The sequence below is a fragment of the Chironomus tepperi genome, unplaced genomic scaffold (genome assembly GCF_022539635.2).
Source record: "Chironomus tepperi strain 1889 unplaced genomic scaffold, CSIRO-AGI_Ctep_v1 contig_161, whole genome shotgun sequence".
Lineage (NCBI taxonomy): Eukaryota > Metazoa > Arthropoda > Insecta > Diptera > Chironomidae > Chironomus > Chironomus tepperi.
The window spans coordinates 1-131810 of record NW_027226283.1 but is presented as its reverse complement, the minus strand read 5'-3'; the positions used below and the strand labels follow the sequence as shown (position 1 = coordinate 131810).

Sequence of the window (131810 nt, the reverse complement as noted above, 5' to 3'; positions counted from 1 at the left end):
AAGATAGAAAATTAAATACAATAAAGGAAAAAATAATGCCAACAAGTATAGCTATGGAAATAAGAGTAAACTTTAGAATTAAAACACATTTTCATATAACAAAGGACTGAGTATGGATATTAAACAACTCAGTTTTCTGTACATAAGCTTGAAATTTATTCAATTAATTGCCGTTTCAATTCAATGCTATTTAGTTCCTGAAGAATAATCAAAAACATCCTGATCTAGATTTTAAATTATACAAATCATTCATAATTCAACGATATGACTTTATATCTACCTGGACTAGTTCCAAACGGATGTTTGAACTTAATATCCATTTTATTATATTTTATATCTTTTAAAAACTAAATATCTCCATTATAATAATTTATTGATTTCTCTTTCAAAGATATCAGATAAGATACAAAAGAAGACAACAATAGTAAAGTGTTGAGAAAAGCATTGTGAAGTCTTTAGCTAGTTAGGTATATACGGTGCATTGGATGTGATAATAAATTATTTTGAAAATGCTATTGTCTTCGAATATATTTCAAAATATTTGTGCTACTATAAATTTAAATATTTATTGGAATCAACCAACAAGGTGTATATGAATGGAGGGATAAAGACCAGAGGCATTAATAATTGTGATGAACTTTAAAAGGATTCGATGAAAAAAGACGGAAAATTTCGATCAATGAAGAAAGTTTGTTTGCACCTTTGTAGCTTTTTACTTTTTGGTGCCACTTTGAGTTCTGTTGTCGAATGTGATTTTAAAGCTGAATCTGATCAATACAGTATGTCCACGAGGGTACTGCTATGTCGCCATATTAACGGAAATATTTTAAATTGGCTTAATGGAGAATTGAATGCCTGATCGACCCATATTTATAGCAAAAATGGCTTTTTGTCGCATTGTGCATCTCGGGAAAAAAGTGCTTGAGTTGGCACAAGAGGGTAAGTTCAGAATAAGCGTTTCTCAGCTATTCATGCACGATAATTTCCTAAATTTTGCGCATCTTAAATTACTCGATCTGCTTTTGCCATTGAGGACACTCGATTTGTCGAGACTAAGATTTCGGAGATTAAGATGGTGACGCATTTGACATCGGTAATTGGTAAGCGGTTTCCAGCGATAGATCTATTTTCAAACGCAAACTAAGGGAGGCCATGGGTCACAATTGATCTGTGTGGCTAGCGAAGTCAGTAAGTGAGATTTCGGAGAATTCATTTAAGTGTAGGTCCTGGTATATTAATTCGATCTTGGTCTCGAAAATTCGTCGAAAGCTAAACACGCAAGCACAATGATTTCATCGCCGCCCTTGTGATATCTCCATCATTAATTTCTGTAACACAATTTTCAACCTTTTCATAAGCATCTCTTTCACTTTATAAAGTGATATTGAAAATATTAATTTTTTATTGAATAGATGCATTTAAAAATTAACACTAATCAGTTTAATATTTTGCTCGCTTAGCACCCACAAATTATGCTAATAAACAAACTCGTTAAGCAATTTAAATTTTTCAAGTACATTGCAATTTTATGTTGCATCACATGAAGTATGAAAAATATTTTTCAATGCTTTATTTGCTCCCTTTCTTAAAGCCTTTAGTAATGCATGCTTACACTGATGAATTATCTAATTTGCATAATTATGATGTACCACAATTCTTGTAACAATTTCAGATAACTCAATGAGTATATGAATAGTTTATGAATGCTACTACTGTCATAAACATTAACTATGTGTATATAGTGCCTTTGAAATTATTGTAAATATTTTTATATTTCACGATAAATACATGTGTTAAGATCGGGGTGTCCAACTCGTGATTTATTCAATTAACTCAAACACTGTCTAAGTCATTGGTGGAGTAATAGATGTTCTAGACAGTTTATTGTAATTTTTGGCTCCTGTTAATTGTAGTCAAGAATCCAATTTGGGATGTCCAAAATTATAGTCACCCAACAAAGGCAATATTCCATTTTAATAAAAATTCATAAATGTCTTTAAAACAGCATACGTGCAAATAAATTGGAATTCATTGCAGATCACATTAAGGAAGTTCAAAAATGCATAATCGTAGGATAAATCTCAATAGTTAAATTTCTCTTATATTTTATTGTTTGATGCTGTAAAAAATAAGCTCATATGGTTGGATAATGGTTACCTGATTTGAATGTTGGGCGGCATGTATATAGTAGTAGCATTCCGTAAAGCTGAATGATTATGTCGATTAATAGTAATCAGCACTATAAAAATGTGATTTATTTTTATAATTTTAATTACAATATCGTTCTCTCTCTTACTCTTTTACTCTGTTTTCTCTTTCATGTTGTGTTTGCATCTATACAACAATATAGCAAATGAATACAAAAGGCAAAATAAAAATATAGAGTAAAGACATAGAGACATTACTTATTAATATAGAAAAGCACTATTGAATATAATATGAGATGTGTGCAAACGGTCAAGCATTTTACTTTCATTTTCTCCTTCAATATCCATTAATATCTATGCAGTATTTATAATATTTATAGAGCGACGCGCGTGTTGTAAGAAAAAAAAAATGAAAAGTTATAATTTAAATTACATTCAAATTGAGATTTATACTGTGCATTAGAATGTCATTGGCAAAAAGGCCTTTATCTATCACACGGACTAACAGCGCGCAAAAGATAGACTTGTTCACCTTCTGCTTTACTGCTTTGCAAGAGTATTTGTGGGAGGATTTTGATCATTCTCGTAAAACATCTAATCATTTTTCTACAGAATCGATGCTAGACATTATAAGCTTGCAGCTGTAATTTAATCAAAGTGATTATCTCCGCGCTCGAGTTTTTATTGCCCTATATTTCACTTCACTTAATTATTGCATATTCAGATAGATATACTTGCGGAAACATCGTTAAGTGAGAGACCTTCATGTAGATCTCAATATACATGCCTGTAAATATGTCGCTAATTTACAGCAATCTATTAAAATCTCCTCTCAATGCGCATTAAATTAGTATATGAATACAATTTTTGATATGATAAAAATTCTCCCTTGTATCTGTATCTGTCTTTCTCTCTTACTTATTTCATGCTACTTGCTAACTCACTCTCTATCTATCTATCGTGTATTATAATTATAATTTCAAATGTGATATTACACAACACGTATATACAAGTCTTTTTCGTCGCAACATATAAACTGAATTAAAAAGATATATAAAACTATTACATTCTGATGCGATTATGACGAGCGGGAGTGGTGTATATATTGCAAAAGGTGTGGTTCGAGCCGTCGTTATTATTTTCATATAAAGCAAAAAATTTTTTTTTTCATCAGACATTGCTATGTACGCTAAAGTAATTCATATTTGATAACGGTATACAAGGTTGTTTTGACTCACAATAGAGAACTGTTCTTGATTTTCTCGGACGGTTCGATGAGAGATTTTGCAAAGTAATTGTTCGCTTCATTGTTAAACTAGTTTTATAGATTGTGATCCTAATAAATGCCCATGCCTTTGTGTCTTTACCATTATTCAGAGTTGAACAACAACAAATGAACAAAAAAAATTAAGTAAAGGCATAAATAATTGTGTTGCAAATAAATACGAGAAGTGCTTTTGCTGCTTGTTACTGCTTAACCTGCTTTGGACATTAAATGATAATATCTGTAACAATGCAAACATGGCGCAATAAACGATAAACTTTTTGAGGTGCCTCCTCCTCAGGCTAATCAATATTTCCTTAATATAACTGATAAATAGTATGCAGCTTACTGTCCGTCAGGATTTATAGTTAGACAAGATCTATTTTGCATATACACACCTATATCGATGCTTATTCTTCGAAAAAGTGATAATTTATTTTATGTACCATTGAAGGATTTACAAACTATAATTAGCAGAAATAGTCCTTAAAATTTTTACATTTTAATTATACTAATCAATCTCTTTATAGCACAGAAGTGAGGTAAAAACACTTTTTACAATAAGGAAATCAACAAACAAATAAATGTTTGATAGCTTTAGTAATTAATTTTTTAAGCCTTAAATTAACTATCTACTTATATTCTCATTTGCATAAAACAAGCGAGTCATATAGATAACTATTGAGTGATCTACAAGCTTAGTTGCAACTTTCCGGATCGATAGGAAATTTTAAAATTAGCGCACTTTCGATTTCATATTTCCTAATGATTGGATTTAAAATATTCGAAGGCAGATCAATTGTGATTCATGCATGCATTGTGAAATCCTTATTTAAATCTTATGAGATGGGATGTCCATATGCATTATATTATACGAGCCATATATAAGAGGAATTTAGAGTTTCTACAATGGAATCGAAGTTTCGGTCTCGACAAATCTCGACCCGGAGGCTACGAAGACTTGATCTCGATTTCGGGAATCCTTAGGGGAATCAGCACATACGACACTTTTATGACTGGTATTTGTCAATATACCAGAAGTCACTAACTCTCTAATTTATAAGGATACATGATTAGATTACATTGTTGCAATAATTAGACCTTTACATTCATTAAAACCAAATTAAAACCGCCTCCATGTGGACACTACAATTAAACCTATGTTCTGTATAACAACATTGTAGTCAGCCTGACAACTTATGAGTGAAAAGACAAGATATTGCACATGGTCAGTAACCAGAAAGCTAATAACAGTTGAAATACATTTCATTACAATTAAAATCTTTGCATTTGATTACTTCATACTCAATCAAAATATTGTCGTCACGGTTTATTAACGTCTAATTAATACCCTTCATTCATATGAAGTTTGAAGCCTGAATTACCTCAAGTCAAATGACTCGTTATTGATAAAAAATTATTTGTTCTAAAAAAGTTGTTGAAAGATTTGCAAACATAGTCATTTATTATTATGAGCACAATACAAGCAAGCAGCTATTTGACTTCCATCTATTAATGATGATGGTAACATGCACAAACAAGATTCAAACGAAAATTTTTCAAATTCTTTAGTGCAATTGAAATTTCATGTTTTGTATTTTTGTTCGCTTGTTTTGTTTATAAACTTTATTTTATATGCAGTTTTTCTGCAATTTCAATTGAGCCATGTATTTCATGCCATGAAATATTGTTTTTTGATTTATTGATTTTATATGAGAGACCACCGGGAAATTATTATAAACTCTATGTACGTATTCATATAGTAAAAATACTTTCTCGGAGATCATAGTTGTGGCTGCATGAATACGTCGCGCATTTAGACTTTTCCGATAGAGTTCATAATTTACAGATTTATAATTGTAATATGCATATGGATAGAAAAATCTTTATGACATCGACGACGTTTGTGCATTAGATAGAAAAAAGTAAAGCATCGCCATTGTAAATTTTATATTAAATTGTATGAATGCAAAGGAAAAGAATGTAGCGCAATAATGAGCACACTTTTGATCTTCATTGTGTATATAGCTTTACATATTTATATATTTAGAGACTTCAAATTGTAGAGAGCAAAAAAAGAGCAAGTTTCCATTACCTTGAGGACATCACGCTTGATCCATGATGAACCTTAGTTACATATTTCAACCATGAAACGGCATTACGCCAATTTTTTTTTTTCTTCTTTCATTTCTTTTCTACCTTCCTACATCTGGTAAAGTGATTGTTTTAGTTGCAAATAGAGAATAGCTTCTAAAACCGAAAATTGATGGAAAAAATAGAAGAAATAAGTATTGAAGAGAGATTGGTGAATTGTTAAAAAAACCGAAGCCTGTCATTATTTCGTTTCTATGCCTTTGAGACATTTAAATAGAGACGGAATAAATGAATTGAAGTAAAGCATAAAGTCGGTAAATTATGTGGAGCAAAACACTTCTTGAAACTACCAAATTTAAAATCTACACAGCATCTTGTTTCGAAATGTATTTTTTTTATTGCTTCTGCTGTATTATTATACATTTGACAATAAAATGGCACGTAATAACAATTATCATTATTATTGGTGGTATGCAATAGCTTAAACACGCTTTTTTATTTCAAAACGATTTCAATTACTTGTATTTTTGATAAGAGCAAAAAGTAAATTTTTTTAATGAGAGGTTGTTCCTTTAAGCGTTTTATTTCATTTTTAAAGTCTTTAAATTTGATGCCGGATTCAATTGACATAATTGCGATATTAGTGCAAACATATAAAATTTGAAATTTGACATTGCTGCTATTTCCTAAGGATAGTAAACTATGCAAATAAAAAACTTAGTGACTGCTTAGGTACAGTTATTTATCTCTCATTTAACCTTGCTGGACAAAATATGAGGTTGATTTCGGTAAAATATTAAACTGATTGTCATCTTACTTCATTTACATGACGAGGCATTTTCATAGTAAATTTCGGTGGATATCGGCCATTTTACTGAATAATTACGACACACTTGGAATTTTGTGTGACTCACAGGTGTATCGCGACACACAATGTACAGCTCATTAGAATAAGATCTGGTAAAATGATTTTTTAATCCTAGATGGCTGGCAGCACAAATGCAAAAGACTACAACTGAAATTTGGTGTTAATAAAAGAGGTTTAGTGTTGCCTTCAAAGCTCAGCTCCGGGGTGGAACCTTCTTCATTTGTGTCGTTCGGGATATTTATCCATCGAATGACAGACATTTAATGACATCAAATAATGAAACATCAAATGTCATGATTTTATGAAACATCAAATGTCTTGATGAATCAAATTACAACGTCATTGTTATGATTTCTTGCTCACATCACTAATATAATCTTAGCAACTATGTCGTGAGCACTGCGCGAATCCTTGTAATTGAGAGATCGTATTGATTTGAATCGAACTCACGTACTCACAAAAGAGTGATACAAAAATTCGATTTGTTGCCTATCTATTCGGCCGTAGAAGCCTTACCCTCACAACAGCAAATTCGCTTATACATGACTCGATAAGATAGATTCAACTCTGTTCAGACACCACATTAAATCCTACCAAACATTGAAAGAATAAAGACTGTTAAGAGTAACAAGCTGGTCTTTAAATTTGTTAAGGTGAGAGATGGTCAGTAAAGATGTGAATAAGTTATTAAAAATGACCAAAAATAATTAAAATGAACAAAGTTCATACAAGATACAATTTAAAGCATATAATCCGACATATTATTTGTGAAAATGCACCTGGATCTCCTATCAAACCTTAATAGCTTTCTAACGTAACTATTTCGAAAGCCGTTTTAATTTTTTTTGATGATAAAAATGTATTTTAAAATTATAAATTATATTTTCAAACTGATTAGCTGATATCGACAAGAGTTTCATAAAAAAGACTGTTCATTTATAATATAAACTTTCATTACTAGATACAATTTGATGCTCTAAATTATTGACGAACGAGATAGGAGGCAAAAAAACCTAGTCATCTTTAAATTGAAAGCAATTTTCTCCACTATAGTCAAATAAAGGAAAGAAATGAAGATCAACGTTATATAGAGATATATGTAAATTTCGCTTCAATTTAAGAAGAATAAAAATGATGGAAATAAATCTTAGAAACAGGTTTGTGTTTCATTCGTCATCTTTTTTATTTTTGAATGTGAAATGATATTACTTTTTACATGTAATATCAAATATACATTTCAATATCAAAAAAAAAAAATAATAATAAAGATGATGAATTCAATTCATAAAGCAGAAACAAGAACTTTTTAAGAAAATGAGAAGAGATGAAAAAAAAAGATGAATTAAAATAAAGAAAAGAAATACGAATTAAAACAAGCGAGACAATCCATCAATTTGATCTGCAAGAATGTTAAAGGTTTCAAAAAGACGCTCACATTTAATAAAGTCATTTGAAGGTTGATAAATAATATGAGATTAAGTTTTTAAATTATTATACATATATGATATAAAATATTTGATTGAATTACGAATGTAGGTATATGTAAAGGTATCTCTTTATACACACAACGAGAACTTGACAAAGTAAGCTCAGCTCATCATGTGAGGGAAACTGTGTAATTATAAAGTCCAAAAATTACCATCGATGGCATTGCACGACATTATTTCATTTAAAATGCAACTTTCGTTTTCAATCTCACTCTCGTTTATAATATTAAGACGCATGAAAATCGTTTAAATGATTTTTTATTTTGTTTCATCCCGTGCAAGCATGATAGGAAGCACATGTCATTTATCATTATGTGTCGGACGAATTTTTAATGACGCCCTCTTTAACAAAATTCGAATAATAAATAAACTTATTACATTTTTGGTCATTTTATGAAGACTCTAAGGCGAATCTGGAGACCGTCACCGAAAGAATCTCATAAATTTTGTACGAATTATCATCAAGTCCCTCCGAATTATTTATTAAACACTTATTTTTCGTCAAGTTTGATGAATGATTTCAATTTACTTTTTTATCCATTTTATATCCATAAATTATTTTTAATTGAAGCATTTCTTTTGCGTATATGGGCAGGGGTATGTACAATACATTATGAATATTATATTACCGCACATAAGAAGACACTCTTGTCGAAAATTTCATCTCTCTTTTTTTTTGCTGCCTTCTTCTTGCCTTTATTTTTTTTTTCGATGATGAACGATAACTTAATCTTTCAGTTACGATCGATTTTTAAGGTTTTATTGAATACACAACTGGTACAATTGATGGTGATGATTTCGTTATTATAATGATCTGAGTTATTGCTTACAATAAGAAATATGTACATACGGACTGACCCAAAAGTTAAAAGAGAAAAATGTGCATTGGTACACTCATTAAATTTCACATAAAGTATTTTATTCATTTATTTTTTAAAGCGGAAAAATGATTTCCTTCAAGATCTTTTGACCAAATTCTTTTTCATATGTACATGGATACATACAGCATCATTTCATTGTAAATAAATGCCTGTTGAAGAGGTAATAAGGTACATGAATTTAAACGCATTTTGTCAAATACAATTTGGCATTAACTAACCTGACCGAGACATTCTTAATTAGGAGCAAAACTCGAAGTTGACTCGAATTTTGTATTGAGTCAAGTCGATTAAAGTTGACTATTCCATGCAAAATTCAAGTCGAGTTCGAGATGAGATTAAGAGATTATGACTGCTGCTGATGAATATTCAATTGATATTTACTCGAGTAGGATCCATGGAGATATCAATGGATCTATGAAAAAAAGGGAGTTATTATGAGATGAATCAAAATGAGCAATCTTCGATAGACTTGTCAAGATACTAGATCTGCAGTAGCTCCAATAAATAAGTCTTTAAATCTGATTTTATAGATGGTAAGTGATCACGTGGGCGACCAAATAACTAGCAAGGGAGACCACTTAAGTATTTAAGTTGCTGTTCCAGTTGTTGTTTTGGTTGAGTCGGATTATAGTTTCAGTGTTGCATTCCCTTTTTTGAGTCGGCACATTAAAATTGCGTGTTTACAATATTTTTTGGTTCACATGATTCTCATCAATGCTTACATCAAATTACAAACAAAAGTGACTCAAAAAGAGCTTTTAAATCAACACCAAATAGAAGCCGTCTTAATTAGGGAACCATTTGGATGCCACACATAGTCTGTTTTCGTAAACAGAATCTTCTTCATTTGTGTCACTCGGGATACTCCAAATTCCATTAAGGCCATATCATAAATCAAGTCAAACTGTCTTGTTCTTAAAATAAATTACTAAATAAAACAGTTTAAATTAAAAATGCGCTTTTACCTTTTTAATTTTATTTCTTTTAAATATAAAATGTGCGAAACAATGTTCTTCGTAACCCAATAACCCAACAATCGAATGAGTAACTTCCTTAAAAATTTCTTTTCGTTCTCTTCTGTTACATAAGAATATGGGTAAATAAATAATAACAATAATGATAAAGAAAACAAGTTTAAAGGAAAAGATCAAATAAGTTAAATTTCATGTGTGAAAAGTGCAAGATTCAGTTCAAGGAAACAATATAATCGGAATGACTTAAATCAAATAAATAAAAACATGTCCAATTTTATGTGCCATAATGAACATCTTATAAAAAATTTCGATGTTAATTCTTTTAATAACAACTTTTATTGATATTTTTTTCCCCAAAACAAATAAAACTTCACAGTTGGAATTGATCATATTAAAAATCCGACTCATTATAGACTGTTTTGCTTATAATTTTACAAGAGCTGAATATATTGCTGATAATAATGATAATATGCATAATAATAATTAAAGTTTGAACTGTTTCGACTTTTTTGATATCGCTTTATCTTTAAGACCAAAAAAGAATTTAGTCATGTATGTATATTGATGAGAGAAATGATTATAATTTGCTCAACGACTTTTGTGTTTTCATAAAAAAATTTATTAAAGATTATTATTTATTGATTTTGTGCTTATACGTAAAACCTCATATGTGTAAAGGTGCATCTTGAGATTTCATCCATTAAATCGCTTTTTTTTCGAGACTTGATAAATATCATTTAATAATAAAGGTCATAAATATTTATTGGAGTAAATGATAGTTTCCATATAAGCTTCTGGATCATAAAAGTCTCTCCACATTTACCTGCAATATAGAATTATTGAACTTTTTTTATGACTAAGAATTTAATTTTTTGCATACAAAGTTATTCATTTAAATTATAATTATCAAAGTGCTAAAGCAATGAAAATGCCCGCAAAAGTGAATTTTAATTGAATTTAGTAGCCTTACTTTGCATTTTAAGAAAGTAAATTAATTTCGGCATAAAAATAATACAGAGCTGTTAAATCTGTTAATTCTTAATGACTTTTATCCTTAATTTAAAATTTTCACAAGATTCAAGTTATAAACTTTTTTAAATGTGGTGTTATACTATAATTCATACTTAATTAAAGTCAATTAGAATTTATTACCAGATTCGGTTTGAATCCAACAACATGGAAGAGGTATGCTGTCTTAGTGCCGAATTTTTTATCGACTAACCGCCTTGTGCTAATTGGGAAATTGACAATCGAGTCTCAAAATTCCAATTTGTAATCAAGTTGTATAGTTAAGCTCCAGAACTACTACTCTGTAAGATATTTATCAAGGATGAAATCTGATAATCGTCTGGCTCATCCGAAAAAAACCAATTGTGAACAGAATGTTTTGAAGAATAAAGTATTGCGTAAGTTTTGAACTTTTCCTTTACTTGGCTCCCCCAGTCCTTAAAGTAACTACTTCAGACTTTGTGGATGGCAAGAAATCGCGAGGAAGACCGAAAAATTCCTGTATTATATGTATTGAAAAGGACGCTAGAGTCCTCAATATTCCGAGCTGGCGGGAGGATTCGAAGGATGGAGATAATTTTAGACATTCCCTACGCACGGCAATGGGCCCTCTCGCCACCCAAACCAAGGAAGTAAGTAACTATTTACTTCGCTGACAATACAGATCAATTGTGATCCATGACCTCTCATAAATGTCGCCTAAAACTAGCTGAATCGTTGGGTACCGCTTATCAATTCCCGATTCAAAGTTTAATGATGTTTCGATCAACAGCTTCCTTCCATGAGTTCTTTGGACGTCTACGTGACAAACTCAGAGTTAAAGACCTTAGTTAAAGGAGTTTTTTTGATGAGACCTTCATTAAAAGTTACAAAATAATTCATCAAAATTGGATAGCGAAATGCCTGTGAACCAAAATTCGACCACGACTGGACTGTCACAAAAAACAAATTAATTTATAAAGGAGTTTCAATATTATACAATGTTTTGCCATACATATATTTTATCAATGAAAGCCTATAATACAAATATAAACTTTATATATGATTGAGTATTGTATATATTTCAATGGGCTTTGATGCAAATATGATGTAAATATTATGGCAGCTATATATTAACATTGTTAACTTCATAAAGGAATTTCATCCACGATGTTTTCTGAAATTAAATTACAGAGTTTTTCTCATACTACATAATTGATGGTTTCGATTTTCTTTCTAAGACTTCCAGCATTAAATATGACTTCATTTTACAATAAGTACTCTGGCACGGGAAATATTGAGAGAGATATAACAAGCAGCAAGTCATGAGTGTATGTAATTTTTGAAAATGATTCGCTTAACTGAATGAATCTTTTTATTGATTTTTGTGGATCTTCAATCAACTTTTTTTCCTTTTTCGTAAATCGATTTTTTATGTTCATATTTAATGATTGCGTTTATCTTGCAATTTAAGTCTTTATTGATACAATTCAAAGGAACAGATGAAATGAAACAAAACAAATTGCTACATTTCAATTAAACTGATAATTATTGTATTAAATATTTATTGGATTCTGATATGCTGAATTGAAAATGTCTGTAAATGTGAAGAATATGGACAGATAAATCAAAATATACATAATTAAATTTTTTAAATTACCACGTTTCGCTTATAACTGCGTCAATATATGATTCCTTTATAACTTATGGTTCCACCCGAGAAATTTTTTGTGTGTTCATTGATGGTGAATTAATTTCACTTCATGTCTCGTCTTTTCTGGTCCGTATATACATTATATATGGATATGATATAAATGAAACTTTTTTTTTGTGCTGTTCATTTTTTTTTGCACAAAAGAGACAACAAAACTGAAAACAATTGCCATATACTGTATGTGTGAATTCCCAACGTGAAAACTCAAGATTCTGTTTGTAAATTTCGGGAAACATTGTCATGATTTTAAGGCAAACATAATTTTTATTACTCTCAAAAGTAGCGTTACTTGTTGTAAATTTTAATTTATTCCATGCCAAAGTAAATTTAATTACTTAATTTTAAAAAGAATCCTGTTCCTTCAGCAAATTATGTGAGAAAAACATTTACTTGGAAATTAATTTTTACTTAAACTTTTTTATTGACTTACCTAAAGGGAATAAGATCTTTTGTACACATCAAAAGTTACAACAGAAATTTTTTTGAGGCGTGTTTTACTTAAGGAGATGATAATCTTTAATATGAAGTTTCGGTTGACCCCATGCGAATTTATTTTTAAGTCTCTTTGGATCTTCGTCTGATTTATCATGAGAATCATTTTTGCATAATGAAAAAAATTGGAAGGAACAGTAATCACATCATTTAATATTGATTAAATTGTTGTTATTTGGTTATTAACACTGAAGCAGATGACATCTACAGGTACAGACATAACTGGAGGATTCATACATATCAGAAACGTTTGTTTAAGAGCTAGATGATTTTTATTCAAAGATCATTATGACATGGTGTAGAAGTGGCCGAAAATCCAACCCCAGAATAAATTGACTCTAGCCTAAAGCTGGTTACGTCAATTCTGGTGTGTAACCAGAGTCACGCTGGCCTGGAGGCTGATTTTCAGCCATTTATCTACGTAATGTTTTTCCTTGTCGTGTGGCTTCCGGAATATGTCTAGATATCGAGGCTATTAAGCAATATTCCCGATAAGCGCAAGATGTAGAAATGGACAAAAATCTGGCCATTAGCCGACTTGAATCCAAACGGAGACAAGAGTCAGGCTAACCTGTGACCTTAATTTCGGCAGTATTTACGTCTTGAGCCTTCCGGGATTTGAGCAGAAAAATATTCATCTGTTAATTTTAATATACATTCATCTGCTATATGATCTGCTTGATACATGATTCTTGCACATTTGAGCTGGTCCAGGCAGCAGTATTGATTGAAATGAATAAAACCTCAAAATTTCATCTGGTGGTTGCAAAGTGAATCAATTGTTTATCACTTATGCAAGAAATACCAAAGATACTTCAATTTTATCAATTTCATGCTCGACAGACGATCATAGCTTAAATTGCTTCACTTTATGAGTACAGAAAAATTTTTCATAATCGATTTTTCATTAATATTTCTTGTGGGCTGATTTTCTTTAATATGTAGTGTATCAAAAAAAGTAAAACTTATGAGATATTCGTTAAAAAGACATAGCAGAAACCATTTGCGGGGAGATGTTTTTCGAGAGAAGCAAGAAAAGCTTGCGGTAATTATAAAATTTATCATTTAAGAGAGACCAAGAAATTGTGAATAAAAAGAGCTGAAAACATATCATGAACAACAAGAAACATCGAGTACCAGTAAAGAGAATAAAAGACATAAGATAAATGGGCACTAATGATACAGATATTTTAAGAGCGATATTTATTTATGTAATTTCCAAAAAAGGCTTCATGCAACATTTTATGTGTGTATTCAGAATTTCGCGTCTGCCAAAATGAAATAAAAACAAGTATCGAAGAGCTGAATTTTTTCAATTTCTTATTCGCACGTTTTTGTGGCCTCTTTGAAGAGACTACTCTTTTCATTTACGAATACATGATATATTACAATCAGATGATTTCTCACACGGTGTTGAATCCAAAAAAATGTGATGACAATTTTGCTTCTTGCACATGAGACATGGAATGCCAGGCTTGGTGTATACGCTGAATTTTGGCTTTGAATGACATTTATTTTGAAGTTGATTACAACAAAAACAATAATGCCTTTCTTCTATACATTTTAAACAATCCGAACACTGACATACTGGACCAAATGGGTTGTCACTTTTTTGTTCCATTTTATTTTTTGAAAAGAAATTTTGAAATAATTTTGCAATGCCTCAAAAAAATAAATAAAATTAAATTTCACATTCAACGGTTGCTGTGTTCATGTTTTGTGAAAGATCATTGATAACCATAATAAATTTTATATTCATGCATACATATACATTTGATGCATCAGTGAATTTATAGATCATTTACGACTGGTTTTCAACACAATTTGAATTAACATTGGACGTCAATTCCCAATGACGTCTGTCAAAAACTGGGTCTTTTGGATCAACATGAGCCTACTCGAGTGAAGGAGCTATAAAGAATTATATCAACTTTTATATAGTGGCTTGCATTGCATGATACATCAGAATTAACATGCTTTGTTGGACTGGACATGTTGTGAAGAGAATGAAGCTGTTGATAAAGACAGAACTGCAGAGAACTGCTACTACTTACTTCGCCATTCATTAACATCAGTAATGAGCCATAACCTCCCATAGGTGGCACCTGAAGCTGGTTTTATCGCTGGTTACAGTATGTATACTTACAATTAGTAATTTGGAAATAGGAGTCACAAATTCAAATTTGTTGCCAATTAAGTGTTAAAATGCGGTGATTCCTATTTTTCGCCTTAAGGCTGACTCGAAATCAGCCGTAATAATGGTATCGTTAGGACAACATCAAGTGCAGTTTCTAGAGAGCATTGGTTGTACTGTTCGAGTACATACCTCAATCCTTGTAATGATGAACATAATAACTGAATGACGCCTAAGCATTATTCGCTATTAGATCTTTGTCTTTCTATTCATTTTGCTGACCAAAATCATATCCAAGAAGCTAAAAGTGAATCACAATTTTGAGTAATTTCCAAAAAATCATCACCAAAAAAAAAGATTTATTTTCCACGAAATTCGACTTTCAATTTAATTAAAAAGCATAAATCGGCAGGAAATAAATCGCAAATTGATAAATGAGAAAGCAATTGATTAATCAATAATCGAATCGGTCTTGCTGTCTTTCGCAAAGCTCTTTGTGTTGTTTTACTTGAGTAAATTAAAAAGCATGAGTTTCTGTGACTTCCTTGAAAATTACAGACCACAAAAAGAGAACGAGACAATAATTTATGCATCGATTCCAATTGAGTGGTATCGTAAAAGTTATCAAAAAGTTACGATTCAAATTTACAGTCAGAATATTTCCTCATTACGGGTCGTAAATAAAATGATGATGCAGATGAGTGGCAATAATGTTGGACATTCGCAATGACAACCTCGAGGAGCAAATAATCATATGCATTTATAGAATCATTCACTTATCACATTTATCAATTTTAATGTTATTGCTTCTTAATTGATTGATGCTCGAAGGTTTTTGCCACATTGAGTGATTTAAGGTAATAATTTTTTTTTTGGGAAGTTGAATCTTCATTTCGACATAAACGTCGTATGAAAACCTGTTGTATTGAATTTATTTCTACATATGGACTGCCTGTTTATGAGATGTCAAGCATTGTTCAAATTAAGAAAAACCTGCCCTGAATTTTTGACTTTACACCTGAGACACAGAAGATTTACATAAGTAATACGAGTGAATCTTTTCCACTACTTTACATAATTTATAGCTGTTTTTTATGATGCAAAAGGATATTAGTTCCAGTACATGTTGAACATAAGAGAAACAAATAATGAGATGTACCAGCAACATGTCATCATTTTGACAGAAAAAAGTATTATTTTGCACCATGATATGGCGATGAGGAACAACATATTTATGGCATATCTTATTCATATTTTTCGTGCTTCTCTAAAGAGGAGAAAAAGTGACGAACAAGACACGAATAATTAAATGTATAAAAATATATAAAGCTACCAACGAAAAAGCGAATAATAATTTATAATTCTTCATATATACATAAATATTTAATCTCTTCTACATATTCCTTGTGTTCATGTACTAAAGTACCAAAAAAAAAGCAAAGAAGCTTGCACGAGTAACAAATTTATGAAAGACATGTTAATATGATGACATTTTTATGGCATAATTGCTTTGTAGTTGGCAGCCTTCACAAGTAATTATGCTTATTAATTATTTGCCGAAAATTTGCCAAATTAAAAGCCTTTACTTGTTGCACCTCAGCAAACATCTGAATCACATAAATGGAAATTAAGATTCATGTCGTATTTCATATTGAATAATTTTATACATTTTTTATGATTGATCGAATTCAACTACCGAATAAAATTTCAAAAGCTAAAACTATAATTCATTTTCTATAGGCATATATAATATTTTTTTTTTATTTTTTCGGTAAGTAAGTATATCTACATATAAAGAGGTATTTTTGATATAAGATTCATAAATCTTATTTTACGTTTCGTGTTTATTTATTAAAGTCGTACCATGAATCACGTGAACAGCACTGAGGATGGATTTGTTTATTTAACAAGATCTACACAAAGTTCTCTTCATTGAGTATGTATACCTTAACAGACAATGAGCTTACTTACCTAAATGAGCGTACTCACGCGAATGGTGGTTAGTTGCTTTTGATCCACTATGAATCGTAGGACACTACTCGTAAGGAGTAAGTATGATAGGAAAGAACCACAAGTTTGTTACCCCGTCCTTTATTGGGACGGAAATCTCAACCAAGGAAAATGACGCCCTGAAGCTCCAAAAGCTTCATGGTATAGAATAGTAATGAAAGAATGTCAACTCAACGTGCGGACATAGAATCTGTACAAAACAAGATGACAGAGTCAGCAACAGACTCAGATTGAAAGCATTTTGTTGTAACCTAAGTTCCACATAAGAGCATGGTTTCAGGAAGTAAGTAAGTAAGTACCCATCATCACTCTCTTAATCTGTCCGGGTACGGATATATATTATTATGTAATTTTGACATACTTATTAATTTAAATTAATAAAGATAACGTTATCATCGATTTAATATCACAAAATAGCAGGTATTCCACGATACAATAAATTATTACTTTTAATTTTAGAACTTCATAAATAATTGAAATTAAGCCTTTCCTTTAATTTCTTATTTTTTCTCAATATAAATTATATAATTTCGCTTTCAACTGATCTGTCTTGTATACTAAGCTGCTGTTATTGTATTATTTGTATTATTATTTTTTTTCTTCTGCACTGCCACCATGAAATCTTACATGAAGGCCTCGAAATCTTGAAGTGCGGTCATGTCGCTTTATATGTGTATATGATTATAAATTAAATGAAGCAATAAATGGAGCAGTATGTATATGTTTTGCAACAAAAACGCATTAAACTACCACGACGACGTTAAGGCAATGAATTTCGAATTTCCTCAGCTATAACAGCCATCCCAATGCGACTTAAATCTCAATTAAAGTAAACTTATTATTAATAATCGGATGGAAAGAAGAAAGACGATATAAAAATATACATTATTGCTCGATTTTCAGTGATTTCACTTTAATTGTTCACTTGCCAATGATAAATAATGCTGTGCAAAAATTGGTGAAGAGCAAATGTTATTATATAAAAAAGAAATTTAAGACCATAACCCTAGCGACACAAATGAATGAGGCTCAGCTAAGGAGCTAAACCTCTTTTATTAACACCAAATGGAAGCTGCCTAGTATTTTATTTCTAATCGAGAATTTTCAAACGGTAGCCAGTGATAGAGATGATTCAAGGCGACATCTATGGGAGGTCATGGTTCACAATGTATCTGTACGGCCAGCGAAGTAATTAAGTAAGGAAGCTGCCTAAATGACTGAATCTTAAATAGAGCATTAAAAGCTCCATAGCAAAGCCATCTTCATTGGTGTCACTCGGGCAGTAAAATACATTGCAAGCATGATTTCCTCCCCAATAAAAAAAATTCCTTAAGATACATCAACGATAAGAAATTTTTTATTATTTTGGTATCAAAATCATCCTGTTGATACATTTAAAAAGTGTTTTATTACGAATCATGCATTAAAATGAGCATTTATTTTGAATAAGCTCATAATAATTCATTAAAGTTTTCCTCCTCGCGCCGTCTGATAATAGTCTTAGTCTGACAACTCGTAAAAATTCAGTTAACGGTTCCAATGAAATTGTTTTTTTATTTTCCTTTTTGTAGTCTCTTAACAGAATTAAATGTTGATATAAAATTAAGATCTTCAAATTTGATTACGCCTTTTTCGCTTTAATGTAATTTTTAATTAAGGGTGAGAGAGAATTCCATCCTTAACTTTTTTTTGAGTTGTATATTTCTTTTTCTTCTGTTTTCATGCATGTAAAGAACAACAGCGAAAAAGAAGATAAAAATCATTTTTAACACAATATAGTGCTCTTGTCTTAGGGCCGTGTTTTCACTTTTTTCGCGCCTTTCTTGCGAATTATTTTTTTTTAATTATCGCTCGTGCCAAATCTTATAACATACATTCGTTTTATGTCCTTGTCACAATAAAACAATTTCCTCATTTGTCGCTTCCTATAAATTGAGTTGTACAAAATATAGTCTTTAACATTATGCAATTCTATTTGAGATATCTGATATTTTAACTATCCTCCTTAATGCTATACATGCAATAAAAATAATATTACAAAATTTTTCATCTTTAATTGCCGATCTCTTTTTTTATTAAATATTTTTTAAAGAAATTTTCAATGTATCTTTTGAGTAACTTTGTGTGGGCCACTACTCTTTTTACTCTAGCTGATCAGATCAAATATCCAAAATGACATTAAGCAAACAGCAGTTAGCGAATGAGAGCGAGATAGAGAGAGGCGTACCGAGCCAAATTCATTGAAAACGCTGTAGACAACATGCGGAAATTAAATTGCTTTTTATAACACATTAATTTTTATTACACACTAGATTATAATCATTTTTGATATTTGTTTTGTATTTAACAGTATGTGAGTATGTGAGTTGTGTATTTTTTTGGCAATGGAGATTTTTATGAGCGACAAACTAATATGTATCTTGCGTTTTGGTTATCGATGTGGCGATGTAGAGAAAAATAAATGCAAGAATTAAAAAATTTTTTGGAGGTCAATCATTAATTAGGAATTTCAATGAATTTCTTTTTCTTATTATTGATTACCTTGCTACAGATTTAGACATGTACCCGAAGATCAGGAAGAGTTTTGTCTTATTTAATAATTAGATCTTAAGCAATCTTAAGTCTTAAATTAAAATAAAAGTGATCATAGCCCGATCGGTACAAGCTTTTCATGGCAGTCAAATGGCATCCAAATAACGGCCACATGGCAATTTGTAATGCACTTACCGTAAAAATGCCACTTGGACGTCATATGACAACCAATCGATGATGAATGATTGATACACTGTGAATCGTAAGGCGTTAATAAAGTGGTTGATCAGGTTTCTGTTCCTGGCCAGAACGGCAACTTCTGCTAGTTTCTTGTGTTGTTGCTCTGACTCCTTCTTTTTGGCTGTACGCCAAGTGTTCATAACCAATTGATTGCCTCAATAATTTGCACAGATCGGGAAGGATTATGCAAATTTTGGACATAATGGTATGTCTAAAAATAAATGTCCTAAACAGCCTGTAATAAATCCTTGACTAGGATAATAAATTATCATTTTGTGACAAATCGTTAATGAAGTATTTCAACTTTTTAAAAATTTACAGCTTGAATTTATTCGTCTAAAAGATGTCTTTATAAGTATTTTAAATAGCCAGTCGCCATTAACATTCATCACCGTGTCTTGACAACTGATCGAAGTCTCATTAATAATCAAATGACGTACTTGTCATCCATTTCTAGTTTTGCCAAAAAGGTCTCCTATATGTTAAAGTCTCTTCGTGATTATCAAGCCATCAAAACAAGTTTTGACACATGTATAACTTTTACACATTAGCAAAGATCTGATTGCATCAATCTGTCTTTATATAAAATGATTTCAATTATAACAAAAAATCCAGTCAATTTTTAATAAATAATTTTTTCTTTCTCCACGTATAAAAAACCGCATTTACCTTTTATGTCAGGTAATATATTTTTTATATATTTAACAGCATCAATTTTTGCTATGGATGATAAACAGATCGTTTTCGTGAGAGCATTGCTTTAATAATGATGTGCTCTTAACTTGTCTGCTCCAAATATTTTCATCAATAATAGTATTACATTGCACAAAATTGAGACATTCCATCAAGTAATTTCTGATATGATAAGGAGAGCCTGATTTTTACCTGCTGTCTGGAAACAGTCATTATTACGTCTTTTTTATACTTGATAAGTGATTAAACTTATAGAAAGGCATCGGATGTCATTTTTTAAATGTGCAACATCAGCTCCATTACCAAGACATGTCAAAATTGCCAAAATTTTCACTTTTCCTTTCTGAAATTTCGTTAATAGCCTCGATACAGTTTTAATTTTGCGCCATCTTATGATTGATACTAGGAACTTTAATGCAGGTCTAAATAAGTTCCGAGTAATAAAAACAATGTTGCGGCATATCAGAATCCATTCATTATGCCTTTGGGATATTCATAAATGATAAATTGAACTTATTTCACCATAAAGATCCTACCACCGCTCTTAATGGCCATCATTATTAATAAAATTGCCTTTTTTTGCAGGGCGAGAATTGAGAGAGTGTCGTGTGGAGATCACCCGATTTATTGAAACAGTATCACATTCGATTCATTATTAAATAAGTGGCTCACTATACACAAATTTCGCGAGACAACTTTAATTGCTTTCATGAAATCTCATTTACTTTCGAAACATTCTGGTTATGTTTTAGCCCATGTCGTATTGCATATTAATGCAGCACGAGTGATGCTGTTACCACTGCTGCTGTTACTGAAATATACAGAATTAATGAAATTATTTTAATTTTTCGGATTAAATAAAATTGCCTGTTAAGATGAGCAGCAAGTGTATAAATAAAATTTATGTACATGATATCCTCTTACATAATTTAGTGAAAGATATTTTTTTAATGTACTCTAAGGTGCTTTAATTAACCTGAATGCAAAGAACATCAGAGTTGGGAGATATGTATCACACTAAGATGTGATGTTAAGAAATTTTTATGGAAACATGTTTGAAATTTTTGCTGTTAACATGATCTGAGGAGTTAATCATCTCAATCTCTTATTTAGCAACTCTATGGAAATATTTAAAAGGTAGGTATTCGCTTAAAAACATAGGTCCTTCTGGTGGATCCTTCAGCTTAGCAATAGATATGCCTTAATAGACAATGAGCGTTATTAATAACTTACTTCGCTAGCAGTACAGATCAATTGTGATCCATGAGACTTCAGTTGTCTAAAGCTGGATCTATCGCTGGTTGCCCTTTGCCAATTGACAATACCAAGTGCTACACTTATGAGAATGTTCCTTGTTTGCTAAAGATGGCTTACTCAACATCCTTAGGGGCCATTCACTTTACGTAATCAAACGTCATCTAGTGGGAATGTAGTAATAAATGCTCTAATGGCCATTAGGTAAAATTCTCATTAAGAATAAGGATTATATGAAAATATTTGAGTGCTAAGCCTAATAGCTATGCCTCTATCTTAGATACTTTTAATTTTATTCCTCATCAAAAGACTTCAATGCTCTGAAAGTTATCGAGATCAAGTCTTCTCGGTCTCGACATCGAAATAGGACGAGGTAACAAGAAATTACATTATAGTTTCAGTCCTAATCCCAGTCTCAGACTTATGAATTAGTCGAAACCGAGTCTTCAGGATTCCTTATTGGAAATCAATAAAACAATTTTAATACAAGTTGTTAATCAAACATAATCATCTACAATGTATTAATGATCAACATTATATTTATGGATATGAAAAAAATTTCAAAAATTTGAACTAAATAACTTAGCCTCATTAAAATATGATGCGTCATTATAACGAGATAATACCCTGATTATTTCAACATTTAAGCATTGCTAATTAAGATATCGATCAGGTCTAGGATTTTATTAAAATAATTTCATACTACTCGGCTAATACTTTTTATTAAGACAAAAAAAAATTCCAATAACTTTATAGCAAGATCGCTATTTAATCAAAGCATGAAACAAGACTTCCATTAACACCATAAATTTATTTACCCATACCATGTACGTAATTATAAAATCTTAATTTTAAAAACTCTGCACTAGCATCTCATTAGCTTCATAAACTATGATTTTCATAAAAGCAATTTTATATATTATTTCTATTTCAGAATGAGAAAATAGATTGTAATTGAAACTCATAAGCGCATGATCGTAAGAGAGGTGTGAATTGTAATTACAAAAAAATTTCTTTTTATTTTTTTGCAGCTGAAATACTTACCAGCATATTTTGAAGGTTGATATGTTATAAATTTTTTCATTTGGCTCATTGTCCGTACTGTTTCATTTCCTAGATTTTATTAAATACCTGAATAACATTTCCATGAGAATACTGAAGCATGAATAAATAATATTAGATCAGTAGCGAAAACAACTCAAGTTGCATGACGGTTTTAAGCAACCGACAAAAAAGTGGAGTTCCTCTTTTTCAAAAATAGAAGTAGCTTGAAATCCCACCAGGGAATATATTATAATTTTTTTTATGAACGCTACGTTTATACATATTACACATCAGTCCTTGCCTATAATCTACACAATGTATCTCTCTACATTCCGGTTCGTATTCGTATGTATCAAAAAATTAGAAATATTTTGGAAGGAAGGCATTCATAATGAATATGCGGTTTTATGATTAAATTTCTGATAAAATGTGTTTCAAGGTCTTTTCAAACTTTCGGAATTGAGCCATTTTCTTACTCGCTTTTCAAGAGTGAAGTAATAATGTCAGTAATAAGAATAGTGTAATCAATTAAATTATTGCTATTGCTTTTGCAATTTGATTGCGGTAAGTATCTATGATAGTTTGTAAGAAGGTAAATAGATTGATTATTTAAAAAATAAGAGTTAGCCGATCGCACCTTCAGTATGATGGAATTATAAAAGAGGCAAAAGAGATCTTATTATTGTCGTTGATAAATGGATGGTCAATTGAATTTATCTTGTACTGAATTAATCTTGATTCAAACTATATGGCTTAAATTCAAAGTCTATTTTTCTCTCGCTCTTTTTCATAGAGAATCATATATCTTCGATCCTTGACTGTTTATATTTTTTTTTTTGGATCTATTTATTAAGTTTTTCTTCTTTTCACAATCACAGTATATCTATGATACACACATGTGAGAGTATAGTCTGGGCAATAATAGGTAGTAGTGTTGTATATACGCTTAAAAAATAGAGAGACACGAGGAATTCGTAACAGAGAATTGACATGACGCGCGCCAAATTATATATCTTTATATTTACGGCTTAAGCATGCTGACATTCCAATGCAACAATTGTCTTCTATTTAAGGAGTGTTTCGAAGAGACGTGAAACATAGCTGCTGGAATTCAAAATCTTTATATTTTTTCGTATATATGCATAGATATTTATATGATTCCCGCTATATGAGACCATACATCTAAGATAATACAATAGAAAATATGATTTTCGGTCAAATCTGTGGCATGTCGCCTATTGAATGTGAACATGTTTTCGGTAGCAATGGTACTGCTCTTTTAACCTTCTCCATTTATACATGTTCAATTGGAGCTTAAAAGAAGAAAAATGAAATGAAATCAGAAAAAAATAAAATTCCAGCCACACAAGTATTCAGGCTAATTAATTATAATTTAATATTTTTTTATGATTGCTCTTATTCCGAAATGAAGAACTATCCTCTTGTTTTCATCTGAGAAAATAAAGAAATACAGCCACAGTCAACCATCGTTATCACGTTTCTTTTCATTAAATTTCTTTTCATTTAATCAATGACACAGAGATGCAATAAAAAACGAATAAAATGTTAAATTATGATTATAACTTTCAACAAGGTTTTTGCTACATTAATTATATTGCAATTTGCTTCGACCAAAAAAATAAAATAAAATTATGTATCGAAAATATTGCCTTCGATTTATGACTTTTTAAGTATCAGCAAATTTGCTATTTTCAATATATCATTATTTAATCGAAAAGGGGGTGCCCCATGCGAAAAACGCACTAGTATGTCAAACATAAAATTTCAACCTTACTTCCAAAAAAGACGTTTTGAGAATTTTTCATCGCGACTTTTTTTTTTACAAATTAATGATCTCTTTCCGTTAACAGATACAATTTAATAAGATCACATCTGATTGTACTTCTTATTGCCTTCTTTCATCTCATTTCATTTATTTCTCTTTTTTGAAGCCGAAATTGCCAACATACTTCAAAGTAATGATAGCGAAATTAAGATAACACATAAATCCACAAGAAAGTTGGTAATGATGAAAATCTTGTGATTCGCGATGCTTTTTTTTTAACCAATGTAGTTTATTGATTTAACAACCAAGCACAAAAGAAAACAGACAGAGGCAATAATAATAATAATAAAGAGAAGAAAACTCCTTTGAAATTAAAATATTAATCATGTTTTTCAATCAGAAATGCATCACTTTATTAAAATATCTTCCGTCAGGAAGCTGAAGGAGGCTGAAAGTCATTAAGAATTCAAAATGAATAAATCAACAAGTATTTAATATTATTTAAATATTCAACGCAATTAGCTTACACTAATTTTTTATATCATCAAAATGAAATCTCTTTGATGATTGCTTACCATCCAATTTTTATTCCATGAATCGTTTAACTTTTTAACATTTTTTTTTATCAATGAACGATCAACGGAGAAAGTATTAAAAATTATTTTTGCCCTTAAAATATTCAGATAAAGAGATTACGAGGAGATAACTAAAAGATTTTTTTTTTTTTTTGATAAATGTGGTGCACAAGACTCACAAGATTGATGCTGGAAGTAAAGAAGAGAAATATAAAATTACTGTGGCTGAATTGCTGAAAGGTTTGTAATCAAAAAGATGAGGTGCAATTTAATAAATGTTTCTCGGTATTTTCGCTCATTTTTTAATATAGTGAGTTTTATTGAATCAGCAAAACTGGGAAATTTTTCATATAACAAAAAAAAATATGTGGTTCATCAAAAAAATAAGAAATAAATTGTATTTTCTACAGATTTTGTTTTGTAAAATTATCTAAACTATCTGCATTTAATAATTAGTAATAATAGTGTTCATCAAACAATTCTCATCGTTATAATAATTCCTTAAAATTAAAGATTCATTTAAAAACTAAAACATTTATTAATACTATGGAACATAGATAATTATTATAATTTAAATATATATATAGTTGGTTTAATCAGATACTAACTTGTTAGCGCATGTTTCTGATGATTACAATGTGAATATCATTTTATTTATATCTATGAGATTTTTTTATTTAGTCCAATAACTAAATATTGACTTCTGTTCCTCAATTTAATAAGTAAATTACCGTTTCGCTTTGCAGAAATATGCACTATCCTTAAATAACTATGTCTTATATCATATGTATATCCAATAAATGATGATTATATTCTTAATGTTTTTTGTGTCGCATTAAAGACAAATTTTTGGTGTGTGTGAATAGTTTTTTTAAAAATTAATTTACAATTTTAAGAATGTCAAGTTGCAATTATTAACTAATTTATACAAATGCTTATTCTATCAATTTGATTTTTGTTTGTTCCTCGATTAATTCTAACCATTTTTCTTCATTTTGACTAAATTGTTTAGTGATCAAAACAATTTTAAGGTATTTTCTAACTTATTAAAACTATTAACGAAGGTATTTGAGAAGTATACTTAAAATAATTGTGTCATTAATATTATGAAATATAAAATTGATTTAAATTCGTGTGTCTTTTACACATTTTTTGGAACTCATAGTGGGTATCAACTTAATAATTTAATGCCCTTCCTTAACAGACAAGGAGAATGCCCTAAGTATGCTCACATAGAGTGGAATCTGGGGTATCGAGCCATATATATGCAAATCTGCCATTAAGGCTTCTGTAGGGCCTCTGTTACCGAGTGATTAGACAACAGAATCAATCATTACAAAGAGTGCTGTCGACTTGTGACAAGGATTCTCATAATGCTCAATTATATAGATTAAGCACTGTCTTGAGTCATGATCACGCTCATTGTCTTTTAGGGTATCAAGCTTTAATTATGCTGCATATAAAGTAACTGTCTGCATTGCAATATTTCTTTAATAATTCCTATGTAGAGCCTATAATAATTGTTATTTTCCACCGCAAATTAAGGAAAAATCATTGAAAACTAACTAGATGTGTGCTCATTCATTATGCTAGGAATTTTGTTGCATATTTTTTTTTTTTTGTATGTTGAAACAGTAGTAATTTCTCTTTAAAAGACCAAATAAAGAAGTGCTATGCCGCTGTACCATTATGGAAAATATAATATATTGTAAATCATAATATCATAGCAAAAATGATAAATGAAAAAGAAGAAATAAATATCCGAGAAGTACTAGTTAAAAGAAATCACATCGATATTCCATAATCAGCACCGATTCATTTCATATGAATGTTTTATCGGGTATTTCGCGCGTAAAATGCATTTCATTTTTCAATCGGATTTATATCATAAGCCATCTCTCGCACCTTTGTCTTCGATACTCTTTTTTTGTTGCCCAAACGAAATCTCATTTTTTGTTTGTGCTTATGCTTTTTGTTGCCGCATTTACTAACAACTATAACATCTCAAATTGCGCCTTTGCGCTGTTCATAAATGATTATTCGACTTTAATTGAATGAAAATCTCAAGTCTTAAAATGGTTACTTCCATGTGACATCAGACAATCAGCAAAGTACTTTTGCGGAGTTTTGCACTATAAAAGGGTATTTGTAATGTCTGAGAAATGAAGCTCAATGATCAATCAAATTGAGAGTAAAATTGTTATGTGAATAAACAATACTGATTTTGTATCACGATAACGAACTTTTCTCTCTGTGTTATAATGCGCGCACAATCAAATAACGTGGTACAATGAGAAATACGATAGATAAATCGGTAAATTGTGGAGACAAACAAACAAAGGAGAAGAAAAGATGAAAAAGTTGAATAGTTTATAAAGAAAAATGCAGTGCTTTAGAGTTAAATCAATATGTGGATTGAAATATGTCATTCGCTAAAGCATGAAACTTATGCTTACATGCTCACATATCAGAGAATTCATTAAATTTAATTATCAATCAGTGATGAAATCGGAATGGCATTTCTTTCTAGTTTTTCTTCTCTTATTTTCGCGTTATCTTCTCTGTCGCTTTTATTTCATAATTTATGATCTGACAATTATTTCTACTTGCATTCTTCTTGTCCTCGCATTATTAAGTGACTACATAACACAAAAGTGTTGTGCTGTCCATTACGATTTTTTTTTTTTTTGTCTTTTTTTGATTCGCTTTATGTTCATACATATCATATGTATGATTGGGAATATACTTTATATATTTTATCATTATTATTTATATTAAATCAATCTTGAATTTCACAACAAACTATATTGGTTTATATATGTATGTTTTACTTATTTCTGAACACATTGTAATCATTGATCAGCAATCGTTAGGTTTTCATCAAAAAAATTGAGAAAATAACTAATGTGTCATTTATCAAACATTAATTCGTAGGGCTGCATAATTCATATAGTGTATATCGTGTTTTACTTTTTAAACATTTTCAGAAAATTTTGATTACTTTTCGTTTTGTCTTTACCGAAGGACTTGTTTCATGTAGTCACTTCAATACGATCATTATTATTGTTGATTGTATCTTTATCATTATGCTCATGTTCAATGTTAATTAAATCATTATCGCTACTACTGGCTGCTTCATCTAAATCACCTTCTATATTTGTAACGTCAAGTGGTAATGGTGTATAGATATGCCCGTGAGGATTTCCTGAGTAGGTCACTTTCCCCATAAATGATCGAATTTCATCAAAATAAGAGTCCTCACGTTCTGCTTCATTTGATGATGGTGAATCACCTAAACCAATATTGATACCAGCTGCATCAGCTTCATGCTTCTTCAAATGTCGGTCGAGATTTGTTTGTTGCCCGAAACATCGTTCACATAATGAGCACTTAAATGGTCGCTCTTTATTGTGAATATTGCGAACGTGACGTTGTAAATTGCTTGATATACTAAAGGATCGTTCACAATATTTACAGCTATAGGGCTGCTCGCCAGTATGGGTGCGTAGATGTCTTGTAAGATTTGCTGATCGTGGAAAGTTTTTACCACAAAATTTGCAGCTATAACGATCTTTTACTTTGGGGCCATTTCCGCTTATTGATAATGAGGTGTTATTTGATGAAGGCGTAAGACCACCTGCTGACATTAATGCCTCGTGGAATGTTTTTGCAGGAAAGTTGCCGCCATTTCTGCTAAGAAGGTCGAAGCCAGCACGAAAATTCGGTCCTAAAAAAGGGAAAGGACGTTGAAACGGATTCAAACCACCGGGTCTATACATAGCATCCAAGAGTAATGGATGAATGGGTCTTGGATATGCCATTTGATGTGGCTGAGGTCCCGGTGAGGATGGTGTAGGTATTGGTGATGTAGAAGAACGAGGTGAAATTGATGGTGATGGACTTGCCTGATGTTCTGGAGTTGGAGAAGCTCTTTGAACATCAATTTTTGACGATGATGATGAATTCTCATGATCATCATAAGTATCGGTTGTCTCATTTACTAACGGGCTTGTACTTCTTTTTATTTTCTTTTTAGTCACGCTTAAATCGAGCGGTTGTTCCGATTGACTTTCATCATTTGCTTCATCCTATTTAGTAGATATGTGTAAGAATATGGAAAAAAGAAAAAAAAAAAAAGATTAAAATTTACGCTCTATAAATTTCACTTCAAATTCATGTCAAAATAGTATTAGCAACACATAAAGTGAAATCAATTAAACGAATATTCGGGGGGAATCAAAAAAAGAAAGAATACCCCTTTTTTTTAAGATGGTATATCTAGTTTAGTTTTGCATAGATTGAAATCTGATTAATTTATTAATTACTTTTTCAAAGAGAAAGGCTTAAGTAGATGTAGTTTAAAATTTGACTATTTCTTCAAAAAAAAAAATTGATTTGATCATGAAATCAAATTTTGTGTCATATTCATATTTTTGAAGAAATGAGTATAAAAATAAACATTTTGAAATGTAGCAGTGCCCAAAAAAAAAAACTATGCATACATATTTATAATAAGAAAAAGATTTTACCTTGATGTCAGCATCACTTTGATTGTTACTTTTGATTTCATTCGACATGACCATTGAAAAAGAACGCTTGCGGTTAAAGTTATCCATTCCATTTTTGGTTGTGGTGCCAATGCGTTCGTCTTTTGATCGAGCAAAATTATTTTTGCGACTTGGCGATGTTGCCTCGTTATCTTCGTCAGTGGATTTGTTAGATTCACGCTTGACATAGTTATTTGAATGATTAAAGTTGTTAGCCGTGCTATTATTATTAATATTTTTGTCGTGCTTATTAATTAGATTATGTACACTCAATGGTGTAGGGCGAGCTGGTGACGGTTTCATGTTTGTAGTTGCTTCATCTGCTTGCGATGGTGTCATTTTTTGTCCATTATTGCTACTATTTTGTGACTGTGTCACTTTTGTTGGAGTATTGCCGTCAATATCCAAACATGGTATTTCAAAATTATGCTTTGGTAAAAATAAAGGAAAATGTGGTGCTTGTGCTGGACTAGGTGGAAATATTCCCTGTAGACTCGGATATGGTGACAATCCAGGAGGGAAAAATGGTGAATTACGAAACATCAAAAATGGATTTGGAGGTGTTGTCATGTTGGATGAAATTGATTGTGAATTTTGTTGTGGTGATTGTTGGTTACCCACGAGATTACTGCCTCCTCCTGTTGAATCACAAAATCTTTTATGTTTCGATAATGATGTGACCGTACTAAAACTTTGTCCACACTTGTTACACTTTATTTGCATACGACAATCGGCATGCATACGCTTATGACGACACAAATTGGAAAATTGTGTGTAGGCTTTGAAACAAACCTCGCACTGAAATGGCTTAACGGACGAATGAATATGTGTGTGCTGTTTTAATCCCGATGATGTCGCAAAAGTTTTACCGCACTCTGGACAAGCGTGACTACGAGCACCCACGTGGTGTGTCCGAATATGTCGTTGAAGATTTGATGGATCAGTAAATTCCTAAAAATCAATTATAGAGAATATGAAAATTCCATTAGTCAAATTGAAATTCATTAATGATCAATGTTATTAAAAAGTTTTATTTTTTGTCTTTCATTCTTCTTGCTCTTGTTTTCACTTCTCGTATTAGAAGCAAATATAACAAATTTAACTAATTTGATTTCTGTAGTCCAAAGCCGCAACGAGAAGTTACCTCAGAAAAAATATTTCAAAAGGTTGCACAATATGAATCAAATATTTGAAATTGAAATAAAATCAATTACTTAAATATCATGAATTAATAATAATAAATTTTCAATCAAAAAGTTTCCACTTGTTGAAGTGTTCAATAAAAAAAAATTTATTTTAATCATCTACATTTTACTTTCACATTGTTAACTAACTTTATTCACAAAATAGGCATAAATTGAAAAATATCAATCATTCGATTTAATGGTTTCTAATTTGATTAAAAATCACAATGTAAAATATATATGCTCATGTGTGTAATGTTAGGAAGAAGAAGAAGAAAATGAAGACTGAATGTAGAAAAATATGTGTCGCGAACCGTCTTGTTGTTAGCTCATAAAAAGGTTTTGTTCCAAAATAATAATGTACTGGTGATTGTTACTAGAGCTTTGCAAACTTATAATTATTTTGCTAACTATTAATCATTTTTGATACATTTCTTGAGGTTTACAGGACAAGTGAGTGGGGAGAAACCTTATTTCTTCGTTTTGTCCTCTTTATGCTGCAATCATTTTGCTCTAATAATTTTCAAACTTTCATGTGGATTAACGTCAAATTCCTTTCATTTAAACATAAGACATCATATCATGGTCATATCATACCACATGAAATAGTTTTAAAATTAATTGCACCCGCATATGCGCCAAATTATTTCTCAATATATTCGAAATTTTTGCTACTTGTTACTACATATACCACTTCTTTTGTATTACTTTTTGGGCTCGTCATTGTCGTTTTACTTTTACACTACTTTATCTTGCTACCTCTTTTAGTATGGAAAGAACAGAAAGGAGGAATGAAACAAAAATGAATAAATGAAATGATTATCATCAGTCTTTGGATTTTACAACCAATTAATTTTTATGTGTCTCAAAATGTAAAGCAAAAATATTTATAACCACTATCTCGTGCGCATATATATCGAAACGGAACATAAATAAATATGTAGCTGATTTTTATTACATAATCTTCTTTCCACGGATAATAATTTAAAATATGTTAATGGATGAAATTTAAAATCTACAATTATTTGTAGCTATTATCAAATGGGATATAGGAAGAATTCAACTTCTTAGCTAGAGTTGATGTGGCATTAGCCAGAATCTAACTTACAATCTTCATCAACATAAAAATTATTAAAGTAATACTTCAAGTTATTATCTCAACGGCCACAAAAATGGCAGCAGTACTTTAACTTGGAATTCCTGACTAATTGTTGCTGAATTTTATTTGCTCTAGTTTTGCAGCTCTACATATGAATTTTATATTAAGGAATTGAATTATCAATAAATGGGTAGACTGTTAATAGATCAATAGAATGGATCTCCGTGACATAGACAAAAAGGAGTTTATTGTGGATCATTTCAGCCTGTGAAGCCTACACATATAGACACCTGATCTAGCCCTGCTTGCCAGCGAATCCGAAACAAATTAACTTTCACAAAACAAATAACTCAATGAGAATAATCGCTTTCTTACGGAACAAGTAGCTGCAAAACTACGAAATAAAATTAGGACAACCGAAAATTTTGTTTGGTGTATTCAAAAAAGATCTCAAAATTAAATAAACGAAACGATAAAATTTCATATATGATTGCAGCTCAAATAAAGGCATGTGAAAAAGCATCAAGCAATGATTTTTATAGGGAAAAAAAAGCAAATGAAATATAAGGCATAGTAATACGCACATTGGGAGGTGAATATCAAAAAAAGTTTATGCGATGGAATTTGTAACGAGATCGAGCTTCATTAATTGACTCAGTGTGATGTCTCTCCAACATCGCATCAAATGCGCATAGCCTCGACTAGCCCGCTTCATAAGATATAACAATTTTTTTTTAAATTTTTTTTTATTACATTCATTTTCTTCTCACATTGCCTTCCCGTATTGAGTACTTGTACTATTTTCTTTATGAACGTATATCGCAGATCAGTCAATAAATAAACAAATTGTGTGATTAACAATGTCTAAACGCATTATATAATTTATATGTATTAAAATGACTGCAAAACGTAATAAAAAAATCTTTAACTAATTTTACAACAAATTTATATCGTGCTGCATAAAATTTCCTATGTTTATTCTATGGAGAATGCGGAGATCAAATCAGTATGATCGTTAAATTTGCAGATCATAAAACATCTTTAGCAACAATATATATATTGAATGAAAATGACATTAATCTATTCACGTTAATGCGAAACGGACATTTTCTTGCTCATACTTAAATTCAATGAAATTGAAAATTGAATTTCATAGTCTGTTAAAAGAAGGCAAATACAACCTTCAATCATAATTTTCATCATTAAAACGTTAAAATAAAACAAATATAATTTTTCATCATTAATAAGCTCAACGCTTAAATAGCTTTGTTTCACTTCTACTTCCATTTTTAACATCTCAATTGAGAACATACATTTCTTATATTCACACGATTAAAGATTTTGCAACATGAAATCAATTATATATTTTTTTCTTCTCATACATTGTGAAAAAAAAGACATGAGAAAAGAAGGCACCTAGACGAGTGAATGACATGCGGATACATGAAATTGCTTCCAGTAGACATTGGTCGCAGTATGTGGACTTTATATTGTGTGATGTAAAGATTATATCCGTAATATTACAGAATTTATTTGAATATTTATGAACATGTGAATATGTTAAGTTTAAGCTTGATCCCCTTATTTATTGAGAGCTATTTTCTTTTGTCTATTTCGCTAGACGAAATTCTAAATAGTAAATATTATTTTATGTCATACAAATAATATATTAATGACTTATAATTACGTAATTGTCTTTCAATTCATTCTATATATTATTCTTAATAGAAAACATAAGAGTAAAAATGAAAACAGTACAAAGCAACAAGAATAGTTTAGAAAGTTGAAATCTATATAGATATACGTCCATGTTTGCCGCATTATTTCAAAGAGAATGGACGATGACGACGACAACGACGATGAAAAAGCTGCCTAATCAAACAAAGAAACATAGATAGATACAATAATATGGAACTAAATATTGTTTTTAGAAATAAAAATGAAATAAATGCACGGTTCGCGAATTAGATTGAAAGCATAAAATTTACGATTTCATCATTTTGCGGCCACACGTTGGCACATATATAATATATATACGTGTATATAAAAGACTTCAACGAACGATTAAATGCGGAGCAGTTACTGCCACAATAACAGCAGCAACAGCACATATTCTCTTTTAATTTAAAATTGAGCAGTTATTGGTAATATGGTGCTTTTCCCTTACTTTCGTGTCTAATATAATTTTTATCATTGAAAATTGAAAACCGTAACATTATTTACTTCGCCCCGTTTCACTGTATACAGTTCACAAAACAACTCATGATTTATCCTTTTATATTCCGCATCTACATGTACATAATAGACACATAGGTAGGTTTATTTATTCACATTTATTTATTGCCATTTTTTTGCTCTTATTATTTCATTTAGCATGAAACTATGTAATGTATCTTTGTATTATAAAAAATCAATTGGTGGTCAATGGCTAGTCCGCTAGTTAAGACCAGTAGAAATGTATATTCCTTAATACGGGGACATTTCCTAAATAATGTAAATATTTCTTATTCATAATTATTGTATTATTCAATCACGTTTTTTAATTTGCTGATTCTACCCAAACCAAACGGTAACATTACTGTGCGCCGCATGATACAGTAACATTTGAATCTTACAGCTATGATTTTTGTCTATTCAAAAAAATAAAATATTCAGCCAATTGAATCCATTTTTATAGTTAAGGAAGCAGTTTTTGATTATTTATGGCATTTTTGATCGATGGTGATACAGAATGTGTATGAAAATCAAAAACAAAACTCGCCTTTTGTTATAACAGTAGCTCAGTCATGGAGCTAATTGTTATTTCTTAATAAAGAAGAAGAGGAAGAAAATTTTTGTATATTAAAGGAGATATTTTTTGTTAATAGAACTGTATCTGCTGTGTAATGTAATTTACCGACCGCATATTTTTGGCATCGATCGTCGTGTTTTCAAGCGTATCATAAAAATATGCAATCAATGGCAAATCCACAAAATTTATTGCACTTTAATTAATTATAATTTTCATATAACAGCATAAAGGGGACGTCTTCGTATAAATTTTGGACTGGATGCTTATTCAATATTTATAAATTTATGCTCGAATTTTTTGCCAGTTACATTTTTGTACCTTTAAGGAATTTTCATTATGAGTGTTCATTTTTCAGTATGAAAAAGTACTTACGAGATAATTGAATGATTAATCTTCTGATAACGAAAAACAAAATATTTCTTTCAGGCCTCTAAAAGAAATAAATGTTCCGGAGATTGCAAAATATTGGGCAGTGTTCAATATACAATAAATACAATGTTTAAATTGGTGTTATGGAAACGAGATCATCACGAGTGTTAAAAGACTGAATAAGAAACAAGAGCCTGAGAAATTTTCTCACACATGTCGCACGATGAATTTATAATCAAACAATTATGCAGTCGCATTTATGTGCATTGAAACAAGGTTTAGTTTTTAGATTGCATCACTGTATCTTCCGCCTAAACATGATTACTCATTTTATACGATAAATACCTTGGTCTAGTTTACACTACTTTAATATAAAGACACCATATATACTCTCATAACTAAAATGTGAAGTGACTAACTAATAATTTATTTTAGTGGTAATTAATTACAATTTTGTTCAATCAATAATTATTATATGGTGGAAAGGAAATACTTGTTTAATATAATAATCTCATGGCTTGAATAATATTAAGTGGACATTTCACAATTCATGAGCTAATCTTCCCTTCATTATTTTGTGTGATGTAAGCTTATTAATTGAATATTTTATCAAGCAAGAAAAATGACAAAAAGGCATTGTTGGAGGTTATTAGAATATAAAGTAGATTAACTCACCTTTGAGCAATTTTCGCAAGGATACTTTCTATATTCACCGTGAATAATAGCACGATGACGTAGTAATGAAGGACGATAACAGTATTTCTTAGGACAAAGCTCACAATGATATGCGTCTTTTGGATAATGATGTGTTGCTACTAAATGAACGTCTAACCTGTAAGTGAAGATGAAAAAAATAAAAATAAGTAAATAATTGTGTCTGTAAAATAAATCCTTGAAATTCACACTACTAATCTTCGTCGCCAAACATATTGTTGAGCTATTTGTATTGAAAGTTCATCTATAATTTAAGACAAGACTCATCAATATACAATGAAGAAGAATTCGTTTCGAACGCCTCCGCATGTAATGAATTTAATTAAAAGTCATCATCATTTATTGCAGAAACTAGACATATTTTTTTTTATGAATTTTAATACGCATTTAGACACAGACAAAATTAAGCAAAAATATTTTAATGCATAATTCACGTATCGATTTCTAAAAATACCACATGAATCAATGTCGTAACATTTTGTTTTGTCAATTATAAATTAATAGCGCGAAAATATGGAAAACTGAATGAAATACTAAAAAAATGATGAAACTCCATCCATAAAAATTATCATAAAATTAAAATATCATTTCATTGTATTCAATATAACATGACTTGTGTATCATCATCTAAAGTTATGAATGAATGAAAAAATATTGCCGATTCATATAGTACAGATCTACGGATCTACGAGACACTTCTCAATTCATCTAAAAACGGTGTAGGTGGAACTTGTTGTTTTTTATAATCATTTTACAAATTCATTTTGAACAATAGAGGTATGACACGTAAAATAGGTGTTTTCAAACATGAACACACAACATCTAAAAGGCTTTTATGCTATTTATCATTAAAATGCAATGCCGGTATGGAAAGAAGAAATAATATTAAAAAAAAAATAAGCAAAATAAATCAAAATTATTTCTGCGATTCAAGCAATTCTTACAATTTTATGCTTGTTTTTTTCGCACACGCTTTATATATTACATTCAGCATGCATGAATAAATAAATAAATAACTAAATAACTAGATATTGAAAGGGAAAAGTTCTTCAACATGTGCACTTCCATGTCCCTCTTCCTACTATGCAACATATAACTTAATCTTATGCTGATGATGCAAAATTGCTTCCTTGACACTTAATTCAATAAGAATTTTTTATTTAGAATAATATTTAAATAATCATTTACGATAATGTCAGAATATTTATTTCAATAGGATGTAGAAGCGTTTCAGCATTTAGTATTTGATTTAAATACTTCATCCGGTGCAAAAAATTCCTAAACTCGTTATTCCAATTAAGCTAATTCATGTAAACGAAAGAGTGACAAGCCTTAACTAAATAGAAAATATGTATATTTTTGAACTGAGGCTTTTTTACATTTGAGACGATTTGTAAATTGCATAAATGGGAAAAAATAACGAAAAAAAAGCACCAAACAGGAGAGTAAAAGTGGAAAACAAATAAATAAGTCAGACCATAAGTCATTCATAATGTCACTAATTAAATATTCATATTAACACACACCAAGTGACTGAGTTTGCAATTGAATATTCATGACTAGAATAGTTCATGATGAAAATCACCACCACAATTATGACATCGATTGATTAAACTTAATCATCAACAATGATGTGTAATTATTGATGACAATTTTCTTATGATGACAGTCCTGTGTTATAAATTACCGTTCATTGAATGAGCTTCAAATGACTCTACTCAATATTTCAGTAAGTAAGACATTTACCAATCGTGGGTGGCTTTTTTTATAGCTCAACTCAATCAAGAGCACATGCAAATATTCTCATGAAAATTCAAACAAAAATTCTTATTTCGTCCGACATAAATTACTTTGCGCTTCGGCAATATAATAATTTACTTTAATAGAAGGACGTAATTTCCCCTTTATTTGTTGCTTTCCATTCTAATTTGTAATTTTCCCCAATTATTAGAATTCATTTAGAAGTCTTTTAATTTACAATTCCTCACTAGAAATCTAACATAAGGAGTTCAGAGTAGGATCCCGTTGGATTGAATATCACGGACATGCTTAATATATGAACTATATATGAGCCAACTCAAATCTCTTCAAAATTCCAGCAAAGTCTACAAAGTAAAATCTTGCAAAATTCAATAGATATTCTATGCAATTCAATGTAGTTAGCGTGGAGATTGAAATATATTCTTTGGAATGTAGAAATAAAATATAAAATATTTTCTAGATTCAATTCAAAAAGGGTAATGTTCATGTCGCATATTTTGCAACAGTTTTATTGTGTAAGTTAATCAACAGTCTTTCTAATGAACCACACTCTTAAATCAACATTTATGTAGACATTTGTCCACGTACATACTCATTGTGTTGAGTTCTTTCTATTCGACTCGATAGGCAAACTCAACAAGAATAAGATGAGTTATGTGACATTTTCATTAGAAGCTTCGTGGGTGCATTTTGTGTTGTGCTCATAATTTATTTCAACATATTGGTCTCGCGTCTCGATAAAAGAAAAAAAAAATCTTTGTTACTGCTTGTTGTTTTTTTTTCACCTTATAAATCTAAAGGCTAAAGCCTGGGCTAAAGTAAAGAAAAACTCACTTTGTTATATATTTCGCAATATTGTACCTTTAGACTAAGTCATTCGTTTCGATCCATTTTGTGATGTTTATGATTTATTTCGAAAATATTAATACTGTTGTTGTCATGAGCATTAGAGCAAGACATGAAAATGGTGAAATAAGACAGTATGTTTACGTAAAGTTTCTGGTTATGTGTTCTACTGTTGGTGACGCGCTTCATTAACATTTTCTTACAAATGTTCTTGTTTATTAAGGTTTTACACGAACGTATATGCCATTTTTATCAGAGTATATTACAAGTAATAATGAAAATAATGGGAATCAATTTTATTTCTATGATATAGGTCATAGAATATTATATCTCATTATGGACACAATCTTTGACAGTAAGTAAAATCTAAGACGAAATTAATGTTTAACTTCTGTTTGACGTAAATGTGCTAACATTATGAAAATAAAATATTTGAATCCTATTCCTACTTTTTTCCTTCAAATGTGATTTTTGCGAGGCTATTAATGAGGACGAGGCAATATATAAAATAAAAGAACTAAAGATTGTTATAGGGTTAAAACTTGCTTTTGTTTATCGTACGTTCTTCGTTCACTAAATCGTGAAAATACAAAATAGCTTTCAAAAGAGTAAGTCTAGCACGACAGCGATAACATAAAATTAATTTTCATAATTTTACTATAAAAAGTCATGTTTCTTATCACACAACAAATTTTCGTTTGCTATTTGCCTGTTTTTTTGTAGAGTCCACTTTAAGTCAATATATATAGAAGGTAAAATTTACGATGTCTATCCTAAAACTTTTTTGATTGCGCGACAATTGAGGTTGATGAGTTTGTGTCGCTTTTATGAATTTCTTCTTATTACCAAATCGCATTTCGTTGTTCAATTAGAGTATCAACGCGTGTATAAAGGAAATTAAGCGAATTTATTACCAGATCCTTTAGAGCGTCCAATTTTCTTACAGGAATGTGTATAAATAAACCTTAAGAAAGTTATATGCATAAATTCCGTGAATATTTCTGATATTAAATTTATGAAAATCGTTGTGACTATAAGTCAAAAGTAGTTTTTCATTTTTTATTGTAGTATATACAATAGAAAGGAGGAGAGAAAAAAAAATCAGCTATGAATAGAGCACAAGGAAGATTAATATGCCTCCAATAACTCACGCAAATAATCACTATAACGGCAGCAATATGTCGGACAGCACAAACAGTGGATGTGTGTGTGTGTTTTTGACGTACTTGAAAGTAATTTTGTGATGATTATAATTGCCCTATAATTAGAACTATGATGAATGGCAATTTTGAGAAATATTAAGTAAATAATAAAAAAACGAAATTAGCCTGCATCTATAAATCAACTTTAAAAGTGACTACTTAGCGTGTTTCAATATTTTAAGTTGTGGTTATTATGCACTGAATGAATTATATTTGTATTATATGATGATAGCACTATCGAAGAATATATGTACATATGTATACAGACGGTGGTATTATCATATTATGATTCCATGTCAAGTGACATTGCAATAAGTAACAAAAAATGTAAAAAAAAATATTCGCGTGCATGAAACTAATTTTAAAGCTTTCGACAATTACTAATTTCAGTGCCTTCAGTCATGAATTCTTAACACAATATTTTCAAAGAATGTCAAATATGAATGAATAAGAGATTTACACATAAAATGCACATATGCAAGTAAGCAATTATATTCATTTATAAATACAACATACGATGATGGGTTGCTACATTAAGAGGCGATTTACAACTGTCAGATTTAGCACTTTCGCGTAAAAAAATTAATAATAATGAATGATGAAGTGGTAGAGATTTTATCGTATTGACACTTTGAGTTAATACGTAAAACTGATCTTTCTAGTGATATTCCATCAATCTCATTTCAATAATTAATTTTGACTTAAACTATTAAACAATTTTCACATTGTTACATCCTTTAATTACATCATGTGTCATGAATACACATTTAACACTTCATAATTTCGATCAAGATTCGAAATGAAAGATAATTGCTTAATTTTTGAAGTTTGCAGTCATAATTTCTTAAAGAAAGTTTAAGATCATTTTTAACATTGCCGAATGAGAATATATGTGAGGGGCTTAATGATGATTTTCATACTGTTAATTGGGTCAAAAAAAAATATCATGATGCTTTATGATTTTCCTGCTGTGTTCGTGTTTGCGTTTTACTAAAATATTTCTGTATATCATTCTAGGATTTCATCTGAGTATGACCCAACTGAGGATTACCCTGAGGATAGTTTGTGAAATTGGAAGTTGGACAGTAATAATTTTATTTAAAAACTTCACTTTATCAAGCATCAATTAATTTTACAAGCTATATATCTTTTATTGTCCAAACATTCGCATCACCTTAAGGCGAAAATAATCAATTTTTCAATTATCTCTGTGGAATTTATGATCCTTAACAAGTGTATAATCGACATCAATTAAGTCTTTTTGGATCATTTTGTGGAATCTCCGATAAGAATTTACATTTATATATTTACTCTCAATATGGAAAAGAATAAAATATTTAATGACTATACTAAATTCGGTTGATCTTTGAGTACCTAATAAATTTATTATGTTATTGCATCTGTCTCATGTTTATTGCATTTGTTTACACATTGTACATTCCTTTAAATTTCATCTATTCCTTTGGAGTTTATAAAAATGTAAAGTAAATTAGTTGTAATGTCTTTTAATTTCATTTATAAAATTTATGTTTGCAATTTCCACAATCAATATTTGCATAAAAAGATCATTAAAGTGTTCGCTCTTGTTAAAAAAAATTTAAATAAAGTAAAAATCAATTTTCATCATACATTTATTGAATGCCTCTTTAGTCGTGAATTTCATCCTACCGCAAACAACATCGATTTAATGCATGTTCGGAAAGGTATTTAATTTCGTGCATTTCTTCTCTTTTCTTTTTTGTTGTTCACAAAAAAATCAATCCCGAACAATCACTTGCAACAGCAATGTAATTATACAAAAAATGCCTTTTTGATGGCAATTTTACACGCAGCTTAACGTGATTTTATTTTTTTTTTATAGCTTTTGTGGTACAAAACACGTGAGGAAATTTCCATTACCTTTTCTTTCTCCCTTCATTGTGCAATATTCAGCAATCACATATATGTATATTTAATTTGCAGCTCGTAAAAGGATGAAACATTAAAATCTCTTTTTCATCGATTCTTCATGTGCATTTAATTCGCTTTCCTCCTTTCATTTCCCTCCTTGAATAGCATGTGAGGCTATTGCCAAGACTCTTCCCTTGCCCTCATTCCTCTATCTTCGTCTCATTTGAAAAATGTTGCATTTAACATGAATTCAAGTCAAGAATCTTGAATAGTATATGCTCAGTATAATATGCAAATTTGTTATCTTTTCAACAAGCTAGCAAGCAAGAAAAGAAAAACTGCACACGAGTGCTCCTTCATCATTAAGGTTTTCCATAACAGAAGTTGGATATTAGTAAAGTCATTCTAATATTTTTTATATCAAAAAATTTGTATTCTTGAAATCGAAAAACATAAGAAAATAGCTAATGGCAAAATAATTATTTTTTGATGCATACATGCATCATAAAGTGCTGGCATTCAGGATATATATAAAGTCGAAAAATAAAGTCAAGAAATTCTCCATCGTGTTGATCATTGCATAATAGAGATCTAGATTACATACACGGTATGTGCTCTTTTTCTTAGCATGTTTATTCTGATTTTCTCATCGTTACAGCAAATTGAAAAGTAACTGCTCTGTGCTCTCACACATCACATGAATTCATGAAATGTAAGTAAGAAGGTATGAACTAAAATAAATTTATCATCATCTATTAGTTGTATTACTTTAAGCGAAATATGAAATTCTTCCACTTGGTGATCATGCTGACAAATCCCAGAGTTGAGTGAAGAAATTGTATTAGAAACACATTTTTACCATTTTTGTCCTAACATCAGAAACATTTTTTTTTTTTTTTCTAAGAGAGTCAGGCAAATATTATTAAGTAACGATGATTTATTTGCATATGTCGCAATATAAGTCGTATTTTCTGCCTATCTATTGAACCTTCCATAACACATCGCGTCCAGTGTGTCGTTAATTTATAACACAGACTGAAATTTGCATAATGTATGCATGATATTGCGAAAAAATCAGCACAGCAAAGGTAAATCGCAAAGAAAATGCAAAGCGAGAGAGAAGAAAAAAAAAATATTGCACCACAAATTCTGCTATCGTACAATTACATGCAATTGTCTATGCCGTGATTTATTATGATTTTCGAATAATATTATGGAGATTAAGTGTTCGAAATGGCTTAATATATAGACTTAAATATTTATATTTCTATACTAAACGATTGAGAATTCTTTTCCTTGCAATTTGAATTTTTTTTTTTTATTCATTTCATGACACAGATCGTGCCAAATAGCCGAGGCGCACGACGAGAAAGACACATCTAACAAAAGTGAAAAATAACTTGAAGAGAATATCGAAAACTAACTTTATATAGGTATTTATATGTGTATCGTGTAAAACTATACGCTCAACAAATGATGTCGATAAACGTGGGTGGACATGGCCACTAAAGAAATATATATATCTGCTTATTGACTGAAAGATCCCTAAAACATTTTTCATTTCATTTCAATAAGATGGAAACATTTCAATAAATATCGAACTAAGTTATGTTCTATAGTCGAGTGAAAGATGAATAATGTCAATGAAATGTAAGAAATCAATTGACAATACTGCAAGATATATGGCTATGCAGTCAGAACTACACGATTGAGAACAATGGGAAATGAGAGCAAAAGTGTTAAACAGCTATATCGCTGCCAGGGTTGGAATTAAATTTCTTTCAAAATTTGTTGGAATTTACAAAAGTATCAAAGCTTAGCAGCAAATGTTCTAGCTAATCTGAGATGGAAGCAACCCTGGTTGTTTTTATTAGTGGGAGAAAAGAGTAAAAAGAATTATAATATTTCTTATTTCATTATATTCAGTTCCTAATACTCGTAAATTTCTATTTCTACAGATCAATAAAAACAAGAGTCATTATTGGCGTTAAAAAATATGAATAAAAATAAAGTGAGTGAGAAGGAGAGTATATGAAAGAATTGTGGTGTCGAAATAAAATGAATGGGCATATTGTGCATATTTCTATAATTCATTATGTGATCACGCTCCTATGACTGAAGTTGACTGCTTAATGGAGACGATAGCTTTACTTTGCATATTCTAGATCGAACGCGGAAGTTTAAAGGTTCATGAATGGAAATCGAATCTGTCGCAATGTTATGTTCTCTATATGCACAATTTAATTTCACTTTTTAATATTTCTTCTCCTTCGTTCCTTAACTCAATGGACTCCACATGCAGATGTTTTAGTTCGCATTTTAAACAACTGGTACTCTCCCGTTACTGATCGTTTTTCGTTCAATATAACATAGTCAAGACAGTATCAATGATTTCAATCTCAATACTAAATGTGCACACACACAGTTCGCTCACTATGTGACTCGCGCAATGGATTAATATTTGATATTACAAACATGTTTGCTTTCATGTCAATAATATGTAAAGCTCAGTTTGACATTCCTCAATTCTATACGCATCAAAATTTTGTTCTCTTTCATTTTACAGTTTTTGTACATGCATAAATGTAAAGAGTTTCCAATTTCCTTTTCGTTTTGGCGAAAAAAGGCACTCCACTCCTCTCATAAGATTTCATATGTGATGAAGAAAAATTTTCCTTTTATGAACTATCCATCCATCCATATATTGTGAACATAATTAACAATACAATTGATGGTAATTGATTTCCCTTTCGATTTATTTACTTTTATACTGTAAATATTTATGAAACATTTTTTTTTCTCCTAATTAAAGAGATTTATACTGAATTTTCATGTTTGACAAATGCTCAATTATATTCGTCAATAGAGAAACGTGAAATCAATAATAATTTTCTTCAATTCTATTGCCTGTTACTAATGCACCAACTTATGATAATTTTCAATTATTTTACTTTTTTTTTTTATTTGCCAAGCTCGGTAGTGAGTTGTAAACATATAAGGACTAATATTGACAAACAATAGAAACTCGGCGTTCATAATTACAAAAAATGAGTAGTTATTGGCATTCCTCAACTACCTAAATGATAAATGATTTACTTTTTTTCCATATTTTCTATAATATATATATCTACATATGAGTCTCCACACATGCATGTATATAAATATTTCTTCTGTCGATCTTGTCAATTTTTTCCGCCGTTATACTTTGATTTTATGTAGCCTCATTTTTTTTTTGTCGATGATGGATGTTCAATGAAGCCACTAATTATTTTCATGCTCCAAATATTACGAGAGTGAAGAGGAATACCATAGTAAACGACTTTATGAAATTGAAAAGCGATGAGCAAGCAGAACTCAAGCAATATAACATTAACGATATGCCTAACTACATACAATGAAAATTAATATTTAATTTATTGTTTCACACATTCATGTGAGGTGACTGAATAAAGTAATTTTTGGAATAACTTAATGATACCTTCGTAAATGGACATAATAGGACATCGTCAATGTGAATTTGAAATAATCATCACGTGTGCGTAGATGAATCAATCGAAAATTAATTGAATGTTTCAAATCGAAGTGATTTGTGATTTCAATCATATATACTTTATACTTTATAAATGACATGAACACATTTTTGTTTCCTTTCTTGCCTTAAATTATAGCTCATTAGATACTTTCATAAAAAAAGGAACATTTAAAATTTCTTAACTTCGCCCGTAACAATTGGCATAAATAAAAGAAATAGTAATTGTAAAAATATAAGAAAAAATGATCTACTTTACTCACTGGTCAATATCACCGCATTGGCGTTCACACACGACACAACGTGCATCTATACCATCAACATCATCTTCGTCTTCGATGGACTCGTTATTATTCTCATGTGTGGATTCCTGTTGATTGCTGTCTAAATCATTCGATGAAGCATTAAAATCTTCTTCATACGCGCCACTATGTTGGGAGCCTAGATAGAAAATAAAAAAAAAGAGAGCAAGAAAAACGAATTGTAGAAGATGATAATATAAGTTGAAGAAACCATGAAGAATATATAAATCAAAATTAATCATACAATTGAGATCTTCTTATGGGGCAAAGAAGAAATGAAACAAACTAGCTATACAACACGTTTCATATCTTCAATTGAGAGCTTTGAGGATTTTTTTTTGATGCGATCATTTTTAAACATTCGTGAATTGACTTTTATTGAAACAAAAGGCGACGTAAATATTATAAAGAGGGAATGAATTTAATTTTTGACCATCAACTGGCTTATAAAAGTCGAATGAAAAAAAAGAGACACAGAAATGTCGTTAATCTCATTATGTGGAATCATTCAAATATGACATGATTAATTTTTTTTGCTTACAGTTCAATTTCTAGTTTTTTTTTTGTGGACCTATCTATCATCAGCGATGTAACCAGTTTAGATTGAAGTATCTTTTTTCTTAACCACAATTTTTATATTTTGACTTAATTTAAAGCATTTTGAATAAAAAATGTCAGTATGATCTTGAAGCTATCTTTTTTCAAAGATTATTCATTGTTCCTTTAATATGCTCAATGAACATTATTCAAAAAAAAAAAAAATAAAGACCATTGGTTTCTATTGAAAACCATGCATCATGTTGGATTTACAAATGCTTTAATGATCTGTAGAGCACGCACTGTGATACGATTAAGATGATTAAAACAATATTTTATCATCTCATGTGTATTTTATTATCGGTTTCATGGAAATTCGCTTCTGCTTCTGTCTTAAATTAAATTTCATAAGAACTGTGTTAGAAATCAGCAGTGGACTATCGCTGGAGCAATTCATTTTAATTAATAGTCTTATAATCGTTATATGTAGCACGATTAATCGTGTAGGTGTAAGGTTTTCTTTACCCTAAAACATTTTGTTTTTTTTGTTATTTTCTTAGCTTTCAAATCAACTTCCAGTTGATGAATGCTGACTGTGCGCAATCGCACAAAGACTTGATGAAAAAGTGCTTCCAGCATCAATTTTTAATTCTGTTGCCTGTCTTTCATTATTAAAACTGCTCAGTCGTACTACATAGCCCTGTATATTCCATTTAACGTCCATCTATCTCTTATTTAAAAATATTTCTCTTATTACCGCAAGCCACAACATTCATACACTTCTTTATTGCTGAACGTCTTACGAAATTGCGACGACGACATTGGCATAAAAGGTAAGCAGAGAAAAGTTTTTTTTTTGTGTTTCTTCTGTGTACTTCATGTGATTTCGTTAACGAAAATTATTCAGGACAAAAAATAATATAATGAAAATGAAAGTCTTCTCACTTACTTTGAAATCTCTTTAACCATATAATGTTTCAATTAAAATTGTTTGTGCATTTTTTTGGACCTTATTTCGATCAATGCGAAAAAGTCATGTTCCTTTTAACTTTTTAATTATTTCAAAATTGGTAGAAAAAAAATTCTTTTGTAGGAAGCTCAAAACGATTCATAAATTTGTCACCAAGTCTTATTAAGTTTAAAAACTTCTTTTTCATCTTGTCGAAAATTGAATTAAATAATTACATCTGATTCTTTTTAAAAAGCCGATCATTTAGCCAAAATAATAAATACCTTTAATGATATTTTATTTTTCTGCAACAGGAAAGTTTCACCTCAATCCCAAGGTGCATTAATTTGAAATTCTTTATAGCGCATTATACGTTTATTGTTGTATCTCTTTATTTTTCTAAATGGCATTGTATAATACAAACGGAAAACAGATCAAAATGTAAGGAGTCGTCTGAATAATACGTGATCGTAAGGGGCAAGGGAAAGTGTACCCTCGAAACGTGCATTTAAAATTCAAAAATGTATCTCATAAGTCGCAATTTGTCCATATTAACGAAGGGCCATTAGGGTCATTAGGGTTTGACGTGAAAATGCCCTTACAGCCCTTAGAGATGCCTTGATAGCTGTTTCTAGACAACTTTTATGACAAGAATTGACATTTACTGAATCGTCGAATGGACACCTTGGCATAATGTCTAGTTATTAACTAGACCTAAGGTGGACTCCTGAACGTTTCGTAAAATTTGTCATTAGTCCATTTACGGTGTCTACTTATCAACTATACATCATTCCAAGTTGTCCACTCAGAATCGTGCCACTTAAGCACATAATACGTATAGAGGTCGAGATGCTTCCATCTTAAGCGCTACGTAATATTGGAACGACCCCCCAGGTATGTATATTTGTACATTTTAATCCAAAAAAAATCTCTCATAATCGGAATCAACTTTGAGTTCGACCAAGAAGACTCTTCTCTCTCTATGTTTTGTTGTACTATGAACCGAGCGGTAAGCACGACTTAAAAACAGAAGGTATAAAATAATATAAAGCAAGAAAATAAAAGAAGAATAAAATCATATTATATTGTTTCTATGCTGTGTTTTTATTTTCTTTTCTTATTTCAAGAGAAATCGCCTTGTTGTTTGTTTTTTTTCTTTCTTTTCTTTCTTTCATCTCTACTACATTATTTTTTGTAAAAGAGCATTTTTATTTCTTTTACTTGTTTTTTTTTATATTTAAAGCATAAAATACTGTATGGGCTGTTAATCATTGTTTGACAAGACGACGCGTGCTTAGCTGTTAGTTGCTGCTGTAAACTCTCTGTGCAGCAGCATTTATGTATATAAAAAAAAGCTTTTTTTTTTGAATTTCTTTTTCGGTGCCACCGATTTGAAGGTGTAATAAAATATCATTAATTTTAGGCATCGTAAAATACTGTTTGATACATTTTCTTAAGCAACAGTAGTAACAATATAACACTCAATTAAAGGGATTTAAATTTGTTATTCAACGTGACTATTTAAGCATTTAATTAACACCTTCTGTATTGCCCTCATGATCTGACACTGAAAGTGTTACAAACGATATGTTCAATAAACTAAATGCTTGAATGTTTCTTTTTTTTGGGAGTTTTATAACTGAGCGAATAAAATAGTCGGAATTGGAATCAAAGAAAAGATCATAAAACATGCGTTTAAGTCATTAATTTTATCACACATTACCTTCTCTTATAACTCGTTGAGATTTACAAAATTTAACTTGAAAAACGATGCGATTATTGAGTATTCGGTTGCATTAAAGAAATTAATCTCAATTTTTATATGCAGGCGCAATAATGCAACAAGTTTATAGCCACAAATATTGTTATTTTGTATTTTTTATTTTTATAAAGAACTCACAACACTTTATTAATTCACAAAGGATGAATAATATCTTCACTTTATTATTACTTTTTTATATATTTAATGTGATGAAGCTTCTTGTATCTTCAGTCACGTCTTCCTTGCACCTCATAAACTTCCTAAATGAACATTTCTTCGCATTCAGTAATTGTCCACAATTTTTATATCATTGTAAATTATATGTGGTATATGGCTTTTAATTTGACTTGGTCGGCATGATGAAAAATATATAACAAATATTCAAAAAATAGCCATCCCCTCCACAAATATACAATCCCTATCATGATGATAGAACACAAAACATTTACATGTGTACGGCGAGGATACACTTGAAGCACTTGAAACAGTAATTCAATTGAGCTTCGAATAAATAGAATATATATATTGTGGAAAGGACGAATAACGCGAAGGGGTAGAAATGAACATTCTGTATTGTTCTATATGGTCAAACATGTGAAGATCCTGTTCTTTTCACATTGTAAGGTAATCATAAAGCACGAATTAACCCCTCATGAACACATTTATTTTTCATGCACACATTTATTTCATGACAATTGTACAGGTGAAAGAAAAGAGAGCTATAGGTCATAAATAACTGATAATACAGAAACACGAAACTATCCGATGTTCATAAATCCACAATACATATTAAATAAAAGTCATATGAAATTGAAAGCCTCAAACATAGCGTTAATTGTACAATTCAGCAAAGTTATTTGTTTTATTTCTTTTCTCACTCTCCATATTCTAGTTTATTTGACATTTTATTACAACAAAAAAAATCACTGTGACTTTATGATAATGTTCGAGGATCGTGTAAGCAATTCGATTGTACTTTAGAAAATTCTATTTCCATTGAAACCCAACTAATTGACATTTAATGTGTTAATTTTGATTTTGATTTTCATTTTCAATATGACAAATCGCACCTAACTAAAAATGATTGATTTCAATTACATTTTCGTTATAATTTCATTCTATTCTTGATGTGTCCGATTAATAATTAATTCCATAATTATTATCATATTTTAAGGAGCAGTTTTTCCCACGAGAAAGTTTTCTTTTTTTTTACAAACGTCATATTGCAATAGATATAAGAAATTCAGCACCTTATGGGACATAAAAGAATTTACATTTATATTGTATAATTTAAGGAACATTATGGCCAACATTTCTTATGCACGAAAGACCTGGCATGAGAAAATTTACTCAATCGTAACACTTTAAAATAAGCGTCATATGGGACAAATGAATGAAGAAAATCTAATTGAATTTAAAATTGTGACTTATGAAATTCTTCTTTATTTCAAGCAACAGATGGAGAGTTAATCATTTGACCATAAGTTTCACCATCCGTAACGACTTCTATGTAATTTCATTCAATCCATTTCACAAGGTTTATACAATATCATGCAAAATTTTTCCTCAAGCTTTGGTCTTTATCAACTTTACTTTATTTTCTCTTTAGCACGTTCATGCTTTTTTTTTCCGAAAATGCATCATAAATTCTTCTGATATCTTCTTTTAAATCCGACATTGATTGAAATATGATTGAAAATATTCAATATCAGTGGAAAGATCAGGAATATTATTAATGGCAATATTAACTTGCAAATTGAAAGTTCAGCACGTAAATTTATCATCCAATGTAAAGTTGCTTATCATTGATTTTTAATGAAGGATGCATCCATTCCAAAAAGTAAAAGTTAGCCCACCTTGATATAATCTCATTTATTTAAAACGTCAATACAATGTATACTTTGTGTTTGAAAAGGATAAAGTCAAATGTAAATTTTTCATGACATGATGCGCTTTACGATAAACTTGACGAGTGCAAGTGTGGAGAGTCAGGGAAGGTAGCATTATAAGCTAATTGAAGAGCCAATGTGATTTCTATAAAAAACAATGAATGCATGCAACTTTTCAACGGATTTTTACTATAAAATACACTCAATTTTCATTTTATCATTCCATAAAATCAACAATTGCGTGCAATGAAGTTTCCTTTAGCTTATGCACGTCATTTAAATGCAATGAAATATTTCAGGTCAATCACAATCTTTTTCCTTAATTTTATTTTAACATTTTTAACCTAACTTATGCAGTCAACTATCTATTTTGTAGTTCATTTTTTGACAATATGCATTGTTAGTTTTTACTGGTAATTTCACGTGAAAAGGTTAAGTATTGCGCACCTGCCACAATTTTTAGGCCGTTTTTAACTGAATTTTTTGATTCTTTTTCTCGTTCACATAATTGTGTTCATATTTCAATGTCATAAAATATGCGTTTTCGCATAAAATTGGAGCATAATAATGTAAAGTGAAATTGACTGCTTAGGTAGCATGATGCGATAATTTTTGACGAGGCGACATACATACAATATTAATGTATAAATATATTTAAACATGAACAATCACTGTATGTTTCAATGCAAACAATGACACGGTCAGATTTACACATATGATTGGGTAATTTCATGTTGCAACTATTGATTTTTATGTGAATTCAAATAATGTGTGTGCATGGTAAGCATTTATCATTTTTATTTTTGTCGAATGTACCCTCATGCATGCAATGCATTTCTTTTCATATTGTATGACTAGTCTTTGATTCTCAAAAAAAATTTATATATGTATACTTTTCAATTCATGTAGATTTTGCCGTTACTTTACACGTGCCAACTTTTCATATCTCTTTTCTTTCCCCACTTTTCACTACTTATGTTCGTTTATTGTTGTTACTGTCCATTGTTGATAATCAAGTAAATACAATGGAAAAAGTCAATTCAATTTATCAGTTATCACGCAACAATTAAAAGTGCGTGGGAAAGATATGACTTTAATGATAAAAATTACCCGAATATAAGGAACGGAAAAAAGTGGAAATACTTTCCTTTCACAAAGCATTAAATGCTCTTTTTTTCAATTGTTCAGTACCGCACCATCAATTTTGCAGATAATTCTTGTAACAAATTAATTTATTTTTACTGCTTACATCCTTAACGCAAATACATCGTTCATAAAAAATGACACCGTAAAAAACATTTAGGGATCATAATAGGAACGCGTGGATTCTGTCAATTTTATGCACATTTCTCTGCTTTCTACAAAAAAAAATGTATTTTTTTTTTACGATACGCTCAATTAGACTGCAACATAACTGATAAAATTTCTTTTGAATCCCAAAAAAAAATATTTTTTTGTTACTGTCGAATGTAAAAAATTGACAAAAAAATCATTAGTCAACCACTATTTATTCCATTTCATTAAATTGATGATTAGATTAACATCAGAACACACAATGACATAGCAGATATTATTATGTAGGATATATTACAATGGAAATGCTGCAATCACACGCATCATGTATATGAGAGTGGTTTCAGTTGCAGCATGCACCCGAAAAAAAAGTGATGCAAACAAAAAAAGTCATCCCTCATATTTGCTCAATTTATCACATTAATACAAACAATAGGGTAGCAACGTGTTGATGCTCATTGTCCGCATTTAATAAAATCATCATCAAACCCTAATTTAGTTGTTAAATGAATCCTACATGTCTATATGTCTTTCTCCCTCTCATTGCATTGTGAAAGTATTTATAATGTATCAATGTCACCAACATGCAGCTTGTTTAGCTTTTTTATTCTCTCTTCTCTTCATATATAAACTACATAAAAATCGTGACAGAACGAATGTCAGATTAACTAACAACTGATTTACGCGGATCATCTAAAATCTCTTTATTCATTTGTCTAATTTTGAAAAAAGTTTAAAAAATCAAAAAGATTCGAAAATGAAATTCATAAATTTTCATTATAGATAAGACGCGTGAACTGTATAACTTAATTATGTTTCCAGCAATGCTCTCTTTCCTCGAATTCAACCACACTTCATTTAATCCATCGTACTAATAATTGCCTTCTTTTATTTTCGACTGGCTTAACAAAAAAAATAGTAATAATAATCATGAAGAAGAAAGAAGAGAGAATATTTATCAGATAATGAAATGAAATGAACAACAACAACTTTGCATAAACAAATATTTTTTCCCTCTCAATCATATCGCGTCGTTAATCTGTTCTCGACACTCTGTGCGCTATATTAATGAGCATGAACTAAACAAACAGCGAGCAATTTATGCTTGATGATTATCGAAATTGTATTTAAGTTTTTTTTTTTCTTGTCGATTGGACCTTTTAATTTGTTTTCTGTTCACAAGAGAAATGAGCATCTGTCTGTCTGCATGGCTTTCTCACTGAGATATCTTAATTCCCTGCGTAGTACAATGTATCGTATCTGATCCAATAGTTTTTAAAATGCAAAAGTCTGAACTGATCATTTGTTATCATGAAACCAACTTCATTATTACAATAGACTTGACTTTGCTAGAAATCTGTACATGAGGGATTAACCATTTATTTCATCTGTCGGAGTAAGTTCTATTGTTATGAATTAAATGTCTATATTTCTAAATATCCACGTTCTCATAATATGACGTATCATAATAAATATTATTTAATAATTTTCAGTTACTCATAAGGGTGACATGAATATGTATATCATGTGAAACAATCTCAACCGTTAGTAATGTATTCAAAAAAAAAGAAGTAAGAAGATCTCAAAGGATTAAATGTTTGTGCACAACATACCTGATCCGGATCGATCATCAGCATCACGTTGCATATCACTAATTAATAGAGGAACTTTTGGTCCTAAGAGTAGCTCTGTATCTTGTGAAATATCACATATCACCTCATACCAAATCTTCATAATATTAAAGAAAATATTCAGTAAGAATTCAAGTTAAATTAATTAAGTTTGTGGCAACTCACTTGACCATTAATAAATATATGTTGGATATTAACATCATTCTTTTCATCTGAGCTTCGAATATGTTTCATCCAATTAGACGTTTCCGATGAAGCATCATACCATCCTTTTAAGCTTGGCGATGCAACTATCTGTAAATATAAACAATTTGTGTAACCGTCAGTAAAAATTTAAAATTATTTCAGAAATCTAGTACGCTCATCGTACGAGATCACATTTTTATACGAGTATTTCCCCTCTTTTTTAGACGAATTTAGCTCAAGTCGGGAGAGAGTCTTTAGACAACAATACAGTTTGTCCATATACGCAATGAGAGACTCCTCCTACTATGAATTTAATACTATTGATGGGGATATTTTGCGTTGCTACCGATATATTTTAATTAAATTTCTTAACTTGCTTTATTTTAATATTTTTTCTCATGCTACTTATTCCTTTTCATTTTAAATGTGCCAGCTTGTTCGTCACATACCTCATTAGCTTATCAGTTTCATTTCTATATTTGGACATAATATTATTTCATTCCGACAATAAAGGGCTCTAATTTACTAAAGAAATCAATAAACTGCAGCTTCCGTCCATTTTCCACATTTGATAACAAAATTTATGGGCATCCATAACAATAAAAATTATTTAATCCCATCTGGATATCATATATTGAAAAGGAGAAATCGCAATTGAGTGCAATAAATGTATTACAAGAAATCAGGACTCATTTATCATATAAAACATGACATATCGGTAAGTCAAAGACACACTCACTTGACCCTTCTTGTAAACCCTCTTCAAAAGCAGCATTAAGTAGTAAGTAATAACACAACTTGAAGAAAAATGATCACCGTAATAAAATAAACATAAATTTGTTATTATTTCTCTTCATACTTAAATATGATGTAAGAATATGATTTCTATCCACCCTCCATTATTTCAACTTATTTAGAGAATACAAAAGAGATGAGGAAACAACTGAAAAATTGACTGGGAAAATAGCTTAAGGAGTGAAAATAGAATTTCCATTTCTACACACATATTCAACAACGACTTCTTCCTTTCCTTTTATTCATACTTTAGTCTCTACCACACCCTCCGTTTTATTTTCTCAGCATTTAATTATCAATTTCCCAAACAACCAATTTTCATCGCTTTCCTTCCCAAAAAAATATTGTTATAAAAGCGAACGTTTGGAATTGTGCACTGTAATAAAGGCATTAAATGTATGTAATATACGAATATACACACGACTCGTCTCTCCTTCTCGTTTTTTGTAATATATATGTAATCTGTTAAATTTACAATGATTGCAAAAATATGTTCAATTCTGTGATGTGAAATTATGTGTGAATTTTTCTCCTAATTCGCACAATAATAAAAGATGCGGCAGTGAGGGTTGCTGCGAAAGATTTAAATGATTCCAATAATAGACATTAATGAAATATGTTTGTTGATAATTTTAAATTATGATTCTTCTTTAGCAATAAAAATAAAAGATCCATTTTTGGATTATTTATAAACCAGATCACGTTTTAAGCTTCTTCGAGTGAATTTTTATTGTATCAAGACTTGACTAAGAGTGTGAAGAGATTAACTGTGTTAAAAAACACAAACAATGAATTTCATCTGAATCTTTAGACGTGCTTAATGTTTGAAAATTGTACAAACTGTTTTATTGTAATATTTCAATCGGGTGTATGTCCTTATCCTTCTTACAAACGTTATTGTACATCTTATCGTACAATTGATCATGTTTCTAATTCTTTTATTGAATCCACAAGTAGAAGAGACAACAAAAATTTTGACACATTGAAGCTCCTACAGTGTGAGGATTAAGATCTTATAACGATTTTACAAGATTTTGCACATTCTCAAAAGTATCTTGATATCCTGCTGTATAACATAGAATTTAGAGTATTGCACCACAAGGTAAGTAACCGTCCGTTAACAGTCTTAATAAAATAATTTTATGAGCCCTTTTAGTAAAGGGACTTTTGTGTGTGGAAAGGAAACGAATTGATAATTTCTGACCACTTTGAAACAGATGTTACAAAGACGCTTCGTTGCGCATAACTTGACTTAATGCGATACATAAAACATTTCTTGTTTCCACTTAGTGATTTTACAATATTTGTGCACTTTTTATTTATTCTTCATTTAATCTCTTATAGATTTTCAAATGATAAATCATAAATCTATAGGAAAAAAAGGAAAGAAAAAATTATAATTCCCGTGTTGTCTGCAAATGACAGCAAAATTTATGAGATTTGCTGTTTTTCTTAATGACTTTTTTTTCTCTTTCTAATTTTTCTCGGCATGTAAATGAAAATAAGTCTTACAAGATAATAAATTCCCCTCGAAGATGAAAATTGAACTAATTACACCCGTCAAATAATTTACCAATCAACATAACGACAAAGCGTGAAGGGTAAATAAGGAAATATTTGATTTTATATGCATGACTGAATGGCTGTATCATCTGCTCGAGGTCAAAGTGATTATATTTTCCTTAACACTGGTAGCATGCTCAAAAGGAGGAAATTTAATTTTCCGACTAATAAAGTATTTAGTTACTCAATTATAACCAGATAGGCATTACATTAAGAATTAAGAATTGAGCATTTTTTGACAATTGATAAAGTTTAAAAGGTAGCATATTTCCTGATAATGAAATGTTAAAATTTTAAATCACTGACACAACTGTTGAGTGCTCAATTGAGAATTTTTTAATTACGAGCTCTAATCACACTTTAGAACTATATAAAATCAGCATGACGCAGATTTTGATGCTGAAGCATTGTTTTGTCAAATCATGTGAATTTTTATTATCCTAAACAGTATGAGCTACTCATTTTGAAATGATCATTCTTAACTTTTTGTTCTAATCAAAATTTACAACCCCTACAATCTGTTTTGTAGGAAATTTTTAATTAAGAGCTCTTTACAAAAACTATGAAAATAAATTATCACCAGGAAGAGTTTTTATCTCATTTTAAATCTTAACAGAAGCGTGACAAAAAAAAATAAATATTTTTAATGCATTCCATACAGATTTCAATTATGCTGTAGAGGGCTATTTGAGAGACATTTGTTAAAAATTAATTTCGTTTGACCAAAAGTTATTAATAACAAACACATTTTACACAAATTTATGGGATACAATAAATTACACATGATATTGTGTTTTTGTTGCTTCTGTCATGATATAGATAAAGATTTTTATAATACCATCGAGTTTAAAGCTGTGAATTACTCCATAATCTTATCTTTAGTCAACTAAATAATACAAATTTGTGACATACTATCTTATAAAAATCATATTTGCTCAAAAAATGGATTAATTGATCTAATAATTTCCGAAATTTTCCAGATGACTAATTTATGAGTTTGCGAGCGGTTTTTGTGGTTTTGTGAAGTGGCAAAACGTTTTACCACTTGAGAATATAGCTTTAAACTCTCAAATTATTTATTTTTCTCTCCACTAAATGAGCAGTATTGAATATTCTATATATATGTTCCGATTATGATTCACCCTCAATGTTTGACTTTTTCATCAAATCATTTACTGTAATCAATGAAAGTAGAATTTTTTTAATGTCTAAGTGGTTTTACAGTAAACCAAACAATTTTTGCATGTAAAATCAATCTCATTTGAATTTAATTCCAATAGAATTTAGATGCTCAAGTATTCCCAAATACATGTTAAATTGTTGGAAAAACAAAATAATATGCATAGGGGTTGTACGATGTACAATTCCAATTGAACAGAGAGTTTAACGGCAATTTTATTTATTGACTTGACTTCACTTTCGTGTAATTATTGTTCAATATTCTTTTGTGTATATTTTTATAGAAGAAGCATCATCGAATGACTCTATTCAAAATAGAAAAAGCCTTCTATATTCTAGAAATAAACCACATCTGTCAATCAAAAATGTCAAAAGTTATTTTGCCTCTTTGAGGAACTTACGATTTGCATAATTGTTTATTGTACTCAATGAAAGTGAATTGAAATAAAATTGTACATAAAAATCTCGAGTCACGTCCACTTGAAATGGGAATATATTGTGGGAAATTTCCCTCTTAACTCTTTAATGATTTCAATCTATTTTCGGTTTAACTTTTTGATTCCCATGGAAAAAAATATTATGTTGAAATTAGATATTATGTTGTACAAAAATTTTCGCATAAATTTTTAATAGTAAAAATAATAAAAATTGACCCCTCCTAAAGTGGACTACATTAAAATACCATAAATAACTTTAAATAGTATTAAAAGGAAGTTGTCTATAAATGAAAAGGTGATAATTAAGAAGAAAAGAAAATTTTCTTTACATTTGACCCTATTGGGATTGTCATGTATGTATGTTATTTTGAATATAAAAATATTTAGCATAGCTGAATGAAATTCCTACTTATAGCTATTATTATAATCGAATGTCCATCCCCCTTCCTTCTTTAAATGCATGTAGTCACATAGTAGTTAACAAAATAACATTTAATCAATGAACTGCATTTTATGTGTCCTTCAACATATTTATGAACATGCACAGAAGACAATACAGAATGCTCAAAAGGAATTTAAAAATAAGCAAGAGGATAACAAACGTGTCAATTTCAGATATCCTTAAATATTTTACGGATGACAGCAAATAAAGAAGACATAAAAATGTAAAAGTATATGAGATTCACAATCTATTGATACACAATAGTGATACGTGGTAAATTGTCATGTGACGAGATTACGCATTTCTTTTGATGTTTTATGTGCATGTCCATTGAAAAGAAAAAGAGAAATCTTAGAAATATTTTTAATAGGTTCAGTCTCATTGTCTTCTTCAGTTTTGTACAATCCCGAAAGAAAATTTCCAAATAAAAGGATTTTTACTTCTTCCTTTTTGATCATGTCAATCATAAAAAAATCATATTTTTGTGTATAAAATAACAATTTAGATAGTTAAAAATTGATAAAAATATTCAACAATTCTATGAAGAAGGCTGTAAATTCATTATGCTGTCCAATTTCTAGTCTCTTTAGCAGGCAACCTCAAATGTTCGTGCTATGAGCATGCTCAATCAATATAGTTGAAGATTCTCAATTTTGTGAGCATGTTCCTTGTCTTTAGGAGTCTTAGTCACGAAATGTAAGTAATTCACGCAAAACTAGTATAAACAAATCAAATCTCATTTCATGCTGTGGGCTTTATACATAATTCCAATTCAATTTATGATTTGACAAAGCGGAATATAACGAAGCATATGATCACTATGTCCAGGTAGTTTAGTATTACATAGGAAAGAGATTAAAGATGAATTTCTTGATGATTTTCAATTTCTTTTTACATTCTTTCATTTCCTATTCAATTGTTAGCTTCACACATTACACATTTTAGACAGAAGCAAGACGAAATAAAATATATATCTATGAAGATGTCATGTGACAGAATAATGGAAGCAAAAAATTCATCATCGACTCCTCCATTTGTGTCTGATTTCCGCTTATGTCAAAATTTTCCGTCTTTAATTGTTATTCAATACTTTCCCTTATTCCCAACTTGAATCGAATTGTCCATGAATTGAATGTCATCAATCTTCATTTTATCACATGTCCCTTAACGGACAATCTTCTACAACAAATATTGAATGAATCAATTCAATTAAATAAGATAAATGATTTAATAGAAAATTGATCAAATCGTCTTTAAAGAAAATAAATCCAACAAAATTGTCACTAAGTGTCGAAATCTCTCACAAATCCTAATGAATCCCACAAAAGATCCGACAGTTAATGAACGCAAATTGACCAGGTAATGTCAAAAAAAGATATTTTCGTTCCTTTTAATCCTTTTCACAAAATTTTTGTCTTCTCTTACTTCAATTAATTTTCTTTTGTGTCTCTGATTGCATCTTGTTCTTTAAGAACAAAATTAAGGAAGATTTTCAGCAACCCCTTTTCGTACGTCTTCATAAACATTCATAGCCTTTTTCACTCTTTGATGTCAATCAAATATACATCATATATGAGAGAAATTATCTATGGTTTATTTACACCTGGGCACTATTTACTTACAAGGGTTCAAGCTCAATTGAGTGCTCCTCTACTCAAATTTGTTAGCATTGAATTTGGAGTGGATTTTATGAAGATCTGGGCAATTTGTCTTATGGATTTGGAATTTTTTGAAGTTTTGTTTATTTAATAGCACAAGTCGGTTATTCAATCCGGTACCAGAACGGCATGACTCTGGCATTCCGGATTTAAACTGAATTCGACTCCAAGTCATAGTCACTGCGGCCTTGAATCGAATTTTGTATCGATTTGTGCTCTCTTAAGATGGAATTGAGTCTGAGTCTTTGAAAAATTTCATAAAAGTATTCTATTTTGTTAGTCATAATCCATTTGTTCCTACAGAGGATCATTATTTTGAGATGCGCTTCTGTCATGCCTAATTAAAGTATCCCCTACTTGATGACAATTCTTCCTTTATTCTTTTAGGAAGAAAATTGAAACTTTTACTGGCTTATTTGCACTCTATGAAATATTAATATATTTACACACTAAAAATTCGAGCTACCTGGCTTTTAAGACTAAAGTGTAAAACATGAACATGGATAAAGACAAAGTGTGATGTTGTATTCATCGAAAATATTATTTTCTATTCCTCTTTGAATGTAAAGAATAAAGAGAAAATTGAGATGTCATAATCACTCCGATATTAATTGAATATTGAAACATTTGGCATGAGTGATTATTCAGTTAGGTACACGCAATATGATTCTGAAGCCCTCAAATTTTTTTGTGTATGTACAAATGTATGGAAAAGAGATATACAACAGATAGTAAAATATAGGGGTAATTTATACTATTTTTATAAGCCTTAACTTACACTGGTTGATTAAAAACGAAAAAAAGGGTCTTTTTCGCAATTGCTGACTTTTATCTTTTAGAGCATAAAAATAAAATTTTTGGATTTTTTTGAGCAAATTTTCCGAATCATATCATCACACCTCAATATTATCTGAAGCTTAAATCTCTTTAGAAGCAAAAAAATCTAAATTTAAGTATCTTAACGTCAAATGTGTGTGAAATTTAATCAACTTTCTCTCATTGATACATTTCTGTCATCCCCATTCATCCTCTATATATTCACAAATAACTAAAAATGTAAAGAAATCTGTCTAGTCAGTTGATCTCATTGTTAAAGGATTATCAATTATTGAAAAATAAATTTTTCTGCTTCCTGGATTTCACTTTCTCACTCTTTATTCTCAACTATCCGTTGGAAAGATTTCGCAAATTTGATATGTTCATTTGCAGCTTCATTTCATGTGTGACAAGATGTTAAAGGAATCATGTTCATTTGGCGCAAAAATTAAATTGCATGACAATAATGCCCAAAACTGTATTTACTCTATCTATTAACAAAACTTCTATCACTAGTAAAACGAGATTATTGCAAAGCCAAATTGCATTTTTTTAGTTTGCAAAAAAGATAAAGCAAAGCAAATCCTATAGGATTATGACAGCTATGCAACTATATAAAGAAACAGACTAAACTAACCATTTTCTTTCTCACTTTTCTGTCCGTTTCAGTAACCACACACAAAAAAAAAATTGAGACCATTAAGGCAAAAGGCAAGTGAAAATGCTCAGTAAATTGACACAAATTTACGTGGTTTGAAATTCCACCCTCAGCACGATTTTTGTTCATAGGATTCCAAGCATATTGCGTGAAAAAACAGCAACAACATTTTTCCATTTCTACACAGTATATGTTGCGACAACGTTTTCTCAATTTCTGAACAATCATCACGTTTTTATTAGTTATGGTGGATGATTTTTACTTTGAAAAGAGATTTTGATCTATGTCAAAAAGTGAACAAAAGGCAATTGTGCATTCGGTGAGACACGTTTATTTACGATGATGATGTTGGAATGAATTTATTGAAAAATTGTCATATCAATTCAAAAGAATAGAAATGATGGATGTGCTAAATTGTTTTTGTGAGCTCGTAATAAAAGTCTAATTACTACAATAGTTCGACTCCTGTCAAATTCGGGCACATTTAAAATAAAAGGAGTGAAATAAAATGTTAATTTATCATCGAGGACACACGCTGGCTTATGTCGGGGTTTATTTATGCATTGCGTATTATTCAAATGACAAAAATTGTTGACTCACCTCCCAAGCAAACTGTCGATCAAGTGGTTGGTCTGTAAATTTAGCTATAAATGGACCAAATTTTGTTCCCTTATTGATTTTTGCTTTTGAAAATACAGCACCGTTGCGTATGTCTAAATTCTTTGTCTGATCATGTAAAAATCTAGACATTTCTTCAATTAAATATTCACTGGTGAGCTAAAGGAAATTGAGATTGAGAAGAAGAAAAAACATATTAATACCTTGATAAGTAAGTAATAAATAATTTTGAGTGCTTACTCTCTTATCACTGTTATCTCTGCTACAATAAAAATCACTATTTGGACTTAGAGGAGTAACTTGTAGTGCACGGGAAATGTCCAAATTTGATGGAATTTCACGAGATGAATCAGATTCTTCTCCACTGCTTCCTATAAGTACATAAATAAATCATTCATTATTTTTAAGATCATAATTTGCATAATCTAGGTTATATCTTTAGTTTGGAGATAGAAATTTGCATAAACTGGGTATGGATATGAAGAAGAGTAATGTGTTAATAGTATTAAATGTGTTAAAATAATACCAGATAAATATAGTTTTAAATGTCTTAATGTTGAAAAGGAAGATAAGATATTATCTCAATGAGAACAAAAACAAAGACAATAATGATCATTCAATTCATAAATCCCAGAGATATTAGCACTAACTGAATACCACAAAAATAAAAATCTCAATTTCATTTCTACTGCTTTTGTTTACAGTGGCAGGTACTAAAAAAAGATAATTTACTTGATTTTTTTCACATTTGGTTTGTATTTATGTAGGAAGATAAAAAAAAATATTATCTACGTTTCACAATCATTATCGGAACTTGTCTGTCTTTCAAAAGTATGTACCATAAAAAGATCTTTTCAAAACTTTCCTACAGTAATTGGAGAACTTATTTATATTAATAAGAGGAAATGCCATAAAAAAAGTTTGAAGTTTTATTCATTTATTTAGCTAGTTCCTCTAAACAGGCCAGCCAGCCACAATAAAATATTCCATTAGTTAGCAAGAATTTATCTTGAGAATAAATGAATAGTCTTAGAAGTTCAAGTGTCACAACAAATTTTAATCACATGAATGTAACCAATGATGTTAATACCAACAATGAAATAAAAAAATCGCACGCTCCAAGATTTACACTGAATTTATTAATAAATTAATTTGATTACAAAGTCCTTTTATACATAGTGAATAAGTCAAGAACGGAACTAATATTTCACCCTTTCGTATTTGAATGAATGATGAATTAAAAGATTTTTTTTTCTATTTAGTTCCTATTAAAAGAAACAGTTTTTTGCCGAATCTCCTTTAGCAGCATTACTTCCGCACACTCTTTTACATGCATGATTATATTTAAATTGATGCTTAAATTTCAATTGCCAAAGACCCCTTTTTAACATAAGGAAATATAAATATTCATCATCTCAAATCACTCATTCTTTACCTGGCATCATTAATCCGTAATCAAACATAATTTGGATATTAGGTATATTAGGTATATTTGTAGTTTTGAATATTGTTCTTGTTCCTTTTTCACTTTCTCTCCTATTTTTTAATTTATTGACTTTTAACTTTTTTTATTCAGTTGCATAATGACTTATTCATCATCACCTTTTTTGCTATTTCGTCTTGATACACACGAATATTTGAATGTATAATATTTCACTTAAGGTCACTAATTCTACCTTAATTTAATTTATTATGATTAATCTTTGGCATAAAGATAGGTTTTATGTATATAAATAAACACGTTTCTTTTTTATCAATTTACAATTTCAAGATTTATCATTTCCATTTCGTGGACTAAAGTTTCATATTATTTTATTTTATTTTATTTTCTCTCATTTATTTTGACTAATTTTCACATCAGATATTCCCATAAATATATTGTTGCTCTTTGCTTATTTTCATTTCATTTCTTATTCCACTAATTATAGCCTTAATTACATCACACACGAAAATCCATTTCATTACTTTTTTTTATATTTTATTTTCACTAAGTTCAAATGTAAATTCGCAATAAAAGACGTAGGTAGTTTAGTTAAATTTAATCACAGTTCGCACAGTCACTCTGTAAGTCGTGCATGAATGAATAAAGCCCAAAATATCTGTTGTCTGTCTGCAGGATTTTTACAAACTAAAAATTGTTTTGATTCCCATTGTCAAGCGAAAAGAGAAAAAGAAGGCACATATTGAGGGGCAAAAATATGTTATATGTATATCTACCCCTACCCTCAGCAGTAAAATCTCATCTGCTTTATACCAAAAAAAAAGGAAGAGAAGAGAAAAAAAATATAAAGCAGATTTAAAAGAAGCATAGATTTTTCTCTTGCATTCAATTAACTATCATACAGAAAGAATGAAATGAAACATAGAATACGATAAATGTATTTGTACTGAAGAGCATCAGGGATAAATATTTTTTTTTCTTGCTTCATATAAAGTGAAGAGAAGAGAAAAAAAAACTGGGAGGAGCTTAGGGCGCGGCAAAAATATAAATGTATTGTCACAAAGGATGCTGCAGGAAGAGCTGTATGTTGGATATATGTTTGCGTGAGTTTTTTTCATAGTAAACATACAATATGCTGGATGGATACAGAGGAGCCAACAATGTTCTTCATATACAGTACGACTATCATGAGCTCAACAAATAAGCATAAGCATAAGTAATATCTCTCAACAGAGAATTGCTATATCATATCAGTGATAATATTGTTTGGTGTGTGCCTTCCCAATGGTAAAAGATTATACCAGTTCTTTTTTTTTGTATACATGTGCAGATATATTTTTTTTCTGTGTGCTGTGTGATGCTCTCGGATAGGATGTTCTCGGATGCGAAAAAGGAAAAAGGGCGTGAAGATAGTACAATTTTATATCAGGGCAAAAAGAATATATTGTGTATCCAAAAAAATAAGAGAATGAAACAAAAAAAAAAATTGTATTGTGATATTTTTTCCTTAATATATATCTTTTAAAATAGGATATAACATTACTTCGCTATCACTTATTTTTTTCGGGTGCTATGTATTTTAGTTATATTGGTGGTGAAATGAAACTGACTCCAGCATACGAGAGAAAAAGTGGAATGTTTTATGCTTTTGGATAAAAATCAAAATTTATGTGCTTCATAAGAATTTCATATTCTGGGATTGTTGAAGATATACATTTTTTTTTGCACAGTTCCAAAATTAAGATAAATATCGCATATAAATTTATTACGTGTGCACGAGATTAAGGATTTCCATTTTTCGCAAATATTCAACGTTTTAAAGAAGTGTAAATCAAAATCAGCATGACAGTGATTATCAGACATTAATGAACATATAATATGAAAATATTTGTATGATTTTCGGTTACATATTCAATTAAACGAAAATTTACAGTAACACAATACATTTGCTAACATATATAATATCACCAGGGGGTGACAGTAGTAACTGAAGACTTAATATTTTTAAATTCATTGCCATTAACATAAACTGAACATCATTTGCACATGTAAAATTTATATTTTTTTGAACCTTCTAATCACAAATGTTCAGCACCGATTTCGCATGTGCATTAAATAAAGCAAAAAAGAGGAATTTAAATTTTTTTCATCACCTAATTGTGCCATTTCACACAATAAATCACGCAAATGAAGACATTAAACTATTTCATTTCCTTTTATTACCTTTCCCGTGCATTAAATAGTGTCTGACTTTATCTGACTTTTCGACCCTGAATTGAATATAAAGTAGAGAAATAGATAGAGTGAGCAAAAAAAGGAGATAATAAATTTTAAAATGTTTATTCATATTACCGAGCGATGATACTTGAATTAAATTAAAGCATAACCCCCTGCTATATTCACATAGAATCTCTCTTAAAAAGACATTTAAAGGGAGAAGCAAGGGAATTTTTATAGCTACATTCACACTGTTGTTAAGCATTATTTTATGCACCTTTAGAAACAGCATGATTATGATATGTAAAGCAGTATATCACCATTTGACATTCGACATTCAAATTTCTTGTAAAACATATGTAAATCTCGGCATATTAGGATGACATTTATTTTTTAAAGATGAATATTTGATTCATATTCTATTTTTAATAAGGAAGGGATATCTCATTATTTTCCTATAAATTCAAGATTACTTTTGAGCTTAATCTAATTAAATCAAGGTAGAGATTTCTAGTTTATTTCTGTCTGATTGTCTGTTGAACTAAAACTTTGTGCTGCATTTAGTGAGTCATTTGATAATTTAGGTCAAGTTCCACAACACCACTTAAATTAACTTGAACTCATTGACCCCAATTAGTTTCACAAAATGTAATTTTTGCATTTTGTTACAACATCACTTATATCTGGTATAATTGAGTGAGCATGTAATGGAGACGTATCACAGCGCATGGATACTGCATAGGACATACACCTCTAAATTATTTTCTGCAGTCGTCAATATATTCCTGAATTACTAAGGCAGTACTACTTAATCTATTCTCCACGATACATTATCATGTCGTGAAGCAGTCTCTATTCTATACATTGCAGGTACTTAATGGAGAACTTTAGTGTGTCGTGAATTATTTCTGTGTCGTTTGCTGATCAGTTTGAGAACCACTGCACCAGACAGTAGTAATACAAAATCACATCATCTTAAATGAAACTAAGACAATTTTAATTTTCCCATAAAATGCGCTTTTCATACTAAATAAATGAGGACATGTACATATCATTTTTAGCGCATTTTTGAAATTTTTTTCAAAAAGGTAGCTTAATAAGACACTTTGTTCGGTCGTTCGGTCGGCTGACGCTAAAAACTTTTTAACTAGACATCGTAGAGAGCTCGGAATGGTTTTAAAAGATCAGTTCCATAAAGTTATTGCGGCGCCGGCCATTTAAAACTTCCAAATCAATGCATAAATACTATAATTAACAATTTTTCATTTTCATATACAACAACAACAAAAATAACAACACGTTTTTGCAATGCGCTTTTCATACTAAATAAATGAGGACATGTACATATCATTTTTTAAATTGTAGCAATTGAAATTCAATTTAAAAAAAAAGATTATTTTAATCCTTAAACGAGATAAAAAGAGATTTCAAAATCTCTTCTCACAATTGTGAGACCATTCATATTTTCCGATGTGTGAAAAGTCACAAGATAACATGTAGTCTGTGAACAAAGAATAAATAGGGGCAAAAACTGTTTAGAATTGATTTTTTTTTTCCTTTAAATTCAATAGTTGATGTTGGAATACAATGGCTATGAACGTGGCTATAAAATCAATGTTGTAGTATCGACAGGAGTATAAATTACATTTTCTATACTTTTATTACTTTTAAAACGTCTTTTTCCTTTGTATGCATAAAAAATTGGCCGAACTGTTATCAAAAAAATCTAATCCAAAATAAATGGGCAGTTTTGCGAAAATTTCGATTTTAAAAATCTTTTTAACAAATAAAAACTTTTTCAGTTCTACATTATCAGCTATCACATTTTCAATTCTCTAGAATCTTTTCATGCAATAAAAAAACACACACGTATGCATGTGTACACGTTGTATGTAGGATTAAATAAAAAAAAAGTATTTCATGTACTTTAAATTTTATTTCGGTGCCTCTGCCTCTTATAAATTGCATTCAGTTCTGTTACTGTATGTATTTTTTCCACGATTAATATGAGAAATATGCTACCAAAAAATAAATATCCTTAAGGTATTTTCGTTGAATGCACACTTTACATGTTGTTTAAATAACTAATTAAATTTTCTATTTTCCATACATTCTACAATAACAAAACTGAATTGGATTGTATGTACACCACCGCAGGATCTATATATTTTTCAATCATTGCTTCAATAACTATATAGATGTACATTATAATGCGGTCAAAGGGCTTGTCAAATGGTTGAGAAAGTTAATTTTCTGGCATATCAAGGGAAAAAAAATTTAAAAGTGATTTTCAAGTGCTTTATGGCCATTCTTTACCACACATCATAGTGTGATTCTCTACAGGTGCCCTTGATGAAAGATTACTGAAAAAAAATTGATAACGTTATAAAGTGAGTGTGATTTTTTTTAAAATAGGAGAATCGAGTGCTTGTGACACTTTTAAATTAAAAAGTAGAAAAGAGTATGGAAAACCTTTTTAAAATATTTCAATTCGTCTCCCAGCAGAGACAAAAATATTTGAAGAAACATGAAAGATACTGGAAAAAAACTAATTAATTTTTAACAATTGCTGTATCACCCGAAATACATTTCACACAAAAAAAATATACAAAATTGCTTCCACAATGATGACAAAACTTTGAGGTTTCTTTATTTTACTTGACTACGTATAAAATAATAGCTTTTAATGCTACTTCATCTTTACAGTTAAACAGAATTATAATAAAAACACATAAAACCATACCAATTGTATTAACATCATCCTGTTTACATACTATACTGTTTCAACCTAGAATTGTTACCTTCTGTCAAGATGTAAAAAGTAATTTTTGTGTTGTCTTACATGAGGCTTCTCACACAAAATGCGGAGAAAATTGTAAAGAAAAAAAAGGAAGGAAAATTCCAATGTTGCTCAGTGACATAATTTACATTAATGCCATAGTGGGGAGGTAAAATGCTTTTGTTCAGTGAAAATTGTATACATAACTTATTGTTTGTATTCATTGAAGCAACATGGAATGATGTCTTAAGCAAACAATGAGGGCGGATTGATAACTTATTTTGATCAAACCCTGTAAGCACATAATTCAATTTTCCTTTCCGTTTTTTGTTTACAGAAAAACTACAGCAATCATAAAAATAATTTGAAGCATATTTTTCAAAATTGTTTCATAATTGCTGGATTCAGAAGACAGAGAGAGATTCCTTCAGCCCTATAATAAACTCTCAACCCCTTTGATATAAAATACCTCCTGGTATACACATCCTTTTGATGAAATAAAATTAATTTTTCTCGCTTCCAAAAGCATAGCCAAAATGTATAATAATTTTCATGTCATAAAAGATAAAATGATTTTCATCATCTGATAATAAAGTAGCGCTTCCTGGTGTTTTGATACCATTGTAACACTTGCCAAAAATTGCTGTCAACTGTCAACAGCAGACACAAAGTTATTAATGTGTCGACGATGAAAAATAATTTTAAATTTTCACATTCTTTTTTTCTTTGTTCATTCTTATGTTCAACATGCAAGAGAATAATTCTTAAATCACTTGTAAAAATATGTGTGCTGTATATGAAGGAGAAATTTTTTTTCCTATGATTTATGAAATTTGTTTTACAAATTTGTCTGTCTCTGATCTAGAAAATTAAGCGCAATGTAATTATGTTGAAATTGATGTCAACTCTGGGAATGTTATTAAAAATATTTTTACACTCAATCGACATGTTTCCTTGAGTATTTTTTGGGGACGGTGTTCTTTTTCGCATGCAATACACCAGTGATGGGAAAACTGTGTGCCGCGGCACACTTTTATACCGTAAATTTTTATGGAAATGTCATGAATTGTATGCCGTGTGCGGTTTCGATTGAGTGTTACTGCTAAGGTGTGTCTCAAAAAATAAAGATTGCCCACTACTGTACTACGTTGAGAGTGCATTCCTTATTGAAAGCTCAGCAATAGTCAAGATTCAGCCAAGAATCGCTGCAATTTTGGACGAAATCTAAAAAAAGTCAATTTGACATGAATTATAAATTTACAAGACATTGCAGGAACGCCTGTTATTGTGTCGCGGAACATATATTGAGAGACCATCGTCAAATCAAAAAATGATCCAGCTCAATCTCAACTTAGGGAATCAAACAACAATTGAATTGCAGAATATTTTGATCGACTTCCGAAATTTTCACAAAATGTCAAATGTATGATGAGAACTAGAGTACAAAAGTCATCCCTTGACTTATGACTATTTTATAAAGTTTAAAAAAATACAAGAGTCAAATACAATAAAGTTCAAAGAAATGAGAAAATATATTTCTTTAAATAACTATAATTAACGCTGTTTGTGGTCCAATTTTTTGTATAAGATGAAAAGAATATTCTATTCTGTTCCTCGTCATATAGGAATATTCACATTGAATGTAAAAGAATGAAAAAAATGATTTTAATGACTTCATTTTTTTGTAGTACTTCAGCGCTTCCCCTTTCATCAAACTATTTTTTCTCAATATCTTTACATCATAAGGAAGTGCAAAGACGTTAAAAATATATACAAGCAATTCAGTCCTTATCCATTTCATAACGACTTTTTATTATTCTTAAGGGCATTCATTTGTTGAGAACGAATAAGAACAAGAAAAATCAATGTGTGATCATAACAAAAAATATAAGTGTGCTTCTGTCAATCTGGTATGAAAAATTATGATCACGCAGACTTAAAGTAGTTGTGTATTCATTATTCATATATGGACATAAAACTGCAGCTGATCTCAATTACTATCATAATCATCCTTGTTGCTAACACGGTAATGTGATCAAATTTTACTCAAAATACCGTAATTTTAAATATAAATATTCACCAAGACAATGAAATCGTCAAGGCACAGATTGAAATCAAATATTGTAATGAACACGAGCCTTATGAGGGAATATTTTTCTTGACTTAAATGCAATTGAGATAAAGAACGTCTGTCTTTTGTCGATAGCAGTCTTTTAAGGAGGGCGTTGCATCATGACGAACTATATTTACGGTAATAGGCAAGATCCTAGAATTACATTTAACTAAAGGTGAGCGGAAGTCTATTAACCGAGAAAAAAAAAACGACTTCGCAAAAAATAAGTTTTTAAAATAATAATGTAGAGTCTCACTTGAAATGCAAGGATCCTATTGTGTTCGTGTACCGGAAATCAAACAAACATACATACGCGCCATGTCATTTAGTCTTTAATTTTGATGAAAAGGGATCCTTTTTGATTGTACGTCTGCATATTGCTATCAAACAATAAAAGGAAACTAAGAAGTAAACGAAAAGTCTGAATCACTAACAATGAAGTGTTTTATCTGTTCCTTAAAATCTCTAGCAATTCTACTTCCAATTTGCATTTTAATAATTTTTAATATGCACATGCTTTATTTGTATACATACTTCTTTAAATATGCCTTATTTCATATTACTGCTTGTTGATTTTTTAGCAAATATGGAAATAAAATTGAACATAAATTGCTGGAATTCCTTTTTATAAAGGAAAAGAAAACTTTTTGAAGCAAATTTTCTGCTCGAATATTTTCGGACCATACAAAAGAGTTTTTGTCAAATTAATACAGTGGAAAATCCAATTGACAAAACTTTTTTTAACTTCCACTCAGAGTTTTCATAACTGCCAATTTTTTTGTCTAGCAATTTTACTCATGTTAAACTCTAAATTGACTCTCAGTTGACAATACCTGAGTAAAAAGCTCATTTAAATTTGTGTACACCCTTAAAATTTCACATATTTCCAGTAAAGAATTGAAGTAAATTTCATAGCAAGCTGTTGTGATGTCAAAGTACCAACCAAAATTATGGGTTAAATCTCTTTTTTCACTACCGAGTGTCATCGATTGATTTTGCTCGAAAAAAAAGTATTAAATGATAGTTCATCCCTATGTGTCACATTCTACAATAATAAAAGAGTTAACAACAATGAAAATAATTTTTCTTCGAACATGTGCGTGACTGAATAGATTGCAAGAAACATTTCTTTTCTCTTAGCTCATACAGCAAAGTTTTACGACTTAATTAATTTGAACTCTTTTCATTTTCATCATACTTATGAAGATTTATCAAAAAAAGAAGAAGAAATAAATAACAGTTCTTAATTGAATAAAAGGAGAGAGAAAAAGAGAGAGAGATTAATGAGATTGAACTTATTGTTGTGTGACAGTAAAGAAGGGACATGACCTGGATGAACAGTAAGCATTATCTTTTAATTGTGGTTCCGTTCAATTTAAATCAATAAAAATTGCGTGTTTCCGAAAGGAAAATTTTCAAGCCTTTTGTTACTTCCCTTCCCCTATCTTTATTCTCTATTTTTTGAAGACGGTAAGGAATAAAAATCACTTGAATACTTTATTAAAAAGATACTAAAATTTTTTACCCCAAAATTTTCTATTTTTACATTTTTTTCTCATAAAAATTTCTATGAATTTAGAATTTTTGATTAAGGCAAAAGGGTTAGGAACAACAAAGATGCTTTGATTTTCAATCAAAAAAATTCATGGGAAATTTATTTTATGTCTCAATAATGCCAACATTCTTTCTCAATGCATTAAATCATGAGTAATCATAAACCAATGTATATACTTATATGAATGCATTCAGTAATATCACCAGAAATGAAAACAGTAGTTAAAACTTTTAAAACAATTCGGGGCATCGGACGAGCTAAATGCAAATATTTTCTTCTATAATTTGAGACAAATTTGTCGAGAAATGCAGTAATATGAGATAAACTTGTTGCCTGATCAAACAATAACGCTCAATGAAAGTTGATTGTGTTTTATCAATAGAGGAGAGAATATCAGAACTGCAGACACAAATAATTTTCTCATATTCATATCTTACTCGAGTTTCAAAGTGCGCTTCATTTCACAATGCAATTTACATTTGAAGTCACGAACGAGAGCCGTAAAGTTGCAGAAAAAAAATATTAAATGTTCTCGAAAAAGGCAATATTGCTGCTTCTCGTATCTACATGCCCGAGCCACATGAAGGCTGTAGGATTGCTTGATATGTCTTAAATACTTTACTGCTCAAAGTCATTCTGTATATGGCACCCATAACCCCATGTCCCGCTCGGTGTATTTTTTCTGAACAAAATTCAATTTGAAATCTGCCTTTATCTGCTTTTCTACGAAATGAACAAACACGATGCATATTTCGCAATTTTTTTCCTCTCTTTTCTTCTCGCAAATTGATTTTCATAAATGACATGGAATTGATTTTTTCCGAGAATGTCACAGTATTTCAAAACATTGAGTATATACCGATATTTTTTTTTTTATTGCTGGAACTTTAGACATTAACTTGAATATTAAATGAAATTAACAATCGGAACTTTTCCTTTGAAAATGTTTAAGTCACTTAGATAAAAATAATAAAATGATATTAATTTTCTCACTACATCCCTTCTATCTTTGATTTCTGTTCTTCAATGATTAAAAGAAAATATAAAAGCATAAAAAATACCATCAATCTTATCACGCCCGATTTACCACTCCACACTTTTGTAATTACGAAAAGGAGTAAGAATCATGAAGACATGTGAAGTATGATATTGAGGAGAGCAGTGAGATTGAGAAATTAATGACTTATATCGTCGTCTATATAAAATGATATAGGGGATTGAGTAACATCGTTTTTGAGATTATACATTCTATAGCGCATGTATATGGGAACAGATTGCTTCATACAAGTTTTGTTCTGTTTTACTAGCAGCAGTAGTATTGTTTGAATTTTAAAAAAAGAAGCTATTCAAGTCGTTAACTTTACAATTAATCTAATAGTTACCCCATAGGATACACCATACTCTTCGAAAGAAAATGTCATTGCTGACACAGACACTCAAGTTTGTTAAACCACCCTTGGTTGAAATTCACAATGACGATCAGGTACTTGGTGCAAAACAGCGATGAAAGAATGTAAGCGTCACGTGCAGACAGACAATTGAATAAACTAGGCCAAAGAGCCAGCGACAGAGTCAAATGGAAAGCATTTTGCTATAACCTAAGCTCTTTATACGAACATCCACATAGGTTACAGTAAGGACGCATTTAATCAGTTGATCATGTTCAGATTCACATGGATGAAAGTATGAACAACTCATTCTCAGACAATGTGCATACCTAAAACTCACATTTTTACGTACAAAAAGATAAATGATTTTAAAATATTTTGAGAGGGGAAATGCTTACATCTTTATTGACGGTCACCGAGAATCATCAATTTTCTTCTTCGGTTCTATGATAAAAGAGAAGAAAAAAAAATTGAAACATTTCAATTTGAAGCCACGTGACTGAATTACTATTTGCACTCAAAGAAGTGACAATTGATGTAACATTAATTTTAGGTTATATAGCGTGAATTAAAGCATATTTTTTTTGTATTTTATCAAATTCAATTCAGCTGCTGTAACCACAATTTTCAAGCAATTATTGCTGTTTTTATCTCATTAAATACATCTAAAGTGTATCCCATATTTGCATTGCAACGAACCGCATTGTTATTTGCGATAAATACAAAGCAATACAGCAAGAAAAGATTGTGTAATTTCATCATGTTTGTGAATAAATCAATTTTTATGAATAATTTTTTTATTGTTATTTGTGTGCACATTTTGTGCCCTCAAAGCAATTTTTATGTTATGAGCACTTTAATAAAGCACTTTATTTAACTGTTAAACTCACCCCTGTTAATATACATATAAAAACAATTCCTTTATGTATTGTATGTGTATTGCTCACTAGAAAAATTCTTTTATGCTTATTTTTTTCTTTAATAGATATTTGAATGCAACTATAGAACTTCAAAATTTTTCAGAATAAAATTCTCTTTTAAACTCTTTTTTTTTTCAAAACAATCTCAATATTTGAACTGAAGTATTTAAAAATGTTGTGTAGATAAAATCTCATTGAACATAATTAACGATAAATTTTCTGTATCCACAATGCAACCAAAGAGTATATAAACTCCTTACCGCTATCACAAACCATTTACAACTGATATTTTTGGCTGACAAAATTCTGTTTCATCCAATTTACTTCAATTATCTAGGAAATTGAGATATTACCGTTATCAATGAATTATTGGCTTTTTTTGGCAAAATAGTGTGTATTGACAACCTAAGCTTTTCCACTAATCTTCGGAATAAAGCAATTTGTGTACATATGTGTTATCTATCGTGTACTTTTATGGGTAAGAGTGTTTCAGACATCGTGGAAATATTTTTTATTATTTGAACTACTCTTTTTTTTCGGTGTCGGTTTGCGCCTTAAATATTTTTATTGTGTACTAACATCTGTCTCTTAATATGAATTGCATTATGAACTCAATAAAAATTATAATTTAATTTTAATTGCAAGATCTACATATTCTGACTAGATTATTATAATCTACAATTCAATATATTATAAGTAATTTTATTCAAATTTCTAAGATTAAGAATGTCAATATTATGTGACAAACAGTTATAGATTATTATAATATTATAGACATTTTGAAATTATTTGACTTCTACAAACGAAGATTTATCAGAATTTGAGGAATTACGCGCAATTAATGTCTCATCATACATGTACTTAAAATGATTGATGAGTTGTTATCATGATGGAAGGCTAGTCCGATCATCCGCTTGGTTTTTCAGCTAGCTGTGCTATATGTTACTTAGTGTTCTATTTTAGGTTAAATGCCTGAGCGACACAAATGAAGAAGGCTTAACATCCATTTGGCGTCCATATGACTGCCCTAAATAGGTGGCGTAGCCTTCTTAATTTGGGTCACTCGGGATGATATCTGGTTGAATACAAGTGAAGACACAAGAAGACCTTAAAAGTCGGGTAAGTAATATTGCGTTACAGCTACTAAATCAAAGAACCTAGTATTGTTTTAGAATTTTGAAATAGATTATTTCAAAAAAAAGTGATAAGCAATAAGGAACATAGATATATTTATAAAGGCCATATAAGCACTCAACACTAAAAATACTCTTTTATAATCAAACGGCAGTGACAATTTATCAGTTTTAGCAACCGAAAAGTGATAAGCGGGGAACTGACTTTATGGCACTCTTCAAACGAAAATTAATAATCAATCACAATTACTATGTGTAATCCTTCTGTGATAAAACACGAAAATATGAAATTTAATTTAATCTTTAAGTAAACAATTTGTCGAGTTGATTGCGAACACACACTCAAATCAAGCGAAAATTTTGTCTTTTATTCAATTGGGCTTATCTTGTCATATTTATTATCATTGATGTACATGAGCTCTTTCGTCAAATCAATAAATTTGTAACACTCGACATAGATTGTATTTAACTTTTGGTATTGATAAATGATAAGTCACAATTTTTTTTTATTGTAGGTACATACCATCAGCCATAAAAGTTTATGATACAACTCAATTTCGTGATGTTTTCAGTGGCAGTGTTTGATAAAAAAGAAAACAACTTTGCAGAATTGACATGTCCAATTAAATCCTTTCTTATCACCTCGTTCACAAGTCTTTCACTATCACCTTAATTTTTTTTTATCAAACATTAAATTTATTTTTATTTGTAATACTCAGTTAGATTCAATATTTTTATCACTTAAGTGGAGGTGGTTTAATTCTCATTTATCATTTTTGTCTTCATTCAATAATTTTGATAATGGGTTTTTTTTCTTTTACGGCTTCTTATCTTATTGGCATATTTATAATGACAAATGTGTCTTTTTCTGTCACATTAAAATCGTTAATTATGATTGCATGATTTGATAAAAAAAAAAATATTTTATTTCCACGAACATAACCTTTGTAATTAATAGACCCGCTCTAGGACAGCACTAGAATCTAACTGAGCATTTGAAGCTCCATATCTAACTAGATTAAAATGTATATATTATGTATATTCCAACAAACGCATCCGTTTGTGGTTCAATGATAACACAACTTTGAATTATAATTAAAATATATATAACTTAATATTAGCTGTATTCTTTTGCTCTCATTTATCACTTAGTGTCGGGAAAAAGCAGAACTGACGAGTCTCTGAGAATTGAGTATAATAAGCACAGCATCATGTTACATATAATAGAAACAGCGCAGATTTTTACTTTTAGAGGAAGTAAGTCTTTTAAATTCTGATTTTAAGGAACAGATGGTAACAAATGGCAACGCTCACGACAACAATGGACTAAAATACCTTATCGGCAAAAATACCAGTTTATTTTAAAGATAATATCATAAAGACAAACTGGCGACAGGAATAAAACTGTTTTGAATCAAAAATGTATTTATATCAGCAGCTATCACACAATTTGAGAAAAAATGGACATTTATGATTTGAACAGAATGTCGTGAGAAAATGTATGAATGAAAAATGAGAATGCTAGTTTTTTATCATTACAAAAATAGACTCGGAAGAGCTTATTCAACGCTTCATAACTGATTATTTTTATCACTCGGAAATGCTTCTTTTATTTTTAAATAAACAACATGATTCATTGGATATCTTTAAATAATACAATTATATCATATTAATTCTGTTTTAGAATAGTTCCATAGATGAATCAGAAAATATTTTTACAATGTGTCAATTGAACAATTTGGCTCATTTTTCATCAACTCATTCATCACACTTAATATCCTTGCATTACTTTATCCTCTATTCAATGTTTTCAACGTGTGCCGGATGCACATACAACATAATAAGATGAAAATGTTTACATGAAATGATTTTACGCAAATGAAGCTTGCCTTCCTGCCAAATAGATTTTTATCTTTCACATGCACCTGGTTGAATTGCAAAATACATATCTTATTCTAAGAAACATATTCATCGTAATGCAAATTATGATATATTTTGAGACATTTATTATTATTCAGTTTGTAATTTTTAGGGGTTGAATAATATAAAAAAGGGTCAATCTAATTATTCATATATGAGTCTATATCTAAGTGACAAAACAACTTTTGAATGGCATTAATTCTTGTTCTGCTTTAAATGCTTCATACATTTTATATGAGTTCATTAAAGTATATGTAGAGTTCACAGGGTGCTCGATGACTTTGCTAATGAAAAGAAAATTTTAACGAAGAGAAAATGCCAAAAATAAAAATCGCACATTACAAACATTCAAACGTTATCGATTAATTCGCATAGCAATAGGTAAGAACTTATGAATATGAGAAGAGGAATAAAGGAAAGAAATACTTTTTTACAATGGAGAGAAAATAGAAATAACTGATGAATGTTTTAGGTCAACAGTCATTTATGAGTGAAGATAAGAAACAATTATAATATTTTATTGGTTAGAGCAATAAGCATTCACTAGGCTTAAATGAGGAAGTTAATTTAAATAAAATATTCATGAAACACGCTAACTCCTGTCCTACGAACCATACGGATTCTCTCTTCTTACTACATACAACGTATTTTTGACGATAAAAAGACCAAAGTTATAGGAAAAAGAGGAAGAAAAGAGAGAAAAAAACAATTTTTGGTTATTATTTAATTAATTTACATATTTCAGCCTATAATACAAAAAGTCAATGTTTTTTTCCACAACCACCTTTCATGCGCTTGCGAGCTTATAGCGCCCACTTCAAAAATTATGATTGATAATGAGGGTAGATATCCAGATAACGGACTCCGAGAGTTTAACTTGATTCATTCAATTTATCATAATTTTTTGATCCTCGTGACTGCCTTTTAATTGGAGCAGTAAAAATAAGATTGCGGTGAACGACTGTAGGGGTGAATTTAGATTTTGAAAGATAAGTTCAATTTGACATTTGTTTCTCATACCCCTTCTATGCTCATTAATTGTTTTAACATCCCGAGCGGCACAAATGAGGCATGCTCTGCCACGGACTCCGTTACGGCTCTTTTATTAACGATAAATGGTAGAAGCCCCTGTTTGGTAGACATATGGAAACCACACGAAGCCGGCTTGCTCATTTGTGTCGCTCGGGACGAATATAACGTATGTATGTCTCACCTACATAAAAACATTAATGAGAATCAATTTTAAGTAGTTTGAAATATATCCATAAAAGTTCTTTTTTGACTTTTCATTAAATCATTATAGTCTGATAATTAAATAATGAAGTAATTGCGTTTCAAAATTATGTCTTAAACATTTTAATATATGCGTATATGTAAGTGCGCGTATTTGAGTGAATTTGCTGAAAATTAATCATAAAAAGCACGTGATGTTTTCGTAATTTTTATTTGAAAAGTGCGAACTATAAGAGCAATTACCAGACGTTGATGGAAAGGATATTAGACTTATTTTTCCTTCAAAATTCATTAAAACAATTTCAACATTAACGCCAGCTATTGATAACAATTAACGCCAATTTAAATTAATTTCTAGGGAAAATACTTGATTATATTATTTAAGATATAATTGGCATAGAAAATTTCTGTCTAGGACTTAAAGATTGTGTATTAATTATTTTTAAAATTCCCTATTACTGAATAAGTCATAATAAGTCTTGGTTATTGAAGGAAATACTTTTAAATGAAATTACTAATATCTGTATAGAGTTACAGGAGGAATGACAGTATATGTATGTCTTATGCATATGTACATGTGTCTGGCCTTTTCTCACATCTACATAAGAATTCCTATAGATATGACGTCAAAGGGAAGGAAAAGTTGATAAAACCTTGGTTCAGTTTTGTCCTTACTTTTCCGTGGCACACGTTTGACGTCCATTTTTTGGAAATGTCATGAACCGTATGCTGTGTCTGGTTTCGAGGTTTATCACAAAGGTGAGATTTGGCGTATAAATGTTTTACAACACTGGTCTAGCTCCTCGTAAATCATGGGTAGAAATATCGACAGCATCACAAAGAAACTTTCAAACAGATCATTTAAAAGAACATGCAGACACACGTCAAAATAATATTCATTTTCCAGTTATATCAACAATGCATTCAAATCTATCTTTATCTATCACTCAAAGAAGAAATAATCAAATCCTACATATTTATGCAAATTTTTGCAACATGTGATATCAAATATTTAAAGCCATGTTGCAGCCATTGCATGTATTCCTATACTTTTTAAAGAAAATCATATTCGATGTTTTGGATTATTTAACAAAAACTGTGAGTATGAAAAAATAAATATGCAGCAAAAACGTAAGTATATGTATGACAGCTCAATTTCCGATCATTTGAATTCAAAACTTTTTTTATTCCTTCTTTCAGAATTATTTTGCTATCTATTTGAAATATTCTTAAGACATGCGAATATGTTTAAAAATATTACATATATTTTTTTTAGAAACATTGTTAAGGAAATGCAATACAAAAAGTTTTATGGCTTATGTCTATCAAGAAAAAATTGCATAAAGTCTGCAACATAAATAGAAGGAATATGTCGGTGCATAATGGAATGGAACACCAACAATCTACATTTAAATATGATAAAAAGAGATACAAAAAATCGTGTGCTAAAAGCATCAATTGTCATAAATTAACAAAGCAATTTCTTTTTGTGCCATCTTGCACTAAAATGCTGACACATGGACAAAATATTATGACCCTCACATTTTATGTTTGCAATTTAATTCAATTTGTATTCCAACTCGTGACTTCATTTGAATTTATGTGATTTCTTTTTATAAAAAAAATATAAGAGAATGTAAAAAGAAATAAATGAAGCACCATTCGCTACCCAATTGCAAATTCTATAATAGTCAACGTATTTTTGGATTGTAGATAATTAAAATCATAATTTTTAAGTGAAACATTTTCAAGTAATTAAAATTTAAAAAAAAAGAAGTTTTTCAACAAACTTTTATGGACAATTTTAAACTAATAAAAAATTGACAATTTATTGATAACATCTGGAACACATTAGAAATGATTACAGTAAATGTTAATGCTCATTTTTCCTTTTTGGCTCCCTATCATTCATCGTAAAACACGAAGAAAAACGGAAAGAAAATGTTTTCTCATTTCATAAGACGGACATTTTATGTCTTATGGCCTCATTTAATGTCTATGAGTCACACTCATACATAAGAATCATAGTCGATTTTAAATTATACATATATGGCATATTATGCATGAACAGCTTTGTTTGATGCAATCATAAGATTATGCCTTAACTTTATGACTCTCCTCTACTGTAGTCACCATACTAAAAAAAGAAGCAAAAAAAAAACGCAAATGTTTATAAACTCGATATATACTATAATATAATGGAAGCACAACAAAGTGCAATTAAAAGGCACTTTATGTGCGCAATTTTTTTCCCATATTCCTTCATTTTTTTGAAATCATGGACTCTATAACATGCTTACAGTACATTCAATTATAGATGCAATAGCGAAGAATGTCAAGAAGCTAATGTTATGATAATCTACAGGGAAAACAAAATTAACCCAATCTTCAGTTGACCACCCTCATGCTTTCGTTCCATCTATTCATTTTTATTGGCTCGGCTCGATTCTCATTGTATAATGTCCCCTTAATTCATTGACATTCGCAAATATCGTTTATAATTTTATGTTGTAGATTATATCATCAATATATATATATACAGCCATTGTCCCTTTTTTCATATTCTCTGTGTGGCGAGCATTGATTGCTGGGGCTACAATAATATTGTATAGGCACACAGTATGCGGGCGAATAGCGGTCGCATGTCCTATGCCTTCCATGTCATGCAACGAATATTAACTTTTTCACTTGTCAGTTTTGTTATCTAAATTATGAAATCTCGATTCCTTTTCTTTACCATTTTTTTTATTCTATGTTATATTGTAATTTTTTGTCATTTTGCCTTTTTTCTTTATGGAATAATATTATAATAGTTATAGACTTCACCGTGGTATGGGAGAGTGAGAGAAAATAAGGATTATTTTTATGAGTCTATAGTAATGTCCAGAGCATTTTATTCAACGAACAGCAAAAAAGACAGTCAGTGTCCTAAAATCAAGCCATACGAATATCATTTGAAAGTATAATTGCGTGTCACTCAAAAAATCCATGAATCATATTTTTAGATTGCTAATTTATGCACGGTTGTGTTGATAACGCTTATTTAAGTTAAAACAATAAAAAAATAAGAAGGAACGACATTATGCATTTGATGTTGAAAAAAAAAATTAAGAGTCCACTTACACTGACTGATTATTTTTCTTGAAAAAAATAATTGAAGCTCATAGCAATAAAATTGAAAAAATAAATATCAAATCGATTATTGTATGAAGCGAGGCAATTAAAGCGTAACAAATAATGAAAGCTCAAAAAATATTTTCTCAGATATTTTATCGTATCACACAAAATGAACATTTACATGATTTAAGGCACATATATACACTGTCATGGATATGACTTTAAAACGAGAAAATCAATTAAATTTTTTAAAGCAAACTGTTCAAATGCATGAAGATTAAGGAAAAAAATAAAATTATTTATTGCAAATTGAGTTTTGCATCGATAGTATTTAATTAGATGCAGTGTGATAAAGAAAATTCATAACGAGCATGATGTAAATTTTGTAGAATTAGATACGAAAATGATTAAAATCAATTTCCTTGGAAAATTGAACTAGGAAAACGAAAATTAACCAATCTTACTAGCAAAATCACTCAATAATTTTTGCTACCTTTCAATGCAGTTACTTTGTTTTTCAGAAAAACTTAATGGATTTTGTGTTAGTAATTAAATTTTTCACGGCTGATAATTGGTAAACGAAAAAGGGCGAGTCACACTATTGCACTCATTAGACCTACAAGGGACATTCTCTTATTGACGTTAGTGCCTGCAGATTACAAACATTGCTGTAAGTTACGTTCTCTCTACAGATGATTCGAAAAGGACTTGCAAAAATTTATCTTGTTGAGTCTCGAATCCATAATCCTTGGGTCGAGCCAATTCCAATCCAATAATATTTAAATACAGAATTTTATTTGATTTTAGGGACATTATGAAAGTGATTATGGTACTCGGGCAATTTCTTCAAAAGAAAAACCTTTTTTCATTGATTTTGTGTATTACCGAGAGAAACCAGAGATCATACCCAAATATTCAAACTAAAACGTAACAAAGACTCTTTAAATTCAAAAACATTTTCCTTTGAATTTTTAAATGGGATGCAGTGAGGAGATGAGGTTAACGAGCTTAGAGAATATTTAAACTTAGTTTCAGAGTTAATACCCTAAAGTTGTAGACAATGTTACGTCAAAGATAGAGAAATCTAAAAGCACAGATATTACCTTAGCAAAGGCATTATAATGGCAAAGGTAAAATCTAGTCAAAAGCACCTTAGTATCAACTCTGCTTAATTGTATGCCAAAGAAAACCAAATTTTAAAATATAAACATTTACCACTTAATTACAAAAATTACTATACCATGCCCAAATTTCAATTCATTCATAAAATTATTCCATTAAATTTTTCTACACACATCATATTAATAGAAAATTTCTTATTTACAGCAAGGGTCCAAGAAGACAGACATAAAATAAAATTTATATGCGACACCGATTATGATATACAAAAGATAATTTGAATAGAATAACATCTCTTTGACAAACCAGATGATGATTTTGCTTCACATTCACTCAAAAATAATGCAAGAATAAGATTATGAAATCGTCTTTTGTAACTGGCATTCTTAAAAAAATGTTGTCTGTTTTTATATGCCATAATTCATTATCTTGCTATAGATTCTTTCTCAATTTCAATCGAGTTTAAGTACATTTTTGCTTTTCTCATCACACATATACTCATCATCATTGAATAAAATTTTAAACCGACATGCAGCAACAAAAAAATCATTTGTAAGACGATCTTTTGTTTTAGAATAATAATTATATAAATAAACAGATAGGATATGACAACGATCATCATGCTTCTTCTACTTACCTTGAGCAAACTTCCTTGCTTTTGATTTCGATCGCATTATACGAATTTATAAGATAATATAATGAATATCTTCTCCTTTTTATGCAAGACTTCCTTATTGTTTAATCTTTTTTTTTCTTTCCTTTTTTTATTTAATTAAATTAAACTTCCTTTGCATATTTATCACTATAAATTTTTTTTATAATCCAGTAACTAAACTATAATAAACTGTCATTCACAATCCATGTAAATAGCCTCAAATCTGATCATCGACTGACACTAAAGGCACAATACGAATATACAAATTCACTTTGTTCGCCCTTTCAAGTGTATGACAAATTTTTTTTTTCTGTTTAGACTTGCCCTGGTGTTTTCTTAAAACGCGAAGCGACAACAGAAAAAAAAACGCGCGCGATACAAAGGCAAACACATCTTTCTGTTTATGTATAAAAGTTGAAACTATAAAATAACTAAAAGTGAGTAACAAAAAGAAAAAAAAAAAGACTTTGAGTAGATCGATAAGTAATGTACATTCATGTCTCTAACAACAACAACGCTCTGCATAATCCCCAGCAAGTAATATCCTTTAAAGTAGCCACCAAGTAGCTTTGATTCAATTGATTCTATACACACACAGTCACAACATATCGTTCATAAAAAAGAATTATAAAAGATTTTTTGAATGTTTGTGTTAATGAGCATTATTAAGTTGAGCTTTATGGAAACAGAGTACTCAAATCAACATTAAATCATACACGATACTACTTCGATAAATCTATTGCGAAAAAAAAGACTTAATAAGTATGCTACCACGGGCACTTCACAAATCCCTCTTTAATAATATAAAATAGTTCTCATTCAGGCGAAAACGGAGGAGAAGTTTGAGCATGAAAGTGAAAAACTATGAGAGGCAAGTAGAAAAACTGTGATTAAGCACATTTTACGTATGGACTGATATGGAATTTTATTAATAGAATTTTTGCATTAATTTACGTAAATTTGGAATGATTGGGAATTTTTTTAAAATTTTTAAGAATTTGATAATGAAGATTAAGACTATTGCTAAGTCCTACGTTCTAGATAAGTAACATAATGCTGGTAACTGGATCAGATAAAGGTTTTTCTAAATTTTTAAAATTGTACATACTTTTTAATTCAGTTCATAATTTATGCAACTATGCTAATTTGTTCAAACCGCTGTATGAATATTGAAATGCTTATTAATCAATATGTAGAATACAGAATAAAATTTTTTAAATCAAGGGTTTTAATAAATTTAGGCTCATTTATTTAAATTGTACTCCTTTTTTCAGAACTCTTTAGAATTTTTAGAATATGAATTATGGAACAAAATAATAAATTTCATCCGCAACGGAGTGTCCTTTATAGCTCCTTTATCAACATAAAATATAAAGTTCCTCCATCAGGCATCCATATAGCTCCCAATAAGAAACAACTTTCATTTGATGATAATATAAGAATTTTGACGGAGCCTTAAAGGCTTCATAGCAGAGCCTTTTTCATCTATGTCACTCGGATTGTTGCCTACTAACTTATGATTTTAAGTTTCATAAAACATTAAGCGAATGAAAAAATTGTCCATTATCCAAACAATTTTAAAAACGAATAATCCTTTAAGGACAGTCATATAACAGCACTCTCATTTTGCTACCAAATATGCTAAATGTACGCATGTTAGTGTAAAAAATAATGCTTGATAGTTTGTTCCAAAAAGAAAGTGGTTTATGCTAATGTCAAAAACTGTTCATTGACTAGTTCCATAAATCTTTTGTTATATTTCTATCTATAACTTTTGTTGATTTCTTGTTGATAATTTTCAGTTTTTAAAATTGTCGATTCCATTTTTCTTTTATCATGATGACTTGAATGTCAGCTCTTGATTTGACTCTTTAAGGATTTTTCTATGAAATGTCAGTGTAACAATTAAAATACGTATAATTTCAATTTAGTTCCAAAATTTGGATTCCTATCTTAATTCTCAAATAAACTGAATTCTAAGCTCAAAATTCTGAATTTCTATAACATTCTAAAAATGTCAAGAAAGCGGGTCTTAATACTAGTATCATTAATGTATATCATAGGCAAATGCGATTCATGTTTTATTGCATTTACTTTACTATCGCACTTTTCTATGTAAATGACACATTTCTTCAATTCCAACAAATACTCTAGTAGAGCTCATGGTTTCAAGAACTCATAAAACTTGTCGTCACTGAAAGAGACTTTTTTGCTATGCGATATGGATATTATGAAACATGGTTTTTAACGAAACTGTTACATTGAATTGCAAGTGAGGATTATAATCATGTTCCTTAATCTATTACTTAGTTAATACCGTCGGATAATACAGATTTTATTGTAATTTTACTCAGAAAAGAGAATGATTTAGGAAAGATTTCGGCATAGGTCGTAAACTTGTTGTAGACATCGTCAAAATGGAATTATGAATAACTAAAATTCTTAAGAAATTTTGATTAAATTTGGATTATTTTTAAAATATTCAGAGAGCATCCTTAATTTAAAGTTACGTGATAAGGCTTCATTATCATTATCAAGAGTAAGCAAAATTTTGTAAGCATTCTGACCCACTTCTAATACCTATTGTATGAATTTTTAAATTTACATTTTCTGCTTGAATATTTAAATGCAATCAGACTGAGTTGAACAAAAGAACTTGAATAATTTAGCAAAAAAAAGGCAAATTCAACCTTTTCATATGAAAGTGTTCGTTCATACTTAAAGCCAGGATCTCAATGGAGAAAAGAGCAGTCATATCTTATCAATTTTGTTTAAAGTGATGTGGAGTGGAAAAATAAAACATTATCTATTGTACCTGCGCATGCTCAAATCATATCTTTATTATTAAAACCGCCCACTTTATGAATGTAGTGATACACACAGATACAGATGAGTGGGGGAGCTCAGTTGTAATGAATTTTTCTTTCTTTTACTTCTTTTCAGGGGAACAATTCTGTTTTAGATATTTATATTTTTTTTTTTTTGCTTTCCATTTTCACACATTAACCACAGAAGCAAGGGAATCAAATCATAGATTGTTTACAAATGACATAAAATATGATATAATATTTTACATGTTCTTATATCCATTACAGTAAAGCTTCTTTATTGAAATGAAGCTATAAATAAATTGCTATGCTATTTGCAGATTGTCGCAGCATACTTAGGGTGTTTTTTGAATTATTTGCAAACATTTTCATTCAAATGTAAATTTCTGAAAATTTCTAAATTTCAATATTTAAAGAATGTAAGATAAGATAAGACAAGATTAGATTAAATTTAAGTCCAACAATATCATATAGATTTACAGTCACTAGCGACATCTACTAGACATTTTCTGACACAATTTCTTCGATATTTCGAACAAATCAGAATCCAATAAGAAAACCTATTATTTATAAATATTGGAACTTTAAAAATCGATATTTACACAGCAAAGCTTTACAGTTCTTATTGACTAATTAGCTTAAAGGACAATTTAAAGTCTAAGGTTGAATGTTGGCAGTGAATTTATTGAAGATTCATTCAGAAATCTTTCAAAATCGTTGCGAAATGTAAACGAAATTTCAGATTTTAAAGCAACATTCTAAATCAGCTGATTCTAAGTCATTATCATAATAATAATATTTAGCAATGTGATAAAGATAGTAAAATTTACGTAATTTAAATTGTATTTATTAATTAAAATATATTGCATTTATTACAAATGAGTTCTTAACATTGTGCTTAGTGCTTTTAAACATTTGGTAATAAAATTAAGTAAGTATTTGATCTTGATCATGAATTTTAGTCAAATCATCTGAGATATGCAACATTCTACACATACAAACTGTGAAAATCAAGGTCATTTGTCAGTGATTAAGCAACACAGTTATTTTATCTTTAAAAGAGTTTTTCGGTGCTTTTATAGATTATCGTGGGAATTCCTAACATTTCTATTTGTGTTTGTGTTTATTTACAATTAAAAATAATATTTGCCAGCTTTTATTTGATCATTAGCTGTTTAACTTCTATTCGAGGGTATGTAAATTTTATTGAAATCAGTGGCAATAGTTATGAAATACAAAATTTCTTGTTTTTATCAAAATGCCGGGATACAAGATTTAGTGAAATTTAAGAGAAATTAAACATAATAATTTTATGATATGCAGGCCTAGTTGGCACGCACTCAAATGTCGATCACATGGAAAGCATAGTAGCGACCACTAGTTGATTTGAAAAATTTATTTATATCCTCGTCACAGTGCGGTCATGGTATGTTTGTGTGTTGCCGTTAAAACGGCGAGATAGCGATGTCCTAGCGAACATGTTGTGTAGTTCGGGGTAGAGCTCGAAATCGATTTGAATTTTGTATCAAAAAGTCGACTCGACCCATATAAAATTTAAATGGACTTCAAACTTTAGTTCGTGATAAGTGATCTATGTGTCAGTGATTTGCTAATCATTTGAATAAGTGTGTATCCAGTCTTTAAATGTGACCAAAAAAACTTTTATTTTGGTCTTTAAATTATCTAATTTGTATTACTTAAAATTTATTCTTAAAACAATATTCAAACGTTTTTTTTATTATTGTATGCATACATAAGTTATATCAATACATTGAAGTGCGATTCCGCTATCTTTGTTATCATGTATTCTTTTGTAATTCTTTACTTATATGATAATGGAATTTTTATAAATTGAAACATGTAAAGTTCTGCAGACATAATTCGGTAAAAGAACTAAATTGACGCTTTCACAAAAATAATTCAAGCTTGTGCTACAAAAAATATTCCTGGATTATTTTATCGCCTATATCCTGTTTTGGAATTTTTAGCATCAGTTTAAAAACTATAAAATTCTTACAGATTGGCAATTATGGTCGACGATAAAACGCCAATTTCAATCCCATATGTTGTGACCAGAAATGTGGTTAAACAAGAGGATCTTGCAAATTCTGCAGGCTATGATAGAAACAAATCATTGGGTAAGAATGACCATTGGACCTATCATTCTATAAAAATAACATCCTTACTTATTCCTTGAATTAGTTCAAAATATCAAATCATCTGTCGGAACATTCAGCTTAAAGAAAACCATTATTGATACGTGCCCTGTAATTGGATGGCTTCCCAAATATGAATTTCGAAAGAACATAGCAGGAGATATTGTCGCTGGTTTCACTGTGGCAATTATGCATATTCCACAAGGAATGGCCTATGGACTGCTTGCTGGTTTAGATCCAGTTGTTGGGCTATACATGGCATTCTTTCCGGCTCTCGTCTATTTCTTCTTTGGCACATCTCGACACATAAGTGTTGGAACTTTTGCAGTTGCATCAATTATGACTTCGAAGATTGTAGCCACATATTCTGATCCTGACTATGGTAATAATGATTCTCAGTTGAACTCAACACTAGGTTTTGATGATGAAACAATACCAAAAAGCTATAGCAATTACCAAGTAGCAACTGCAGTAACAATGGTCTGTGGAATATTTCAAATCATCATGAGCTTTCTCAAACTAGGAGTTTTGGCATCATTACTTTCGCAATCTCTGGTTAGTGGATTTACAACTGCTGCAGGTAAATCTTTTAAGTGATGAATAACACATGATTCCTTATTTCAATTTAATTCACAGCATTTCACGTTATTGTTGCTCAATCCAAAGATCTGTTTGGTATTCAAGTTCCAAGACATAAAGGAGCTTTTAAAATTATTTACACAGTACGTGATGTGATCATGGATCTCCCAAACTCAAATCCCTACACTTTATGTATATCAGCTGCATGTGTATCGTTTATGATTCTCATGAATGAAGTTGTTCGACCACTAGCGGCAAAGAAGTGTAATTTTCCACTTCCGTCTGAGTTAATGGCGGTTATTGGATTTACAATTATTTCATATGCATTGAATCTCGGAGAAGTAGGTAAAGTAATTCAAGTTGGAAAAATACCTACAGGATTGCCGGTTCCAAAGATGCCACCACTTGAGCTTTTACAGACAGTTGCTGTTGACTCAATTGCTGTTTGTATTGTTAGCTATTCAATAATGATCAGTATGGCACTTATATTTGCTAAAAAGGATAGTTATGAAGTTCGTGCTAATCAGGAGTTATTGGCAACAGGATTTGCTAATATTGCTGGATCGTTCTTTTCATGCATTCCATTGTCATGCTCATTATCACGCTCAATCATACAGCATAAGACTGGTGGAAAAACTCAGGTTGCATCTGTAGTGTCTGCAATGTTGATCTTGATATGTAAGTTGTCTTCACGTATTTCCTTTAATTCTTAATATTCAATTGTCTGTACTCATTCACAGTAATATTATGGATCGGACCTTTGTTCGAAACTTTACCTCGAGCAACACTTGCTGGTATTATTATCGTAGCACTGAAAGGCATGATTTTACAAATCTATGATCTTAAGACTTTTTGGAATGAAAGTGCACTGGATGCAGCTGTATGGATTTCAACATTTCTAACTGTTGTCATTATAGACATCGATATTGGACTGTTGGTTGGAATTATAGTGTCATTTTTTGCTTTATACAAGAAAGGTTATAAAAGTTATTCATGCATGCTTGGACAAGTGCCAAATACTGATATCTACGTTGACATTCAAACAAATGTAAATATTTCTGAGTTGCCTAACATTAAAATTTTCCGTTACCATGGATCTGTGAATTTTGCAACACGAAATAGTTTCAAACAAGATCTTTATGATAAAATTGGAGTTAACACACGAACAATTAGAAGAGCATCAATATGCAAAGCCCCAGAAGAAATAGTGAGACTCAATAATGATATCAGGAAGTTAATCATCGATTTAAGTGCAATTGCTCACATAGACATGAGTGGATATAGAACACTTTTAGAAATTCAAAATGAAATGAAGCTGTTAAGTGTCTCACTATATTTAGCTAATCCAAGTAGCTGTGTATATGATTTACTTACAAAAGCTGTTAAATTGAAGGAAGAGCCTTTTGAGTGCTTTCCAACAATTCATGATGCTGTTCTTTTCTCGAGTGGATTATAAGGAATTTCGAATGTGTCATATCATAATTGACCGTACTTATTGGTGTACTTATTTATAAGTTTAAGTAAAATTGAATCTTACACACATTAGAAGGACTTAAAAGGATTTTAAACACGAATATCATCACATTTAATATGGAAGGAATTGTTTTGTAAAAATTAGGTAGACATCAATTTGTTAATAAAAGAATTTTTCCTAAAATCTGCATTTTTTCTTCTTCTGAACTTTTCATCTGGTTACTTTTCAGTCTTGATATTTTAAGGAAGTTCAATTTTTTCTAGCAATACAGATTGGCTTGTGCACTCAATTTATGACTAGGACTACATTGTATGGCTATTACTCTGGGTCGTTGAGTTATGTAAAGTTTAGAGAATGAGGTGCTTCCCAGGCATGGACATGATTATTTCTTTTATAGCATACTTAGAGCCAAGTACCAGCTAATTGTACAATATAAGTAAACTGCAACCTCACTGTCGTGATGGCAACCTTTTTGATATGTGCCGATCGTGATACATTTGGAAAATTCCATTGTTCCCAATTTTCTTCTTAATAAGCATCATAAAAACATTGTTGTCCTATTGATCAAAAGAACTTGCGAATATATTATTAGTTTTCGCAATGGGATTTTTATGTTGTTTGATATCTTGCCTCAATTTTACAACTAATATATCAATCAAACAATCACTTGCTGTCACAATTTCCACGCTTCTTCAATTAGATTTTTACAACTTCAGTACCTTCAACCACCTGACTGATTTGCCACAAGTGCTAATTACTTATGATTCAATGTGAATGAACTGTTAACTTTAAAACAAATTTATGACCTTTTGGGAGCTGAAATTAAGGTTGTATTGTTCTTTGATGGAATACAAATTTTCTCATTAAAATCTTACAGAACATGTGCCATTCTCCCGTTTCACTTTCAAAGATATTTGAATCATTTTAGAGCACTGACTCTCTGTTATTTATCTATTTTCAGTGTATTTATATCAGCTGACTGCTCTCATGACGATGTTTTGACGAAAAAATACTCTGAAATAAAAATAGCATTTCAGAAATCATCCGCAATTCATTCACATCACATCGCTCAAGGAGAAATTTTCTGATCAGTTCCTAAACGCAGAGAAATATTTAAAAAAAAGTTGAATTTTCCTAATAAAATTAGAATTAAAATAATGTGAAAGTTCCTTAATATCAAGCAAGAAATAATAAAGCATAAAAACAGTTAATCCCCTCAAAATAAGGATAAGTGTATAGTGATCTGTCAAATGAGTGAGTAATCTCGTGATTTTCCGCATTGAACTTGATCATGAAAAGTTGAAATTGAAAGTCAAGTTTCATAATCATTTTACGATGAGATCCAAATGAGTAAACAGATAAAGAACAATAAAAATGTGAAAAGAACTGAAGTCAAAACACTGTCACTCTTATCAATTACAGCCTTGTGTGCAATTTAATAAATGAAGATAAATTAGATACAGAACGAAAGTGAAAATGTTTGGACGATCAATTCAAGAATAAAAAATATTTTTGCGTCAGTCTGTTAATGTTTATGTGTTTTCCTTAATTGGTGATAATTGGTCGACTTTTTGGAGTGTGTATCATATCAATTCACGCAAATTAATGTTTGAATTATGAAATCGAGAATAAGTATTTCACAAAATTGTATCAGATTTAATAATTGTTAACTTTTCGGAATCAGCACACGTTTAGATTTAACATAAATAGAATTTTGTTGATAACGACGCTGTTTGTTACCATAAAATCATTCCAGCACGCTTGAATTAAATCAATAACTTTGTTTTCCAAATTATCTAAAAATTGAAAAATATTTTCCACCATAAATGCGTGGCAACAAAGAAGGCAAAGCTCGGTTGACAATATAAGCCGTTAACAACGAAGATCATTACTATCAGAATTCCTTGTATCCAAGGTACTGTAATTGCTAAGGTAGAAACACCGTGTAAATGCAACATTCTCAGACTAAGTTCATTCAACATTACTAAGTTTTATTATTAGTCAATATTATGCCTTCTCGTTGTTAAGTAATCATATCGTATAGTATGGAAAATAATTTACATTAATATTGTTATTTGAAAACTTTCTATAATTAGTGCACAATGTCTGCAAAACGACTTATCTCATAGAGTCAATGAAGACAAAAACAATAAGATATTTCATATATAAAGCGTGTGCTAAGCACAGATTGTATTATTCACATGAAAGTTCTTGGCTTAAAAGCATCTCCAAAAAAACAGTCATCAATATCAATTGAAATAAATTCTGAGAATATTTTATTACTACAGAATATTCATCATGCCGTATAAAGCAACAAGCATCAATATCATCGATGTTGAATTCGATAAGCATAAATCATCAGATAGTGTTCCTTACTTGATAAATAGAAATGTCCTAAAACAGGATGAATTGGAGTTTATAGCTGGTTATGACCGGCAAAAAGATTCAGGTAAGTCAATGACTGTCAGTCATAGTGGCATTCTAAAAATAGTATTCCGCAATTAAAGTTTATTAGCGCCACTTCCAATGATAACAAGCGTGTGTGGTTCCTTATCTATAAATTCAATATTTTCTTTTATTCACAGCGTTGAAATCTCTCAAGGGAAACTTAAAAGAATTGAAACCAAAGAATGTATTGACTGACTTGTGTCCAGTATTAAAATGGCTGCCAGAGTATCCAATTAAGAAAAATTTAATGAATGATACAATTTCTGGACTTACTGTTGCTGTTATGCACATTCCACAAGGGATGGCTTATGGACTATTAGCAGGAGTTGATCCAATTGTTGGTCTCTACATGGCATTCTTTCCAACACTCATTTACGTACTTTTTGGAACGTCAAGACATATAAGCATGGGAACATTTGCAGTTGTGTCAATAATGACTTCAAAGATTGTCGCTACTTATTCTGATCCCAATTATGGAAGTGCGAATTCGAATCTAACACAAACCGTGAGTGAGGATGGACATCCTATTTATCCATATTCACCGTTTGAAGTAGCCACAGCAGTCACAATGATATGCGGATTTTATCAAATTATCATGAGTATTCTACGCTTGGGAATTTTATCTTCTTTACTTTCGGAAGCTCTCGTGAATGGTTTTACAACTGCCGCTGCTTTTCACGTGCTTACGTCGCAATTAAAAGATGTTTTGGGATTAAAACTTCCCAGACATAAAGGCGCCTTTAAGATAATATTATCATTAAAAGACATGGTCTTGAATATAATGAGCGCAAATCCTAATGCAATTTACATTTCAATGTCTTGCATTGCATTCATGGTTACAATGAACGAGTTTGTCAAGCCTTGGGCTTCAAAAAAGTGTAAATTCCCGATCCCAGCTGAATTGATGGCCGTTGTTGGATTTACAATAGCTTCATATGCTCTTAACTTAACTGGTCCAAGTTATAACGTCCGAACCGTCGGAAATATTCCAACTGGCTTGCCAATTCCAAAAATGCCACCATTCGAACTATTGCAACTCGTTGCCATTGATACCATTGCAGTGTGCATTGTCAGTTACTCAATCAATATGAGCATGGCAAAAATATTCGCTAAGAAAGAATATTATGAAGTTCGACCGAATCAGGAACTGTTGGCTTTGGGATTCTCAAATATTTTTGGATCCTTCTTTTCATGCATTCCACTATGCTGCTCACTTTCTCGTTCATTGATTCAATATCAAGCTGGTGGAAAAACTCAATTGACATCAGTTATTTCAGCATCAATCATTCTTACAGTTCTGCTATGGTTTGGTCCACTATTTGAAACACTTCCACGTGCTACACTTGCTGGAATTATTATTGTGGCTCTTAAAGGAATGTTCATGCAAATAAAAGATTTGAAAAGGTTCATGAAAGAAGGAGTTTTAGAATCAGCTGAATGGATTGGAACATTCATGACAGTTATCATTGTTGATATTGATATTGGACTCTTGACTGGTGTGATAATATCTATTTTGGCTTTGTACATTAAAGGATTAAAAAGTTACTCAAGTATGCTTGGACAAGTACCAAATACAGATATTTATGTCGATCTCAAAACTCATAAGAATGCAATAGAACTCCAACATGTAAAAATATTTCACTATAGTGGCTCAATCAACTTTGCTACATGCAGTGGATTTAAGAAGGAATTGTTTGATAATATTGGAATTAATCAACGTGTGATAAGACGTGCTTCATTGTGTGAATCTCAATCAGAAGCTCGTAATTTTAACAATAATCTTAAAGCACTTATCATTGACTTAGGTTCTGTTGCTCACATTGACATGAGTGGATATAGAACATTTATGGAAATTAAAAATGATATGAAGCTCATAAGTGTTAACATTTTCTTGGCTAATGCAAGTGATTGTGTATATGATTCATTGACTCATGCTGCATGTTTAGGACATCCAGCTTTTGAGTGCTTCTCAACTGTACACGATGCAGTTTTATATGCAACAAATAAGTCAGATTTATAGATTGTAAAATTATAAACTTATGAGATAATGTACATATTTATTTAATTAAGCATGAATAAAAGACCGAATTTTTCTTTTTAAAAAATTGTTCAATACTCTTCAATGCCTGAATGCTTTCAGATTTATATCTCAATCTTTCAGAACATGTGCTAATTTCATCTTCAAATGTTTTATAATTTTTAATCATTATTTAGATGCGGAAACGAGTATTAAAAGTTTTGGCTAATTTTTTTTAAGGTAAACTTGACTTAATTTTTAATTAAAATATGTTTTCAGCAAGGTTTTCAGTCAATTAAGTTATGACAAAATAAAAATCGTTAAAAAAATATTCAAATTCGTAACGACTGAAAATATTTTAAAAAAATAACTCAGTTTTTGTTTGTTATTTTTTGATCACACAAGATCACAACAATTTCATAGTCAACAAGAATTAATTAATTATAAAAGGATGCCGAGAAGAACAACGAGAAATGAGCCGTCTACAAGCACAGCGACTCCAATGGAATATGATTCAGATAATGAAGGTGAAAGTTCCAATCAGGATATCGAACTGCTCGTTACGAATTTTGTGAAATATATAATTAATTATTCCGCTAACAAACTTCCAATAAAACGCAATGGTAAGTTGATGTAAAATATTGTTCCTTAACATATTATGCTAACTATGTATCGTTCTTTTTTAGAATTAGTCAAGCAGCTGAAAATCAATCAAAAACAGTTCCCGCAAGTATTTTTGGAGGGAAAAAAGATTCTGAATGAAATTTATGGAATTGAATTATCAGAACTGTCGGAAACAAAACCGACTAAACTATACATCGCTTACTCAACATTTAAACTTCCAACACCTTCAATGCTAAATAAAGAAACGGCAGCAGAAATGAAGACACTTTTCATTGTTCTGTCGTACATATTCATGAAGTCTGGGGAGATTCAAGAAGGTAAGAATCCAAATGATTTTTTATGAAACTCTTATTAAGGCATTTTATTCTATTCCAGGCAATTTGAACAACTTTCTTGAAAAGGTTCATATCAATTTGGAGGAATTTGCCAAGACTAGAGAGAAATTTGTTAAACAGATGTACTTAAAACGTCATAAGGTACAAATTGAAGGCCAAAATGAGTCTCATACTTATTATTCTTGGGGAGAAAGAGCATTAATGGAATTCAGCAAGCAGGACATATTGGAACAAGTCTCAAAGCTTGTCAGAAAACCGTCCTCAAATTTTATCGTACAACACCGTGAAGTCTACGGCGAAGATCCAAATGAAGACTCTATTATGCTCGGATAGAAATTTAAAATGTAAGAATAAATGCTCACTAATTTAACCAAGTAATGTAATATTAACAAGTACTATAACTATAAATTAAAATCCTTAAAATATTTGAATAGCAAATGCTATAAATCATTCGAATTTCTTATGACTGTTAAAACTATTTCAAGTTATCCAATATAGTCTTTAGTCTTTATTTTCTTTAAATGTCTGAGAAATAATGAAAAGAGGCTTCCGTTTTACAAGAGAAAAATTTTGTGCAACAGGCTCTCGTCTTGTTTATACTGTATTTTTCTAATCGCATGCTTACTAAAATTATCATTGTGTCCGTTGAGACAGACATCACATTTAATAAGTAGTAGATTTAGTTCTAAATAACTTAAACATATTATTATTATTAAAACATACCTATTTAATTAGGAATAAATATTTATTTTAATTAGGTAAATCTGGTCAAAAAAGATCAATCATGTTTCGTACCTAAAACTTGTTTTTTGAACATTTTATAACTTTAAAGCTTGATTTTTGAACGATCAATAATGTTTTTAAAAGTGATAACTTCAAGTCTTGTCCGATGTCTGGTCCAACCCTTAACAGACAATGAGACAGCTTTTAAATACCGTAGTGGTTTTCCTGTATCATGAAAGCATGCTTTTTGCTTGTCATGGATATGGCCCATATAATAAACCTTAAAGCGAAATTCTAAATAGCCGTGGATGAGTAGGAAACAATATTAGCAAAACGAAAATGCGCCACAGTTTACATCCACACAGCTTCTCTACGATCAAAGGAATATATTCATTCTCTCGTTCAAATAAAGAATAAAAAAAAAGAGAGAGTAAGATAAAACAGCAAGAAAAAAAAATTTAGTTTGCTTTTGTCGTGAGCCTTTATCGGATGCAACATTTTGCAGAAAAGTATTTCCAACATTTTATTTTTTTTTTTTTGTACTCTTCACAAAAAGAATCTAACATTTTAAAGATCTAAAGATAAATTCCACGATATTGTTAATAACGATTTAAAAAATGAAATTTATTTAAAATTCATTAACGTTTATTTTGTGATAAAAAAAAACCAGTGGAACTGTGTGAATAAACGCAAATGGCTGTAAAATGAATATCAGATGCGAATTTTATTTAAATTAAGAAAAACATCGGCCATTGAGTTAGTTGCCTGTAAAATTTTAATGATTAATTAAAAAATATTGAACTTAATGCATTTGAAAGAGTCTTGGTTTAATATTTGCTCACTGTTCACATTAATATAAACTGCCATTAAGAAAACATTAAAAGCAACAAGTATAAAGCATGATAAGAATGAAGATATTAAACTGTGACGACGATACAAAGTGAAAATTGCAGTTCTTAAACAGAGAAATAAATGAAAGCATAATAATTTTGCGTGAAAAGTTTAATTTTTAATGAAGTTAATAAGTACATAGACTAACTACACATAGCACGAAGAGGAACAAAGTTTGATTTTAATAAGAAGGTAAACCTTAGACATATTTACATATCTTTTTTTATATGGTTGCTTTACTATGAGAATTCGCATAAAATTTTCATTCATTTATACGCTGCTGCTGCTGCTATATAATGTGTGACTCAATTTGCAATTTCACAAAACTACTTAAGAAGAACAAGTGTATATCTTTTTTTTCATACATTTATAAGCGAAAAAGTTTATGACAAGAACTTATAGCAATACAAACTGGCGGGAAAGACAGAAAGCCTTTTTTGAACACATTCACACCCGGTGCCTGTTTGGTGTTAAATGGGATAATCATTTGGATTGGCATAAACTGTAGAAAAGTTTATGATTTGCAAACTTCACATGTGAAATTTTACGGGATGAATAATTTTTGACATGCTTTTGCAATTCCGTAACAAAATTAAACTCGAGTTTGTGGCTTGGTATCTTAAAATTGAATTTGTATTCATGAAAAACAGAAATAAATATAAACTGGATCTTCAAGTTAAGATTAGAATGACTCATCATGTACCCTGACAGACAATCAGCAAATTCATCTATGTAACTTAATACTCATGCATATAGTTGAGGATGCTACTTGTCTATTCGAGGTTTACTTACTAACTTACTGGAATCATGATGATTTAGAGCCTAGGCTATTACAAAAATCCATGCATTTAACTATTGCTTGTGGATTCCAATCAAGCGCAGAAAAACCAGTTTTGTGTTCTATTCGAGGTTTGATTAAATAATTTAGGATAATGCGCCTTGCCATGAAAAATTGGAAAATTCATATTTAAGGATTACCCACTTAATTAAGAACGACCCAAAGTAAGTTCCATTAGTTCCGCATTATTGGATAACTAGTAATTCTTAAAGACTTTCGACAAGATATTTAATCCATTTCAATAATAATTAAAGTACTTCTAAAATTTTGAATGCAAGAGATAAACAGCAAAATTTAATACGTAAAGAACGGTGTGGATATGAAAGCAGTGACTATAAATGACTGCAATATTTTATTTATTATACATATTTTCCATCTTTATTTTTACCTTTTTTTCTTTTATTTTGTGTGAATATTTTATTCACAGTTTTTTTTTACTTTTCTCGCTGAAGAAGTGGATTTTGCTTATTGCTTATTATGGACGTATAACACCTTCAGCAGTCCGTCAATAGTATTTTGTCTCTTTTTTTTGCGTTAGTTTTATATACATATGCTAATTTCTATGCTACTCATTTTATTATTTTTACAATCAATTAGCGCGAGAAGCATACGACATAATGTGGATGTGATGAATATCATTAATAGGTGTCATTAACTAGAATCGTTTTTTTTTTTTTCATCTAACGAGACGAGTTCAATGTGATCATAAAAAAATTCTCTCGAATAGCAACAAAATCGCGATATTAATGGACATTCGATTTTTGGTTATTTCTTTAATATTTAAAAATATTCAAGTTTAATTTTATTGCATTAATGCACACATTATGGAAGAGACTTTGTCTCTTATAAATGGGAATATATGCAAATTGTCAAAAAGGAATGACTAGAAATGACTCAAATTATTTGGAATTAAGGATGATCAAATTCTCTGAATCAAAGTCATTATTAAGCAACAGACACGTGAAGGAAGCATTGACTAATTGATAAATTATTTAATTTCCATTTGCGGAAAAAAAATCCCATCTTGGTATTAAATTAGAATAAAGAAATTAATAATAATTTAGTGTAATAACTGTGAAGGAAGAGAAGAAGAAATACGAAAGAAGCTATTTATATACTAAGTGGATGATAATATGGTTAAATATCGTTAATTCATCGCTTTCTGCTGTCTGTTATCATATACTTCTCGTTCTTCTGTATGATTTCTTAAAAGTGTAAAGCAAAATACCATACATTGAGACTCTCAGTCATGGAAAGGAAGGGAAATGAAGAAGAAAGAGAAAAAAAAAATTGGTTCACGCGGTTTTGTTTATAAAGACAGCCTGTCCAAGATTTAACACTCAAACAAGCAGTGCCCATCAAGTAGAACGGTGACCTAACGAGTTTAGTTAAACACTATATATGGGTTTTTTGTGCTAATTTGTGAAAACAAGAAAACAACTTTTAAAAATTTTGTGAAGGTTCCTGCACCGAGATATGAGCATTTAAAGATGCAATTTTTGACGTTCTGGAAGTCAAAATGTAACTCCAACATAACAGCACCAAAAAATTTGAAACTTTGCTGTTATTTTGTGCAACCCATACCCAGTAAAATAAGCCAAAAAAATTTTTTCAGAAAAGTTCCGCTACAGAGTTATATTCATTTTTCGATTTAAGTGCCGAAAAAATAGTGAAAAAATCGAAAAATTTTCACACTTTTTAATCTGAAATCTACAAACCTTCACCAAAATTCTTTAAATTTTGCCTGTATTTTGTGCAAGAGTTACCTAACAAAATAAGCATAAAATAATTTTTGGATGGAGCTTATGTGGTAAGATATAGCCGTTTTCCCGTGCAACCTAAATTAAAAAAATTCAAAGTTTTTTACAATTTTGCATGGAAATTACGCAAGACTTTACCAAAATTATTGAAAATTCTCCTGAATATTGTGCATATATTAATTGTTCATAAAAAGTTTAGTAAAATATAATTTTTTAATTATATATAGAAATATAGCCATTTTCCTCTCCAAGATAGTGAAAAAATTAGATTTTTTTTAGATTTTTAGCTCTAACTTCAACAGGAAGTAACAAAATTTTTTGTAACTTTGTCTGATTTATTTGCCAACATTACTTAATAAAACAAAGCAAAAAGATTTTTTGAAAAAAACTTATTTGAAAAATTATGGCAATTTTTTTCATATATGAAGGTGTAAAAAAGTATTAAAAATCTCTATTTTTTCATATTTTTAACTCTCAGAAATGCAAATCTTGATTAAAATTTATGAAACTTTTTGTTTCATTTAGTAATGATTGCAAATAAATCAGACAAAGTTACAAAAAATTTTGTTACTTCCTGTTGAAGTTAGAGCTAAAAATCTAAAAAAAATCTAATTTTTTCACTATCTTGGAGAGGAAAATGGCTATATTTCTATATATAATTAAAAAATTATATTTTACTAAACTTTTTATGAACAATTAATATATGCACAATATTCAGGAGAATTTTCAATAATTTTGGTAAAGTCTTGCGTAATTTCCATGCAAAATTGTAAAAAACTTTGAATTTTTTTAATTTAGGTTGCACGGGAAAACGGCTATATCTTACCACATAAGCTCCATCCAAAAATTATTTTATGCTTATTTTGTTAGGTAACTCTTGCACAAAAAACAGGCAAAATTTAAAGAATTTTGGTGAAGGTTTGTAGATTTCAGATTAAAAAGTGTGAAAATTTTTCGATTTTTTCACTATTTTTTCGGCACTTAAATCGAAAAATGAATATAACTCTGTAGCGGAACTTTTTTGAAAAGATTTTTTTGGCTTATTTTACTGGGTATGGGTTGCACAAAATAACAGCAAAGTTTCAAATTTTTTGGTGCTGTTATGTTGGAGTTACATTTTGACTTCCAGAAAGTCAAAAATTGCATCTTTAAATGCTCATATCTCGGTGCAGGAACCTTCACAAAATTTTTAAAAGTTGTTTTCTTGTTTTCACAAATTAGCACAAAAAACCCATATATAGTGTTTAACTAAACTCGTTAGGTCACCGTTCTACTTGATGGACTCAAACAAGCAAAACCATTAATATATCATGAATTACGTTAAACTATAGGATCGAAGAAAGCTGTGGAACAGGATTAAGTTTAATCGCGATTCTTCTTGATTTTTCTTAATTAATCTGGGATATTCTCGGCTGATTTGATAAATTTGTTACTGTGCTGATTAAATGCTTGTTTTGTTGTTGATTGTTTGCTTTATCATCTTTATCCAAGCTACATAAACAAAGAATCCATTTGGAAGTTGTACGAATTTTTAAATTCACATGGATTTCTTACAAATTTGATATTGTTGTATTTGCCGCTCTTGTGCTGCTCGGGTCAATTTCTCATGAATTAAGACATTTTGCTCTGATTGTACGCAGTGATCAGTGCCTATAATGCTAATTTTTGAATTAATTGAAATCCAATAAATCGTGGTCATTAAATTACAATCCGTAAGGAGTTCTTAATTACAATTACAAAAGCTTTTAAAAATCAATAATAATCCGTCCTTGTGTGTACAAGCTTATTAACGCTTTTAGTGTTCATCGTAAAATTGACACAATTTTTAGACGTCCTCGGCAAGTCTTAGTTAATAACCAACAAGGAGCGAAATTGCTCAAATTAAGAATCCATGAATTAAGAACCTCCTATTCAAGATCAATCTAGATATACTAAAAATCAATCCATGAATGATCGCCTTAAGTATTGTATCATTTACAAGGGTATAAGATTTCAACTCTGAGTTGTTGAGAGCATCAAGTGTGTTACAAAAAACATATGTCAACAACATCAAAGCAGTTCTGTCTTCATTTAATAATAAATTGATTATGGATAATATCATCTCATAAGTTTGATGCCATGAAAGCTATCAAATTATTACTTATCCAAAAAGAGTATGAAAATCAACACCCGACACATTAAAATAATAATATGAGAATTAATTTCGTTCTCTTCTTTTTATCTTGCCTCTTTTTTTTTTATACATGTATTTTCGTCTGACAGCTTTATTATGTGGTTTTTATATCCGCACCGGAATTTGGATATTAGCAGCTTATTAGAAGATTCTGATTATAATGAATTGATTACTTTTATGGATTGACATTAATCTCGTTTTATACGTGTTTATTTTTCCCAGGAATATGTTTTTTATGACCTCTTTCAAGCTACAAAGACCATTCCCACTTACAAATTAGAAGTTATTTACTAATGTTTTTGACCAAAGATATGTAATTTAGGTTTTTAAAAGCCAGCTTGACTAGTTAGGTTATTCTCAAAATTATGAACTCAATCCGGGCCCGTTTATTTCTGAACGACTACATTCCGACCCCTAATAACCAGACCATCTATTAACTGGTGCAAACTTTAAAATTGTCAATATGTTCTGGTTATTGGAAGCAGCGAAAAAGCAGCAATGGCGTAGTGGTTAGAGTGTCGGAATAACATTCTAACGACCCGGGTTTGATCCCAGGCGAAGTCTATTCAGATTCGGGTGCTTTTACGTTGTTCTAGTCAACTCATCTTGTGTATTCGGGACACACAAATTCCGGTAAGGTACGTTGTATTAATATACCCTGGGTGATGCAGTGTGTAGAGTTGGTAAAAAGCGTCTTCAAGACTAAAACCATGTTCATGTTCATCACATTGAAATCAATGTTCATTTATATAAAATCAAAAATTAAGCCTGTGGCTAGGTCTCTTAAAATTGAATTGTAATTCACGAAATACAGAAATTAAATATAACGTCTGGTAACTGGGAGTAAAATCTGGTTCCTGAAGGTCTTATTATCTACATAAATTGTGATTTATGCTTATGATTAGGACTTAATATACATAGTATAGGTACATCAAGTCTAAGTTGTGCACTCTTGTATTTATAGTATGCAAAACAGATTCCACTATAAGATATAGATATAAAATGTATAATTGAGTCGCAGATCATCTACTGAATTTCACCATCATGAACTTGACATATGTATTCAGTCAACAAGACATCATCAAATACTATGTGAATATGTTCAAATAAGCATTCTGTCTTTCCCGCTGTTTTATAGCTCAAATTGTTGTTTTTATATTGCCTTGTCGATTTTCATTTTATTGACACGACAAGATTATAAGATTTTTCCTTTAAACAACATCCATACATCTCATTTTTTATATGGACATCATTAAGTCACTTATGAATTTGTTTTAATAAATTTTTAATAAGACAATTTATTTGATTATTATGTGATAGCTTCCAGATACTGCCGAAATAAACATTGACACATTGTAGATTGGGGAAAAATGAAACTACTTGTATTCACAATCGTCATTCAATTCTTATTGCAACAAAATTATATATGCGCACGCCATGATCATCCTTACTTTACACATTATCATCATCACTATTATCAATCAAATGAGCCGACAGACTTATCATTATGGATTAGTGAGCAGCAAGTCAAAATGTTTAGTGGATATTTCTTTAGGATATTTGCGATAGAAAATGGTCGTGTTAATCCATTGCTTAGAGATCCCGCATTTGATACATTAATGCCAATCATACCTCCGGAAATTAGTCATATGAACTTCACATGGACATCGGCGAAGAAAAAGTATCGATATCATTTTGATCAGCTTATATCACTAGACGAGAAAGTTCTTCTATCTCCAGTCATATCTATTAAGCCTAAAGGAAAGATTCCACATGAACCTAAACGTAAGATTAATCCTCTCTTACCTTATTTCCACCCTATTGACGATTGTTTGTTCAATAATAGAATTTAGTGTAATGCTTCCATGCTCTAACATTACATCAGGAATTGCGAAATTTTCATTAGGTCTTCAAATTATGCGCAGCAAAGGAAAATTTCTTCAAGGAACTCCCCTGCGATTCACATTACGAAAAGAATGCAATTTAAATAGAGGTATGAAATCTACACTTGATATCTCTCCGGCTTTGCAAGGTAGTGTATTAATTTTCTGCTATTTTCAAACGATGTGCTTTAAATGAAATTTGGATCACTTGATGTTCTTACAGGGGTTGGCCGTAAAATATGTTAATCAGAATTTTAGTAATTTTTAGACTTGCCTAGTTCCTAACTCCCTATGCCTAATTCCTTTTATCACTAAGTCTTACTAATTATCCACTTATGACATTTAACTGAAACTCGAAGTCGACTCGGATTTTGTATGGAAAAGTCTACTCGACTTCGAGTTTTAACTTCGAGCTCTGTATTAACAAATTTAAATCCCGAGTGTACAAAAGTACATTAGAAGTACGTCATCAACCGGACATTAACTTGCCTTCAACTAGCTATAAAGCATTTTTGTCCACTCGGGAATAATTGGCAACAAAATCAATAGGGATTTAGGTCCTAGATACACAAATCATGTACACCTTCTTTCCCCAAACTTGTACATTAATCTAATCCTCATACTCTATCCATTTTCATGATATGATCTATTTTTGACAAAAGGGTAGCAGGATATGTAAATTCTAATTTCTGATTGACATCATTTGGGAATGTACCCCTAACGGACAATGAACATCCTCAAATAAACTGATTGAGTTTGTTCATAAGCATTCTTATTTAAGTTGGTATGCTCTTTGTCTATTAGGGTAAATACCCTTCAAAAATTACACAAAATTGAACTTTAATTTAAGGCACATCAGTTCTAATTCAATAATTATGCTTTACGCAACTAATAATCTTTAAGGGCTAAGCTTTGCAATAATTTAATTCTAATATTATTAATTTTTAATATTTTTGATGCTTAGCAAAAAACTCAAACTATTCTTCTATAATCACTTTATTAGCTTAAATCTGCTAGATATCTATGACTATATAAAAATATTTGCGAATTTAATTGACCCCTTGTTATTATATGTTGCGATGGCATTAATTGTTTTGCAACATATATAATTCCTTATTTACCATATTTCGTATGATTTCTTTGAATCTCGTTATATAAACTAAAGGCGGTCCAGATCCTGAATGTGACAAAAAGTGTCTCAACGGTGGAACATGTACAAAGAACAAAATTTGTAAATGTGCTGAAGGATATATTGGACAGAACTGTGAGCAGGCTTTATGTTTTCCTCAATGTATGAATGGTGGAAATTGTTCTGCACCAGCAGTCTGTTCTTGTCCAAAAGGTTATCAAGGACGTTATTGTGAGGGTGGTAAGTAAAATAAACATCAATTTACACTAAATGTCTATAAGTACTTGATTATATTCTCTCAGAAATTTTGATAGCAGTTTTACAACCAAATTTAATAACATTAGATAATGCTGAGTAGAATGGAGCTTGTTCTGCACCGTGATCTATTCCACAATCATGATGTTCTTGCTCCTCGTCTCGAAATTTCGTAATAATGTCTAAAAGTTCCTTATCTGGATTTGGTGATTCCATTAACTGTCTCAACTGATCATTATAATGCTCTACAATAACTGTTTCGACAGCAACAGTACATGCCATAGCTGCTTTTTCTCCCATCATTGCTGTTGTTGCACCTAACACAAATCCAGCAACATTCCAAATTGGTGTTAAAACTGTTGGTCTTACTCGATGCTTTCTAAGAAGTCTTTCCATTTCTGCACGATGAACTTTTTCCTGCTCCCACATATGTTTAATTGTTGAGCCGACTTTTTTATCGCCTATAAAAAAAATATTTTCTAAATCTATTGGATATAAGCAGTTAGTCTTCATTTAGCTCACCTAAAACTGCTAATTGTCCTGCGTAGATACGATCTGCTCCTAGTTCGCCAGCATGATCGACTCTCACCATTCGATCGATCATTTGTGATGCCCGTGGGACATGTGACATATATCTTACATACTGATTCGTGAATAAACTGACAGCTGACCTATGCATCATTATGCTTTGAGAATCTATAAAATAAAGTAAAATTTTTTACAGGAATTTGCAGTGAGAAATGTTTGAATGGTGGTAAATGCATTCAGAAGGATACATGTCAATGTCCAAAAGGTTATTATGGCTTAAGATGTCAATTATGTAAGTTACAGGAGAAACAGTTAACTATTAAAATTAATGGATTTATATATCATTCACAGCAAAGTGTGTTGTACCGTGCCTTAATGGAGGAAAATGTAGAGGAAATAATATCTGTCGATGCTTAGATGGCTGGCTGGGTGATCATTGTGAAATTGGAAGGAAAACGCCAAGATCAATTTGTAAAAAGCCTTGCAAAAATGGAACCTGCTTATCAACTGGAGTTTGTGAATGCAAAAAAGGCTGGAGCGGAAAGTTTTGTAATCAACGTAACAAACGAAGAAATAAGAAATTAGGCAACAAGCAGGATAATAATCAAAATGTTAACAATAATAATAAAAAGATCAGGCAAACTTAAAACTTGAATTTAATGAGAAAATTAATAAAATAATTTTTTGTGATATCTCTTTTGAACATTGAATTTCAAATAAAGCAAGTCAATCTTGTAAATTAGTCTTACCAGTCCGTTAAAATACTATTTTCCTTATTTTTTGATTTGTTGTGAAATAGAAATAGAAACTTCTATTAGGTATTATTATTTACACGTCGACACTACGCGAAACAGAATTAGGTACAGCTGATTTCGACACTCACTTCATACTCTCAATTTTCGAGTTATTATTTAATCACATTCAAATTAATTGTTGACAATTTATGAAGAAAATTGCTGTTGTACTGTTTTACACATCAATTTAAGGTTTTACATATGAAATTTGCTGTTATACGATTTTGAAATTTGAAAATAGCTGTTGAAGTGTTTTCAAAAATTGTAATCGCATCAACATCGATTATTTACAGAAAAAAATATTTAAAAAAAAATAATAAAATTAATTATACCTGTATACAGCATAAGTCGACAAAAAGGAGTGTAGAAAACATTTCTCTGGGTGTATAGCGTAGTTTCGTGCCCTTAAAAAGTCGAATATCTGAAATATTTGCTTATTCATTTTTTAGTGCATTTTTGATCAAATTAAAGGATTCCACGTAAATTATAGTCGCTAAAAATGTGGATAACAATAAAGAATTTACAGCAACAAACAATAAAAGTGGAATTTGACGAATCGCAAACGGTAAAATGGCTAAATTTAATTTATTTAATTCTAGGTTATTGAACTTGAATATTTTTAATTTAAATTTTTAATCCGCTTTTTCAATTTTTCTCCTATAAAGGTTCAAAAGCTTAAGGATAAAATAGAATCTGAATTGGGAAAAGATTATCCAGCATCACAACAAAAATTAATTTACGCAGGTAAGTGAATTTTTAGTTAAAATATTCCATAAAAAGATCTTTTCGGTTTAAAACTTTGTTTTCAATCATTCGATTGCCAAAAAATCTCGGTTCCTTCTCAAAAAATTATTTACAAAGTAGAGTAATTTCATAATATTGTGATTTTCTTTATGTGATATTTCGATCTTATTAAGGATGAGTGTGCATAATTTTTGTCATTTTCCTTTATATTTTCACAGGATGTATTCTCGATGATGATAAAATATTAGCATCATATAATGTTGACGAGAAGAAATTTATTGTAGTGATGGTGAAGAAGGGAGGAGCAGTAGCCAGTTCGACAGCAACATCAGCACAGCCAAAAGAAAATGAGAAGGAAGAGCCTGCAAAAACAAGCGATAAAACAACGACTGAAACTAAAGATGATACTCAGAAATCATCTTCAACGAATATTACCTCATCTCCAGCAAAAACAACAGCTACTGAACAGCCAGCTCCAGTCAAAGAAAACACATCATCAACTCCTTCAGGAGGTGTTGCTGGTCAAGCACAGATTGCTTTGGCTGAATCTAATTTAGTAATGGGCGAGAGTTATAATACAATGGTCAAAAATATTATGGAGATGGGATATGATCGTGAATCTGTTGTTCGTGCTCTAAATGCCTCGTTTAATAATCCTGAAAGAGCTGTAGAATATCTAATTATGGGAATCCCTGAAACAGCTGTTCAAGATCGTCCAAGTGCTAGTGGAGCTGAACAGGGTGCTGCTGCCGAAAGAACTGCTGGTAATCAACCAAGTGAAATTCGAGCATCAAGAGGTAGTGCAGGAGGTGGTGGAAATAGCGAAAGTCCTCTCGCTTTCCTAAGAAATCAGGCACAATTCCAACAAATGAGAAATGTCATTCAACAAAATCCAGAAATGCTTAATGCTGTTCTTCAACAAATTGGACAAACAAATCCAGCACTTTTGCAACTTATTTCTGAAAATCAAGAAGCTTTCGTTAATATGCTTAATGAATCAGATGACGGACGTCAACCACCACTTGGCGGAAATGACGATGACGAAGGACTTGCAAGCTTTGGTTTAGTGGCGCCCGAATTTTCCCAACAAGATCGTGATGCCATTGAAAGAGTAAGCTAGTCATTCATACATTTTCTATTTATATGTTATCTAATCATATCTTTTTTCATTTCAGTTGAAAGCACTAGGCTTTCCAGAAGATCTCGTATTGCAGGCATATATTGCGTGTGAGAAAAATGAGAATTTGGCTGCAAACTTCCTGCTTTCACAACAGGACTTTGATAATTAGATATGCGACATTGTGCTTTCAATTTATTTAAAAGAAAAAAATATTAAAATAACAAAAAAAAAACACCAAACTCATTACGTTCTTTCTGAATTTGTTCAGAACTGTTACTTTAATTAATTTAAAACATTAAAAAAAAAATATGGTATTCAAGATGATGATTATTTTATTATTATTTCGAAAGCTTCTTTTGTCGTATTCTTCTTTTTATATGTTTTTGTTGAAATGAAATTATTTGGATGAAGAAAAATTGAAAATTGAAAATCTTTTAAACAATACCCTAAATAATGTAATTCAAGAATAAACTTTGTTTTAATTTTTAAAAAAATAGCTTTAAAACAGTTTTTTATGATTTTCGGGTAATTTTCTGGACATGGGACTTCTGCACAACGATTTTTTGTTATTTAGTCATTTAAGAATTTTGCTCTTAAGAAATTCAAAAAATAACGGAAATTTCAAATTTGAAAAATATGTAAAATTCTGCTAATTTTTATTTTAAAAAACATTTAAATTTTTAACGGACATGAACCAAAAACATTATAAGATGCTTGTATGATTTTCACGGTGTATCACAGAAAAAGTGTAAATAAAGCATAAATTACAGCATAAAAATAACGGCTTTTTGAAATTTGAATTATTGGATATTGGCGAATATAGAATTTGGATATTTTTTTAGTGGTTAAGAAAAGTTGAGAGAAAGACAATTTTTTAAAGAATTTTAATATAATTAACTGCAAAGCACTAATGTTGACCGGAAAAGAGATATTTAAAGTGCTGTTTTCTTGAAATGAGCTTAAGTATTCAAATGAAACTTTCATAATAGTGCTTTTTATGCTGAAGAAAAAATTCCTCAATTCAACATAAAGGAAAAATCGATAAGTTCTGCAAACTATCAATCGAAAATATTATGATAATGAGTTGCTACTAAAATATTTATACAGCACAAATAACAAATTTTTGTTGCTTAAAATAATGAGCTTCCGTAAGTATTTGTGAATGAGCTAAAAACGGAAGTAGGAGAGTGAGAAATTGGAAGATCCAGGAAATTGTTACTGATTGGAAAAATGTCTGGCCCAAGTAATAATAGCACGAATAGTAATAGTAATAAATTTTATAAACATCAAGTGTCACCAAACAATTCTTTAAATCATGATAGCAATAGCTCAGATCGAATGGTTTGGGAAATGCGTAATAATTTTCGGCAGTATTATCGAACACCAAACCTAACGCCTCTCCTTAATTCGCCAATTCTGAATGAAGACATTCGGATTATTGATCAATACCAAAAGGTCACAGGCGATTCAATAAACAATAGTGATATTAATGGACTTCGTGTATTAGATAGTTCAACAGAAGGAGCTTCCAATAATTATTATTCGGACAAAGATATTGTTATATTTGATGATATTGAAGACACTCGTAATTCAGCATGGCTTAATAATTCTCATTTTGGAAATCGTTTGGTCACTGGCTTTTCGCCTACTTCCTCACATTCATCGCATTCTGGAAATGTGTCAACCGGAAGTGACGGAATAGGTACAAAAAATAGAATAATTGGTGACATCCAAATTGCCGACTTGCAAGGAAGTCCAAGGCGATTTGGTAGTACACATTCAAATGAGACCGACTCATTAAATATGGAAAAGTCTGAAAAATTACAACAAAAGGGAATTATGCAGTCGCCCATCAATTTTCCTAAACGTGCACCAGGATTTCCCCAGGTTAGTCACATTACTTGGTATTCTTATGAATTATTCATGCCAAAATATTGACATACATATTATTTTTAGCGAATTATATCACCAATTGAGCCTGAGACGTCATCAAGTACAACAAATAATTTTGCAAGTAGACAAGATGAAGAAATTTTGCAGCATCAAAAGCCTTCTGTTGATCCACCATTTGATTATTGTTACGAATTTTCCGAGACTAGGAAAGTATTAGATGAATTTTTTACACCTCAAGAGCAGCAACAATTTCAGCAGCAAAAGTTATTAGAATTTCAGCAACAATCTAAATTACAGCAGGTTGAAAAGGCGCTTCCATTAGATGACTTTGTAGATTTTAAACAACAAACGTCAGCAACGTATATAGGACAAAGATTAGCAGCACTTAAGCAAATGCAGCAAAAACAGCATTATGAGCATCAATTACAGCAGCAATATGAAAATAGAAGTATGATAGAAGAAGCTACAACTACTAAAAGTAAACCAATATTATATGAAAATGAAATAGGTGAAGATGAATTGGATATACAAAATTATTATGGTAATTGCCCACAATCAAAAAATTTCACGTTATCACCTGAAACAACTGATTATGATTATGACTCGAATTGCGGAGATTTAGATTCAGAATTTTCGCTTAAATATATTAGCAGTGATTTAAGTCTCTCGAATGAAATTAATGGAATTCAAGATACTGGACGATTATATAGTAGCATGCCAGTTTTAGAAGATGGATTATCAAGTGGACATGCTTCAGATACCGAAAATAATAATCCAAATATCTCAACTGTTCTTGAAAATGATAACATGTCGCTATCTATGAATCAAGCTTCTCAGAAATATTCTTGCGGAATCTCAAGCATTCAGGCATCACTATATAATTATAAAAATCAGCAAGAAGATGATCCAGATGATATCGAAGAAACTAGTCATGACATAGACATTGATAAAACCCAAGACATGCAAGTAGCTTTAAAAGACATTAGAGGTACACTAGAACGATCAAAGAAACTTACTTCATCAATCAATGAAGCGCTGATTCATTCAAGCGGAAATACTAAAAATATTAATAACAGCAATAGCGTTAATAATAATATCAATACGTCGAAAGAAAGTTTAGTTTCAACGAATATAACTCAAAAGCAGCACGGTGAAGAGGAAGAGCATGATACCGACCTTGAAACCGATAGATTATTAGGACAGCAAAGAATGAACGAATTACAGCAAGGTGGATTTGATGATAATAAGGTATGGACTGCTTCCATAAATGGATTTATAGTTTGATCGTCATTAATGTTCACAACATGATTTATGTTTATTTTTAGAATATGCGGAAAGTGAGATGTGCTAATGGACAAATTATAAAATCACCAATTGGAATGAGCAAAACACAGACCTCTTTAAGACATGGAATTGGAACACAATTAAGCACTGAACAATCACCAGATCACTCTGAAGAATGTTGTGATGATATTAAATCAAAATCTCCTACACAACTAGTCAAATCACCAACAGGATCGATTGTTTCGAAAGGTCGACGACGAAATAAAGAAGGTAACCATTGAAATTTTAATTAATTACGTACCATGTGACTATTAAATGTTTAGTGAACAATATACAAATCCATTAACTGTGTCTATAGATTATATAGGACATTAACTATAGTTCTATTGCAAACAAATTTCTCTATTGCTCTATTCCCTTTCCATGCATCAAACTAAAACTAAAATAATAATTAAATGTCACATAAAATTAAATGATCGGTAAGAACCTTTAGTAGTGTTGATCGTAGAGTAGTTTCTTATTATATTGTCTGTTTCTTTTATTTGTTTGTTCTATTATTTTACGTTAATTTGTGTATACATCGGGTAGATTAGACTTGAGTGTATTGCGTTTGTATTAAGATAACAGTCAAATTGAAAATTTCTTTATGACATGATGTATATGTAAACGATCAGTGAAATGAAGAAGTTCCTACTTAATCTAAAACTATCTCTTTCTATAGGTACAATGCTCGATCCAGCTGTCCTTATCGAAGGAGTTTTATTCAGAGCACGATATTTAGGCTCGACGCAACTAGTCTGCGAAGGCCAACCAACAAAAACTACTCGAATGCTCCAAGCTGAAGAGGCTGTGTCAAGAATTAAGGTAATTCATCTCTTTATGCTCAATAATTTGAATTTACTAACTGATTCCAATTAACACATGCACTCATTATGAAGGCGTTGGTAAGACTTACATTTTGTCCATTATCTTAATTTAAGAATTATACCTAGTTTAATTGATTCCTAATCAAACATATTAATTAATAATTTCAGGCACCTGAAGGCGAAACTCAACCGAGTACAGAAGTTGACTTGTTTATATCAACAGAAAAGATTATGGTGTTGAACACAGACTTGAAAGAAATAATGATGGATCATGCACTGAAAACAATTTCTTATATAGGTACAGAATACTTAAATCCCAGGTCATGCTAATGTTGTAACTAAACTTTTCTAATTTCAGCTGATATTGGCGATTTGGTTGTGTTGATGGCACGAAGACGATATGTTCCACAAGATAATGATTCAAGTGGTGAACAGCCTGGCAGTAATGAAACAACACCTCCAAATGGAGGGAAAAGTCGAACACCGAAGATGATTTGTCATGTTTTTGAGAGTGATGAAGCACAATTTATTGCACAATCAATAGGACAAGCATTTCAAGTTGCTTATATGGAATTTCTTAAGGCTAATGGAATTGAAGATCATAGTTTTATGAAGGAAATGGATTATCAAGAAGTGTTGAATAGTCAAGAAATTTTCGGAGATGAGCTTGAGATTTTTGCTAAAAAAGAACGTCAGAAAGAAGTTGTTGTGCCGAAAGTTAAAGGCGAGATTTTAGGTGTTGTAATAGTTGAATCAGGTTGGGGTTCAATGCTCCCAACTGTTGTAATAGCAAATTTAGCACCTAATTTACCGGCTGCACGCTGCGGTCAACTTAATATTGGTGATCAAATTATTGCAATAAACGGATTAAGTCTTGTCGGTCTTCCTTTATCTCAATGTCAACAATATATAAAGAATACCAAAAATCAAACAGCTGTGAAATTCACAGTTGTACCTTGTGCTCCAGTTGTTGAAGTTAAAATTAAGCGACCAAATACAAAATATCAATTAGGATTTAGTGTTCAAAATGGTGTTGTAAGTGATCTTGATCTTATTGTTCCTAATAACAAATATTAATGAGATGTTTATTAAAATAGATATGTAGTCTTTTACGAGGCGGAATTGCAGAGCGTGGCGGCGTACGAGTAGGACATCGTATCATCGAAATTAATAATCAAAGTGTCGTTGCTGTTCCTCACGAGAAAATTGTTAATTTACTTGCAACGTCAGTTGGAGAGGTAAATATCTTAATTAGTTTATATCTATTTTTAGTGTTAACTAATTATGTTAATGATTTTGACAAACAAGCTATGGCCAAAATTAAGTTGACTTTACTGTTCTTCCATTAGCACAATGGCTTGGCATTTTACAAAAACATAATTCAATATGATTTGCATTCTAATTAAATTCTAATATTAACGTATAGCTAGAATTCGACTCGGATAATGTATAGAAGTCGAGTCGACTTCAAGCTCTAGTATTAAGCCACTTTCGCATCATTTCTGAAAAATCATTAATTATCCATTATTTCTTTCACTTGCAGATTTCAATGAAGACAATGCCAACGTCAATGTTTCGTTTGCTAACTGGTCAAGAAAATCCCATCTATATTTAATTCGTATATTATGCTACAATATTCATCATCGTAAGTAAAATGTATGAATTGAAAAACGAGAATCATCTTATTTAAAATGATAAATGAAAACGCTTAAAATGCATTTAAAAAAGCCAAAAAAGAATGGATGTCAAGAAGTTTTTGAAATTATAACTAATTTGTATCCGAAAATAAGGTTGTTAAATGTGATTAATCACATGAAATTTCTAATTTTCAATCTTCTCCATCTTTTCTGTATAAACATGTCTCCATTTTCATTAAAACATATCAAATGTTTATTTTTCATAAATAATTAAGGAATGCGTGGATGTCTCTAAAAGAGACTTTTCAAATTAAGTTATTTAAAGAAGCACAAAATTAACACGCAATCCATAAAGCAAGCATAAAATGAAAAATAGCCACTTTGGATGAGGATGAGTCATTATTTATTATTTAATTTAATTAAATTTCTTATCATAAAATTGATAAGAATCATTCGGAAATTGTAAAAGAAAGCCGAATGTACAAAAGGGGTTTGTTCATAAATGACGTTCAACTATCTCCTTCCACTAAATAATCAAATTCTCATTAGAATCAAAACTCTCTTAAGCATTTACCTTCTCCCTTCCCTCTCCACTAATGTTGGACGTCATAAGTGAATGATCCCTAATTGAATGCTCAACATGACATAACAACAATAATTTACACTTGTTGAATTTGTTTTATATTTATTGCAATATCATTGAAAAAGGAAAAATTGGAATAAAACTGACAATAGATTCGATAAATGATTGATGATGGGAAATAAAGCAGTAAAAGATTCATATTAATAACAATAACATTGAATAATACCTAATATTGGAAACTTGAGTTGTGCTTTTATAAATATGATGACAAAAAAAAAATAACATGAACTATTTAAGTAATTAAGGATGTGTACTCGTGACGACTAATTCATGATCATCATTTTTGATCACTTTGTGGCTATTAATTTTATATACGAATTTTTTAATTTTCTCCTTTGCGACATACAGCAGGTCTTTATGTATGATTTTGTGTGGATATCCTGATTTGATGTATAATAGCAATTATGAGACAACCTCAAATGACATGCTCAATTTCACACTCAAGAATAAAGCATCAAGTTTGGAGCACACAAAATCATACATAAAAATCAATCACAAGCAGTTACTTTTGGCTTATTGGAAGGACATTCAAAAAAAGTGCATTAACTAAATCAAAAATACTGAATTTGATAATATTTTTCATCACTGCTTTCAATAGTCCAAATCTAACTGATCAGTAAAATGATCCTCAATCCTTAAAAGTTTTCATTTTATGAATGAAAATTTAATTCTATTTATAACGATATTTGAATATAACCTGTGAACTCTACTATTAAGTATATATTGACTTACATAATCGATAATGGAGAACAAAAAAATCAATGGCTAGCTGTCTTAATGATAAAAAAAAAAAATATTTACTAAGAAATTCATGTACTTTTTAATTATTTTTATCATTTCGTGTAAATCAGTCATTTTGCAGACATTTAGTTTTTTTAATGCACTTACTATAAACCTTTTCTAGAAGACACAAAAAGATTCTTTAGTTGAATTACAATTTCTACGTGTCTACTTAAATTCTAAAAAATTAATTATTTTTTAAGGAACAAAATCGCGCATAATTAGCCATTACTTACTTTTTGTTGGCTTAACATTTTTCATTGAACTAACTGCGTACTCAAACTTTTGGCTGACATTTTTGTGCTATAAAATTTTTAAAATTAATTTGTTATGTTTGGTTCTTTTTTTAATTTTATTAACTTATGCTTAATACTTAAGATTGTAAAGATTTCCTAATTTATTATTGGAATGTGTTTACACATCAAGTTTTGGTGAAAATGAAAATAAAGTCATTTGTATTTACCCGAAACAGAAAATAAATAAATATATTCGAATACTTTTTGATTCATTTTAAGTAGCTACTTATGTTATAGATAGCACACCCAACACAGAAGTCTACACCTTGTGAAAAGGCTACCACACTTGACACTTCAATACTTGTGATGATGATACAACGTCAAATTGAATTGGAGGATCTTTGACGGTTCCTTGACATGCCTAGTTTGCCGCACTACTCATGAGTATATCGGCCTTGTCACAATTTGTGTATCCTTATTTTATACAAACCAAGTTATAAGGCACAATGAAATAGTAATATGTTTGATTCCGTTTGATTAGAACAGACGGGAACAGACATAAATCTTTAGCATACTTCCTACCTTAGCTGAGGCGCACGTGGGCTCATTGCTGCGCGGAAAGAACGTCTGAAGCCATCTCTACCCTTCGAAATCTTCTGCTAGCTCGGAATGTTAAGGACGTTATCGTCCTTTTCTACACAAAATTCGTACATCACTTGAATCATTATCATCTAAAAGTTATGCAACGTTGAACACAAGCTTTAAAAATTTACAATTACAGCACAAACTAAAATTCTATATAATTTCTTAATTTGAATCCATAATTGTGAACTTATAAATCTGTTTCCTCGTGACGCACTGTCATTTGCACAAGATATAACTGAAATAAACAAAATCGGACTTAATTTTATTATTAAAGACCAGAGAAAAAGTTTGTAAAGGAATCATGTAATCGACATGAACTCTTAATTCCAAATTCCAATCCTAATGTCGCCCGGGAAGGAACTACGCAAACGGGTTTGGTCGCTTACCCACTAGCCCCTACGGAAACCACGATTCGTCGAAACCACAGTCTTGCATCGATTACATCTACCTGCATATCAACTCTGCTATAATATTGACAGAAGAATCAATGCTCAATTTCAGAATAATGCAAATGAACTTATAAATAGCCAAATAACTATAAATTCATGCCATTATCCAAACATCAAACAAGTGTTCTATTCGCACTAGCTTCTTAAAAAAAGCAATCAGGTTTCTTAAGATATTACGCATGGATGAATATGAATTTAAAAGAATTGCAATTTTTAGTCAAATGAAGATTTAAAACTTATCTCAACTTGCCCCAAGAATTGCGAATTTTTCAAATTACAAAGGATATCACTTCTAATGAAAAGTTCTCAGGATGTCATGCTGAAGCAATTCAAAACCTAGAGTGATGAAGCTTAGATTGCAGATATTAAAATAATTGAAAGCATATGCAATCGTAAGGACATCACAGTGGGCCAATGAAAATTTGGATGTAATAAAAATTGACACACTTTCAATCACTGCTGAATTCTACCTGACATTGATCCTAGATTAAATTTTATAATTACGGAAACTCGCTGTTCTTAATTGGAATAATGAGAACGAACTTATGAATTTTAAGGCAGTCAATAAGCTCATGCCATTATTCGAATCAAAAACAGCATATACTTGATGTCTTATTTATTTTCACTTTCACTTCACTTTTCGGAGGTTTACTTAGCTTGATGACTTCCTTCAAAACCTAGAGCGATGTGGACTTAGACTGCAATTTGTAAAATAATAGAAAACATCATTTGCAGTCTCGAACACATCACTATAGGATAATGAAGATAAATTTATTCGACTACTTATTGCTGAACAACACTATTTTTATGATAATGCTCGGATGGCACAGATGATTGGTAAATTAATTTAAAGTCACGACTAAACCCGAGGTAACAGCTTTTTTAATGTTAATTATCGCTTCCTTGAAAATAGCCGTGAACTTAAACTAATTTTTGAGAAATGATGATGATTAACGGCTATGCTCACAACATGGTCAGCCTTATGAGTCATCAGTAATATGCCTAATGGTCATCAGCATTATCCAAAAAAATCACTTGAGTCCTTTTATATCAACACACTTGGTTCCTCAAATATTAAAATTCTCACAAAGCAGACAAAAAAAAATTCTTCAAGCCATTTCAAACTTGCTATCTCTTTAAAAACTTTTGAGGACAGCAGGATTGAAATAGATGAAACTTTTTTTCTTCTTTATTGTTTGATCTGCATTAAATGTTGTATCAATAACTAAGCCAGTGGAACTAAAAATTTCACTTTAAAACTAACTCTTTCTGAGAATCGTAGATGACTTTCTGGCACTGACCAAAAATCTATCCCAAGGATCGCACAGTATTAAAAATTAAACTTCTAATGAGTGTCATCAAGAGTTAAGCATATCTTAAATACTTGATCATTTTACATACAAGAAGGCGGAGTAAAGACTCTCATACTCCAGTGGACCAATTACGATGCACAGAAATCTATCTCATGAGATGATCGCACAAATAAGATTACGGAGAAAGAGACGAAAAGAGAATTCATTAAAAAGGAAATAAGAAGAACTAAAAAATCGGACGTAATTTGAACATTGAAATGATGGACATAAAATTTTTATGTTTAAAAAGTGAAAGACAGGCAGCATGCCTTTGTTCTGGCTTGTGGAAGAGAAAAGTCGTAAAATTCTGCACCACACGCAGATTCCTTTTTTTACGAGTACATATCTGAGGTTTCAAATTGCTCAATTATGGTCTAGTTCAGTGTTGGTCAACCTGTATGCCACGGCACAATAATTTTTTTGAAATTGCCATCAATCTTATGTCGTTTGCAATTTTGATCGAGGCCTGTTATTGAAGTGTGCCTCATAAAATAAAAGGTTGACCACCACTGGTTTAATTTTATGTCCATAAAAAATCGTTTTGTGATGACAAATCAAACAAAAATAATTTATTTGGTCCATATCATTCATTCAAGGAATAAAAATCACTAGTTCCACTTGAGATGTTCTCAGACAATAATAAAAATATGATAAACATTCAAATTTTATCATCAAAGCATGCCTTTGATTTTATTCTCATTTGTTCCTCATTAAAATGTCAAAATCATCACAATATTTAGATATTTCATTTCTAGTTCCTCATGGCTATAAATTTAATGACAAAATTTTAAAGAATCTTAAAATTTCTTTAGTTAAATCAACATTCAAAACTAAATCCAATGAAGAGTTTGGCTTGGCATGCAAGATAATCTACAAAAAGCACCAGACACATGATGATAAATACATTGAAAATTTGAAAGCAGTATCACATCCAAATATTGTACATGTGCATAGCATTTATCAGAAAAATGAACTCCTTTTTGTCTTTATGGAATGGATTGATGATGGAAATTTGCTAAAAATTATAAGACAGCATGGAAATCTGGAAGAAAATATTGCAAAAAATTGGTTCCATCAGATGCTTATGGGATTGAAATATCTTCATGATAAGAGCATAGCACATTGCAATTTGTCAAGTGCAATTATGATGATAAGAAGCAATAACGTCAAAATATCTGGTCTGAAGTATCTAAGAAGCTATAAAAGTGAAGAACTAATCCAAATGAAGAGTCCATTGAATATGCGATATCGAGCACCTGAAATCAATTTAAATCAACCATTTAATCCTCAAATTGCAGACATTTTCTCAATGGGGATAATTCTGTTCGTTATGCTGAATGCAATGTTTCCTTTCAACTCATCTGACATCAATGAGCTAATCGAAGATCAAAATAATCAAAGATATTCATTTCGAGCATCAAATATCCATAGATTGTCAATTGAATCACAAATAATTGTTCATACACTTCTCGAGCCAAATCCAAATTTGAGGTGGAATATCGATAAAGTTTTGAGTCTTGATTGGTTTACTTTATTGATTAAGGAAACCCATTGCCACGAAAATTGACTGTGCGTTTTGTAAAATATAAAGCAATTATTCTTTTATCTTTATCCGTTCCTTTATATTTTGAAATTTTACTTTATCACTTTTATGGGTTCTTTGTGTCTGCATTGTTTGTAAATACAGGAATTGTCTACTTCAAAACAGTCTCTAATGAATGATTTTAAAGTATTTAGTAACGAATTTTTTAGTCTATTGTAATTAAATTCTAGTCAAATAATTAAGCTGGTATATTCTTATGCTAATTTCTATTATTCTCTAAGTAGCTCTATGTTTGTAATTTATCAGCATGTCGGCAAAAATTTGTCATTTTTCTGTTTTTTAGAATTATTTCTTCATGCTTTTCACACATCAAATTTGACAGTTATATTATATACCCGAACAGTAGTGGCTTTTTCGCCAAAATATACTAAAATCAGCTGTCATGTAGCAGTCAGAACATTTTCACGTATTGTCGTCAATGTAGATCAAAAGGAATACCGAAAAATTCCTGGATTGGATGTGGTGATAAGGATATTAGAGTTTTTAATATCTCGAACTGGCAGCAGTTATCGACAGATAGAGCTGTCTACAGACATTCTCTAAACGCGGCAATGGACCGTCGTGCGCCACAGCCATGGAAGTAAGTCAATACAACGACGTGGTGGCATACTGGCTTCTCAGACTCCTATTCCCTTGAAAACGCCCCAGCCTGGATCTGAGTACCATTTCCAAAATACATATTGAGCAAGATATTGAGTCACTTTTTAACAATATATATTTGTTATCCATGCATTGCTAAAGAATTCAGAAAGTTTCGAATTTTAATAAATTATAGAGTAGCTACAATGGCAAAAATGTGCATAGAAATGAAAATTGTTGCAGCATCAGAACAATACCTCACCGTTTTACATTTTTTCCACTAAAACGGCAGCTCTCTAATCGTGATTTTACGTTGCAATCACTTAATCTATTTTATTGATGACAATGAACTTGAAAAGAATTAGAGTAACTCACTGCAAAAATTAAGCGGACTCACATAAAGTTATTGTGTTATTTTTAGAATTTAATATCTGCCAAATCATGTCAAGTCATAATAAATAATAAATATTCATCTCCACTGAGTCATGAAATAACATTGACGGCTGTAGCTATAATCAATGCATATTAATTTGCATTATGTAAAGTTTTCGACACAATTCTATTATTCATTCTCGTAAACATAGAGTTCTGTCCTAACATTACATCAATGAGAAACAATTGAATAAATAATATCACGCCGCCTTTATTCCCAATCAAAATATTTATACATGTGAATTAAGCACATCACTTTTATCTTACTTCCACTGATTTTCATATGATTTTGTGTTTACAATAGAAATTAGTGAATCCAAATAATTACAAGCGACTGGACTATGATAAGAATCTATATTTTTATTTGAATTGGAAATAAATGGATTCAACCTTATCAATAAAGCTGATATTTTATTACCATCAATATTATCTTATCGCGCGATTTTTGACTACGCTCACATTTGAACGCCTAGATGTAGTTACAATAAAAAACATTAATCAAGTATTGTTGGAATGAAAATTTTGTAAAAAAAAAAAAACTTTTTTGCAGTTGAATGTGAGCCGCCGTCGTGTTCATAATGATTTCAAAGTTCTATCGGTATCGATTTTTGTGCATAACCTTGCTATCTCTAATAACAGTTATTTTTATCGGCAATTTATACTATAAATCGATTCAAGAAGTGCAATTATTAAAAATATCTAGAGAGGATTTAATTCAAAAGCTGTAAGAATCAACTTAAGTGATAAATAATTCTACTTCCATACAGATTAGGCAGCACTCGTGAATGTGTTGTTAATTTACTTCTGTGACGTTTGAATTCTGTGATGAAATTTTTGCAATTAACAGAAAAATGTGCAAGATGATTCTCAAAAATTTTAGAGAATTGAACCTTAATTTAATCTAAAATTAGTGAATTGTAATCTGAGTATCATATGTGGATTAGGCATCCAAATTTGTTTAGTGATCCAGGATAATTGAATGATTTAGGATAATTGAGTGATCCAGGATAATGCAATGAATGATAAAGACTTGAGATTTGTCTTGATGTCCTCAAAAACATTATTTAATGATTTTAGGCATTTTTCAATATTAAATTACTTCCGGTTGCAAAAAGTAATACAATTCCATGTGCTTAAATTGAGAAAGGTCAGAAAAGTACTCAAATAATCGACACAGCCTATAAATACTGTTTGGAAGATACATAATTATTTATTACTTATGATTATAGAGATTAGATATATTTTCACTTTTATAATTTTAAGGCACTTATAAATCACAAACCCATTTAAACTTTTAATCGCAGGCATGATATCGCAAAAATAAATGAGTTGATGAACAATGAAATTGATGTTCCGACAAGCGACGAAAATCAAGTATTAGATAATGAAAATAATTACACGGTCAATAACAATGAGTGTACAATGATTGATGAAACAAACGCGACAATTAAAACTGTAGATATGTTTTCGAGTTTTGAATTTGACGCTGACTGGGTTAAAAGAAGAGAAGGAATTTGGCAAGATGATTTTGAGAATCAATATTCAAATCAGATTAGAAATAAAAGTTGGTTGCCATTAAAGGTGTTTATACTACCGCATTCCCATACAGATCCGGGCTGGCTGCAAACATTTACAACCTACTACAGTCTACAAACAAAAAGAATTTTGGATCTAGTTGTTGAAAAATTGACAATACATAGAGACATGAGATTCATTTGGACTGAAATAAGTTTCTTAGATCTTTGGTGGAAGCATGCAACTGTAGCACAACAAAAAGCATTGACTAAACTCGTAAACAGTGGCCAACTTGAGATAATGACAGGAGGTTGGGTAATGACAGATGAAGCAAATGTTCATCTTTATGCAATGTTAGATCAGCTGATTGAAGGACATCAATGGGTCAAATCTAAATTTAATGTTGCACCAAAAGTTGGATGGAGTATTGATCCTTTTGGTCAAGGAAGTACAGTACCACATTTACTAGCCAAAAGTGGATTTGAAGGTGCTATAATTCAAAGAATTCATTACAACTGGAAGGAAGTAAGTCAATAATTAAGATCAAATGTTTCACTTTATTCTAAATTGATTGCTTTTCTCACAGTGGCTTGCAAGACATCAATCTGGTGATTTCTTCTGGAAATCTCTTTGGAAAAATGAAAAGAGTTCAGAGTACACATTGCTTACTCACAATATGCCATTTGATATCTATTCAACTCGTCATTCGTGTGGTCCAGATCCTAAAGAATGTGATTACTTTGATTTTACACATCGGTCTCCTCCACAATTGAATGGAAAACTAATACAGAAAAAAGCAGATGCTTTAATGCAGCAATATTCAAGAACTGCTTCATTATTTCCACACAATGTTGCCTTAGTTCTAATAGGAGGTGATTTTACATTTCAAGAAGATATGTTTTTCAAGAATCATTATTTTGGATATAAGCCAATTATGGAATACATCAACAGTAACAGTGTATCCCGATACAATGGAGCAACAGTTCAATTCGGAACTCCATCTGATTATTTCAATGAAATCAAAAAACGTCTTGGAAATAAATTTCCGTCCTTAATTGGTGACTTCTTTCCTTATTCTGATATTTTTAGTTCTGGAGTTCCAGCATATTGGACAGGATACTTTACGACAAGACCATTCCATAAGTTTATGAGTCGTGACCTTGAACATAATTTGAGAAATGCAGAAATTCTCTATACACTAGTAATGAACTCGATAAAGCAATCAGGTCGAATGGAAGAATCTTTGGATACGTTTATAAGAAAATACAGCAACATAACTGAAGCAAGACGTAATCTCGGTCTGTTTCAACATCATGATGCAATAACCGGCACCAGTAAAAAGGCAGTCATGAGAGATTATTTATACAGACTTTATTCATCAGTTTTAGATGCTATATCCATTCAACAAGACTCTATTGAGATTTTACTGCAACCAGACGTCAATAATTTTAAGAGTCAATTCATTGAGCATGAATTAGAACGTCCAAATCCCGAGGTATTTCCCACACAAAAAGTTTTGTCGATAACAAATGAAAGTGATGAAAAAATTGTGATATTTAATTCTTTAATTCAAAATCGTGTGGAAGTGATATCGGTTCTTGTGTCAACATCAAATGTGAAAGTTACAAGCACTGATGGAAAAGACTTGCCTTATCAAATCAATCCAATATTTGATGGAAAAATTGAATTTGAGCCATCCAATCAAAAATATCAATTGCTGTTTTTAGTGGAATTGCCGCCTTTATCATTGAATACTTTTATTCTAAAACATGAAAGTGCTCCAAGAATATCAGACGTGACATGCAAAAATTGCAGCCGAACTGAATTTCAATCGCTAAAAGATAAGCTTGATTTGCAAAATTCCAAGATGAAACTAATTTTTGATTCCAATGGATTTTTAAGTGATGTAAAATTAAGGGATGTTGATGAAAATGTCCAAATGTCGATTGATTTTAAAATGTATAAAAGCTTTACAGGAAAATCTGGTGCCTATCTTTTCAAACCCAAAGATCAGCAATCTGAAGACTTAATTGTAAGAGATTCACCAAAAGTTTTCATTGTTGATGGTCCAATAGCATCGGATATTACAGTAATTTATGGTGAACTTTTGTCACATACTGTGAGAATCTTTAAGACAAATACCCACCTTGATGATGCTATTTTGATAATAAATGATATTAACTTTGAAATTCCTCCAAGAAATCGAGATGTTGAAATGTTCATGAAGATTAAGACATCAATTGACAACTCTAAAAATGGTGAGCCTGAATTTTTCACAGATGAGAATGGATTCCAATGGCTACCAAGAAGAAAAGTCTCTAAACTTGGAATTGAGGGAAATTACTATCCAATTACATCAAGCATGTTCATTCAAGATAATTCAAAGAGGCTAACATTAATGACTACACATGCTCAAGGTGCAACAAGCTTTAAAAAAGGAGAACTTGAAATAATGTTAGATAGACGAACTACGTATGATGACGGACGTGGAATGGGTGAAGGTGTTTTGGACAGTGTGAAAATGCAGCATAAATTTTGGCTAGCATTAGAGTTCTTTAAGAATTCTAAAACAAATGAGCACACGTCCATGCCAAAGAAAGCATATCAAGTGCCTAGTCTTTATGCACAACATCTTACAAATTCACTAAATTATCCAGCTAATGTCTACTTCTTCAACAAACAATTAGATAAGGAACTCCAAAGTCAAATTAATCTTTTAAGTTACAAATTTTCATGTGATGTAAATTTAGTCAATCTTAGATCAATAAGTAATAAGGAAGATGAATTACTACCAACACAATCTTCGTTATTAATACTTCATCGTTTAGGATATGATTGTCAATTAATAAATGATGATTTTATTAACAAAATATGTCCAAAAACTGTTGATGCTGAAAGTGATCAATTATTTAAGCATATCAAAATAAGCAAAATAAACGAAGCATCCCTAACTGGATTAGAGGTACAAAACAGTATGACAAAGCTCAATCAAAAGACTTTTGCTCCAATGGAGATAAAAACTTATTTTATTACTTATCAATGAACTACTATATTTAAGGTGTCTGAAAAAACTAATAAAAGAACTAAAAACTAGCTATTTTGTTTACACATTTACTTCTTTATTTATGACATTTTACTTCCATTTTTATATACTCTTATTTACATTTCATAAATTTTATTGTGCGCCTCTTTTTGACAACATTAAAATCTGTTTATAAGTATGTAGCTCCAATAACAAAAATTCAACACTCGAGCTACACAAAAACATCACATGCTATTCGTTAATTACACGAGTTGACAAAAACCGTTAATTAGATATTAATCCCAGCAGCACAACGGGTTCGTTAGGACACCGCCAGGTTGTATACCAATAAGACGCAACATTGTTCTGACGGCATCGTGAAGTCTAATTTGGATCCATTTTTATGTGAAACTTTTAATTCGTCGCATTGCGCTTTTGGGATTACTTGCTTTTAATTAGGGTTCAGTCAAGAACCGCAGGTTTGCAATTTCGGGCCTGCAATTTTGGTCGAACCCTAACTTTTGCTAGTAATAACGTATTTTCGTCCACTCGAGTTAAATATGGATATTAGTAATATGATTTATATTGCAAATTCTTTATTTACAAATATGATCAGGAATATGTAGAGTTGAATTAAGAAATATTTAACTAAAAGTGACATAATATGTTTTAATCTCCATCGGCTTCATGTTACTATGATGAAATGATTTGATATTATTGTTTATTTTAAGTCCAGTAAGAGATGCCTCTTGAACATTTCTTATTTTAGCGAATTTGGTTATCTGATAATCTCGAATTTCATTATTTTTAGAACAAATTAATTCTAAGAAGTTTTCATTTGTTAGCTGACAATCGTGACCCATACGGTGCATGATCAATAAAGCAGAATCTGATGGAATCCAGTCTAATTCATTGTGTGTTATTGATCTTAAATTAATTAAATTCACATCACAAGGAAATTGATAGTTGAAAAGTTCAATTTGATTATGAAGCCTGATGTCAATCTTATTGTCAACATGAAACATGTTCACTGGGTGATTCAATAAATTAATGATGTGATGAACAAATAGACTTGGAACTTGGTAATTTTCTGTACTTTGAACGGTTTCAAAAAATTCAAAAGTTAATAAGAATTTATGCTGCATCTTTACACTATCCAAAACACCTTCACACATTCCACGTGAATCATCATATCCAGTTCGTCTATCAAGCATTACTTCAAGTTCTCCTTTTTGGAAACTCGTTGCACCTTGTGCATGTGTAGTCATTAATGTTAGCCTCATTGAATCATCTTGAATGAACATGCTTGTTGTAATTGGATAGTAATTTCCTTCAATTCCAAGTTTAGAGACTTTTCTTCTTGGTTGCCACTGGAATCCATTCTCATCTGTGAAAAATTCAGGCTCGCCATTTTTAGAATTGTTAATTGATGTTTTGACCTTCATGATCAACTCAATGTTTCGATTTTTATCTTCACTTCCGAAATCAATTTCATTTACAATAGAAATTGCATTATCTAGATGAGTTCCTGTATTGTATAATCTTATAGCTTGTGTCAGCAGATCACTGTTAAACACAATTATATCTGATGCAATTCTACCTTTTATCACAATTATTCGAGTTTGTGAAAAAACTGAAAATAAACTTTTGTCTTCACCTTCTGGCTTGAATAAATATGCTCCTGATTGCCAGTTTGTACTCTTATATCCACTAAAATGTATTTCTGTATTATACATTTCATCTCGATTTTTGAAGTAAATCTGTCTCAAAAATCCAGAAGTTTCATTGAAAATCAGCCGCATTTTAGGATTTTCAATAAATGGCGCTTCATCCTCAAAATCAGTTATTACATCTGCAATCGCATCCGTATCTTCATTTTTGTCAAGGACGACTTTTAAAACAGTTAATGAAAGAGCTGGCAGGTCAACATGGATCAATAACTTCTTAACATCCACAATTCTTCCATCCTGGAAAACAGGATTTATTTGGTACTGCAAGTTACTTCCATTTTCATCAATTATTTTAACATTTACTTCAGAGACATAAAGCGAAATAACATCGACTCGTTTTGATGCAAGTGAATTAAAGAGAATAATTTTTTGTTCCTGATTCTCCTTTGACAATTTAATTATTTTCTTTTCAGGCATTTTTGTTCCTGATTCTGCTTCAAACTCGCGAAATATAAATTTTCTTTCTTTGTCGTCACTGTCTTGTAGCAAAAATTCAATCATTTGCTCTTGTATGCTTATAGAATTGTTAATTGATTTTTGTAATCGAAAGAGATTATCCTTCATTATAGCAGCTTGACTGGTGCCAGTTATTGAATCGTGATGCTGAAATAATCCCAAATTTCTTCGAGCCTGTAATAATTTATTAAATAAAAATCAAATGATTTATTGTATTTACTTGGGTTCAACCAAGAACTGCAGGCCTGCACTGTTGATGTACAGACCTGCAGGTTTGGACAAACCGTATTATTTACAAGGCATTGACACTCTTCATCCGCTTTTATCAGACTCATTCAAATCTTTCAAACTGCTAAAAACTTTTCTGTACAATTCCTAAACAATCCAAACTGCTAAAAACTTTTCTGTGCCATTCCTGAACAATCCAAACTGCTAAAAACTTTTTTGTGCCATTCCTGAACAATCCAAACTGCTAAAAACTTTTCTGTGCCATTCCTGAACAATCCAAACTGCTAAAAACTTTTCTGTGCCATTCCTGAACAATCCAAACTGCTAAAAACTTTTCTGTGCCATTCCTGAACAGTTCAAACCGTTAAAAACTTTTCTGTGCCATTTCTGAACAATCCAAACTGCTAAAAACTTTTCTGTGCCATTCCTGAACAATCCAAACTGCTAAAAACTTTTCTGTGCCATTCCTGAACAATCTAAACCGCTAAAAACTTTTCTGTCCCAATCCTGAACAATCCAAACTGCTAAAAACTTTTCTGTGCCATTCCTGAACAATCCAAACTGCTAAAAACTTTTCTGTGCCATTCCTGAACAATCCAAACTGCTAAAAACTTTTCTGTGCCATTCCTGAACAATCCAAACTGCTAAAAACTTTTCTGTGTCATTCCTGAACACTTCTAACCACTAAAAACTTTTCTGTGCCATTCCTGAACAATCCAAACTGCTAAAAACTTTTCTGTGCCATTCCTGAACAATCCAAACTGCTAAAAACTTTTCTGTGCCATTCCTAAACAATTCAAACCGCTAAAAACTTTTCTGTCCCAATCCTGAACAATCCAAACTGCTAAAAACTTTTCTGTGCCATTCCTGAACAATCCAAACTGCTAAAAACTTTTCTGTGCCATTCCTGAACAATCCAAACTGCTAAAAACTTTTCTGTGCCATTCCTGAACAATCCAAACTGCTAAAAACTTTTCTGTGCCAATCCTGAACAATCCAAACTGCTAAAAACTTTTCTGTGCCATTCCTGAACAATCCAAACTGCTAAAAACTTTTCTGTGCCATTCCTGAACAATCCAAACTGCTAAAAACTTTTCTGTGCCATTCCTGAACAATTCAAACCGTTAAAAACTTTTCTGTGCCATTTCTGAACAATCCAAACTGCTAAAAACTTTTCTGTGCCATTCCTGAACAATCCAAACTGCTAAAAACTTTTCTGTGCCATTCTTGAACAATCTAAACCGCTAAAAACTTTTCTGTCCCAATCCTGAACAATCCAAACTGCTAAAAACTTTTCTGTGCCATTCCTGAACAATCCAAACTGCTAAAAACTTTTCTGTGCCATTCCTGAACAATCCAAACTGCTAAAAACTTTTCTGTGCCATTCCTGAACAATCCAAACTGCTAAAAACTTTTCTGTGCCATTCCTGAACACTTCAAACTGCTAAAAACTTTTCTGTTCCATTCCTGAACAATCCAAACTGCTAAAAACTTTTCTGTGCCATTCCTGAACAATCCAAACTGCTAAAAACTTTTCTGTGCCATTCTTGAATAATTTAAACTGCTAAAAACCTTTCTGTGCCAATCCTGAACAATCCAAACTGCTAAAAACTTTTTGTGCCATTCCTGAACAATCCAAACTGCTAAAAACTTTTCTGTGCCATTCCTGAACAATCCAAACTGCTAAAAACTTTTCTGTGCCATTCCTGAACAATCCAAACTGCTAAAAACTTTTCTGTGCCATTCCTGAACAATTCAATCTGCTAAAAACTTTTCTGTGCCATTCCTGAACAATCCAAACTGCTAAAAACTTTTCTGTGCCATTCCTGAACAATCAAACTGCTAAAAACTTTTCTGTGCCATTCCTGAACAATCCAAACTGCTAAAAACTTTTCTGTGCCATTCCTGAACAATCCAAACTGCTAAAAACTTTTCTGTGCCATTCCTGAACAATCCAAACTGCTAAAAACTTTTCTGTGCCATTCCTGAACAATCCAAACTGCTAAAAACTTTTCTGTGCCATTCCTGAACAATCCAAACCGCTAAAAACTTTTCTGTGCCATTCCTGAACAATCCAAACTGCTAAAAACTTTTCTGTGCCATTCCTGAACAATCCAAACTGCTAAAAACTTTTCTGTGCCATTCCTGAACAATCCAAACTGCTAAAAACTTTTCTGTGCCATTCCTGAACAATCCAAACTGCTAAAAACTTTTCTGTGCCATTCCTGAACAATCCAAACTGCTAAAAACTTTTCTGTGCCATTCCTGAACAATCCAAACTGTAAACTTTTCTGTGCCATTCCTGAACAATTCAAACTGCATTCCTGCCCCTAAACAATCCAAACTGCTAAAAACTTTTCTGTGCCATTCCTAAACAATCCAAACTGCTAAAACTTTCTGAAATATTCCTGAACTGCTAAAAACTTTTCTGTGCCATTCCTGAACAATCCAAACTGCTAAAAACTTTTCACACTTTTCTGTGCCATTCCTGGAACAACCAAACTGCTAAACTTTTCTGTCCTGGAACCTAAAACTTTTCTGTGCCACTTTTCTGTCCAATGAACTGCTGCTAAAAACAATCCAAACTGCTACTTTTCTGTGCCATTCCTAAACAATCCAAACTGCTAAAAACTTTTCTGTGCCATTGCAAATCCAAACTGCTGTCAAACTTTTCTGTGCCATTCCTGGAACAATCTAAACCGCTAAAAACTTATGCCATTCCTGAACAATCCAAACTGTTAAAAACTTTTCTGTGCCATTCCTGAACAATCTAAACCGCTAAAAACTTTTCTGTGCCATTCCTGAACAATCCTAAACTGCTAAAAACTTTTCTGTGCCATTCCTGAATAATCCAAACTGCTAAAAACTTTTCTGTCCCAATCCTGAACAATCCAAACTGCTAAAAACTTTTCTGTGCCATTCCTAAACAATCCAAACTGCTAAAAACTTTTCTGTGCCATTCCTGAACAATCTAAACCGCTAAAAACTTTTCTGTCCCAATCCTGAACAATCCAAACTGCTAAAAACTTTTCTGTGCCATTCCTGAACAATTCAAACTGCTAAAAACTTTTCTGTGCCATTCCTGAACAATCCAAACTGCTAAAAACTTTTCTGTGCCATTCCTAAACAATCCAAACTGCTAAAAACTTTTCTGTGCCATTCCTGAACAATCCAAACTGCTAAAAACTTTTCTGTGCCATTCCTGAACAATCTAAACCGCTAAAAACTTTTCTGTGCCATTCCTGAACAATCCAAACTGTTAAAAACTTTTCTGTGCCATTCCTGAACAATCTAAACCGCTAAAAACTTTTCTGTGCCATTCCTGAACAATCCAAACTGTTAAAAACTTTTCTGTGCCATTCCTGAACAATCTAAACCGCTAAAAACTTTTCTGTCCCAATCCTGAACAATCCAAACTGCTAAAAACTTTTCTGTGCCATTCCTGAATAATCCAAACTGCTAAAAACTTTTCTGTCCCAATCCTGAACAATCCAAACTGCTAAAAACTTTTCTGTGCCATTCCTAAACAATCCAAACTGCTAAAAACTTTTCTGTCCCAATCCTGAACAATCCAAACTGCTAAAAACTTTTCTGTGCCATTCCTGAACAATCTAAACCGCTAAAAACTTTTCTGTCCCATTCCTGAACAATCCAAACTGCTAAAAACTTTTCTGTGCTATCTCTTAAACAATTCAAACTGCTAAAAACTTTTTCTGTGCCATTCCTGAACAATCCAAACTGCTAAAAA

General features: G+C 30.6%; 10 protein-coding genes across 16 annotated transcripts; 7 read left to right on the top strand and 3 right to left on the bottom strand.

Annotated features, from left to right (window-relative positions):
• Positions 1-27158: 27158 nt before the first annotated feature.
• LOC139088356 (transcription factor hamlet-like) lies at positions 27159-83476 on the bottom strand. 5 transcript variants are annotated; one of them, XM_070637552.1, is made up of 10 exons: positions 74207-74483; positions 73715-73760; positions 62064-62194; positions 61806-61982; positions 53637-53765; positions 53454-53568; positions 45372-45549; positions 35842-35998; positions 29706-30674; positions 27159-29264 (listed from the first exon to the last, which is right to left on the bottom strand). In XM_070637552.1, exons 4-10 carry the CDS (start codon positions 61953-61955, stop codon positions 28209-28211), a joined length of 2754 nt encoding a protein of 917 aa, XP_070493653.1. In that variant the 5' UTR covers positions 61956-61982; positions 62064-62194; positions 73715-73760; positions 74207-74483; the 3' UTR covers positions 27159-28208. The 5 variants fall into 5 exon arrangements, with proteins under 5 accessions (XP_070493653.1, XP_070493649.1, XP_070493652.1 ...); XM_070637548.1 differs by lacking the exons at positions 73715-73760; positions 74207-74483 and adding an exon at positions 83396-83476; XM_070637551.1 differs by lacking the exons at positions 73715-73760; positions 74207-74483 and adding an exon at positions 75893-75917.
• A 3561-nt stretch (positions 83477-87037) lies between these two features.
• LOC139088120 (solute carrier family 26 member 6-like) lies at positions 87038-90633 on the top strand. Its single transcript, XM_070637176.1, has 5 exons — positions 87038-87172; positions 88261-88379; positions 88444-88977; positions 89034-89654; positions 89717-90633. The coding sequence occupies exons 2-5, from the start codon at positions 88271-88273 to the stop codon at positions 90430-90432; spliced, it is 1980 nt and encodes a 659-aa protein (XP_070493277.1). The 5' UTR covers positions 87038-87172; positions 88261-88270; the 3' UTR covers positions 90433-90633.
• An 869-nt stretch (positions 90634-91502) lies between these two features.
• On the top strand, positions 91503-94942 carry LOC139088114 (prestin-like). The gene is made up of 3 exons (XM_070637170.1): positions 91503-91704; positions 92739-92899; positions 93036-94942. The coding sequence occupies exons 2-3, from the start codon at positions 92749-92751 to the stop codon at positions 94916-94918; spliced, it is 2034 nt and encodes a 677-aa protein (XP_070493271.1). The 5' UTR covers positions 91503-91704; positions 92739-92748; the 3' UTR covers positions 94919-94942.
• Positions 94943-95320: 378 nt separating this feature from the next.
• Positions 95321-96554, top strand: MAGE. The gene is made up of 3 exons (XM_070637541.1): positions 95321-95538; positions 95602-95856; positions 95915-96554. The coding sequence occupies exons 1-3, from the start codon at positions 95367-95369 to the stop codon at positions 96205-96207; spliced, it is 720 nt and encodes a 239-aa protein (XP_070493642.1). The 5' UTR covers positions 95321-95366; the 3' UTR covers positions 96208-96554.
• A 315-nt stretch (positions 96555-96869) lies between these two features.
• Positions 96870-106793, top strand: shf (WNT inhibitory factor 1). Of its 2 annotated transcripts, none has more exons than XM_070637122.1 (6): positions 96870-97680; positions 103580-104044; positions 104106-104252; positions 105308-105511; positions 106251-106346; positions 106406-106793. In XM_070637122.1, exons 2-6 carry the CDS (start codon positions 103630-103632, stop codon positions 106699-106701), a joined length of 1158 nt encoding a protein of 385 aa, XP_070493223.1. In that variant the 5' UTR covers positions 96870-97680; positions 103580-103629; the 3' UTR covers positions 106702-106793. The 2 variants fall into 2 exon arrangements, with proteins under 2 accessions (XP_070493223.1, XP_070493221.1); XM_070637120.1 differs by having other exon boundaries at positions 104106-104291.
• Coq7 (ubiquinone biosynthesis protein COQ7, mitochondrial) lies at positions 105532-106241 on the bottom strand. Its single transcript, XM_070637124.1, has 2 exons — positions 106049-106241; positions 105532-105987 (listed from the first exon to the last, which is right to left on the bottom strand). The coding sequence occupies exons 1-2, from the start codon at positions 106206-106208 to the stop codon at positions 105560-105562; spliced, it is 588 nt and encodes a 195-aa protein (XP_070493225.1). The 5' UTR covers positions 106209-106241; the 3' UTR covers positions 105532-105559.
• A 437-nt stretch (positions 106794-107230) lies between the features above and the next one.
• Positions 107231-109208, top strand: Rad23 (UV excision repair protein Rad23). The gene is made up of 4 exons (XM_070637123.1): positions 107231-107413; positions 107514-107592; positions 107811-108703; positions 108768-109208. Exons 1-4 carry the CDS (start codon positions 107348-107350, stop codon positions 108879-108881), a joined length of 1152 nt encoding a protein of 383 aa, XP_070493224.1. The 5' UTR covers positions 107231-107347; the 3' UTR covers positions 108882-109208.
• A 358-nt stretch (positions 109209-109566) lies between these two features.
• Positions 109567-115158, top strand: X11L. Of its 2 annotated transcripts, none has more exons than XM_070637185.1 (8): positions 109567-110599; positions 110669-111853; positions 111931-112159; positions 112629-112753; positions 112924-113053; positions 113114-113790; positions 113853-113993; positions 114299-115158. In XM_070637185.1, the coding sequence occupies exons 1-8, from the start codon at positions 109943-109945 to the stop codon at positions 114368-114370; spliced, it is 3216 nt and encodes a 1071-aa protein (XP_070493286.1). In that variant the 5' UTR covers positions 109567-109942; the 3' UTR covers positions 114371-115158. The 2 variants fall into 2 exon arrangements, with proteins under 2 accessions (XP_070493286.1, XP_070493285.1); XM_070637184.1 differs by having other exon boundaries at positions 112611-112753.
• Positions 115159-121672: 6514 nt separating this feature from the next.
• On the top strand, positions 121673-125718 carry LOC139088222 (alpha-mannosidase 2-like). Its single transcript, XM_070637338.1, has 3 exons — positions 121673-121835; positions 122416-123151; positions 123213-125718. The coding sequence occupies exons 1-3, from the start codon at positions 121690-121692 to the stop codon at positions 125667-125669; spliced, it is 3339 nt and encodes a 1112-aa protein (XP_070493439.1). The 5' UTR covers positions 121673-121689; the 3' UTR covers positions 125670-125718.
• Positions 125719-126240: 522 nt separating this feature from the next.
• LOC139088221 (alpha-mannosidase 2-like) lies at positions 126241-128076 on the bottom strand. Its single transcript, XM_070637337.1, has one exon. It carries the CDS (start codon positions 127940-127942, stop codon positions 126293-126295), a length of 1650 nt encoding a protein of 549 aa, XP_070493438.1. The 5' UTR covers positions 127943-128076; the 3' UTR covers positions 126241-126292.
• Positions 128077-131810: the final 3734 nt, after the last annotated feature.

What these genes read in the sequence shown, in the direction of transcription:
- X11L (XM_070637184.1), top strand. Translation starts at nt 109,943, where the DNA reads ATGTCTGGCCCAAGTAATAATAGCACGAATAGTAATAGTAATAAATTT. An exon ending in AGGCTGTGTCAAGAATTAAG is followed by an intron (nt 112,754 to 112,923) that starts GTAATTCATCTC and finishes TAATAATTTCAG; the next exon opens with GCACCTGAAGGCGAAACTCA. An exon ending in GAAAACAATTTCTTATATAG is followed by an intron (nt 113,054 to 113,113) that starts GTACAGAATACT and finishes TTCTAATTTCAG; the next exon opens with CTGATATTGGCGATTTGGTT.
- Rad23 (XM_070637123.1), top strand. Translation starts at nt 107,348, where the DNA reads ATGTGGATAACAATAAAGAATTTACAGCAACAAACAATAAAAGTGGAA. An exon ending in ACAAAAATTAATTTACGCAG is followed by an intron (nt 107,593 to 107,810) that starts GTAAGTGAATTT and finishes ATATTTTCACAG; the next exon opens with GATGTATTCTCGATGATGAT. An exon ending in ATCGTGATGCCATTGAAAGA is followed by an intron (nt 108,704 to 108,767) that starts GTAAGCTAGTCA and finishes TTTTCATTTCAG; the next exon opens with TTGAAAGCACTAGGCTTTCC.
- shf (XM_070637120.1), top strand. Translation starts at nt 103,630, where the DNA reads ATGAAACTACTTGTATTCACAATCGTCATTCAATTCTTATTGCAACAA. An exon ending in TATCTCTCCGGCTTTGCAAG is followed by an intron (nt 104,292 to 105,307) that starts GTAGTGTATTAA and finishes TATAAACTAAAG; the next exon opens with GCGGTCCAGATCCTGAATGT. An exon ending in TGGCTTAAGATGTCAATTAT is followed by an intron (nt 106,347 to 106,405) that starts GTAAGTTACAGG and finishes TATCATTCACAG; the next exon opens with CAAAGTGTGTTGTACCGTGC.
- LOC139088221 (XM_070637337.1), bottom strand. Translation starts at nt 127,942, where the DNA reads ATGAAGGATAATCTCTTTCGATTACAAAAATCAATTAACAATTCTATA.
- LOC139088222 (XM_070637338.1), top strand. Translation starts at nt 121,690, where the DNA reads ATGATTTCAAAGTTCTATCGGTATCGATTTTTGTGCATAACCTTGCTA. An exon ending in GAGGATTTAATTCAAAAGCT is followed by an intron (nt 121,836 to 122,415) that starts GTAAGAATCAAC and finishes TTTTAATCGCAG; the next exon opens with GCATGATATCGCAAAAATAA. An exon ending in TTCATTACAACTGGAAGGAA is followed by an intron (nt 123,152 to 123,212) that starts GTAAGTCAATAA and finishes CTTTTCTCACAG; the next exon opens with TGGCTTGCAAGACATCAATC.
- LOC139088114 (XM_070637170.1), top strand. Translation starts at nt 92,749, where the DNA reads ATGCCGTATAAAGCAACAAGCATCAATATCATCGATGTTGAATTCGAT. An exon ending in TGACCGGCAAAAAGATTCAG is followed by an intron (nt 92,900 to 93,035) that starts GTAAGTCAATGA and finishes TTTTATTCACAG; the next exon opens with CGTTGAAATCTCTCAAGGGA.
- LOC139088120 (XM_070637176.1), top strand. Translation starts at nt 88,271, where the DNA reads ATGGTCGACGATAAAACGCCAATTTCAATCCCATATGTTGTGACCAGA. An exon ending in TGATAGAAACAAATCATTGG is followed by an intron (nt 88,380 to 88,443) that starts GTAAGAATGACC and finishes TCCTTGAATTAG; the next exon opens with TTCAAAATATCAAATCATCT. An exon ending in TGGATTTACAACTGCTGCAG is followed by an intron (nt 88,978 to 89,033) that starts GTAAATCTTTTA and finishes TTTAATTCACAG; the next exon opens with CATTTCACGTTATTGTTGCT.
- Coq7 (XM_070637124.1), bottom strand. Translation starts at nt 106,208, where the DNA reads ATGATGCATAGGTCAGCTGTCAGTTTATTCACGAATCAGTATGTAAGA. An exon ending in AGGACAATTAGCAGTTTTAG is followed by an intron (nt 105,988 to 106,048) that starts GTGAGCTAAATG and finishes TTTTTTTTATAG; the next exon opens with GCGATAAAAAAGTCGGCTCA.
- MAGE (XM_070637541.1), top strand. Translation starts at nt 95,367, where the DNA reads ATGCCGAGAAGAACAACGAGAAATGAGCCGTCTACAAGCACAGCGACT. An exon ending in ACTTCCAATAAAACGCAATG is followed by an intron (nt 95,539 to 95,601) that starts GTAAGTTGATGT and finishes GTTCTTTTTTAG; the next exon opens with AATTAGTCAAGCAGCTGAAA. An exon ending in GTCTGGGGAGATTCAAGAAG is followed by an intron (nt 95,857 to 95,914) that starts GTAAGAATCCAA and finishes ATTCTATTCCAG; the next exon opens with GCAATTTGAACAACTTTCTT.
- LOC139088356 (XM_070637548.1), bottom strand. Translation starts at nt 83,432, where the DNA reads ATGCGATCGAAATCAAAAGCAAGGAAGTTTGCTCAAG. An exon ending in ATCGACAGTTTGCTTGGGAG is followed by an intron (nt 53,766 to 61,805) that starts GTGAGTCAACAA and finishes TTATATTTACAG; the next exon opens with ATAGTTGCATCGCCAAGCTT. An exon ending in CTTGCGAAAATTGCTCAAAG is followed by an intron (nt 30,675 to 35,841) that starts GTGAGTTAATCT and finishes ATTGATTTTTAG; the next exon opens with GAATTTACTGATCCATCAAA.